Below are 144,179 nucleotides of genomic sequence, written 5' to 3'. Positions count from 1 at the left end.
ACAATCTCATTAAACATTTCTATTCTCCTAAATTGTCTGTACAGTGACTGTTTCTAAGACACAACATTAAGCAAAACACATGAAGAAAAATGCTGCTTATTTACAAGAAGCAAGCCTAACTGAAATCAATATTTAGATCTCCTGGGTCCTAGATCACATACTGTCAGATGCTGTCCTGACAGCAATAACATAGCAGATCTACAAGCTCGTAGATTGGCTATTTTCAGCGAGTATATTTGGTGTAGAGGGAAAATAATTAGGCTACAGAGGACCAAAGTAGGGCAGGCTACCGATTCGACCATGATTACCAAGTATATATGGGGTTGGCTTAAAAGACACCACTGCATGTGACCCCGGTCACATCAGGCCAATGTGGTCAAGAGGGACTTGAGAACTCAAGTGTGGGGGTGGAACTTCGTGGAAGTCTGTATTACCGAGGCGATGGGAATTTGAGAGATGTGTTTTTGTAAATATGGGAACTTCCTCTCTGTGTGTGTGCCCCTATTCCCTGATAGACAATTAAGTGAATCATGTAAAAGACCAGGCTTGCTGGACACGGACAGTTCAGACAGGTCACTCCTCATCCTAATTAATGCCCTATTTTTACAGCCGCTTTTCTTTTTCTCTTGCTTAGTGTAACGGTAGCCTTGAAAGCCACTCTCAGCGGAAGCAGGGGATGTGCTGTTTATAGCAGTTCGGCTTTTGGTACACAACCTCATTAAATGATTTTTTGTATCCAAATGACCTCATTTCCTGTTACACAGGGGTTCACGAGTATACCTGTGAAAACAATACTTTGCCCTATCCTCTACACACGAGTAAGAGTTTCCACGTACTGTTCTCAACGGGCTAGGCCTTTCCCCCCCCCCCACCTCTTGTAGTGTCATGGAAACATGCATCCAGAGGCAGTCTTTTTTGGCATGGGAGACGGCGGGCTCTTTCCATTCATGGAATAATCTGCACGGGTGGAGTTTTGATTAGGAAAAGGCACAAAGGAAGGGCACATGTGAGGTTTTGCTGGAACCTGACTATTTGCCATCTTTGAGACTTACAGACTATAGACTATACCTGCGTTGTTTCCACAGAGAGAGAGAGAGAGAGCGAGAGAGCATAAAGTTAGAGTTAGGGACTACAAGCCACTACATGCTTTTCTACATTTAGTTTGTTCGTTTTAGTACTAGTGTGGTGCCACAGCAAGGGTACTGCAGGCAGGTTCCTGTTTTGGAGAGTACACTATAGTCAGTGTATACTGCTGTGGCTGCTTCTGCTGGGTGGGTTAATAGAGACCAATATGCATGCATGCATGGTCTGATACAATCACCAACCACTTTCATCAATCACTTCAACACTGAAATACTGTACCTATAAAAACTAATATAACAAAACACTGAAATACTGTATCTATTTTAGGCATATAGCCTATAGGCATATATCCCCCCCGATATATATAAAAAGAATGTATCCCACGATTTTTGTAACCCATTTTTTCACCCCTGTGTCAATTATCGAATGTGATCCTGGGATCTACACACCCTCCGTCAACCTAGTCCCCATATATGGGGGACATGGAGAGCAACGGACTTGAACTCATGCTTCCTTCATGCCTGAGTGTTTGTAGACAGGCTATTTTCGGCTAATAGATGTTGGTGTAGACTAGAGGGGACAAATTAGGGTGTCATGGATAGAGCCCAGAACCCCGGTCAACAAAGTATGTAGGGTTGAAGGAGCAGTGCATGGTTAATGTGAGGGAGTTTTGGATTCACATGCACTGTGGGGCCTCCTTTGTCTGGTATCTCAGTGGTGCCCATGCGTGCCAGGACTCTGGCCCAGGCTCAGATTACTGCTGGGAAAACAGCCATAGCATGAGTCCAACAGGTGATGGAGGGGGTTGTCATAACACTCCAGCCACTTCTCCACCCAGGGAACTACTGATCAAAATTAATTACACATTGGAGATGACCTCAGACGATTATTTATAGGCTCTCTTTGGGGTTTAGGGAAAGGGGATCCCCTGGGAGAAAATGGAGGTATAAGGCTTTGGTCCAAGAATAAACCTCTCGTCATGACACGGGACAACTCGCCTTCCGCTCACTGGTTTCAGGGGCTAGTGTGTAAGGCTAGAGTCTTTTATTTTTATTTTTACAATCAATAAATCAAAAATGACATGGCCAGTTTAATTAGATGAAAATGAAATACATTTCTATAATGATCCAGTTTAGTTATGAAACAAAAGTTTAGTTTTTATGTATTAAGTTAATTGATAAGTCCTTTCAGAACCCTACCTTTTTTCTAAGTTGGGATGACGTTCATCCCAAATACAAAAAACTACCGGTGTATATAATATATATACATTTAGGGTTCCGAAAGGAACTACCTGCTACCACCTTCTTTCCTCCCAAGTCCGAACCACCATTCCATACTTTCATTAGCGTTCCCAATAATTCACTCAAAATCCAACAGGATACCCCACCACAGAATGCCTCTGAAAGGCAACATTTTAGAGCTGAAAGGTGTTTTCCTGCCTTACTTCAAGCACTAACACATGACCTTTTTTTCTTTTGTACAGTGATTTATTTTAAAATTTCAGAGAAGATCAGCACCTGTCTCATTGCAATATCTTGAAGTTCCTCATGGTGGCCAGTACACTCCCAAAATCAACATATTCTCACTCTCAAATCATAATAAATTTTCAATGCTACCGGTCATCCAATCCACACTCTGCCGAAACTGGAATCAAGGTAATTGATAGAAGAATTAAGGTAGTCAGTCCCTCTTTTTAATTACCTTAACTGGAATGCAGAAGTGCCATTCTCACTTGCAAGTTGTAGCCTAATAGGTTGACACATCTGCTAAGAACATTTCAAACAAGACAGACGCACTGTCAGAAGTCAACATGAGCTCATATTGACTTCTGACACCTTCTGAACCTGTGAGCAAACCTTTAGGCATGCAAGTGGCCGTGCCGAGCAGTCGGAAGTCTGCTTCTGCTGTCTTAGCACAGTTTGAGTTACATACCGATAGGCAGAGAATCGTAAATCATCCATACAGGGAAGATACTGTACGGTTGAGTCAAAGTCTAATGCAAAGTGTCAATTGCAGGGTGCAGCATGGTCAATTCATGTTCTAACACAAGGGATGTGAGAATGTCTTCCATGAAGAACAATCTGGTTTGACACTTCCCACATGTGTCAGATAGAGCAGGGGCTCTCAACCCGTGGGTCGCGACCCCTCGGGGGGTCGCCAAATTATTTTGGGGGGGGGTCCCCAAATTATTATTTTTTGCAACTGAATGGCTGGAAAGTGGAAATGAAGAGTTTACATAATAGTAGGCCTACATGCCTTCCCTAACCCTAATGATTATATCTGGTTTCAGTATTTATTTATGGTGTAGTGTCTCTATTATTAAGGTTATTGTTGCAGTACATTTACATTGGGGGTCCCGAGACATTGCCAAAGCATTTGCGGGGGTCCCCGGCCAAAAACGTTGAGAACCCCTGATATAGAGCATCCCATAGCACCATATCATGGTGTTGGTACCAAGTCCAGTGGTTGTCATTCATCTGGGGGTGTGAAGAACTATGTACTCTATCCATTTATTTGTATTTTCTGTGTGCAACACCATTGTATAACAAAGTATAAATCAGGCTTAACTCGGCTGGCCTCGAACCTCCACACAAAATGTACACACCTCCCTGTCAGACTACATCCTGAGAGCTGATCAAATGATTTCAATCCTCACCCTGACCTCCCTCCCTGGGATTAGGCTCCAGGGGAGGGAGAGCTGAGGAATTCAAACAGCCATAAATTATTGGGGAGGTAAAGTGATCTGGAGGCCTGTTGTTTGGTAAATGATTCGATTTTGACCTGTACGTGCCACATTTCATCCTGAAAATCGCTTTCATGATCTAAGCAAGCCGCCACTTCTGAGAAGAGGTCAGTTCCTAGAGGTTTTGAGACCTTTATTGTTGAAAGCTCATTGTTGAAAGCTTAACGTGGATCTGACCAGCAGTGTCTTCCAGGCCCCCAACACACCATTGTCATCATGGCTGTATGATCCATCTATAGCAATGCAGGACTTTAGGAATTTGAAGCTTTAGGAGGTTGGTATGGACTTCCCGGGGATGTTTTGGCTATGTGAGCGGAAGCACTTTCTTTTCGCTCCCACCCTCTTCTCTCAACAGACAGAGGGGCCCAGTGGGTTCTCCAGTAATATCCCTCTATTCGTATAGGAACACAATAACAAACAAAAACAAAACAACTGTGTAGTGTTGAGAATGGCTGCTGTTGCAACTGTCTGCAAATTAATATAATATATAAATGATTAGATCGTCTCCTTTTTGAGCGCCGCTAGCCACTCCAACGCATGGCTTTGCGTGATGTCATGTGGCAGCCAAGTCTATGGACCTTTTATGGAACATCATCATCATACATGATTATCATGATAAAAGGCGCCGCTCACGTCTGCCAAGTGTGATTTTTATTTCCATTCAGAGGTTGCATTTACTATGGTTGAGTCTTTTTGGAGAGCTGACGCATCGCTTATGACAACAAGCAGAGAGGACAACTGAAGTCTCTATATTATGACTAATCCCCGTGTTCCCCATTCATATCTTTAACAGCAACGTGGTGTTCCATGAGCGTTGTTTCCTGCCCTTTTGAACATAATACTAATTTATATGAACATATAGCCGCACACACGGCCGCACACACACATATACGTGCACATCGTCACACGCACGCACACACACACGTCGACTGCACTCCACTGTGTTGGGTGTGACCAGATTAGAGGCCTCTCTATAACATCAGCCTATATGACCCTGGGGCCGCTCCCTGAGTGCTGGCCCCTTCATTAGGGCCCCCGCGGAGCGTGTCCAGTCACCCGGGGAGGAGAGGTCATCCCCGCATGCCATTTTCTAATCGCAGCCCTTTCCAGCTGACTCCCTCTGCAGCGGCAGGAGCAAGGTGAGTCAACGCAGTCTTTGTTGAGGCACCTGAAGGCCCCTCCCCCCCTCTGGAAAAAAAAAACCTTTTACTGATTAGGGGGTTTTGAAGTGGAAAAACAGTGAGTCAGAGACGTGCTCTTTGTTGAGGTCGGCCTTACGGCCGCCGCTCATTCATTACGTCAATGTTCTTGCTTCCTTTCTTTCTTTGTTGTCAGTGCGAGGCTAACTCTTTGTGAAAGGTTGTTTGGGTTATTATTATAGTCATCTTTAACAGGTGGATGTGTAATTAGAGGCTTCATCATGGTCACCTGCCGGCTGTCTCCGTATATGTCTTCACCTGTGTAATCCTGGACCGCTACCTCATCATCATGTTGGGGAGAGTTACTTGGGACGGTCAGGCCAGGGAATGATATACTGAAGGGCCTAGAGGTGAGGATGACAAGTAAAGGATGAACCATTTTCGTGGAGTGGAGCAGCGGAAGGATGGGATTGTTTTTTTGGGACGTGGGGGTGACAGAGGTTATAGCATGCAGCAGCCTTAAGGCACTGTTTCCCAAACAGTGGGTCGGTCACATGACTATTTTTAAGGGTAGAGTAAATATCCCCTTTATTATTTTTTATTTTTTTGAATTCCCAAGGGAAGACGTCTTGTCGTCCGTGGCATCCGGTACATAATTGGCAATTAGACGTCTTGGCGTTTATGGCTCCAAAATTTCAAAATCAATTCATGATAAATAACCATATATTCCAAAACAAATAGTAGTGAAAATAGGTGATCTAAAAGCTCACAACGTGTCACATTGCAATGCCTTGTGAGCTTGTATAGATCTGCTGTTTTCACTAGTTTGGGTCCCGACCTCCCGGGGCCAACGGCGAATTTCTCTTTTGGACCTCGAGCTAAAAGGTTTGGGAACCAGGTTTGGGAATCTGTGCCTTGACTTGTTGTCTTTTATTCATTGCAGGTCCTGCAGGGTGTGCCCCTGCCTAATAGAGAATGATGCAAGTTAGAATTGGGGCCCACGCTGTGTTAATGAGGAGCCCCGCTGGCCTTCTCCCAGCATGGCATGGGTCTGGGAGGAGCCGACTTTACCAGAAACACTGACATCAAAAGTATCCACGTATCCTACATTAAGCTATATGCAGAAGGTTTATCCCGACTTCAGGTGGAGTTAAGCTGTAAATAAATCTGCCTTTCTTTTATCTGGTTGGTAGTATAATCAAACAAAGCTCATATAGGCATTAATTCATCTTTGTGTTCGTTGTCTGTGGAGTGCCCTGCCTTGTCATTTCTACAGCCATGCACTTTACGCTACTTACAGAGAGATGTGGAACATTGGTCTCTGTGTTTACTATAGCGCTCTGCAGCTAAGCTCTGTCATTTGTTACATCACAGTTTACATTGCAGGGGTTTCATACATTAGTGTATAGTCCATTACGCCCTACAATCTGTCTGTCTGATACCCTTTCATCCCCTTTTCAATTCCTCAAAAGGAAAATAAATTCATGGATTTACAATGACTAGACCACTCATGCCAGATGCATGTAAACATCGAGACAGGTCTTTTGAATAACCACAACAAAATAAACCCTCTGTTATCTGTGAATATTATAACACACTCCAGAAGCACCTAGACTGTAATTTTTTTTATTTAAATTGGCATGTGACAAATTAAAATAGGCCATGCAGCATTTGATGGATAGAGTCCTGAAACATTACATGACTATATTACGGTACTGCAAATTGAATTAATACTCATTATTTTGCCATGCAGCATTGTGAATATCCCTGTCACAGACATGGACCCCCACGTTACTTTGATTAGTCAGTCAAAATGCCAGCATAACATATGGCCATTTGAGATGTACTGTAGTTTCAGAATTGTAAAAAAGTATAAAACCTTTAACACACATTAACATGTGAGCCTGTAGATCTGATAGATAGATTTTCATACATTTTTATATTTGCCCACATAGGGATGCCAGGTTGAAAGTTGTGCTATGCTGTGGACTGTGATTTTGAACTCTCGTTATTTGTAATAAATGTCCTCTTTCAAGTTGTTTTGTGATTTTCTTTATTCTCCCCCTCTATCAGATGTGCTGTGCTCTCTCCTAGTTTGTGTTTGGTCTGAGCCTGCCTGCATGTTAAGGACTCATTGTGGTGACATAAGGCCAACTGATAACACACAAAGACAGATTCTCTCATTAAGTAACATATAAAGAGAGATTATCACATTATCACTAATAATCTCAACTACTTGTACATCCCATGGGAGGAAATTTCACACACCTTCTTCTATTCTCCTAGCCTCTGTATACCCAGGCTTTTATTTTCGTTCGCATTTGGCTCAAAAATGAAAGCCTGGGGAAACGCATTGAAAAATCTGGAATAGACTATTCTCCTATCTTAGTACGTCCCTTTTTGGCAGAAAGGGGGCGAGCTGCCATCTGCAGACCACGAGGTTGAAGCAAAAGTTGACACATAACTCTTTTCTCAGAAATCTGTTGTACACTACGTGCAGGTTTCCAAGAAAGACAGGAACCATGATTGAGGGGAAGCTGTGATCCTACCACACATACACATATATATGCGTAAGAACACACACACACACACACACACACACACACACACACACACACACACACACACACACACACACACACACACTGTGACGGTTCCCTGGGCCTATATTGTATGTTATATGTTACTCTTAGGTTGTCTGGTTATGTGTCTTGCTCTCCTAATCATTTGTATGTTCTCTGTCCAATAGGATTGGGGAGCAGAGCTACTAATGATGATCAGCTCGCACCTGGGCCCGTGTGCACCACTCAGTTCACACGGGTGTGATTTTTGTTGTATACTTAATTGGCACCCCTATAGGCCAGGTCTATAACACACACACACACACACACACACACACACAAGAAATGGAAAAGAACAGAATGAGATAAGGAGAATGAGATAACAATAGATACGTCTCGTATCATCGTGCACTGGCGACAGTCTGATAACTCAGTTGATGGTCATCATGGGCCATGATTCATGGCCTCAAGTATCAGAAAGTGAATCAACACATTTACTGTTCAACTTCAAGCAGTGAAATATGTCAGTCCTAATCATATAATCATATTAACAATCCCAAATGCACCCATCACTTATAACCAGTCAACTAACCACATTAAGGGGGGTTACTGCCTGGGTTAAGGGAGCGTATATCTCCGCCAGGCTGGGTGGCCTACCCCAGGGCTGTGTAATAGGCATAATCTGACATTGGCAAGGATATATGTACGGCATTGTCAATCCAAAACGCATGTATGTTATTGGATGCACGCACTTGCATAGTAAACATTGTGTGGGTAAAATGATGAAGTATCTCATGGCAGGAAGTAGTATGAAGCAGGATGTTTTGCGTAGGCTTTGTACAGTATGTGTTGATAATGTGTTTTTAGATTAGGTATAATACTGGGGTATAAAGCTCTCTAACTATGATATCATTGTCTGAGTAACGGAGAGCGGTGGGTTAAATTAACTGTTTGTTGTATAGCAGCATTAGGATCATGGCAGAAATTATATTATTGCATGTGACAATGTTACATAATTCTCTTCTTCACAGCATGAAGTACCAGGAGGGACGACCCAATAATAATACTCACACTATCTGATGCAGTAACGTCAAACTGATTGATTGATTGATTGAAATATTTATTAACAGTTTGCAGAATTACAGTACATTTCAAGGACAAACTCAATAAAAAGACTGTTAACTGTGAGTGGACGACCCAATTAAGCATTACACTTGTTTACCAGCAGACCAACCAACCAGATAGAAGTAGATATCTTATATTAAAATGGACTGGCCCGTGGGCGGACCACTAGGACTGACAGATACAGAGATCTCCATACTGTATGTGAGCATATCAGTTAGATTGGCGATGCGACGTACAGTAGGTGTGAGGGCAGCATATAGTGTGTTAAACGATGTGTCTTTCCATCCGGCTGTTATTCTGTTCTGGCATTAACACAACTAGACCGGTGCCCGGCTGTAGAGCACCGTGTCCGTAACGATGGAAGTTGGATATCCATGCCCACCCGACTATGTAATACTCGCTGTACCTGTGTGCGAGTACCCACTCCACCCGTCGCTTTTATGCCCATATATGGAGATTTCTGTATCTGTCTCTCTGTGTCCCGTTATTCCTATATACTGTATGGAGTTCTGTGTCAAGCATGCCCAAATATGGAGTGTTGTAATGTCAGAACAGGCCATCTCCATATATGGAGCCTGGGCAGGGGCCCTGTCTAGAACCCGGGAAGAGCCCTTTTGTGGCGGTTCTGGACAACTGTGGGCGGTGGGTCTGACCGACTCGACACCGTCGGTGGGGCAAATGGTTCTCGGGTTACGTGGATTATACAGACGAACACACGTACAGAGACTTGGAGCGTTTATAGATAGATGTTGCACAGCGAAAGAGAAGAAAAGGGAAAGAAATTATACGTATAAAAAAAAATCCGTATATCAATAGACAGATCATTTCATAGAACTTTGTGTTACTCAACATTTCCGGGTTCACAATGGCTATAGGCTTCCAACTAGACTATAGGTCCTTTCTTAAAGATTATTTCACACATAAAACACTAACACTTTGTAAATTGTACCTGACTCATTAGTATATTATTCACATAGACTACTCATATGTACCTACCAGTCAGCACTGTACTGAACGGTTATTGTGTCACCCTGGTGGGTGCGACTCACCAGGACCCCACTGATTAATAGACATCTGTTTCCTTGCTCAGCCACTAAACTGTGCTCTCAGACAGTGGAAGTGAGTAGTAGAGGAGTCACCACAGACTGAGGTCCTGCTCCTTTGGACTGTAACAATACCTCATTCTGTAGACTCGGGGAGCAGAGTAACCCATCTACTAACTAGATTGCTTTTTTTATTGCATACCATGTATAATGTATATTCCCTGTTATGTGGGGGGAAAAGCAGAGAAAACCCATGTTATCCTCAGATTAATGGAGTATGCTAATAAGGGCCAATGGATATCTCATGAATCCCCAGGGGAACAATTGGTCGCTGTTCCCCCATGAAAGATTTCAGTTTGAACCTCAAACCGAGCTGCACAATCATCACTCTTGTCAAAGTGGAGCTCCTCTATGACGTGGGACGTGGGTGTATTAATATCTGTTCGTCATGCAAATTGAAATTGGTCCCTGCGTTTTCTTTATCTTCTCCACGCAAAAGAAAATCACACCTGTGTGAACTGAGTGGTGCAACTCCCCTCTCCCCCTGCCTCTCTCTCTCTCTCTCTCTCTCTCTCTCTCTCTCTCTCTCTCTCTCTCTCTCTCTCTCTCTCTCAATTCAATTTAATTCAATTCAACAGGCTTTATTGGCATGACGTTTTACAAGTGTTGCCAAAGCACAATCACAGATATTACAAACAACAACATAACAACATAATATCAATGACATGAAAAAAATAATAAAAATAATATAAAATAAAGCAGGTGGTGCAGAAAATAAAACATGGCATACTGTATGTGTGTCCTACTGGTTGTCCCTTTTCTTGTGACAGGAATTGACATATTTTGCAGCCAAAACTGCACATTCTTTCTGTTCCCCCAGAAGGACTGGTAATCTTTCCCTTTCTGTCATACTTCGGAATTCTGGGAAATTTGTTTCAAATTTTGGGAAGAACTCCTCTCTAATATTTGTGTAGTGTTAAAAAGTGTAACTCTGTCTCTATAGCTCTGTCATCACAGTGACAGCTCTCTCTCTCTCTCTCTCTCTCTCTCTCTCTCTCTCTCTCTCTCTCTCTCTCTCTCTCTCTCTCTCTCTCTCTCTCTCTCTCTGTGTAATTATAGCACTAGGCAACAGTGCAACACTATCTCTCTCTCTCTGTTTCTGGCACAACAGCGCCACTTTTGCCCCTACTGGTACTCATAGCCACACACAGCCACACACAGGTTAACACATAGGTTAACACTTAACACGGACATTGCTGTTCCTTGGAGTGGTTGCACCACTCAAAAACGTTAAGCACATGTGGATTTTTGCCTGTTGTTGGATGTCCTGGCATCACCTCCTATTTGGTGTATCAAAGGGATCTTCAGAAGACATGAGCTGTAGGAACACCTGGCAGACGGCGGGCTAAAAGATCCACTTCGCACCTGTGGAATTCTGTGGAATTCAGTCCTACTGTTAGGATGTGCAGCGTCGAGAACACCTGGATGCAGTCTGGACATGGATTCTTTCTCCCTTTGTCGCTCTCGCTCTGTCTCTATAGAATATCTAGCTTTCTGTCAATATGGCCGGCCTTGCCTGTCTCTGTGTCTGACTGCATGCACATGCACACGCACACACACACACACACACACACACACACACACACACACACACACACACACACACACACACACACACACACACACACACACACACACACACACACACACACACACACACACACACACACACACACTAAGGCTGTCCCCAAACATTCAAGGTTTGAATGTTCGCTCGTTAGGGTTGGCACTCAAATCTTAATTTATGCATTTGAACCATTATTTTTTTTTTTGTTTTTTTTATTATTAACTCGAAAATATATCTCGGCGAGAATGTGATATATGTTAAAAAGTAAGTTTCTCTGTGTGTGTGTGTGTGTGTGTGTGTGTGTGTGTGTGTGTGTGTGTGTGTGTGTGTGTGTGTGTGTGTGTGTGCACACGCGCATGTGCGTGTGTGTGTGTGTGTGTGTGTGTGTGTGTGTGTGACACTGATTTATTGAATATTCTGGCTTTCAATTCAAATGTACATACATTTAGTTTTGATTGTATTGTTGCTTTTTGCCTTGGCAATGTAAATGTAACCCAGCCAACATGGCAACCCGCAAATGGCAACCCATGTCAACTGTCAATCAAGGCAGTATAAAGGTGACATCAGTTCCTACACTCCCCACTCCCACTCCCACCTATGCAAGATGGCCGAAATGTTTGACAGCAGCATGGTCCTGTCCACTGTGACAACCTTTGGTTACTCTTCGGTGAGTCATATAGGCTTGGTGTCTTAACTTGGATCAACTGGTTAACTGTTTGTTTATTTTGAAAGCATTTGATTTATGATTTATGTTTGAACTTTTGGTTTAATAATTAATATTGATGTATTCTAGTATAATATGTAATTATATATATATTATAAAATATGGGTTGTGGGGGCTGACAAGGCTATACAGCCACATGTGTTTCTAATGTGATGTAGGCCTACATAACACTAATGACACTTATCTTTTCTCTTCATGTAATTCCAGAATATGAAGAGTCACTGCACCAGTGGTGTAGGAGGCAGCACCATGCCCTGGACCCTGAGACGATGTCCGTGGGCCCCACAGCCCCACCAATTTAGGCTTCCGAGGACCCCCACCCTACCCTGGAGCCCATGTGAAGTGTCCCAGACCGATGCCCCCCCTCCCTGCACAAGACATTGAGGTAGGAACTGTATGCTATAGCTGCTGCTGGGAAGAACTGCTTGCTGCGCAGTGAGTACAAACTTGTTTATTGTCCTTTGCTGTCGCTGGTGTGGTTCTGCAGGGTAGCCTACTGATGGTGTTGCTCTCGTTTGCGTTCCGGCTTCCTGCGGTTGCGTCGTGTCGGGCTGCCTGCTGTTGCACTCGTTTGCGTTGCGTCGACTGCCACAATTTCGGCCGGTTCTGTCATTTCACCTCATTTCACCTAACTTGTGGACACTGCCTGTCATCTGCAGAAGAACGTGATGGTTCACGGTAACTGGGTAAGTATCTGTTTTTGTATTATTTGCTGCTGGTAGGGTAGGGCTGGTAGGGTAGGGCTCCTACAAGGGTAGGTTTTTGCGTTGCGTCGCAAACAAAGCACTTTGGCACAGGCATGGAGCTCCTGGTTTACTGGGATGGGGTTCGATTCCCTGCTGCGCCCTATGCTGATTACATTTAATCTGTTAAACAGGCATCCTTTTGCACAATAGAGCGTCGCAGTCCCTCCCCCTTTCAGAGTGGCCCAGGACATTTTTCTCCATTTCATTTTCTCCATAGGCATTTCAAAACTTATTTATTTAAAGACCTTTAAACGTCGTATACGAAGCCAACTCCTGTCGTGACAAATCATGACAACGCACACAATATTTTGGACCAAATAATTACAAAGAACACAACGTGTTGTAACCTGCCGTTTTATCTACTTTCTAATTCTTTGTTTGGCCCGAAAAATTGTGTTTGTCATGATTGGTCCGAATGTTCACTCGAAAATTCCTGCCCAAGTTCGAGTCCTAAAATAAGGGCTAGGGTACAGCCTTAACACACACACACACACACACACACACACACACACACAAAATGCTTTGGACAAAACCTCTTAACTCCATTGGACCCCCAAACTTATAAAGCAACTAACTCCACCCCACTCTCATGCAAGTAATTGACAATAAATAAAGTCACAACACTGCCTTTGATGAGGTAGTATTGCTTTGTTTTTAAAAATATCCGGTTTTATAAATTTCCTGAAAAATGAACATTTTGGAGTTAAGTGGTTTCTTCCCGACAGCAGAGATATCATAAATACATAATCTATCTCATTGTATCTGTCCTCATCCACCCCTGGGTGTTTTCTTGTAGGCTATTGTATTAAATCTGTAATATGAAGGCTTGGCTAGGCCACATGTGTTAATGAGAGAGATGACATCTTCAGAGGCCTCCAGTTGCAAGCATAGAAGAAGTGAGAACTTGTGCTTTCTGAACGCGCCTCAATGTGTTTTAAATCAGCATATCTCCATTTCACATCAGAGGGCCCCTGGAGCAAACAGGAGAACCTGTAAGAAACTTTGCTTATGTGTTGAATATACCACATTCCTTTTCATGCTAACCTTGTGGTGAATTTAATTTGCTGTAGGAGGTTGTGGTTCAGGACGTGGGGTATTTAAGGGATCTACGTCACCGACATAGAAATAGAAAAGTACATCGGGAGCGAGGGAAAGCCTTACTCATAACATGAATAAGTGTTTAGCTCACAGCGAGACGTCTCCATAGCAGTGTCACACCGCTAGCGCGCACTGCACTGACTCTCTCAGCAGTGACTGAGAGAGTGAGCTTCATGCAGCCACTGTTAGTACATGACCCCACCCACCCTGTTGGCCTTATTGAGAAGCTCTCTCCTCCACCTCTCTCTTACCAACGTCGTCGGCACAGCCTGCCGCACCACAACTGAGAGACATGGAAGCAATTACAGCATGGGAGAGAGAGGGAGGCACGGGAACGTTTAAGCAGGCTGATCTCAAATCAACAGCAAACCAAGGAAATCAAAGCTCAGGGTTTTTGTGTCAGAGTGCCAGGGCATTGATCAGGGCTTTGGGAGGTTTACAAGACAGTCAGAAAGGAGAAGACTAGTTGACTGTATAGGCCTGAAAGCCGCACAGGCAGCTCATGCTTCTAAAATGGTGTATGGTGTGTACATACACCAATAAGACACGTGCATCAATAAATTATAACAATATTTGACTGCTGGTATGCGACTTGCGCAAAACAAATTATGTTTTTTCGAGAACTGGAGCACCACCAACGACTTGGATTCTCACAAGGTTGGTGTAATCATTTCTCCGAATCCAAATGTTAATTTTTCTCACCACACCTCACACTCTCATCCAACATTCTGTCTGATCCTCCCATCACACCAGTACTATTTCAGTTCATGTGGAACCTCTGCTGGGGACGAGGGTTACCAGCATTCACATGAGAGCCGGGGTTATTAAAAGGCAAAAGGCTGTTTATTCCCATACTTACTCAACTCCCCAGCAGCCTCTGTTAGGCCAGAACAGAACAGAACACAGCAAGTTGAACTGGGTCCATATGGTGCGGCTGGAGTCTGGACGCACCCATGACGAAGTCTCCTCGGAGTGGGAGACCCCACCCCTGCTTGTTTCCAATGGCAACCCACACATCCACACAAGCAAGAGTTGACTGGCGGACTCAAATGTTCCGGGTTGCAACTTGCTCATGGTCCCCTGGCGGAGGGGTGGGTTAGGTGTATGTGTGTGTGTGTGTGTGTGTGTGTGTGTGTGTGTGTGTGATAGGGGCTACGTTGTAAAAAGGAAATCTCTACACTGACAGCTCCCGTAGCTAGGCAGAACGCACACTATTCTGTGCCAAGTCACTAATAAAAACCAGGCACATGAGGACTGGTGTTTTCAGAGCACAGTTCCAAACAACGAACCTATATGTTGCTGCGGTGGAGAAAGGTAAGGGAGAAGCGGAGAGGTGGACGAAGAACGAGAGAGGAGAAATGAAAAATTAAACAAAGAAAAGAAAAGAAAATAAATATTTCAATTGGCAGCTTTTATCAGGTGTCCGTCTGTCTGTCAGTCTCCCTCCCTCTATCCACATGTGGATAGACATACAGTGGTTCCCTGGCCAGATTGGAATTTACATATTTATAGGAGTTCGTCCAATGTAGTAGTTTACAGAATTAAATTAGTAACATGCATACTCAAAAGGGAAGACAAACACAACACGGAGCGCACTATCCATTTAAAGATGACTGGCTGACAACATTAAATTGAAGGTTTCATTCATTCTTGTATGACTTTAAGACCCTCGTTGTGAGACAAAAGTGTAAATGAGCCTTTAGAATGAAAGTCGCAGAGACATGAAACGAGGAACTGGGGACGAGTGAAGCATGATGGTAGACGGTGGTAGATTACTGGCCATCATCAGGGAGGGGAGGATTACTGCATGTGTATAATATGGGACCTTGGGATATTGGATCAGATGATTCATAATCATAATTTTGTGACTCAGACGCTACTTAGAGAACTTCAGGGCCTCTCCTCTCTGCCCCTGTTGAGTATAGTCTCCACTATCTTCTCTCTCTCTCTCTCTCTCTCTCTCTCTCTCTCTCTGCTGGGAGTGCCCTGTGCCGGTCATGTGTGAGGCATCTAGGGATAAAGAACAGAGCTCCACTTCAGTCTCTCATTGCTTGTGTGGGTGCCAGGTCATGCAAGAACAGTGAGTGCTTCTGGTGACTTGGAAAGGCATCGATAAACCATACAGACATACACTGCCTTATTTAGAGTCACACAGTTAGAGAAATGGTGTGTCACAAGACATCCTGTGCACGGACTTTCCAGAGGACTCTCCATTAGTGAGAGTGAATCAGCATTCTAACACAAACATTATAGGCTACTAACGTTGATCCCCAGGGTCATTAAACAGTGAGATAGATATAGCCTTGAATGGTCAATTCCTCCTTGGGTGAGATTTTTTGCTCCCAAGTGCAAGCTAGACTGGGGGGTGAATCAGTATTCAGAAGGGCTGTGTCACTTCCTGACAAGAGGTTCAAAGTAAAGTGTAATTATTATCTTTCACTTAAAAAATTATACCCGTGTGAAGTGAGGGGTGCTCTTATGATCGTACATCATCCATTTATTGTCAATGGAATTTTTTGTATTACAAAAATAGCCGATTTGCTCATCCACATATGACGTAAATACGCCGTTCATTGTCAATGGGAATTTAATGTTTGTGTAAGACCCAAATCTACACTATAGCTGAATATAGGAGCGCCCCTCAAAAATATGTTATATATTATTATGCCGTTGTTGTTTTATTGAATAGTGCAACAGAGTTGTGGAAGTGCAGTAATACTGATGATGGGGCATCATTGAGTAACATTTCAAACCGAATTCATTCAGCTGGAACTTTTCACTGGTTTTCTTATCATCCTGTCAGAGATGTTCTGCCTCTATCAAACACAGAAGGGAGGATATATCAAAACACATCTCCCAGATTCTAGTGGTCAGTGATTCTAAAGTTATTTGGCATTTTAACCTGTTTCCCGACCCAATCTGAGGTATTCTCAGGCACCATCTAACCCCTGTGGTTTTATGGGCAGACAGCCACTGGAAAGGAAAATATTTGTTGCTGTTGTTCTCTGCCTGGGTGTTCCACTATCAAAATTATTTCAGTGAGAGAGGGGAGGCCAGGCCCTATTGGTTGTCATTTTCTTTTCCCACAGCCAGGAGCACCTTCTTGTCGGCCGCTCTGGTGTGTGTAGGTGGTCCTTCACATGCTCCTCTTCAGCTGCATTACATTATTAGTACCAGTTGCTCTGCTTGTCGTAATCATGTAGCCTGCAGGAAGGGGCATTTTGTCTTTATTATTATAATGACGAGTTAATGGAATTTTATTGCGGGACATGGTAGCCAACTAGCGGATGATGGTGCGTTGACATGCTTTTCTGTGCCTGATTATGATGCATTCTCCGACATGCATTCGACGGACAGAGTGTTGTCACAACAAGTCACAAGTTTGTTTTGCATGCGACATGGCAACACATGTCCTTAAGACGTCAGCTGTGGATTTGATTTGAAGCACTGGCAGCGCATTAGCAGTAACAAAACATAACATTCCAGAACACAAAAGCAGGAAGACTGGGATTGTTAGACTGCGTTGAGTGGTAATAGGCCTACCAACTATAATAAATGACTGAGCTATGGAGACGTGGCACTCTCCCAATGTGGTGTGTGTGTGTGTGTGTGTGTGTGTGTGTGTGTGTGTGTGTGTGTGTGTGTGTGTGTGTGTGTGTGTGTGTGTGTGTGTGTGTGTGTGTGTGTGTGCGTGTGCGTGTGTGTTCTTTGATAAAACATGCCAAGGTCATCCAGCCAATGTGGTATCCAAAAACATGGGGGTGTGAGAGGGGGAATGGTTTTGGTATTCCACTCAGTATGGATAAACCTGCCTTTCCTGTAATAGGAACTGTTAGACAGACGAGGATATTGTAGCCTGGAACACGCTATTTAAATTTGGCATTTCTTATAGCCAGCAGAGTATGCTGGAGCAGATTACTATTAACTATTGTCCAAAAGCTGAAAGGGCTGCTGAAACATTTTCCATAGAGATGTCCCAGAGCGCATCACTGCTCTTAACAGCAATTCTGTTTCATTTCTGTTATTATTATTGTCTCCACCAGGCCGAAGGCATGGGGAGAGAGTATGTTTTGCACTCCGTCCGTCCGTACGTTCGTCTGTGAACAGCTAATCTCTGGCACCGTTGGCTTGATCGCAGCCATACTCTGCAGTGTCTGCACACACACTCCCTGAATGCCAGAGCTGAACCTCTGCCCCAAAGTTTTCACATTGGCCTGTTATAGCGCCACCAGGAGGCCGCTTTGTGCAAAACAAATGTTTTGACAGTACACCTACAGATTTTGTCCAAACATTACGCAAATTGGTACACAGTCTCTCTAGACTAGAGCCATTCAATGAAACGGGTCTTTCAGATTTTTCAGACTCACAACAAAATGCTGCAAATCATGAACACATCGTGTGATTTCTGTGAAATTCTGCACGCACATTCCCACTAGGCAGAGGAAGAAATGCCACTTGAATATTTCCAACTCAGCCTCATGGTGGCGCTATAACTGGCCGTTTTTACCTATAACTGCACCGATCTGTGTAAAACCATGTATACACACTCCCTAGAGGCCAAGGAAAAACCTTTGCCTGGGATTTTTCACATCTGCTCTTTATAGCGCCACCAGGAGGCCGACATATGTAAAACACATTTTCTAATATTACTCCTTCAGATTTTATCCAAATTTCACGCAAATCCGTACACATGCTCTCCATAGTCATTGCGAATGCTGTGAGCACTTACTATGAGACCTAGCAGATCATGTCTGTCCGTGTGTCTGTCTGTCCCGCTTTTGTGCCCATATATGGAGCTGAGTGAGTGTCCCGCTGTTACGTCACCATGACTCAGCCATAACCATATAAGGAGTCCCCAAAGCAGCTATACGTCCAAAACCCAAATATGTACGAGCTGTGTTCGCTTCCCGCGTTTGCGCGTCTTACTCGTGTGATTTAGCCCGTTTTGTAGCCTGTGTTGTACCCGTTTTGTACAAATCGCCACAACTCCTCAACGCAGCGTCCGATTCCGGTGAAACTGTGCATGCCTATTCCCACTAGGCTGAGGAAGAAATGCCACTTGACCGTTTTCAATTCAGCCTCATGGTGGCGCTACAACAGGCCAAGTCGCGTCATGCACACACACACACACACACACACACACACACACACACACACACACACACACACACACACACACACACACACACACACACACATATTACTCCTAAACATTTTGCCAACAAGGGCACTCTTTCTAGTTTTACTCTTTTTACGTTACCTGTTGCCCAAATTCCTAACAGAAACGTTTCCATTTAGGTCTATTTGTACACTCTCAGAATGAAATGATTGTGCATGTATAAACCATACCCTTAAGACTGCTTTAAACAACACTTTGTCACTGTAATTGAACCAAACAGTAGGCATAGCATGGCCTAGGCTCAGTCTAACTCTGAGAACAGGTGGAGAGTGTATGTTAGCTCTGCCATCAAAGACTGGATCAATATTATTCAAGTTCAGGACGTATCAGATTTCAAGCAGTGGGATAACCTTAGCGTTGGAACCACAATAATGTTCCTGACCCTGGACCCTTTTCATTTGAGTGGACACTTCATTCCCTCGTGCAGTTTACTTGTGACCATGCTTTGGTTTGTTTGGGATGTAACCCCATCCCGAAGGAGGACATGATGTGTGTCACGGCCTCCGCTGACTCCTCCCCCCCCCCCCCCCCAAACAAACAGATATTAATACGCCAATCATTCCCATAAGACCCCTTCCTCCAGTGTTTCCGCTGAGGTTGACTCATAGGAGGATATCAGCTACTCCCAGGCAGCGTCTCCTCTCCAGGCCACCACGAGACATGACCTGCCTGTGACTTTTACATGATTAGAGCGATGACAGAATCCCTTTTGTATGTTGGTTCACACATGACCGTGCCCCCCCCCCCCCCTCCTGCAGATACTCTAATGCGCTGGGCTAAACTTCTGTTAGCTTCTATATAAGGCCGTGTGGGTCTGTGTGACACCTCGGTGATCTGGACTGCGTTAGCATCAACATTGACTTATAAGGAGGAGCGTGGCGTACAGGGGGGGTATGTGACTGTAATCTTAATGGGAGACATTGTGACTCACCCTCATAAACATTTTTTTTTTCATATTTACAGAAGGTGACAGTGACGCACACTCCTGCTGAAGTACCGGTATACGGTAGGCCTACATTCTTATGAAAGCTCTACATAACCATGCTGTACAGTACGCTGCATGGCCTCTGCTGCAGTCTGGACAGGACATAGAACACAATACGTCAGGAAATACTTTCTACTAGGGTAGAAATAATTAAACCTTTATCAGCATGGAACAACTGCAATGTTTAAATGTTGTGGACTATATCGAATGGAAAAAAATAAGAATAAGGAATATTTATGTAATACATGTGCTTCCTGTCCATGTCGCAGGCAGGAAGAGACAGCCTGGTAAACAAATGCCTTTGGAAAACAAAGGAAATTGGCAGAGCATAACTATGGTAGATAGCAAGACAACATTATTAATTTTTAAACATTCCTGTGCTAGCGCAAAGTTTGCTAATGCAGTCTACAAAATAAAAGTGATAAGTTATTATCACAATTATCACAATGAAGCTTTCTTTTGGAAAAGAGGAGGTGGGCACATTCAATTCGTCTTGTTCCATCAATCTCTGCTAGGATCTTCTTTGTCAATGGAGGAAATATATGTCACTGACACTGTTCTCCTGATGGAGTGATGAGAGTGTGCACAATAGTGTTGTGTCTGCTAGTGCCGTCCGCCTTTAATAACAAAGAGATTTAGATCTCTAGTCACAGCAGAAGCAGTAAGTCTAGTGACTTACACGCCAACTTACACCAGCGTCAAAGATTGTATGAGGGGATTCTGAGATATGATGCAATGAGTATTTTTCTTCATGTCACATTTTTGTTAGAATAAAACAATGAAAATTAAAAAAAAGAAAAAACAACTGTAAGAGCTAAGGACAGTAAGGTTGTAAATGTGTGAAGATATTTGCACATTTACAAAGCTCTATTAATCTGATCTTTTGTCTTAAACTACACATTCTACAAACGTACAGTATATTTGGCTTTTTTCTTGGAGTGAAATTGTCATTCGTGAGCTCTGCGTGTGTCAGTGTGGGAAACCTATACAGCAGTGCAGTGAACATACTACACATGTGTGCACATGTGTAGTATGTTTGTGAGAATGAAACAATACCCTCAGGCCATGCAGTGGTCACACTGATTCACTGCCCTCTCCTATGCTGTACCCCCAGATACACGCTTTTACAACTGCATTCCTTCACTGCGAGGCCTCGCACACACCAGCAGCCCCACAGCACAGCCCCACAGCACAGCCGCCCCAATAAGAAAACACACAAGGGGGTCAGGGGGGCGCACATTATTCTGAGAGACAAATAGGCCATGCAAATAAAACATGACACCCGTACCGTGGAGGATGAGAATGCAAAAGGCGGAGGGGACGTGTCTTTTTCAATGGTATCTTTGAATTGAACCATTAACCAATCAGCTTGTTCAAAATGTTTTCAACTTGTTTTCAACTCTTAGCTTTTGTGAGATATTTAGTTAATTCATAGTTGGTTTAACATCTTATATCCCATAGCTTCATCTGATTGTGATTCATCATCTGATATCTATATTACTTTTATATTGAAGTGGATGTACTTATTTACCCATTTTGAATGTTGAATCTTATATAGTCCAATGTTCATCTTTATATTTATATTTAGAGAACGTACTGTGTAGATATGTCCTCATGCTGTTAATCAAAATGTGTGTCATTACACAATGTGAAACATCTCTTTAAAAGAGGGGTGAGAGTGTGTGTGATCCACATTGTGAAGGCTCACAGACACATTGTAAATGCAGACAGGTCAGGGTTGGTATTAGGGGATAGTTATGTGTTATGGGATGTGGAATGTCTCTGGCAGAGTTTGTACCCCCCCAACAGCTTTACTGCTCTGAGCTCCCTCAGACAGATTAGCGGATGTGCATAAAACTCCAACTGCTCATTTTCAGATGGTTTGTGGCCACTTTAACAAGGTAATTGAACAATGGACACTCTTAGGATCATTTTGCTGCTCGCCCACATCGCCTGGAGTTCAATAAAATCTCATTCTCAACAATAAGAGATGGCGACGAAATACAGAAGGGCCCATGCTTGTGTTAGTATATTAAGGGGAGGATTTTGCCTTGTAAGGAGTCCTCCAGAGACGAGTCCCCTGTCTAAAACAATGGTGTGATTCACTCAACCTCTACGTTGCTAAGAGAATGTGTTGAAAACAAGGGACAGCCAACTCAGGAGTTCCACTCCTTCATGACAAATCTGTCGTCCAGTATTAAACGTACCAGAGAGATCAACAACACAACACCCTTCCTCTTTCTACTGTACATGCACAATGTTACAGGGAGAAGTGGACTGGTATTTGTGCTGAGAGAGAGAGAGAGAGAGAGAGAGAGAGGGAGAGAGAGAGAGAGAGAGAGAGCGAGAGAGAGAGATTTGTTTACACCACATTATTGGTATACTGTTCACAGAGCAACTAACTTTAATTCAATTACATTTGAATAAATTGCTGCTACTTAGATTTTATAAGTTGCAATTTATCACAGCTCTGTTTACACTTGTATTTTATTCCTATATTTATCCAATATTTATTTGTACATAGGCCTACATTGTTTTGTTTTGATTGTTTTGTTACACTTTTGCTTTGGCAATAAAGGTATGCTTTCTCATGTCAATAAAGCTCCTTTGAATTGAATTGAGAGAGAGAGAGAGAGAGAGAGAGAGAGAGAGAGAGAGAGAGAAAGAAAGAAAGAAAGAAAGCGTGAGAGAGGTTGTGTGCATGTGTGCACAGTAGTCTGAAGTGCAGGAAGCCCAGGCAGGACTTTACATTGGAGGAATTTCCTGTCAGTTAGATGCAGAGTTGGGGTCCGTTACTCATAAAAGTAAGGCACTACATATTACATATTACTTTTGAAAAAAGTAATGCCTTACATTACTTTATTACTCCCTGGAGAAAGTAACTAGTTACATTACTCGTTACATTACTTTTGCGTTACTCCATAAAATCGCCTGAGATGCATTGTCAAATAATTTGCACTGAACTGCCACACAACAATATAATATTTAGTTTGGGGTCTGTGAGGCCAAATCTCATCAAATGGTGGTCCATGGCTAAAATGCAGAATACATACTGGACCTTGATATGAAAATGGTTGACCACTGGGGTGGTTCTAGGCAAATATTAACTTTCCCAACAATATATATTCAAATAAAATAATGAGACCGAGATAAATCAGTAGACTATAATTATGTTCACAGTGCTTTAGGATCCCTTTCTTTATGATGTGGAGTCCCCTGCTCCATTGCTCATTAAATGTAGTTTTTCATTTTGGCATATTTGGTTTATGTATCTCTGCATTAACTAACTAGTGATTGTGAGAGCACACGTTCTACAACAAACAAACAGACCCTCCCATTGGCAGTGTTGCCAGGTTTTAGAAGAGAAACAAGCAGCCATGTCTATGAAAACAAGCCCAAAAGAAGCCTGACTGGGCTATCATAAAACAAGCCCAAAGTCGCTTGTAATAAGCGGACATGGCAACACCGCAACGCCTGCTCTGTCTCTGTAACAGTGGGAGACTGGGAGGGAGCTTGCTGTGCAGTGGAAAAGTGCTGCGGAGATTTTAATACCGAGACGACGTAAATGACAGTTATGACACAAGCACTGTAGGCTATATCACAAAAAACGGACAATTATGTGTCCGGCCAGAAGTTGAGTTGGGAGGAGGACAGGTGGGTCTAAAACCGGACGTCTGGCCACCCTACGAGTCCACGACAGTAACGAAAAATGCTGTGCTGCTGATGATCTGACACCGGTTTGACATGTTCTAGTCCGTACTGCGTACTGCCTTGCCAGCGCACCATTAGTGTTCATGTTCAACTCATCTCCGTTGTGTGCATTATTCTCCAAAGCAACACTGCTGAAAGCAGCCACATGACGCAAGTAGCGAGTAACGGCAGCGCTAAAGCGACCAGTAACTGTAGTGTGATTATCAATTTTGGAGGAGTAGTGTCGTTATATTACTCGCTACCGACCAAAGTAGTGTCGTTACAGTAACGATATTTTCCGTTACTCGTTACACCCAACTCTGGTTAGATGTGTATCACGACATCACAACAGTGGAAGAGAGAGAGAGAGAGAGAGAGAGAGAGAGAGAGAGAGAGAGAGAGAGAGAGAGAGAGAGATGAAGGGTAGAAAAGCAGGGAGAAGTGGAAAACATGGAGAGAGTGACAGGGATACATAATATAAGGAGGAAGGAAGGAAGGAAGGCCAACTCTGTGCTTAAAATGTATTTTGATACAGGTTTTGAAGCTTAAGCTTTAGAGATCAAGACCAGGTCCAGACTTAAGGCCTATAGGCTACAGTATAGTGAATTCCTCTCAAATTATTTTATTTGCGCAACTAATCGGTTTTTCATGGTGTTACAGACCTTTATCAAAAGCAAAGCAACACTTGAAATGATGATAGAATAGCACAAACAAGGGACGAAATTAATTTCGCTCCTATGCCACCAAAATGTGGAACGACCTAGCGGCCCTACCAACATGCAAATCCCTCGACTCCTTCAAAACCGCTCCCAAAGGGCACTATGGACGGCTGCAATTCGAAACTGGCCACCGTAAAATCTGAATCCCCCACCCACCCCTTTTTCCCCTCACTGTTTTGATTGATTGAAGTATTTATTAACAGTTTGCAGAATTACAGTACATTTCATGCACAACCATAAAAGCATTACACTTGTTTACAATAGGGCCCACCGTTTTCAATTCATCAAAAATATTTACAGACGTACAAATATACACTTCTATATAGCCAAAAACAGGAGCCAAAAACATGTTTTAGGGAGTAACAATCACTGCATAAACTCTTTAAGAGTCAAAGGTTTGGGAAGTATTAACCATCCTACAGTATATGAAAATTTAAGTAGCTAAAATAGCTAATCAACAAGCATATACAATGTGACATGTTGTGAGATGGTATAGATCTCCCATGTTCGCTCATTTCAAATAATGATATGTAGGGACACCAGGTTGAAAGTGATTAAAATTAGTTGATAATACAAATGTTGGGGGGCAGAGTGACAATAATCTATAACTCCTCCATAGAGATTTGCCACGCTGCCAGCAATTTTTAAGTCAATGACTAGCAGTTTCCGCAGTTGTCTCAATGAAAAGGGTTCACATCATTTAACATATAACTGCATATAACTGTGCCAAGATAATAATAATAGTGACTAGCCTTATGGTTGTGCTATTAATAATTTGTCCCAGTATATGGAAAGACACGTGCTCAGTTGCCCAAAAGAGTGTGTATGTCTGAGTGTGTATTGTAGCAGTGTGTACATGTGTGTGTACATAACTTTGTTACTGTGTGTTTGTAAGCCCTCATATACTGTATGTATGTGCGTCCTTGTGTATACGGTAAGTGCAAGTGCAAGTGTGTCAGAGCTATATTTGTAGAAAGGTGGCCAGCTGTTTATAGTCTTGTGAAGTGTCCTAGAAGTGTTTTGTTGCACTCCATATCTGTTGCCATAGTGGCCCTGCAGTGATGTCAATGCACAGGCATTGGGGAATATCCACACCCCCTTTTCAACGGAAATCACAGTTGGGGGGAAATGGAAAATACCGTTCAGTTATCCACTCCCCATCATGCCTCACCAAAAAGGGAACAGCATCCAACTTCGTGTAACAAAAATGCTAACGGTACAAATGTGTACACATTATTCCGAAGCCAATTCTTTTGAGGAACATTCGTTTTGGTTCATGTCTGCATGTACTGTGTGTTTACAAGGTTTACAAACAAATACAGGCGCTTTTCAATCAAAGACAGGCACGCTGACAGTGAGGCCTTGGACCTAGCACATAGATGAGGCTTCCAAGTTGGCAAGTCCTGGCTTAATAGGTTATCATTTTTGCATTTGGTATAGCATACCATACCTGTACGTGTGTATGGGGGGGCATACATTAGTCCGACGAACCAATAGTCCGACATACGTGGCCGGTTAAGACTCACTCATGACTCCGACATACGTGGCGGGTTAAGACACATGCGGCTCATGGCTACCGGATGCTAGGAGAGATATTGTATGTGTGACCTGACCTCCACAGGAAGCAGAAAGGGCTCATAGAATAGAGTGATAATATAGTGTCATATTCATTTCATCGACAGTATACCTAAGTATTTCACTCGCCTCCTGTGGACTGACCTCAACTAATTTCCTCATAATTCTCCTCATACGTCATGAGTCTGTGCATATAGCTGAATATGATGACTAACTATGACCACCGCCAGGCTTTGGACTATCCAGACACACAAATCAAAATGACATCCAGTACCAAATTAAAATTAATCAATGTGCTTGTGGCAGGTGGAGGCACAATAATTGTAGAAGGATTAAAAATGTTTTGAAAGGTTGGTAAGCAAGCAAAACAAATTCCAGTGGGAAAGTTTGGACCCAAAATAATTTAGATGGTGACAAGGTCTTGGTCTCTTGGAATGGCAACCACCCTGTAAACTCTGGGTTTATTTATTCTGCAAGCTTATCATGTACTCCTAAAAACAGAGTGAGAGTGTAGTAGTTGATGAGGGCTTTGAACCATTACGTTGACCCCAACAGCTGTGGACTGGCCCCTGGGCAGTCTTCAGAAAATGACCCTCCTTCTTCTCTATTGGGGGCCCACAGAGCAGTTATAAATATGAGCAACACTTGACAGTAAAAGATACTAATGCCTGATTTAAACTTGGTTGCACACCATGACCCATTCACCAAAAATGGCAGATCGACAACTTAGCTCACAACGCAAGCTTGTAGATCAGCTATTTTTGGTGCGCTAGTGTGCAACCAAGCATAAATCACCCTTATGTTGCTATACTGCCACCCAGCCACATTTGGCCCTGGTGTTCAATCCTCTGGGCTTGAAGTGAATCAGCTAAATCAACAGCCACTAATTCCAGCAAGCCTGGATCACTTTATTAAAGGTCTCACTTCAGTGTGAGGGTGCTTCTTGCAGCCTAACCACTTTCCAAACTGCATGGGTCTCGTGTGACTCAGAAGCATAAATACTAAATCTTCCCACACCCCATTGGCATCAGAGAACATCATATTTCAGAATCAGATCAACATTGTAATTAGTAGGGCACACATGGATCACACATTGAGCCAGTCTCACGCTATGACATAAATGTGTATTTAGTGGGGATTTAATACTTAAGTAATTATTCTGTTTTCACACAGTAGTACATTGGCAGATTTGGGTTATTTGACCAGTATAATTGCCTTTGTTTCGATGTTCCCAAAGCGAGGAGGAATTCACATGAGTTGAAATGTTGTCTTTATGTTCAATGAGGGAATGACTTTTCAGCATTCTCAAATTTTCTCTAAAATGTGTCAAATGGTCATCAGTCCTCTATATTTGAAGATCTGAACACATTTACCCTTAATATGACAGAATAAACATAAAGCTCAGTGAGAGAGAAAAGTATGCATTACATGATAGTTATATTTTAAGCATACTACCTTTGATACGCAAATACATTCAGAAACTAATGACATCATGGATGGGGATTCCAAGCTTCTAAAACTAACAGCCTTCATGCTCTTCCTGGAAAGTTCCACAAAAAAAGGTTTGAATTAAGTCTTGTTTGAATTGACCAAACATGGCTGATGATGTCATTGGTAAAGCACTTGAACTGTCAATAGCAATCCTCTGAGACACTAGGGTGAGTAGACAGAAATGGTACACGTTTAATGAGCCATAGAGGAGTCGGACTAATAATTATATGGAGATAGGTTGAAAATGGGTAGCCTTTTGTAAGACTTTGCTGAATTGGTATTTTAATGGGAGACTTTCACTTTTACTATGAGTATTCAATTGTGACTGTGAGATAGGCATATATCTCTCCTGTGTGGCTTAGGTAGTTAATTTCCCCCCACCACAGTGGTGGCATCACCATTCAGCATTCACCATTGATGATCATGGAATTATTGTCAAACATATAGCCTACTTTTAAACAATCTACATTCCAGATTTAGTTATCTACAAAAAGGTTAGCCTATCCATTCCATTGATTGTCTGACAGCAAATTCATGTTGAAACTGTCAACATAGCAACGAGATTAGCATCCAACACTTGAGATTCATTGTTCATTCTGTTAATCATGTTCGCATCAGATAAGCATCTCTCTCTCCCTCTCCCCCTCTCTCTCGCTCTCTCTCTCTCTCTCTCTCTCTCTCTCTCTCTCTCTCTCTCTCTCAAATTTCCGTTGCCGAAAGGGATTACAGGGACCGTCCAGACCAGGACCACAGAGTACCACCAGACCAGATTGGCAGAGGTTTGTTCTCAGATAGTAGCGGCTGAGAAGTAGAGCTGAGAAGAGTTCTCTCCGAACTTTTTGTGAATTACAGGCTCCACCTCCCCAAAAGTTTGTCACGAGTCAAGGAACTCCCTAGTCGTCCCGTCAATTAGGTGAGGAGAGGGAGAGAGAGTATTGAAGGAGAGAGAAGTGAACTGAAGAAGAGAGAGGTCCGAGGAGGACGCCGAGAGAAGCTGACGGAGCATTTATGAGATACTACCCGGCTAGAGTTACAGGGATGCAGTTTAGATAGACTTAACCGCTATTTCAGGGGCTCTGTGGATTTCAAAGCGCTGAAGTTGGGACATTTTTGGCCTTTCAAACAAACTTTAGTGGATTTATTTATTCCTAAAATGGGGATGAAAGGATTTCGCACCAAAACGCCGGGGACGCCCGTCGTTCTTTTCCGCACGCTTCTTTGTAGTGTTGGGGTTCTTCTACTCCGATGTTCTCAGCCATTCTGCGAAGCTTTCAACTTGGACGTGGAGAACCCCACAGTTTATAGCGGACCAAACGGGAGTTACTTCGGATATGCAGTGGAATTTTACTTGGCCGATTCTGCTAGGTGAGTTGGTTTTTCGAGACGAAATCTTATTTTGCAAGATGTTGCAACCCTATAGGTGACATGTAAATAAGCAACGCCAGCAGTATGGAGGGTTGTTTTTATATATAATGTTTTGGGTACGTCCAAGAGAGCCTTATTGTGTTCCTGTATCGCGCACTGAAACTGTTTTTGTTACAGAACCCCCAAATGTTAGAAATCAGGGGTTACGTTCGCGAACATTACTTTCATGAGGCCTCGACACAGAGCCTACATTTTGTACATCATTTTGGAGACTTTTACGCACGCGCGCAGCTTCCATCCAATTATTATTTTAATTGAATATGTACTGAGGAATTCCATGACCTTAAGTGTGGTTACAGATACATCTGCTGCCATGAGCCATGTCATTAGAAAAGAGTAGCCATTTCATCATGGAAAACGCATTAACTCAGACGCAAAAGGAAAATAAACCCTTTTTGATACAATCATCCTCAAATTCTAAGCCAGTTTCTGGCAGTTTCATTAAATTCTGACCTTTGAATCTGTCTTCAGGTTGAAATGTCCCGCAAAACCAATTACACATATAGCCTGTAACAATCACATCTTATTGGTGTTAAACCCTCACCAGTGCAGGCTACATGAGATGCTTGACACATAGCAGGAATGTGATTTCTCTCAGTCTGAGTTGCAAACATGCTGTGACTATCAGCATTCTATCAGTAGGCTAGTAGTAGTACCCCTGTAGAGCTGCTGAGACACTGAGAGGTATTCTGTCTTGCATATTATGGGCGTCTCTCCCAGCCCTGCAGTAGGCAGTTTAATCTGCCACACAGCAGTATAAATGGCCTGCTGTGACGTGGTCTCTGTGGCGAATACATCAGCATGATGTAAGGCAGGCACCCAGAGTGGTCTGGCATTGGCACAATATCATGTCCAGGAGGAGCTGGTCTGGTCCTTGTATCAGAGAAGCTGCCACAGGAGTGAGTGAGTGGTGTGCTGGCCTGGCCAATATGGGTCGTTGGTGCTCTGTCAGTCAGTGTGTTTTTATGAACAACAAATTTGGCTCCGAGAGGGATCTTTGTAGCCGAGTGGGTAGCCAGCATCTCTAGTTTCCTGGTGTTCCTCCTCCAGGCGGCAGACACTCACTCAGACATTGGGGGGACCTCCCCTCTCCTTGCCTCTTTGCTTTCTCTTTTTAAAGGGTCTGTATTTTTGATTTAGGCTGTGATGTTAGCAGACACACACTACTGGAGTCAGAGGAGAGTGTGTGTTAAGACTAGCCCCTCACTTCCTACGCTGATGTCATTCTGCCTTTTTCTTTTAAACCCCTCCATCCACCATACTTCCCCCACTGTCTAGTCTAGACTCCCTCCCCTTCGTCTCCCCCTTTCTACAGCATGTATGTGCACAGGAGTACATCTCTCCGATGACTTCATCTGAACTTTTACCAGCTGAGACACAATGCTTATGGAGAGGATGAGACAATGGGTTGTGTGTGTGTGTGTGTGTGTGTGTGTGTGTGTGTGTGTGTGTGTGTGTGTGTGTATGTGTGTGTGTGTGTGTGTGTGTGTGTGTGTGACTGTGTGTGTGTAGATATTCCAACCCAGCCAGTCCTCTGCGATTTCCCTGTGGATGTTGTGTATGTTTTCAAAAGTTGAATGCCAAAGCCAAGCGACATGTGAGAGCGGGTGTAAGGCGGGCTTCTAAGCTGCCAGCCCACCGCTGGATCTATTCACTTGTTTGCGTCTGAAAGAACTTGGCATGTCAATATGTGTTGTGTGTGTGTGTGTGTGTGTGTGTGTGTGTGTGTGTGTGTGTGTGTGTGTGTGTGTGTGTGTGTGCGTGCACCAACACGTCATCACTATCATCCACGTCTTGGAGACACAGGGGAGTGCAAGAGAATCTGGAATCCAAGGAGGTGGGGAAGTCCAGGGAGGGAGTTCCTCCTTCAAAGAACAGCTACACGGTCAAATCCGGAGTGTTCATGTAACCCTGAAAGGTTGAGATAAAAAACAAAAAGAGTTGATGAACACTGAATGTTACTGTGTATGACTAGATGGGGGAAATCATTCTTCTCTATAGTTTATAGTCTGTTAAATTGCTGTCATGTTTCAGCTGCATATTAATGACAATGAATGATGGGAGACGAGTATATATATATTGACCTCCCCATATCATGCCCTCTAGCACAAAGGCTCACGTTGTTCTTCTTTGACTGATGGCACTGATCCATGACAATGAGTTTATATATAGTCTGTGTGTGTGTGTGTGTGTGTGTGTCTGTCATGCCCCCTTGGCTGAGAGTAATAGAATTAAATGTGGACACTCGGGGCAGACCACCGTAGAGAAACGCCTGAGGATAGGATCTATCTATGAACTGTGTGTGACAGCTCCAGACAGACACACACACACACGCACACACACACACACACACACACACACACACACACACACACACACACATGAACTTAGAGTTCAAATGCATGTTCTTGTGCATGGTGTGGATCCAAGCATGTTCACGTTGCATTTGTGCGATCATGTGGATAGTACTTGTGTATGGTAGATGGTGGGAGTGTGTCAGAAAGAGAGTCTCCCTCCCTGTGCAGGTTAAGGTTGGCAAGTAACGGTTTCCCAGTAAAGCCGATAGCGGCCTATTATCAGTCCACATCCCCTCATGCTTGGGCAGGTCTTTTCTCACACACATAATCAGTAACTCATTCCTATTTGACTTTACCCCGTGCCAGGCAGGGATCAGGGAGTGGATCACACTGAGATAGACAGGGTCTAAGAGGTCACGGTCTGTAAATAAAAACAGACTCTGGGTCTGGTGAGGGCCGGGGGTTGGTTGGAAAGACCCAAGAGGATTTTGGAGCTGGTCCATATACGGCTACGTAATGATGACGTTAACAACTGGATGGCTCATAGTTACGTAGTTGGACTTCTGTTCTTTGTCAGGGAGGCTGAGCACCTCCTCATGGAAAACTAACACTGAGGCTTTGACTGTACGCATCCTCCCTTCTGAGCTCCTCCAGTGGGATCTGCCATTATGTATCATTGAATATGAATACGAGGTCATCATCATTAAATACCTCTGGGTGTTTGTAATGGAGGGTGGCGATGGAGATGGTAATGTGTTCCATGGAGCATGTGTTCTTCTGAGTGGGGTGTGGGTGCCGTTCGTTCTGCATTAGCTCATGTGACGAGTGCATACTACATGAGGTCACCGCGTCCATGTCGGTCACTCTCCCGGAGTTTACGCCCTCGAACAGGGTTGCCGTTAAAATAAATATTGACCCGGGCCTGGACCGGGCCTGATCTTCTTTTTTTGGCAACCAAACCAACGCAGAAATGTTTTCCCTACGCCTATGCCGCGGTCCCTCTCCATATATGATCAGGCCGTTTTTCTGTTATTGTTTTCATTGCTGTCCTTTTCGTGTTGACCCGTTTATAAATCAAACTAGTGGGTGTTTGGTTTACAGAAGTGGAGCTTGTATATTTGGACTTCCAGGCTATTCTTCATCCAGGTTCTCACTCAGCTATCGTGGCCCGTTAACGTCCTTCCACTGGACAATGGAGCTCTTTGTCCGGCACCAGAAATCGCTCGCTGTTCCCCATTGCAAGAACTTTCCATGTGACCCATTTCTTATTTATTTATTGGCATTTTGCATAGTTATTCTTTAGTAGAGCTAGTAGCTATGTATGTATGCCCCTATACTTCCTATAGGCTAAGCTGGTAGGTTGGTAAGCTGAGTAGACTGCTACTTTGAAAGGTTAATAGGAATATGCTGTGGCCCGGTGACACAAACTTGCAGCAGTCTGTCTCTCACATTAAGTGCCCTTCTCACTTTTATTGGTCTGATGGTTATAAGGGGGTTTACATAATGAGCCTGTGTGTGTTTCAGTGGAAAAAGATGTCAGTATGACGGTGGGTTTAAAGGGCCCTCCTCAGACCCTGTGTCAGGTCTGCTGTGTGTGTGTGTGTGTGTGTGGGGCTGGGGAATGCCCCCTGGGTATCACGTCTACTTTGGATTGGTTCGTGTCATTGTGCTGACGCATGCTTTTGTAAGATGTAATCTCTGACCAGCATCAAGCCTCTGGTTTGTTTTAACCCCTGGGGCTGGGCCCATAATGACTCATTTCTTTGGTAGCGCTATAAAGGCCATGGGCCAAAAAGTGACTTACTGAGACAAAGAATGACACACTTGTCACGGCTATTCATGAAATTCCAACAATATTCAGAATGGGGTGATGGGATACAACATTCTGAAATGAATTATTGAGTGTGTGTGTGTGTGTGTGTGTGTGTGTGTGTGTGTTTGAGGGGTGTTGGTGTAGAGACAAAGAGCTCTAACAGCTGCAGTGATTGGGCGTGATTAGAGAGAGAGGTGGGTTTGTGACACCCTCCTGTTCACCCCCACATTCCCAAAACAGCCTCTCTATCCAGAGGTGTGAAGACCTGGACCCCCTGAGGTGGCATTGTGGAGAGGTGTTGAACCGTCAGCAGTCAAACTCCCCATCGTGAGGTTTTTGGGGTCAGTGAATTACAAGGCTATGTGTGTAGTTGAGGGGCGGGGGCAGGCGGCAATATGGTATCAGAAAATACACAGCCCGAAACCTCAGCTTGTGTTGATTTTTGAAGCTGCAAGGCATCTACAATTACCCACTTACCACTTGTGAAACCCTTCTCGGTGCAAAATGACATGGTTGGTGGTTTTGCATAAAGAGTAGCTGGCGTTCACAGTACAATTGGCAGTAAGGAGGCACCCGAATCAAGATAAAAAAATAAGTTGTCCATTGTTTCTATACATCATTGCACATGTCGCGTAATAAAAACCCTTACTAATTAACTTTACATAGTGAAAGAGTGACTGCAACATTTGTCAGCATGTTGACACAGCTACCAGTTTAGTTTAGTGGGCCCAACACAGGTGTACAACAAATTGCGTAGGCTAAACGAAAACATGTGAAATGCCTCTTATGTCACTGTTTTTCTACCTTGCAATTTGCAGGCCACATGTTACCAGAGAACTTTTATTATCCTTTGAAAATGTTGAGGAAATGCTTTTGCGCTGCTATCTGTATCTGGTGCTTAACGGGCCAGAATGTTTATCACCTTTTGATGATGAGCCAAATATGTGGAACTGTCTATAAATTAAGCGCATGGACCTGGGCTTTTGTCTGGACCTAGTTCAGACATGGATGGCTTTGGATGAGCGCTAGTCCAGCATACAAATCCTTTCTCCAGCTCTGTGACTTGTACCAGCTGATTGTAAAATATGTGGCCTCAGCACAGTATAGTTTCTGTAGCCAGTACACGCTACCCCAGCAGGCACTGCTACTCTCATCATTCTCCGAGGCCCTGGACTGTGTGTGTGTGTGTGTGTGTGTGTGTGTGTGTGTGTGCACTTGATCGTTGAGTAGTCAACCAGCCATAAGGCAGCGGTAAGGACTCAAACAGCTCCTGTCTGGCCTTGACTCTGAGAGGATGCTAGACTAGCCTCATGGCTCCGTGCTGTCTAGAATAAGTCATCACTTAACTGACTGCTAGTACGACTCATTTCTCATGGGTTCAGTTCCTCCAAAGTGACAATGTAAACTTACAGTAGACACTCTATTTTGAGTTGCATGACATCATATGGCATACAGTAGGTGAATTGGACTGAAGGATGTCCGTCACCAGGTGTTGATGTTATGATTCCCCTTGGTGGGTGGCAAAGAGTCTTTGCTGTTTACTCATAGCTGGGCCCACGCCAGCCCTTTGTCCCCGGGACTGGAGGAAGGGGACGGGAGGACAAGAGTCGCATCTGGTTCAGCCCAGGACACTCATCTGAAATAATTGGGCTTTCCTTCTCACTGATATGGAACCTGTCCAGTCTGTGAGTGTGTGGTGTTAGCTCAGTGTAAACTTTGTGGAACGTTGTATAAATGGTCCTTTCGTCCAAGCCCTCTCATGTGGCTAGGAGATGAGCCAAAGCCCTTGGACACATCCGGTTAGCCGTTGGCTGGTTATTATCTTGTAATTAGTATTGACTAATTAGGTTATATTTCATCAGCCAATTTAGCTTATTTTGTAGCTAACAAACAATGGAAAGGTTCAAACTTCAGGGAGAGAGATGCCCCCAGGATATTTTCTCAGTGTTGTTTTGTTTTCCAACCTAATGGCTATTGGACCACCAAATACGTATGTATATTTACCTCTGGTAGACTGGGCTGGGGATTATGTTTTCACCCCCTCTATGTGTCTGTATGTGCGTGTCTGTGAGCAGCTATTCTTGGACACAGCTGGATTGAATGACATGAAACTCACAGTAGGTAAAGGGAGATCATGGGGGGTCCTTGGCACAAAAGTTTGAGAACTACTTTTTAGAAGGCATTTAAGCGCCCTGCCTGTTTCCCCCTGGTGTGGTCCTGTCCCTGGTGCCTGTGCCATTGACTCCCCAATGCCGTCTTTATGACTGCAGAGTGCAGATGGTGACTGGCTGCATCTGCAGCCGGGACACAGGCTAACGTGATTGTGATTTTCTTGTTTTTTTTCCCTTTCTTTCTATACAGTTAAACCAGCATGTGTTCCCCCCCCTACCTAGCTTAAAGCAATTATAATAGTGTTCAAGTGACATAAGCGTTGCAGCTGGGAGGAAGACAATTAAATGTGAAATCGGTGGAAAATGGTGTTTCGGTCACTGGGGAGGGGGCGCAAGAGGAATTTGCCCTCTGACAACCTCTTTCGGGAACCTCCATCATAGGCCTGATTAGCTGTGGCTATGAAGGATAGTGTGACTTCAGCAAGTTCCAACATTCTGCATCACCCTTAATTTCTCAACCCCACATAAAATAGTGGTTACATTTGGGCAATTGTGGTGTGGCGAGATAGCTTTTTTAGAATGTCATTTGATTGCTTAAGCTTCAAATGAAGCAAGCCAGTCTTTGGTTAGAGTTAGGCTGGTGTTTACGCGTTCCTCTCTTGCAGCCCAAATCAATTACAGTAGTTTTAATTAACAGTAAATCATGAGAGATGCCTGTTGAGATTGTTAGTGGTTGGCAAATGACAGCTGATTGGGGTGGTGGAAATGACTATGGCAGACTAATGTTTCAGTTCCACCCATCTGTTCACCAGTAAATTGCTCAAGGCTCTTTCCTACTAAATTGTTTTGTAATTTGTTTGCAGCAACACAAAAATGAATATAGATTTAAAAAAAAAATTAAACCAGATGCCAAGACATTCCAGCGAGGAATGTGTGTTTGCTGTGATGGCGCTTTTATTGCCCAACAACTGCAATGCTGTGTCATTTGTCATGTCATTCTGTCCGGATTCCAGGGCTATATCTTGGACAGAAGAAGAAGCCCCCTGGGGCCTTTCTGTGTGAAGTTGGCATGTCCTTGTCCTCAACACCAGTTTGCACTCATGCGCCATAGAACTTCATTACATTGATAGAACTTACTGCCATTGACAAAGACATGCATGTTGCATGTTGGGGACATAGTACTACTCTCTGCTATTGACCAAGACATACAGTACATACATGCTGGGGACACTGTAGTCGGTGTCCTTGGCCTTGACCACTGGTCTTCCAGCTGGTGTCATCAGTGGCTAATGGCTATAGCCACCGTATTGTTACGGGCCGGGCAAATGAAAACACAAACGATTGTGCCAAACGAATTCCTGCCAAAAACTTACTGCATCCGACGTGATTTAACCAAATGCTTACACTGACGAAGGCTGGATAGCCGAAACGTTTGTCCATTTTTGTTAATTAATAAAGAGTTAAAACGTACTCTTGCCACTGTGTGGGACCCTGTATCTTTGTTTATATGATGTTGACCTAAATATAGCGCACCAGAAGTCGCGGTGGTTACAAGAAAAGTCATTAACCAAATGCTTATAAATTGCTCAACAGAACAGAGTAAACTCGAAAAATAAATCATGAGCCTTGCAAAAAACGGTTTGTGAAATTACAGTATATGGTATTCTAGTTAATCTAGTAGCCCAGGTCAAGCAGACCTTTCAAGATGCCAGTGCTCGTAAAAAAATACACTAGAGAAACATCACACACTGCAAAATCCTGTAACTGAGAGTGTACTGTAACCAAATGGACCCTTACGAATAAGTTTGTTTACAAATGAACACATGTATCTCGGTGACCTTCCTCACACTGCCTCAGGAGCCAGTGGGTGCAGTTGACTTTTGGCAGGCGTTCGTTCTTTCTTCGGCACAATGCCGGCATCCTGGCATGGCCTCCCCCGTTGACTGTGATCCCTATCAGGGCCACAATGGTGTTGACTCTTTGCCTCTCACTCCCACTCTCAGCAGAGTGTCTTCTACCTCTCAGAGACACATTAGTGCTGCTTGCAGATAAGTCCATAAGTACGCTGTTGAATGAAGCAGCTGACAATAGAGCTGGCCTGGTCCCCTATCTCAGTCCCTGTTTGCACACCCATTCCATGGGGCAGTCGGCCTCCTCTTTACGTGGAACCATTCTCAGTCCTGCAATCTGTCGAATACAGTTAAGTCCTTAATAGCTACATCTTTAAGTGCATAGTTGGCACTTGGCAGAGGAGGTGGAGGGGAGATTTGCCATTTAGAACCAGACTGATCATCACAGATAAAGGCCCATTAACTACTAATTCTTCCTTGTTTACAGTGCTTTGAGATTACTATCTATCTGTGTGTCTGTGTGTGTGTGTGTGTGTGTGTGTGTGTGTGTGTGTGTGTGTGTGTGTGTGTGTGTGTGTGTGTGTGTGTGTGTGTGTGTGTGTGTGTGTGTGTGTGTGTGTGTGTGTGTGTGTGTGTGTGTGTGTGTGTGTGTGTGTGTGTGTGTGTGTGTGTGTGTGTGTGTGTGTGTGTGTGTGTGTGTGTGTGTGTAGTGAAATCATGCTTCATACCAATTTGCTGATTAAAGAAAGTCCCCCTCCCCACCCTGACATTTATGCCCTTTCAATTTCTGCCATAGCGATTTACGATTGATCCCATAGCCAGAACTGATATGCACATTGTGATTGGCTTCCATTACCAATGTATTTTACTTTTTTTTACTACCTGCATTGCAAGTGCATACTGTCCTAGTGGTATTTGCGTGAGCGAAGGTTTATAACCACAATTTGTTTCTTTCCCGTATAAACATCAGATTCACTATCCTCTTGAGTTGAGTTGGCGTGGAAACTTTCGCAATGTTATTGCTAAAAGAAAAGAGCATTTAAAAAATTTAAAAACACACCGGTCAAGATGGGATTGTTTATCTTTTGCCGTTTATCCTTGGAATTTATCTTGGAACAGGCCATCTTTGTTTCCTCAGAAAAACCCCTGAATGTTAGCAGCCACAGTCGTGCTGCCATGTTGACCACTGGAGCTTGTCCAGAGCAGAAGAGCACAACATTGTGGTCTATTATCAGTGTGTCCATTCACTGCACTGGAGTTCAGATGTTAAATTTTGTATCAGTCTGTTATGGTTTTGTATGTGAAAGAAAGATGGCAGAAAGGCATCCCCAGCTGTTCTCATCGTGAGAATCCGTGACAAGCTGGCTTTCACTGGGATTTACATTATTGTACAGAGCAGAGCTCTGGTCGTCCTCTGGGATATCCCCTCCGTCTGCACACATGGCAGTAAAGTGCTCTCTTCTTTATTTCTCTTTTCTTTGCCAGAGGGATATCGTTGTTGACTTTTGTCCTTTCCAAAATAGAGTTTAGTGTTTCTTTCACACTTCGGCTATAGCCTCTGTTTCATGCCTTTTTCTTATTACAGAAGTGTGTTTTCAGGACCATATGCATTTGTACAGGATTATATAGGTGTAAGGTTGTCATTGCAGATAAAAAAAAATGTAATGCATCTTTTAGTTTAGGGATTTATTTTCTTACCAAACACATTTGGTTGAATTATATTTCTTGCTCTCTCTTGCTCCTTGTGGGCCTCAGGACTGTGTTCAAGTATTTGTTTTTGGCCTTTTTTATGATTTATTCTTATTATTATTTGAATTGCATTTGAGTTCAGAGAGACAGGAAACCAGGATGAGATGAGATGAGAGAGGAAAGATATGGCTGCACAGGAGTCTGATTGTAACTTGGGTCCACACGGCTCCAAGGAGCATTATGGGGTGTGCACTGATGGGCCGAGCCTCCAGGCACCCTGGGGTCCACACGGCTCCAAGGAGCATTATGGGGTGTGCACTGATGGGCCGAGCCTCCAGGCACCCTGGTTAAAAGTAGGGATGTCCCGATACACTTTTTTTGCTTCCGATCCGATCCGATACCTCAATTTCTGTGTTAGCCGATACCGATACCAGTGTCGTGATCTCATGTTGTGTTTATAGCTATCTAGCTATATATCTCGTGTTGTGTTTATAGCAGACTCCTCACTCAAATGTGCACTTGCAGTTTGGGCAACTGGAAAGCAAACTCCACATGTCCAACATTTTATTTAGTGTCAACCCCGTACCCCTGTGTCGGATCTGTGGTTAGACTGGCATATTCGCCGATACCGATGTGACCCGATCCAATACTTTTCCTGATACAGTATCGGGACATCTCTAGTTAAAAGCTTTTTTTTGCTCGTAGCATCTCTTTATAGACCCTGCTGAGCAGTTATCCTTGGGGGCGAGATGCTAATTTTAGCTGACGTATATAAACGTCCACGCACTACTGGAAGATCTGGGGCAGGAAAGGGTGTGCACTTCCTGTTTGGGATGCCCCCAGCGTCCCGTCTACAGTCTGTGCCCCCATTCCTCTTCCCTTCCACAGCATGGCCGTACCCATCCCTGTGATGTTAGGAGGATGTTAAAATGCCTCACTTGTACACCATTGACATAGCATAAATCAGACTTAAAGATGGAGTGCCATGATTTTTTTCCACCCTAAAACATGATCCTCAGGTATTATTACAATATAAGGGGGAAGAACTTTTTCCAAAAAGTGTACAGTATTGTTAAAATCATGCTTTTATGTGGACACGCCCACCAGTTCATTAAGTATGCCTGGTGGGTGGTGATGGGTGGTGATCCACCTGAACTGAAGCCGCACCCACAGCTGTAGTTGTATCATAAAGGGGGAGGGGTTAGGGGAGGGGCTGATAGTGTGGTGTCACTATATTACTGTTTACTTCATTGGCCCGTTTGACTGTCAGCCTCCAGGAAGAAACCCTAAATACAAAGTTAATACACCATTGCACATAAAAACAACTCCAGGGTGTCAAGTACTGTCACCTCATAGACACATGAAAAACTGGAAAAATACAAAAAATTTAGACTTTAAGTGAGTCTGCAATGAGGTAATGGCTGAACTGTCTACTTCAGACAGATTGACTATTGGAAAGAAAAGCGTTCCAACTTTACCATGCCCAGGTCTCCGTTGTCCCCCCATCCCAACCACTCCTTCTCTCCATTCATCATCTCCCTCAATTCATCGTCTGACCCTATATGTGCTGTCAGTCTCCTCTGTCTCCTCTGTCTATCTTCCTACCTGTTCTTGGACCCTCTGTGCTGTCAGTCTCCTCTGTCTCCTCTGTCTATCTTCCTACCTGTTCTTGGACCCTCTGTGCTGTCAGTCTCCTCTGTCTCCTCTGTCTATCTTCCTACCTGTTCTTGGACCCTATGTGCTGTCAGTCTCCTCTGTCTCCTCTGTCTATCTTCCTACCTGTTCTTGGACCAGGCCAGTCGACCCGTAAACCCACGTGTTCCGTTCCCGTCACGGCTGCCAAATCGGTTGGAGCTTCAGCAGGATGAATGTTTAGTATTGCGTGTCCTTCGGGAGACACACACACACACACACACACACACACACACAGCTGTAGAAACAACAGTGTGACTCCACTTAGACCGCCTGCTTTTTTGTTTTCCCATCAAATTTGCCCCATGGGGTGGGTGTGTGTGCACGCGCGCGCGTGTGTGTGTCGGTGTGTGCACGTGAGTGTGCCTGTGTGCTGTGCTTACACACAGGTCTGCATCAGCCTCTCTGTGCTGAAGGTTCCTTTCTCAACGTTTTATGCGTGTGCGTCAGTGGTAGCAGCAGTTTCTCTCGGGTCCAGTGGATTATGCAACGCCGCAAAGGAAACCTTTTCAACAGGTTTCAACACTTAGTCTGCATACAGCGGCGCGTTAAGCCGTAAAACTTGGTGTTCTGCACAATGTTCAAAACTGTCGAGTGGGAGGTCTGGAATGCATTCTTTAATTGATGCCAGACCACCAAGATCTAATTTTGACCAACCTTATCGTTGGGACAGATAAAGTAATTCGGATTCATAAAGGATGTTGCGGTTTGGATGATTGGATCATGTGACATTCTGGTTCTCTCTCTTCCTCCTTAGTGTGAGCGTGGTCATCGGGGCGCCCAAGGCCAACACCAGCCAGCTGAAAATCACAGAGGGAGGGTCTGTCTTCTACTGCCCGTGGGGGCCTGAGCGATCGGACTGCCACAATATTGAGTTTGACCCTGAAGGTAAATCTCATCACTGACACAACCATATCTGTATGCGTTTCCTTTTTATTTATCATTTGTGTTTTTCACTGCAGGTGAGGTAGAAGTCTCACGTAATATTATGCGTTTTATGTTATGCACAGGCCTGCTGAAATGCACTAAGATTAGAATTGCGATATATCCAACAAATATTTTGATCCTCTTAGCTAAGTCACACATTTAGCATGTGGACATTAATAGTGTGCTATCCACCCCCCTTTTTAGGTTACATGACATTCATCACTAACCTCTTGTTGCCTTGGCTGGTGACTCGAGAGCTTCAGGGAAGTAGGGATGGAGTGTTAAGAATTGTTGAGCTGGTCGAGCTTTGCTGCTTCTCCAAACACTTGTTAAGCCAGTAGTCCATTTCCTTTGTGCTGGTGTAGTCAGCAGTAAGTTTGGATCGGACGTCACCGTTCCACTCCACTGAACTGTTGCTGGCTATGCTAGTTCCTGGAAAAGTGATTCCTGTTCCTTTTTGCGTCCTCTGGGTTGAAAAGGATAATGGAGTGTCTTTGACGGTATTCCTTCCTGCCTCGAGGTCATGTTTGTGCTGTCCTGTCCCCAAAGGGCAAGAGAGAGAGAGATAAGCGTCCAGTAAACAAATAGGTCAAACAAAGACTCATGTCTCAGTTGTAGGACCACGGAAACAGACACCACCAGTCTTAACAACAGGGCTTCTATGCAGTATGCAGTCAGACTTGGGTAATTGGTTCGGGGAAAGAAAAGATGCAATCTTTTACTATGATCAGTTTTTTGGTCAAAGGTCAAAGACCCCACTGATGGAACTGATGGTATTGAGGGATAAGGTATGAATGTAAATGTATTTTTAGAGTTTTATGAGGTTTTATGTCATGCACAGAACACACACAAACACCCAGACTATTCCTAACACATGTAGTAGGACAGCAAGCGTGTGTGCTCTGCTCTCTACTTAGCAGGGGACTCTTGGCGTCTTTCCTGGGAAATCAAAGCCTCACTCCTTGGGCCAACTCAAGATTTACAGTCTATAATGCACAATAGGGGAGAAATATTCCACTGAGTCTTTCACAAGCCTCGTTTAACAGCCCCTTTGTGCAGTATTCCACCACCGGTTGCCTTTGCGCTCATTTATTTTTCTACCCGATTTTCCCCCTTGCAACAGAAAATGTGCTGCACATCCTTGGGTGCTGGCGTAAGGCCATGGTGAGTGATGTCATCCCGCGCCAGTGGGGTCTCAGGGTGAAGGATATAGTCCCATGAGTTGTCAGCGTGTCCTTCATTTTTTTCCCTTCATTGGGGCTTTGAAGGCACAAAGAAGTGTTACACGAGAGCCAGATTCCTCCATCTGGACCATAGCAGAACCGCTATACAATAGGAAGACATTCTGTTGTTATCCACGTGCCTATCTTATCTAATATGGCCCATACTTCATCGTATGACAGTGTCACATGTCGGAAATAGTAGATTGTGACATGTTGTGAGCTTGTAGTTTGGCTATTGTCAGCAAGTGACAACGCTGTATGACGAGAGTATAAATGAATGAAGCATATTATCTGTGCCATTGAGACATTAAATGGGATGTCTGTGGACATTCATTCCTATAGAATTCCTTTTTCAAAAGAATCTTTAAAAAAGGAATAAATCTCATGAATCTGCAGTTGTTTTTTCTGGTCAAATAAAGAACGGATGATAAGATGTGGTCTAATAACATTATGGTAAATGGTGCATTTATATAGCGCCTTTTATCCAAGGCGCTTTACATAGATTGTGCGTTACATTCACCCATTCACACACACATTCATACACCGATTGCGGCGGAAGTCATGCAAGGTACCAACCAGCACATCGGGAGCAATTTGGGGTTCAGTGTCTTGCCCAAGGACACTTCAACATGTAGACAGGAGGAGCCGGGATTCGAACCGCCGACCCATGGATCATTGGACGACCTGCTCTACCTCTTGAGTGCTTAGTGATGCATGGGGCTGTATTTTGCGTGTTATAAGTACCATGTCTTATTCCCTAACTTGAGTAAACTAAAGACCTGGAGGCGTGATCAATGCCATTTGGCTATTCTGAGTGGCCAAAGAGCATTGATCACGCCTCCAGGTCTTTAGTTTACTCAAGTTAGGGAATAAGAACTGGTACTTAAGACACGCAAAATACAGCCCTTTATCTCTTCCTTGCACTGCAAACTTGTCTTTACTCTTCCTTCAACTCTGGGAGTGTAAAAATGTACTCTTATATGCACTGAACCCCACCAAGAAAGTGCTTTATTGGGCACGCAGATTTGAGCGTGGATATTCTCGTGGACTGTGGTCAACTGGTCACCCAATGTATTTCTAATTCCCCGCCCAGAGCAGGAAAATAAAATCTTCATGTGCGAGATCGGAGCGTCCGTGTGCGTATGCTTGTGTGCCTGCTGGGTTTTGTGCGTTACAGGGTCAGGCACTTAGAAAGTACAGTGACTTTTCTCTTGTCACTTCAGTATTGGTAGTACCCAGCTCTCCAGCACCAGTGTGTCCCCTGCTATCTCTAGAGTGTGGGTGAGGTCTAACCCAGAGGCCATGGGCCCTCTTAATTAGCCTAACTAATTGGGTCAAAGTGGTTGGAGAACCCTCCTCCTCCTACCAACCAACTTCCTCTTCCACCGAGATAAGCGCTCGTCTGGATCCGAGCAAAGAAGAATGGAGGGGGGGGGGGGGGGGAGGGAGGGTCATACAGGGCGAGGGAGGGAAGGAAGGAAGGGATCGAGAATGGAGGGAGAAACCAGAGCTCTGGTTCTCTATTCTGTTGCCCTCTCATAACCCCCCCCCCCCCCCTCAACCCCAGCACTCCCACAGGGGCAGCTGATGTGATGAGTGAATTTGGCCATTTGTCTTCTAAGCTATTGACGCACGCACACACACACACACACACACACACACACACACACACACACACACACACACACACACACACACACACACACACACACACACACAAACACAGGCTCTAAATGCACTAATGGCTATCCTCTCACACACAGTTCAAAGGGTAGAGGGGGGGGGGGGGGTATACGGACACACCGCAGGCCCCCCACACCACTCTGGTGTCCCGGGAGAGACGTGACCAGGCACCATGTCACATCAGCACGCTGCTCTAGCCAGCTTCCCAGGAGGACCTGAGATGACACGTTATTGTGACAACGTCTCTGGGTTTCCTTCTCTATCTGAATCGGACCCCTGTCGGATCTACTTCAGTCACTTGCTCTCGTTGGCCCTAATGCATGAACACAGATGAACTGATTGATGGGGTGGGAGCTGTGTGTGTGTGTGTGTGTGTGTGTGTGTGTGTGTGTACGTCACTGATGTAACATTTCATACCGGGCACCTGCCCTCGGTACAAGCAGCTTCAGTTAGACACATTGGAAGTTATAAGTCTACCTCTCTTTCACTGAACCCCTTTTCAGGTTCTCTATTTTGGGCATGTCCCAAAATAGAGATGCCAGTTGTTAAAAAAAATAGCAGATCTAAATATTGTCTGTTGTATGACAAATTAAGTAAGGGGTGACATGGCACATGGGAGGAAATACCTTCTTGAGACTTGAGTGTTTCCCTGGTTTGACTCCCGGCTGGCTCGACTGTTTGCTCTGTGTCATTCCCCTGATGTCTGTAAGCCTTTCCTGACAATCGAAATAAAAAGAACATTCTTAAAAATGTTATCAGCATTTCTCATTCACATTCCCACCAGATTTTCCCACTGAATGTGGGATTTGACCCCTACCCTCAAGCCACAGCTAGGCATGCTTATCTAGCGTCTTAGCTGCTGCCGTTGAATGTCAATCAATTACGGGTATATAGAATACGAAGCATAACAGGAAACTGACATAGATATGCTTCCCTTCTTGCGGCGTGACAGCTTCTCCCCAAGATGTCAATAGATAGTTTTACAATTTGAGACCGATACCTTTGTAATCTGTTCCAACCCTGGTTGCTGTTGTGACATCACCTCAAACCTGCGCATGGCCCTCTCAACGTGTCCAAAAATCCCCCAGAGTAGCACTGTGTTCCCTTATCCAAACAATGGCTCCCCCGAGTTATGAAAATATGAAGGCAGGTATGGTGTAGGAACAAGGTTCCGTACAGTTATTGTAGATTAGTTAAAGCAACAAGCTCCTAAAGACGCTTGTTTGATGTGCAGGTCATGTTAATGCTGGTACAGCTAAAGCATATCTCTTCACACATGGCCTGTTGCAGACATGTAATGGGGCGGGGGGGGGGGGGGGCTGGGCTGGGGGGAGGTCAGCAGCCGGCCTTGCCCCACGGTGAGTGATGTTGCATGGAAAAACCTGGTGATGGACATGGAGCAGAACTACTGTTAGGTTATTAAGGAGACATAATCCCACCGCTTACCTACTGTTAGGGGAGAGAAAGAGAGAGAGATGCCAGAAAAGGGACGCATAGAAAGTTGAAGAAACTGAGAGGCGAGTGTAGAGCTAGACAGAGATAGAGATTGAGAGAGGGGAAGAAGCATGTGCCTGAACAAAGATGACTGTGGGGTCGCTATATGAGGAAGCCAGGCCAGAGAGAGTGTGTGTTTTCATTGGACGCCAGCCCCCTTTTTCTGTTTCTTTCTTTCTTTCCACCAAGACATGGAGCAGGCCCTCGGCCCCAGCTCCAGGCTGCCTAGTTGGCTGAGAAAGTGGAGAGGAAAAGGGTAGGAGAGAGGCAGCGTCGGGATGTAGCAGGAGCTAGTGACACACAGCCTGCTTTCCTCACATCCACATAGGTCAAGATCTCTCACACGGAGACGGCTTGTTGCTGCTCTGTTGCAACTCGCCTGTGGGCTTTTAAAAAAGAAGATCACTGACGGAAATATATAGCAGGAAATAAGTATGGGAGTATTTTTAAATGATAAGGGTGAGCAGTTGTCAGCACGTGTCCCCCCCCCCCCCCCTGAATACGGTAATTATGTTCTGAGCAACAAACCCTCGAGGTATCGGACGTCACCTTGCCGAAGGATGGGTTTTGTTACCTTGAACCTCGTACCTCCTCTCCATGGCAACGCAGATGTTGCATCTGTCTCCCAATATAGTTTGTAGATCGGACTCACTTGACCATCTGTCGTGTCACCTGCTGCTGTCGCAAAGCTCAAGTGGGAGATCGGGGTTACTGGCCAGGTGGCCAAACAGAGCCTTGGGTCAACAAGGCTAAGCCAGGCTAGTACAAGTAGTACAGTCCAGACATCAGGCCACACTGAGGCAACGACCTCATGTTGACATCTGAACAGTGGCTGAGAGAAACCAATTCCGTTCTCTTCAGATTCTCGCCCGATCGTTTATTACATGAAAAATAATGTAACTGGAGTCTGGAGGCCTGTTTTCTGCCAAACGGGGCAGATGTTTTCAAGAGCCTGGGAGACTGACGGGGGAGGGAGGGGGGATGATTAGTCGCCGGGGTCCCAAGTCGACGACATGCATGTTTTGTCAAAGTACTGTCACTCAGTGTTGTTTTTCCTCTTGCCTTCCTTCTCCCAGGGGACCGCAATGTCTCGCTCAATGACACGGACTATCAAGCGGAATTCAAGTCTCACCAATGGTTTGGCGCCACTGTGCGTTCCCACGGCGACACCATTCTGGTAAGGTGACCCTCTGAGAGACCGGGGGTCCTGTGGTGGGTGGTGGGGCCGGTTGGGTGGGGGCATAAAGAGGTTTGCTCCATTGCAACGGGGTTGTGTGTTATGATTTGTTTTCACTCTCTGAAAGCCACCCACATCACGTGGCCCATGAGAAACTTGCGCTTGCCTCTTTTATACAGCAGAACATGTTGTGATGTCATGGAGGTGGACGTGAAATGAATGTGCTTCGGTCAAAGGTCACAGTCAATAGTGTTGTAGTGATTCACACAGTTTTCACTTCCACTCTCGCTTCACTAACCGAGAAGTGCAGTTCCGTGCCGCCCCCCCATGTTACATCAAAGTTGAACCGCCCGTAGCTGGGGTCTCATTGTGTGCTATATGTTGTGTGACCTGGGTTGAGTTAGGTGGTTGCCCTGCTCCAGATGTACCATCGACCTCAGCCTGGATCTCCTCCGGAGTTCAGCGGGGTGTTGTTACAACTGGAAAAACATCATCCACCTATTCTCTTTCTCCCCTAGTGTCCACCTCATACCTCCTATACTCCCATTCCCGCTGGTTCCTTCCCCACATAATCCCCCCCTGCCCTCCCTCCCTTCTCAGGCTTGTGCCCCTCTCTACTCCTGGCGAACCAAACAGGACACGGCCCATTCGGACGCCACGGGAACCTGCTACCTCTCTGTCCATAACTTCACAAAGTTTGTGGAGTACGCACCCTGCCGCACAGGTAACCACTGCAACTCTTCCGAAGTTGTCCGTCCGGTTGTTTTGTTTTTTATCACGCTCTCTTGCCGGAAGGGTCTAATGTGGCGTTTAACGTGACAGCTGTCCATTCCACTGGAAGTTTGGCGTGCGTTCAAATGCTGCACCCATGGGGCAAGACGAAAGGGGATAGTATCGAGTAACAGTTTCCAGAAACATCTTGTAGACAGCCTACAGAAACGCACTCCCAGCCCTCCCAGTTATCGGTAATCAATTATGTCACTTTATATAGACCGAGGCATTCCCCTGCTGTGACAGTAGACAGACGTTGACATTATCTGCAACACCGCTGAGCCGGCACCTGCATATTTATTGGACCATAGGTGACTTATAGATCTGCAACAATGATTGAAATGGATTTTAAGAGACCCATTCATGAGTCATGCATGAGAATTGAAATAAATTATTGTTCTATAAAGTCAGCCTGTCAGGGATTAAGGCAGTCTGTCATGTTGTGGGCATTGAACAACAGTTAACCCATTTTGTGCAGGAACCCCTTTTGGTGTTTTAAACATTGTTATAATTTAGCTATTGAAAAATAGCAGCTCTACAAGCTCATAGCGCGCCAACCGAGTTGCGCGCTACGAGCTTGTAGGTCTGCTATCTTTGAAAAATCGTGAAAATATTTATTTCAGAAAACTAAAGGATTTAGAAGAATTTTTATTATTATTTCGAGGTCAGGCCCAAATGGGTTAATACTTTCATGAATCACTAATGATTTATGAACTGTTTCCTCTCTGTGTTACAGAGTTATTCGGGAGGGCGGGACAAGGCTATTGTCAGGGAGGATTCAGCGCTGACTTCACTAAGGTAAACACAGTTTTTCTTCTGGAACCTTTAAGCGGTTTATTAAAATTATATTTTCTCTTCATTGCCACCAATACCTGAATTCAATCTTACAGGATGGCAAGGTGGTCTTGGGAGGACCTGGCAGCTACTATTGGCAAGGTATGCACAACATAAAAATCTGGACCACTGTCAGAAATCGTAGTGAAGATCATAATAATATTCCTGTCTAGGTACATTCTCAATGATATCTCTTGTTTTTTTTCCCCTGAAGGTCAAATCATCTCCGCAGCCAAGGAGGAGATTATAAAAGCGTACTACCCAGGCTACCTATTGCAGTCTGTGACGGGCCAGGCCGAGACCACACAGGCTCCAGTCAAATATGACGATAGCTACCGAGGTATGATGAACAATTTGCTGACTCAGACACTGCTAAAATATAACAACGCCTCAGCAAGCTAAAGCTATTACCTGTTCTTTGCTGCAGGCTACTCTGTTGCAGTCGGGGAGTTCAGCGGAGATCAGAACGAAGGTAAGGCAAACATGCAGGCCGTACATCTGCACTGCAGACTTTATTATGTGCACGGGTGAAAGCAAATACAAATACACTCATATATGAGTGTATTTGTGTGTGTGTGCGTGTGTGTGCGCGCACGCACACACACACACACACACACACACACACACACACACACACACACACACACACACACACACACACACACGTGTTCGGCAATAATAGCTATGTGTTGCATTGAAAGCGTAGCTATTTTTGGTAAACGTTCCTCCCAGAATAGGGATGCTGGGGGTGGACATTTTAAGTTTTATTGAGATAATATCATTGATCACAATTATTTTTACCACAATAATCGTGATATGCAATTATCAGATCGTCCTATCACACACACACACACACACACACACACACACACACACACACACACACACACACACACACACACACACACACACAGAGTAATCTAATTTATATTTATATTGCACCTGAAATGAACTTGAACTGAACTCACCTGCAATATCTTTTCCTTTACTGCTGAGCTGGAAACACGATTTCTGGAACTCCGAGTTCCAGACTGTTTCGACCTGTGCGATATTTCCCCTACTAAATCTCTGCTCCGTTTCTCTCTTGTGCACCTCTCAGATTTTGTGGCCGGGGTCCCGAAGGGAGTCATGCTTTACGGTTTGGTAAGAAAGCCACATCGTTGCTCATAACTCTGTGAGGAGATTGAGATTTTAGAAGTTAGACTTGGACTTGGTGAACAAATGCAGCATGAAATGGAAAGAATAAATACAGTCTGTATTTATGTATTTGTAATATTTGTTGAGAATAGTTTTTGTGTTGATCAAGGCCATTGACCATATTCGCATAGCATACCCCCCCGAGCATGATTAAAACCCATTTTGGAACCCCTTTTGGTGTTAGCATTATGTTGTAATTTAGCTATTGAAAAATAGCAGATCTACAAGCTCCTCGGTGGTGCGCTACGAGCTTGTAGGTCTGCTATTTATTTAAACTGTCAGGATTTAAGACATTTTTTAAAATCTGATCTCAGGTCAAAATACGTTAAAGAACCACCATTCTACTGTGTGTTAGAATCTGATCTCAGGTCAGAATGGGTTAAGAGCAGAACGGCCACCGTATGAATATGGTCAATGAGAGATTATGCTGAAGTAAAATTACAGTATATTACTGAGGTACTTTTCATTGTTCGTTGTATGCTGCAGTTGGTTGGTTCTCATTGACATCTCACAGGCTGCATCATTGGTATATTTTCCTTTATAAAGCCATTCTTGGTGGCTTACATTTCCTCCAAATTTAATTAGGTAAAAAATTTGTCTAAATCTCACATCAAATGCCTGGCTACGGTGTGTAGTGCCAGGCTTCGAATCTGAGGGGGGTAAAAAAGTGTCTTGCTTTCTTTGGCCCCTGGTCGTGGAATGACCTGCAGCTCACACTCAAATTGGCCTTGAAAGTTCCTTTGAGAAGTTTCTAAAGGATCATCTTAAATGCACAGTCCAACACCTGCACATGTTCGGGTGTGTGCTAGCCTTTGCATAGCCCCATATATTTATGTTTTTCTGTTTTAAAATGTACTTTGTGTATGTGTTCTGTGCACAATGTATTGTGCCCAGTCATTGTTAGTGTACCATTGTTGGAAATTTGTTGTATACTGTACTTTATATAGGTTTCTTGAGGTATGTCATGGATGCATTATTTGGCTGTTCATTTTACGATGTAGCATTGAAGTGTAAATTGCCAGTTCTCTCTCTTTTTACTGGTTAAATAAAATAAATAAAGAAAAGGTTTTCACCATATGTGTCTGTTGTCTCACAGGTGTCTATTCTGAACGGCAGTGATCTGAAGTCCATGATTAATTACACTGGTGAGCAGGTGAGTCAAACGGGTCCCATCTACTACTATCCAAAGTGTTTCCGAGGCCCAGTACACGCGTGTTACGATAAGTTGGTTTCTCATGAGAACTCATCATTTTGTTGAATTAACAGAAGCAGAAATACTGCAATTCCCTTTACCATAATATTACACCCATATTCAAGATGTTTTGTGATATACCGTAAAGCTCAATTATGGAAGAAAAGTACAGCGGCAATTTTGTATAAATGGTTCTGGGAGTGGAGCGAGCGAGCGTGCTGGTTTTAACAATGCAGATTGGTTCAGCTGAATAAATAAAATTATGCGTGTCTATGTGCTTTCCTCCTAAGTCTGGGAATTCAGGCTGCTTCTGCACCCTCTGTTCTGCAGGCTCAAGTTTTACGTCTGCTAATTGTAACAATGGAATGAACAGAGCTGTAACAGGCCAGCATCAAATTAAGACCCCATGCTCCACAACTGAATTATTCACCCAGCCCATTTTAAAAGCCTTAAACGGAGGGGCATGCAGTGCACAAGATTTTCCTTTTTTTTTTTATATATATACAAGCAATGGATCAGAATCATAGACGAGCTAGAGTTTTAGGGTCGCGTGACTGTTATGCATAAACAAAGAACAAAAATGAAGCTTTGATGTAAACGATGCTTTCAGTTGATATGAATTTCAATGAGGACGGTCATGTTAATGTGAGCGACAATGGTTGTTTTCACAGATGGGATCATATTTTGGCTACGCTGTGGCGACAACCGACATTAACAGCGATGGGTGAGTAGGAGGCTTTTTCTCTCTCTGTCTCTGTCTCTGTCTCTGTCTCTGTCTCTCTGTCTCTCTGTCTCTCTGTCTCTCTCTCTCTGTCTCTGTCTCTCTCTGTCTCTCTCTCTCTCTCTCTCTCTCTCTCTCTCTCTCTCTCTCTCTCTCGTTCTCTCCACTGGAACGCTGTCTCTCTCACTTTCACTGGTATCAGTCTCTCCTGGCTCCGCGTCGAATGTTATCAACCAGATGTTCTTATCAAGACCATGCAACCGAGGCCAGTATGGACATTTCCTACATATTGATAGTTGTTGTTGTTTTCAGCCATTGTCCGACATCGTGTTTGGCATGTTGTCCGACTACTAACCCTAACCTAAGTCTTAATTTCATTTCAGTAAACATAAAGCGAAGTTGTTTCATAGTGCAGTTTCACTATGTTTTCACGTCGGCGGCAGTCATGTCCTAGTCGCCTACTCGCGGTAGGCAGTATCTAGGCAGTATCTATAGGAATGTCCATACTGGCTGCATCTCGATAAGAACATACTGGTGATTATGGGTTGATTAACATTCGAAGCAGGTGTGCACCAGGAACATTTAAGCCATTGTGAAGTTTTGGGTCTCAACCATTTATTTGTGTCACCACCCCTACACCCCCATGTCTTCAGGCTGGCTGACCTTCTAGTGGGGGCTCCCATGTTCATGCTGAGGGGCTCCGGCGGGCGTCTGGAAGAGATGGGCCGGGTCTACGTCTACATGCAACGCGGCCCCTGAACCTGGAGCCCAGCCTGCCTCACCTGACGGGCACCGAGGCCTACGGGAGGTTTGGCAGCACCATAGCACCCCTGGGAGACCTGAACCAGGACGGCTTCAACGGTACGAAACAGTGCTGTGGAGGAATGGGACAAGAAACATTATCTTTTTACCCTGTTTTATTCATGGAGAACATTCTAAAGCATGATATACTCCGTTGTACATTTGTGTCCCATCACTCCCATGCCGCAAATAGTACATCAAAAAACTCATGAGGCTTTATTTTTTATATTTTTTATATAATATAAATATAATTTATTGACATTATTTTTAAATTTTTATGAAACATTACAGTTATAGCTTGTTAATTTAAATGTCCGGAAAAAACATAACAGATACACAAATACAATACAAATACAATGACAACTAATAAATTAAAAATACAATCATAACAAACACAACTCAACAATCAAAAACGGATACGGTCCCCATTTTCCTCCCCACATTACTGTGGATTATCTAACATGTCCTAATGGATGGCTGTTCATAAAATGCATGAACTGTCCCCATATTTCTTGAAAGTCATCAGATTTCCCTTTAATGGCTAAAGTGAGAGACAGTTTCTCATGAGGCATTTTAAGTCGGTCGATCCGCTATTTTTGGCTGCAAGACACTGTCCATGTGACCAAGTCTAAATCAGGCTCAACTGTACTCTCTACTTCTGTAGATGTAGCCATCAGCTGTCCGTTTGGAGGCGAGAACCAGCAGGGGTTGGTCTTCATCTATAACGGCTACTCTGGCGGACTCCGCGACACGCCGTCTCAGGTGATCGCAGGCCAGTGGGCTTCGGGGGTGATTCCTGCCAGCTTTGGATTTGCTCTCCGAGGAACCAAGGACCTGGACATGAACGGGTACCCAGGTGAGCAGGTCTTTTAGAAGATGGCTATTTAGTCTTTTATCCTTCTTCTACATCCCGACAGTTTTCTAAAAAAGCTATGTTTCTATGTCAGTCGTTCTTCGAAAATAGCAGACCTACAAGCTCGTAGCGCACCACTCGGTGGCGTGCTATGAGCTTGCTATTCTTCAATAGCTAATCTTGGCTCTTTTACTCATTTCCTTAGATCTCATTGTCGGTGCTTTTGGCGTCGACAAGGCGGTCCTCTATAGGTATGTTCTTCTGAAATGTTCACATTCACAATTATTAATTATTCATAAAATGAACACTCTTTTTGCTCTGCTGCCGTACAATTTTAAAGTGATGATGCGACCTCCTCGGTACATGTTCTGTTCTGTTACCCACAGATCCCGCCCAATAGTAAACACCAGCGCCTCCCTGCAGGTTTACCCCACTATGATCAATCCGGAGGAGAAGACGTGCGTGGTCAACAGCGACAATGACAGCATTCCAGTTTCCTGGTGAGTGTCCAGGGATTCCTTTCCTACACTCTAGTATAGTGGTTCCCAAACCTTTTTTAGGTCAAGTCTATATGTTTGCCTGGCACCCAAACTAGTGAAAATAGCAGATCTACAAGCTCAAAAAAGGTTGTGCGTAACCCACAAAAGGGTCAGTGCTCTAGTAGCTGAGGCTCTCGAGTCTGATTTATGCATCGTCGTACGATTGTGTCACGACTCGCGACACGTGCCGAAAGTAGCTTGTTTCAATTAGCAAGTAGCAATTTCTGATGCGGCACTCTGGCGTGCGTCAAAGTTATAAATTAAGCTTGTCATGCTATAGCGTGACAGCACATGTTCTGGTGCAAGTACCCGATTGTCTTTGGGTGCATTCAGAACAGTGTGTGGATATTCTCTCTTCTCTATTGCTTTTCTTTATCCAGCACCTGCGTGTGCATTCACTTGGACTTCATGTTCTGGGACCCACCTAACGGCAGAACAGCATGGGGTTCCCTGAATCTCGCACGCATAAACCCGCTCGATCCTAAGATCAACAGACACGTTACTTGTTCATTCTTTTTGCAGGCGGTCACGTCTTATCTGCCGACCTATTTTCACAGCGGGAAAGGAGCAATGAAATAACGCACTGAATAACGGCATTGTCAGCATTTTTTTTGTTTTTGCCCTGCTGGCAATGTGCACAGTGTTCATTTTGCAGCAACACTGAACAGGGAAAGGAAACAGACTCGGCCCGGTCTATATGGTTGACACCATGCTTGTGCGTCTGCTACACCCCCCCCCCCCCCCCCCCCCCCCCCCCCCCACACACACACACACACACACACACACACACACACGCATCTATCCAGGTCCCCAGTCCATAAAGGAAACTCTTGTATACACACATGTGTCTTGATTACGCTATGTTGCCTGGTGATGGGGTGGGGGGGCGGGGGGGTTGAAAGGAGGGAGGAAGGGAAGGAAGGAGGAGCCAGAAGGTTCTGCCGTTGCTTTGAATGAGATATTGTTTGGTTGGTGGAACACAGCTGGAAAACATCAGGCCACGCAGATGTGTGTGTGTGTGTGTGTGTGTGTGTGTGTACATGCACATCCATACTCATACCTAAACGGACACAGGAGCACATAGACACACACTGCAAACTGTGTTTATTCAACTTGAATTAACACTCCTGATTTCACTATGCAACACTAGATAATATGACCCCTCCATGCTGCACATGAACTTATTGCTACTCCTTCCAAAGAAGTCCTCCATTTGCCCTTTGTCTTTCTTTGTCTCGTTTTTCACTTCCTCTTTTCCCGATTTTCCTTCACAAGAATTTTAATTCCCCCCCCCCCCCCCCCCCCCCCCTTTCTTTCTGTCCACGATTTCCTCTCATTTTGGAGTGCGGGGTCCCCTAGTGAAGGGGTTTGTTTTTGGGGGGGGGGGGGTGTGGGGGTGGGGTTGCTGTCTCTTGGACAGCGTGTTGTATGGCTGATGTCATGGGAGAGAGAGAGAGAGAGCTACAGGCCGACCGGGCCTTCGCTGAAATGCGAGACGTCGCCCAATTTCACCCTTCTTAAACATTCCTTTGTTTAGAGTGGAGTGGGCTGGGTTTTTAGTGGGAGATACACCAATTTATCGGCCCGGGCCAGCCGGAGAGAGCTGGCAGAGGCCAGCATATCGCTGCCACATTCCGACGTTACAGTTTCAAAGTTGGTCACCATTTTCCCATTACGCCACATGTCTTGTTATGCCAGGCATGTAAACGAGCCTGCACTGACATCATTCATGGTGTTTAGGAGGGGCTGTGTTTGTGTATTGGGGGGAGAAATGGAGAATGAATTGGGTTTGAGAGAGAGGGGGAAAGTCGGGAGTCAAGCATAATTTATGACATTTCTTTAAAGATTTATTTTGGGGCTTTATGCCTCTTTATTATATAGATAGAACAGTAGGCTGACGAAATGGGGAGTGACACAGCAAAAGCTGTCGGGATTGGGACTCGAACCCGCGACACGGTGACTCTGTCAGGTCACATTGTAGCCTAGGTGCCTGGACCGCTACGCCTGCGGTTCAGGCCATTTATGGCCATCTTTAACTGCTTTTCGAGCTAAAATGTCGCATGGTCCGAAATCCCTTATTTCAACGTGTCTCGTCTCTTCTGTCCAACAACAGCGTCAACCTGAGTTTCTGCCTGTCTGCAGAGGGGAAGTTCCTACCAGACTACCTCGGTGAGACATTTTTCTTTTTGTTTTTTTTAATTTCCACATCTGCTCTGTATTACATACGGGAGAACTTGTCACATGGTCACAAAACGGCAATTTATAAACCTGTAGCAACGTGTAAGCAGAGGCCCTCCTGGAATAAGGTGACGTAGCTTTTGGACTGCGTTGTGAGGGATGTGAGTGCCGTGCTCCTAAGTCCTGATATCTGCTCCGATTCACCAGGCCCCCCCTATCAATCCTATAGTCATTTCATTTAATTACTCCTCTTATGTGCCTGCCATTATGCTTCAGCTACATTGATTGCATTGTCAGTTTGATTCAGAGTAGCTGCGGAAGGTCTTTACAAAACCCTGTCATTATGTGACTGGAGCACATTTATCATGCCATGAATGCTCATTTGTGTGCGCGTGTGTGTGTGTGTGTGTGTGTGTGTGTGTGTGTGTGTGTGTGTGTGCGTGTGCATACTGTGTTCCAGACTTCCAGGTGGAGGTGCAGCTGGATAGTCATAAACCTAAACAGAAGGGCGCCGTGAAGAGAGCTCTGTTCTTGGACACGCAGCAGTCGTCGTTCCAGGAGAGCGTGAGGCTGTACCACGGCGAGAAGTCATGTCGGGAACTCAAGATCTACCTACGGGTGCGTCTTTAAGTCTTTCATAATAAGCTTCCCTCGTCCCTTGACGTGTTGTACAATGACAGTACGATCTTTTAGGCAAGCAAAGACAATTCCTAGAAGTAATGGACCACAATGGTGATTTTTCTACTGATGATCTACTGGGCTGGTTAAACAAAAAAAAAAAAGTCCAATCTAGATGGTAGAGTATGTTAATACAATGTAACTTATACAATCAGGGTGGTTGTATTTGGTCTCTCTGCTCTTCCATTGAGACATTTAGATCCTGTGTCTAGGTTGGACACGACCTTTGACACAATCCCGTTTTTGGTTTGACACAAATTGAATGACACAAATTGAAATTCTCCCCTGGGTACAAAATTCAGCACGCGCGCGCAGGAGACCCGTGTTCAAATCCCGGGTTAGAAACGTGAAAGTTACATGGAACAGCTTAACGGGTTGTGAGCCCAAGACGTCCACAGACGTCCTGGGAAATCCCACTATGTAGTGCCCAAGACGAAATGTAAAAAAAAAAGAATGTAAAAAGTGGGCACCCTGGGTTACTATTTTGAAAGGGTTGTGTGTTCACACAATGTATTAATAAACTCTGTGTTTGTGTGTCTGTGGTTAACTACAGGATGACAAGGAGTTCAGGGACAAGCTCTCTGCCATCTATGTTGCATTGAACTTCAGCCTGGATCCCAATGCTGCTGTTGACTCCCATGGCCTGCGGCCCATCCTCAACTACCAGACCACCAGCCTCCTTGAGCAGAAGGTACTTTATGAGTATGATATGAGAGAAGAATGGCCGCCGTATGAATGTGGTTCATGTGCGAGAGGTGCTGAAACTGTGAGTTACACTCTATTCACCCTGTGCTGAGGGGTAATGATAATCACAGTTGGCCAACCACCGCCCCAATCACCGACTGCTCCGCTGGGATGGGGTCCAGAGTGTCTGGAAAGCCGTTTTCGACACGAAAATGTGAGGCATGTGTAGTGTAGAGCGGAGAGCATTCTTTGACTGCCCTGCTAGGAATTGCTCTCGAGCGAGGGTTCGGCTGCGTAACAGTTCGCAGGAGGCTCGTTCCAGACGAGGAGGGTTAGTAGATATTTCTGGGTGGGGCACACAAGGCAGGCCATTTTACCCATCTGGTTGAGATTTGTTGGCATTTGGCCAGTTTTCCTCTGGTAGTGAGCGGGGGCTCAACGTGTGGGCCTCCTTTTCAGCTGTGGCGCAGCGTGCACCATATGTGAGTTCAACAATAACCACTGGATCGGAGTACTTTGGGGAAAGGCAACGAGGTTATGCTGCACTTTTCAGTTTCTCTCCTATATGTCTGTCGTTTTCCTCTAGGATCTGGCCTGAACCCTGTCATTGGTGTCCCCTCAGAAATAGCAAAAGCTGGTGTATTGCTGATCCAAGGCCTTGAGACCCTGAGCTAAAAATGTAGTCCCTAGTTGAAACCTGGAAAAACCATTGCAGTTTTTTGAAGGGGGAACCCCCACAGTTGTATATTTGAGTATACAGAAGGTTGGGTGCAGTGCAAAGCTGCCAACATATTTGATGAAACTCTCTTTGGGCGAGTACAAATGTAACTGTGTGTAAAACAGAGAAGGGTAGCCTTGATCAGACCCGGGAAGCCTTTTTGATTCCTTCATATCACTGAAAATGTGTGGTTGGGCCTCGCAGCAAAAGTTCTCACACCCTCCGGTGTTGAGTGGCACTGAGAGATCATCGAAGCAATTCAGCACAGTTGTTGCCCTCTCTTAATATAATTCACTCCACATGTCTCTGCAAGAGAGCAGAAATATTCTGACAGCTCCATAAAATTCCACGCTGAGAAAGTCCGGAGTAAAATTCCTTGCACGGCCAATGAGCCAGCCAAGGCATACATTTAATACGAAAAAACCAGGAACGCTCACACTTTTGTTCACCATCGATAACTGGTAAAAAGGGCTGACATTATTGCACAATGACCCCATTGTTCTTCAAATGAATGCAACGTGCGTATGACTTTGATTAATTGATTCCTGGTGCGACGTCATTAGTTTTTCATAACGCTAGCATGTGCAAGCAGCACATGCTAGCGTTCAGCCTTCTCCTTGTCCATATTTATCTAGTTGTTTGTTGACGTTTAACCAGAGCGACGGCCCAGCGACTCTCGTTTCCCATTCGCCCAGCAGCGGTCCTGCCTGTGTGTGGACCAGTACGGTTTATGGAGTGGAGTTAGCATCGCGGTTACCATGGTGTCCATAATTAGAGCCCACGGAGGTTGTAATAACAGAGGAGGTGCTTGGCTCTCTCTAATCTCCTCCTCCATTTCTATTTATTATCGTCGTCGTCGTCGTCGCAGCCGTGTCACAATCGCACCAGGAAGCAATTTAACCGCTCGGCAGGGCTTTCCCTGCCACGGCCGGCGGCCCTGCCACACGTTCAGCGGTCATCTCCGCCCCCTCGTCACTCCCACCCACCGTTCCGTTACAGATATTCCATGTCTCGGTAGGTAGGTGCCCCCTCGTGACTTCAGGCTTCTCCCTCTCCGTAAGATCACTATGCACGCTGTGCTGTGGTCGGCTGGGGTGGTGTAGCATGTGGTGGACGTGTGGCTTGCCGCACGGCACAACTGATGTGGACGTCGGCGAGCTGGGGCTGGTGGCTTTGTGGCCAGCTCCGTGACAGCCTTCAGGCTGTATCTCTGGGCCTTATGACTGGAGATAAACACTCCCCTCATTTTCCCCTCTGTCCTCTTTTACGACACACTTAGAAAGCACGAGTGTGTGTCTGTGTGTGTGAGTGTGTAGGTAAATCTGGGTCAAGGCAGTACGTCTGTCTGTCATCGGCTCGCTGAGTCGATCATCGTCCCCCTGAGCAATACGAGCGTTGTTAACCGCGGAGGTGTACATGTCTGATGTGCAGTGATGACACCTTGTTAAAACGGAACAGGGGTAGAGGAGATGGAATGTATTAGTCATTGTACCACATGTCCCATCCTGCGGCAGTACGCTTATTTGTCTGCTTTAAAAAAAAATGCCTTGTTTACCTTGGGCCCAATTCAATTAATGTGTGCAAAAAGGTTGAATATTTGTATAAATTGGATCTATGTTCATTGTTTAGACAGCCCTGTAGTCCCTGTTGTTTAAGAAAATGTTTTATTTGTGCCAATGTGCATCTTTCAGACCCAGATACTGCTGGACTGCGGCGAAGACAACATCTGTGTTCCTGACTTGAAGCTGGAAGTTCACGGGTGAGTCCATTCATTTCCTCATATTTCTATGATCCCAGAGTGTTCTGATCTCAGGAAATAATACTGGATCGCTTTGGATAATATGCAGTAACAGACACTGAACTTTTGACCTCTCGTGGCACGGTTATATACATATACGTGTGTATACACACACACACACACACACACACACACACACACACACACACACACACACTTTCTTTTTTTTTAATCAAGAAATCTCCCCAAAATTGAGATTCCTGGGTTAAACAGCTACAGTGCTGTACAGGAGTTGGAGGTGTAAACAGGAAGCAGCTCTGTTCTACGGGTGCTTTGATTGTCCGGCAAACTGTTAACCCATTCTGACCTGAGATCAGATTCTAAAAGTGTCTTCGATTTTTCAAAAATAGCAGACCTACAAGCTCGTAGCGCGCCACTCGGTGGCGTGCTATGAGCTTGTAGATCTGCTATTTTTCAATAGCTAAAGCATAACATATTGCTAACACCAAAATGGGTTCCTGTTCAGAATGGGTTAAGGGGAAAAGACGGGAAAGATGAAAGCATGGGAGTAGCGTGCCAGAGAACCAGCCTCTTCTGCCTCTGAAGTTGTGTTATGAGCACCCTGCCACACTTTGCTTTAAGCAATCTGTTAGCATTTTTCTCAAAAAATAACAACCTCCCTGATACTCCCCGCTCTGCCCTGTCATTTTGATTTCACATTTCTATATTTATCTGCCCTACGCCAGCATCTTTTCAATGTATCGCTAATCCATCTCATAGGCAGAAAGCTCTTGCGACTATTAAGGCCTAGTTCTTCTTTAACACAAACTACAGGAGGTGTCACTACAACCATAGCCTGCTTTCTAGTTGCCAGTTGCTTAATGTATCCAGCCTTGGGGGTTGGGTGTATTTTTTTATTTTATTTCAGTGGAATATATATCCATCATTCTCTGCTATGTTATTTTTTAAGAACAAGGTTGAGGTTGAGGTTGTTTTCGTATGTTTAGTATTGTCTTATTTTTTTAAATGGCTGATGCCTGTTTGAATGGATGTCGTTTGAATTCGTAGAATTGCTAGTAGAATATTAGCTTTAAGAATTTGCTCTTTTGCTGCTTTTCCTGTGTTGCTTCATGAGATGGAGCTGTAATTAGAAGCGTCTGTGTGGCCCTCATATGGAATTTCTCATTGTTCCAAGCTGTGGAGGGGTACGGTACGGGGAGGGAGAGATTGGGGAGGGGGGGCGGTAAGTCAGTGAGAGAAAGTGGGAGGGGGAGGTGTTTTACAGTGCTTGTCTGTGCTCTGTTTGCATGTATGACTTTATTGCTACATTGGAAACGTTTTCATTTGAGGGGGAGAGGAGTGGGCTTCCTGAGATTAATCTAGCCGCTGTCTTTTGGGTCATGTCCCATTTCTAAAGCTAAAGCTTGTGTTATGCGCGTGAGACGGAACAGAAAATCACGAAGATTAATTAGTTTTTTAATAATGCGACGATATTATTACACAATCTGTTGTCGGGTCTTGCAAATAACCACATGGTTACTCTATTTTTTATTTTACTTGTGTGTTATATCCTGTTACACCTTTTTTCCAAGTGTATTTGTGAAGAGGCATAACACCGTGTAACCTGACGGTTGACCCTATTCGTAATCAATTTTTGTTTGGTTGGATCCTCAGGGACAGGAAGGAAGTCTACCTAGGAGATGACAACTCGCTGACCTTGACTTTCCACGCCAGGAATGAGGGCGAGGGAGGGGCTTATGAGGCAGAGCTGTATGTGGTGCTGCCCCCTGAAGCAGACTACAGTGGAATAGCACGCAACAATGAGGTGAGTGGAACTGCAAAGTCAAACTCAATTCCTCATATATACTGTACATGCCCTACTACAAACAGAATTGTATACAGTCAGTAGCCACGTTTTAAAGGTCAGGCTGGAGCCTGTTTAAGTCTCTTGTGATATGATTACAGTTTCTAAGTCTTTTGTTGTGATATGATTACATTTTCTAATTCAGTATGAATGACTATATAAAACCTTGAGGCTGTACTGCACCTGAGCCTCCTGTAACAAATCATCTTGTCTTCCAGAGCCTGGCCCAGCTGACATGCAGCTATGAGACAGAGAATCAGACCCGCTACCTCAGCTGTGATCTGGGCAACCCTATGAAGTCTGGCACCAGTGTAAGAATACTACAACACCTTGTACCATTTAATGCTTGGACGGTCAGGCACAGATGTTTTCCTTTGACCCCAATGAGTGAATAGCCATTTCTCTCACCTGCTACTAAACCCAGGGTATTTCCTGGTTGCTTGAACACCCTGGTGAGTGAGTCCAAGGCCTAGTAAACAGGGTTTATAAGAACACTACTTCTGAAAGGTGCGTTATGGTCAAGCGGTCAGCGTGCCTGACTACACACCATTAGCACTTCCTCTGCACAGGAAAGGATTGTGTGTCATTCAGGGGGTTGGATACAGCCAGCACGGAAAGGTCATCCATTTCATAATGTGAGGCAGAGTAGTGACAGGAAAGGGCCTGAACGGCTTGCAGGAAGTTGTCTCTCCGTCACTACCCTGGCTCCCTGCTGGCGAGAGTTCCCCTCTTTAATGGGCCAGTCACGGGCTGGCACCATTTAATGGGTCTGCAGAGTGAAGACTGTCGATTGGATGTTTAATATGAAGCATTAGACATGTATTGTATGTCTCTGACTGTGAGCGAGGGCGTCAATTCTAATTCATATTCCCAGACGGCCTGCGGTTGTAGCTTTGGCTAGACGGTAGGTAGGTGTGATGTGAATCATCTGTAACTCATAAGTGTGTAGGTAGCTGCACATAGACTTGATGATTATACCAATGACTCAAGTGAGCCATGGACCAGCCAACAGTTTTATGGGCGGCATTTACTGTATTTAAATTAGGACTGGGCAATATTGGCAAACTCGAATATCACAATATTGTTGACAAGTTACTTTTAGCAAAATTAAGTGCTTTCACAATCAACAGTAATGCCTAAGTCATAGAAAAGGCAAATAGAAAAGTTAGATCAGTCGAGCAAGTAATCACTTTAATGTAATGCAGCTTTTAAAGACAGGAAAAGACAACACATGCCATATCACCATCAACTTCTACTCGAGTCAAAACGTCTTTCTGTGTCTCTCTCTTTCCCTCTCTTTCATGCACAGGCACATCAAATTAAGCCGTAAAACTCGCTCCACTCAAGCCTCCTGATTACAATTACAGTGCTGAACAAGCTTGTGGTCCGGGTTGTGAAAACAAAAGGGTTATGAAATTAAACTTTGACGAAAGGGCAGCAGAGTGTGCAGATAATACGCTCAGCCTTTCACGTGGACCTGCACAGGTGTACCGCAGCTGCCTGCCAGCCAGCCAGCCAGGCAGCCACCGGGTTCACAGACTGGCTGACCCCAGAGCATCAGAGAATATACAGGGGAGGGGATGAGCAGGGTGGAGAGGAGACGGAAGAGACAGAGCGAGAGAGAGAGAGAGAGAGCAAAGGCACGCATGGCTGTCTGAGAAATCTGGGCCTCCAGGGTATATGCTGTGAAGTAGTTACAGAGACACTATGTTGGCCATCACTGTCACACGCTGAATGGGACTTTTCAGCACTTGTTCTATACTGCTCCCATGCTCACTTTCTGCAGTTGCAATTACTGCTCCCAAGCTCACTTTCTGCAGTTGTAATTTGGGCACAGTCTGCTAACTTCTACTCCTTTATTCAGCATTTTGGCAGGTTATAAATGGGATTATTCCGTCTGGTTTAGAGGTCTGTGTGATGATGGAAGAATCTAGTCTTGGCATCATGAGCGTGATTGCGCTGATGATTGACGATAACATTAATATCTTCATTGCAGCTCTGGGCCGGCCTGCGCTTCACAGTGCCACGACTGAAGGACACGCGCAAGACGGTGCAGTTTGAACTCCAGATCCGCAGGTAGGAGGACTTGGCTGGGAACGTATGCTGTAGTGATGCTTCCTGTGGGTGTGGTGTTCCTAGAAATGAAAAAGAGTGCACACTGTTGTTAGCTCCGACTGTTTATTGCAGATCTACGTTTCAATCCCTGATATGGTATATAATCCCTGATTATATACTATATATATAATAATAACATATCCGACAAAGATGGTTTGAAATGTTGATCTGTAATAAAAAAGAATCACGCCCGTATGAAGTGAGGCGCGCTCTTTGTTATCATCATAAATCATCTCATTCTGGCACAATCACAATTTGCGTCTCACTTTTCCGTCTTCAATATTGTCTTCAGTGTTTGTGTTTACACAAACCCGGAAAGCTGGGCATAGGAGGGGCTAGCGCCCCTCAACAATGGTATCTAACAACAGTGTTATGCTTATTTTCTGTTTGTCCTGTACCTGATCACCATCGTAGTGTATGTGCATGGCATGCTCTACATTCCTTATTTTGTGTCCCAGGACCAACGGCAATAATTTGCCTTGTAAACCCATCTATTTTCTTTTTATCGTGTAATTTTAACAACGATTGAATTTGCTCCTTTTCACAGCAAAAATGAAAATAATTCCCATAGTGAGGTAGTTCCCTACAAGCTGGAGGTGGTGGTTGAGGCTGACGTTATCCTGCAAGGGTGAGTGTTCCCGTTAGATGTCCCTTATTTGGGTTTGGAAGTTGGGGGAATTGACTAAGCCTTAAAGTGTGCGAGTGTGCACCTGCCTAGTAGGGGGATACATTTATTTAAACCCATTTAGGCACGCCACTCGGTGGCGTGCTATGCGCTTGTAGATCTGCTATTTTTCAATAGCTAAAGTATAACATAATGCTTAGTTAAAACACCAAAAGGGGTTCCCGTCTATAATGGGTTATGTCATATTTTGAGAACGGCCATGTTTTAAACGGGTGTCGTGACCTCAAAAACGCATTTTCTGTTTTTGTTCTGGGGATACATAATACTTAACAATATCACAATACACTCCCTTTAAGTTCCTTATTTTAATGCCAACCCCACACTGCAGTCCTTCCTTACATCCCCATTTCTCTTTTTAAAGTGTGTCCCGGCCAGATAAGGTATTCTTCCCGCCAGCAAACTGGAAGGTGACCAAAAGCCATCAGGTGGAGCAGGACATCGGCCCTTCCGTGGAGCACATCTATGAGGTAATCAGCCAGGAAGCTCCTCCATGTCTCCGTCTGTTAGGCTGTACAGAACCATCAGGGCTGAGCAGATAGGGTTATAATAAAGCAGATCCCATCCATCATGCTGCAATGCCGAGTTCACCACAGTTACAAAGGAGATCTTTGTGTATAAGCAGTAAGCACAGCTGACTTCACAGAATGACAAAAAAAAAACCCCAAGGAAGATGTTTTCCAGATACAGTGATTTATTAGTGTTCCGTACTTATCAACTATTTCTCGGGAGAACTCGCAGAGCAGCACTTAATGTGTTTGTCTATTTCATAATTTCCCTTTCCTCCCTGTGACCTTGCTCTCTCTATCTCTCTCTCTCTCTCTTTTCTCTCTCAGCTGGTGAACAACGGTCCCAGTCAAATCAGCCACACCCTGCTTCAGCTGCATTGCCCCCTCAATCTGCAGGGTCATCGCCTCCTCTACCCCCTGGAGTACTCCACAACAGGACCCCTCAACTGTACCACCAACCACACTATGAACTACCTAAACCTCAAAGTAAATACACACGCGCACACACACTCGCACGCCACGTCTGAGGGTCAAATGAGGCTAGGTCCAGCTGTGTCTTGTGTGACGGCTCGCGTCATAGACGAGAGCAGTGAAGATGGTTCTAATCCACCGTGTGATTCACAGATGGGCTCTCCCACTAGTGAGCTCCACACCCACCTTCTCCTCCCTGCCTCACAGCCCCACCCAAGACACTCTCCCCACCGCCTGCTTTGAAGTCCTATAGCTCTTCGCTACACGCGGCACAGCTTGACGAACCACCCACTTCACCAACGATACACTCCCTGCTAGTCTTTTGACATCAGACGATGTGCCATGTTGTAGGGTCGGGTTTATGTGGGCAAAAGGGCTCCTGGTGTAGTTGTTTGTTTTTTTTTGTTTTGTATTTGAAGCCAGCCAGATGCCGAGTTTAAGGCTTGAGTTGGTTGTGTGTTCTGTCTTATATTTATGCCCAAGTGAAGTGTTAAGTACAGTGCGCTTCCAACGGGAACCCCATGTGGAGAAGAACGCACATGCTTCAGATTAATGCTAACATTAGGTCTTCTATTGACAGAGAGGGTGGCGTGCTCTTCTGCCTGTGAGGTCAGTGTCTATGTTGGCCTAATGGTGTGTGTGTGTGTGTGTGTGTGTGTGTGTGTGTGTGTGTGTGTGTGTGTGTGTGTGTGTGTGTGTGTGTGTGTGTGTGTGTTTTCTCCTCAGCTTCAACAGACCTCCACAGAGCTGCCTCCTGTCCTCGCGCTGCAGGCCCATGAGCACCACGTTGAGAAGAGGGACGTCCAGCTGGCTCAGTTGACTAATCTGGTGAGAGACCTGTGATTCATGGGATATACATAAATACACATACGTAATGGTGTTCTCAACGCCCTCCGCGCCATTGGCGTAGATCAATCGTCAATTGAAGCCAAATATTTAATACTACGCTTACCGCTTATTGGTGTAGAGTTGTAGACCAATGGCAATTGTGCTTTTATAGCGCTTCCGATCGATCAAGCCATAATGCTACTTGCGTTAGCATCGGCACCTGTTGTCATGACAATGGGTCGCCCATCTTAGATTGTCCTCGCCATAATATTCCATTCTATCTGTTTCTTTCAACCGCCTGTATCTCCTATTCCTTGTCCCAGATGGCATTTTTGGTCAAAACAACGTTTCTTTGACAGCACAGAGCCGACGATGTGGAGCCCTCCAGTAGATCCATCTTATAAACGAGTCCTGTCCATGACCCGTTTAGCTCCCTAGTTTATTCTCACTTCCGGAAGTCTGGAAATGTGGCTTTTCCAAATAAGAGCTCAACTGGGAAAAAATGCTGGCGTGAATTATTAGATCATAATTTAATCAACAAATGCTAGAGCTGTAAGTGTTAATTTCTGTCCAGCTTCTGCTCGCTCCTTTTAAAATACCTCGCATTGGTATAGGAATGAAACTTTCAGGCCAGGTTTGAACTCTAATGCAATACAGTAGGTGACAGAAAGGTCGCAGATTAGTGTAATAAATGTCATTATACAGTTCAAACGGTGATTCTATCACATTGGATAGCAATCGATTAGGGTAGAGGGTGAGACTCGAATCAACGGGGTCGAAACCATACATTTCTCTGGGCAGCCCCGAAGTCAAGTGTGTTTTAGGTCTGGAACTATTTTGGTGGTACTAGCCCCTTTTCTTTTTTTTTACACAAGGCTCCCGGGATAGGATAATTAGGTTATGATGTCGTTAAAGGGGTGGGGTCAAGAGGGCGCGCGGTGGGTCCTGATGTGGTGATTAACATTAAAGGGCTTGCAGCCTTGCACTGGCCGAGGTGGGGGGGTGGGGGGGGGGGGAATGGAGCAGAGTGGACCTTGGAAGACCCCTGGAGAGGTGGAGGAAGGTGGCTGTTATGTCAGCGATGCATGCAGGTTGCCTCATAGACTGCCCTCTAATTTTGCACTCTGGGTGTCGTCGGGCTCAGCGCCCCCACACACTGGCCCCATTGATCCGCCTCAGCTGCAGGTATAGCCACTCCATCTCGCCCCTCTTGTCTTCAGGGCTACCTGTTTCGGTCAAAGACCTCTTTGTCTGTCGGGCCTGTCGCTACCAAATGTCCTCGTTCATCAAGCCCCGCCTGATGACATGCTGGCATAAAGGAGCCTTATTCTCCCGTTTCGCCAGACCGTGCACTTTTGTTTTTATGTCCAGACATCTCTCTCTCTCTCTTTTTCGACGAAACAGGATAAAGTTTGCTAGTGTTTGGTGTTGTCGTCAGTCCCGGTTGTCTCTGAGCCAATGCATGAGAGCGGTTCATTTTTTTTTAAACTAAATGACTTGTCAAGGATTATAATTGTTATATATATTCATAAACATTTACCGCTCGTGTGTTTGCTCGGAATATGCTGTAGCCCTGTAGTTATTGTTTATTTAATTGGTAGTTCATTATGGTTATTATATATTTTGACATGATTATTAATCATACAGTAGCCCCTCGCATTATATGCCTTATTTTATGACTAATGTGGGAACAGCCCATGGCCACATAATCCCATTTGGGGTTTATATATGGAGGGCTTTGGACTGTGGCAGCTTTGCCACTGGACCATATATTGATTCTGGGTCCACAGAACCCGCCGGCCTTTACAGGGCCTTCAAGGCCCCCGTGGCCTGGGGCATTGGGGAGGTCTACCAGGAGGAAGTGGAGTGGGCTGACATGCTTCGCGCATGCCTGTGTGCCCGACTCTTTCCGCTTTTGCCCTCCTCGGTGTAATAAGTAAACTAATGCCCTCCCGCAGGAAACCCACCAAAACCTCTCCGTCTGGGGGTGGTCTGGCTATAACAGCAGCTCTAAAGACAACGCAGCCTGTAGACCAAAATATATATATACGTGTTTAAAAGCGCCAAGCTGCATTATGGGGTTCTAATTAAGATGGTGTATTCTACAGCCTTGTGAAAAATGGGCTGGTTTTAGTGGTCGGGCCATAATGTGGAGAGTGGTGACTGCATGCTGCATTTTTATAGTCTCGTGACATTCCCTCAATCTCTCTCTAATTTGAAGCAGGCCTGGAATAGAGATCATAACATTGGACTCTTTGTTATATTTATTTGGCCTGCAACATTAACATCGCTGTTATTTTGCCTCTCCCATATCACCACTTTAACTCCTGTCAAGTTTTTAGTGCAAGCATTTAATGACTGAGTTATGTTTTGCGCAACGGGAAATAAAGTTGCTGTGATAGGAAATGAAGTAGAAAAATCATTCAGTTTTCAATTACATTATGTGTCATTGCTATGTGTCATTGCATTAACATTGTTTCTCTTCCCCTGTTTTTTGCTTCTTTTTTTTCTCCAGTCGTGCTCTAATGTGGAGTGCTGGACACTCCAGTGCAATGTTGGTCTTCTGGAGAAGGGAACCACTGCCATCCTGAAAGTTCGGTCCCGCATCTGGGCAGAGACCTTCACTGAGGTTTGTTGGCGTAGAACCCTCACAAACGCACTAAACATGCACTATACTGTACAGACACATGTTTCCACCAGATGACAGAAGGGCACGGTACAGGAAAGGCTGTGCTGTGCACTCTATCTCTGCGTTGGTGTCTGTGTATTTTCTCATGTCAGGGGCTTGGCAGAAAGTCAGTAGCCACCATGCTTTAAAGTGGCAAGAAGGAAAATATCAAGACCTTAAAACCTAAATTCTGAAACTGGCGAAGACGGATATCCAGTCAGTCTTGCACACATGATTGTATTGACTGGCTGTCAGCATTGGCTTCAGGTCCTTCAAGGCATCCAAATGTCTCAAATATTTTTGCTCAATGTCAGAGAAAGCAGCAGCTAACTACAGTAAGCGTGGAATGGCTCTATGCTGGATTAATTGCTTGTGTAGTCAGGTATTTTTTAATGTAGCAGTAAAGTGTGTGTGTGTGTGTGTGTGTGTGTGTGTGTGTGTGTGTCTACTGTACCTCTACAAAGGAGCGAGGACCTTACATGCTCCTCTACTGTAATACAAGGCTTATGAGTGACTGTATTGAAAATTCATTAGCTGGTGGTCATGGCCTCTCATGATTGGAATGTCACAGTGGCTTTTCTGTGCAAGTTTCATCAGATTCTGTGAGACTTTAGCACCACCTACTGTGTACTGTATGTAATGCAACTCATTCACCCATGTAAGCTTAGTTCCTGGTAATTAAACAGTACAATGCTGTTATATATATAATATATAATTGTAATATTAATAAAGTATTTTCAGGCAGGTCTAAAATGTACCATATTTCTCCCTCTTTAGAATCCGTATAAGAGTTTTGTGCTAGAGTGTCTGGCCAGGTACAGCGTGATGAAGATGCCATATGCCATCCTGCCCAAGTACTATCCCATGGGACAGAAAAAGGTACTTGTGCTCAGTTCGCAACTACATTGCAGTATTTACTGTATGTTCGTGATCGTTTGAGTTTAACCCATTCTGGATGGGAACCCCTTTTGGTGTTTTAACTAAGCATTATGTTATACTTTAGCTATTGAAAAATAGCAGATCTACAAGCTCATACGAGCTTGTAGGTCTGCTATTTTTGAAAAATCGTAAAAACGCAACTTTTATTTTTATTTTTTACGTCAGGCCTAAATGAGTTTAAAAACGGAGGACTAATGCTGTGTTGCTTGTCAGGTGGTGACTCCAGTGGTGTGGAACAAACCAGACAGCCAGTACAATGTTCCTTTGTGGATCATCATTCTGGCTATCCTAGCCGGATTGCTACTCCTGGCTCTCCTGATCTACGTCCTCTACAAGGTCGGTGTTGCTCACACTCAAAGCTTTATTCATACCATCATTGTGTGATGGCATCACTTGCCGAAAAGGACATTTTCGAAAGTTTAAAGTCAGTTATTTTCAGCAAGCAAATGTATACATTTACATTTCTTAACAAGACATGTTACACCAGGGGTGATCACCAGTAGATCACAAGGGCTGCAGGTAGATCACATGACATGCCCCTAAAAAAAGGATAAAAAACATATTTTTGGCATCTGCCACTTTAATTAATGTGACTTGATTCATTGATTGACATCAAAAAGGGCATGTCAGCTCAAACCCACAATGCAATATTTTGTTTTCAAGAGTGTTGCTGTGCACAAACATCAGTAGCATTACAAATACAAAAAACTACCTACCTATTCCATTTCTCCATTCCAAGTGCATTTGTCTTATATCTTTTTTTTATATATATATATTTTTTATCCCACGATTTTGTAACCCATTTTTCACCCCTGTGTCAATCATCTAATGTGATCCTGGGCTCTACACACCCTCCACCAACCTAGTCCCCATATATGGGGGACAAGGGGAGAGCAACGGACTTGAACTCATGCTTCCTTCATGCCTGAGTGTCCAAGTTGCTCCTTTACACCTGACAGGGGGGAGTTTCCCTGGTTGGATGTAGCGCGTGGAAGGAACACGTTATTCCAACCAGTTCCTTTCCCCTCCATCAGGCGCCCCGGCTGGCCAGGGGGAGGCAGTTTAGTGACCAGGATTACTGCATGTTTTTTGTGAGGGTACCTACCCTTGGGGACACGGGGAGAACATATATATCTACTAACAGCACCGCTATTCCATATTTAAACTATTTTCAGCAATGGTATAATATTATTTTTTCGTTAGGTAGATCTTGTTGAGCCAGTCATTTTGAAAGTAGTTCTCAAGTCAAAAAAGGGTGGGCACCCTTGTGTTACACACACTACACACACTGTTTATATAGTACATTACATAAACCATGATCCATAAAAAACCTAATTGAGAATTGAGTGTTCACTTCTTCTTTCTCACTCTTTGTCCTTGTAGCTTGGCTTCTTCAAGCGATCTCTGCCATATGGCACTGCCATGGAGAAGGCCCAACTCAAACCACAGGCTGCCTCTGAGGCCTAAATCAGCACCAGAGCTTTCGGAACCACATAAACTACCCATATGATTGCAATGGAGAAACATGATGAAAGAGAGGGATCAGGTTGCAGTTGAAGACTTAGGAGGAGAAAGACCACTGGAACTCCACTATGCTGCACTAGAGAAAGATAAAAAAAACAAACAAATATGAGGTCTCCAAACCAAATGAATGTGCTTTATTTAATATATGTTTTTTTGTTTGTTCGGCCGGTTGGGATTGTTACCAAGTAGACCTTTTTTTTTCTTTTTCAAAGTCAGACTGCTTTGCGATGAACATTGGACTGACCATAACCTGCCTGCTGCACAGGAATTGCAGTAACAGGCAACATTGGTCCCATAGCATGGATTAAGGAAGACGTCTGGTGTCTAAAAGACTTCTCGGTTTTGAGATACCCTGTGAGAGAGAAGACCTCTTGGACACTTTTGAACCGACGCATTTTGGTGCTAACGATGGCGCGTTCTCTCCTAGCAGGATTTGGCCACACATGGCGGGAAGGCGGTGTGAATGTGCAAACCTTTTTGTAGCATAAGATGGACCTCCTGAGAGGTTCTGTAACGCGTCACAGAGGCCACAAAGTTTCGCTTGAGAACATTGACCTGACTGACAGTCACAGAGAGGGCATATTACCAGCCCAGCTTTCAATACCAAAGTTGTTGTTTAATAGCTCAGATTTTATTTTACATAATTCTGTGTATCTTACATAATTTATACCCAAAGTGCTACCAAAGTGTTCATCAAAAAAGATCTCTCTCTGCCTCAGGTTGGTGGACGGTGCTGGGTTCAGCTGTTTTTGCACTCAGAGGAGAAATCTACTGATGTTACCAAAAAAAAAGAGACGCCAAAGACTGATCTTCCTTTGAGTTGTTGACTTTGACTCCTACTGATGTCTCGTTTGCTTCAATCCCAATTGTACGCAACTCAGAATAACCAATGCTCGCGTCATTGTTGTCTTGTAGTCAACTGGGATACGACTGGAACCACCACAAACCTATGGAACCTCACAATTGGCTTGAAACATTGTGGTGCTTCTGTCGGAAAGCTTGCCTTGTGGTTTCGCCTATTTGCGAAAGATTTAGCATTAACTTAACAATATGCCTCGGCTAGGTCTAGGCTTGTCAGTGGCAGCATAGAGACTCTGACACGAGTAAAGAGAAACCACAATATGGCCATGATTTTAAGTAAAGACTTGACAATCTATTGTAGCCTCCGTGGAGAAGAAGCGGGTGGCTTCAGTCTCACTACAAGTAGGATCGTGCCAGTGTGGTGAGCCTGAGGCCATTCTCTGACTATAGTGCATGTGACACTGTGAGACAATGTGAGTTTGATTGTGCTTTCAGGTGAAAGTAGCCTATGTTTAGAAGGGCAGCATACAGACTATAAGCAGGAGGAGTTATTCCAACGTCACCACAAGGCTACAGCCATAGCCAGGGACTGAAGGTCAAAATGCCTTGTATTTGGTTCATTTATATGCCATGTAAATAGGTTTCATGCGCCTTTAAAATGTAAATAGTCAATGTCTGCGAGAGAGAGTGTCTGCAAGCGTGTGTATGCAAGTCTGTGTGCACTTGCATGCGCCCATGTATGTGCGAGTGGTGTGCTTTGTGAATGTCTGTTGTGTGTGTGAATTTGGCATATCTTTCTCATTGCTTAGTCCTGTCCGTCGCCATCAACTTTGTCGCTGACGTCAAGCGATTCTTTTAAATTCTTGTTAATATTAGCACAAGTACCATCAGTGCATTGGCTGTTCAACTACAATGACAGAAAGTAGGATAACTGATGACCATGGTAGCTATTCATCTATGTCGGTGAATAGAGAAAGACTAGAGCCTGTTTTATACTTCATTGTACAATGGTTTGTAAATCAGGCGGAACGCAGCCGTCCACACATGTTGCATAGCATACCAGTTAGTACCTCAAACAAAGGGACAGCAACTAGGCACTGGGAACTAAAGGTTGTTTGGAAGTGCAATATTTGTATTCACTTTTGTTAGTATTACAGTTTTGAAGGTTTTTATTTGTTTATTTTGTGAGCGAGTTGATAAACCGTGTGTGTGTGTGTGTGTGTGTGTGTGCGCGCGCGCGAAGGGAAGTGTGTGTGTGTGTGTGATGGGAAGTCTGTGATGATAACCATTAAGACCTCCTGTAAGGATTTCTGGCTTTTAAACTATTATTACAAAGCACAAGCAATAGTGCAAAACCTCTCTTTTGAGAACGTTTCCCACTGCAGATGTACTCACCACTTCGCTTCTGCACCACTTTTCTGTTTTGAGTTGTTTTAATGCCACTGATTGAGAGTGAAACATGGCTTCTAATGACCTGCACAGCACATCTTAAGTTGAGCTTAAAGAATGTTGATGTAGTGTGATAATTTATGTGCAGTGCAGTTGTTTCGCCTGTGCAAACACCACCATAGTATTAACCACATAATGTGTTGGCTATGTTTTGCCTCATTACACTTTTTACAATCCCCATTGTGGTGTTCAAAGTTCTAAATGGCCACTTCATTCATAATTGTCATTTTTCAACAGCGTCTGTATGGTTATACTAATAGTTACATATGGACTGATGCCAACCTATTTATAATGAAAGGGGATTATTATTCAATTTCTTTCATCATCAGGAGAAGGCACTGGGTTTGTATTTTTTTTTTAATGTTTGGTCCCATTATTGCTCTCCTGAACTTTTTAAAAGAAGTTGTACATATTTCTGAAAGGAGAGTATTATTTTTTTTACTTCAAATGACAAACGTATTTGTTGTGAATAATTTTCTCCCCATATTGGGGAGATTGTCTTTTGAGGACATGTTGTACCTGCTATGGTTTGTATTTTAAATAAAATAGTTCCGTTTTTACAGATGTCTTGAGTTTATCTGAAAACAACTCAAAATAATTTATTTTGAAAATAACATACTTACACACTTGGCATGTTTAGTTAGTTGCCTGCCTACCAAACATTGTTGTGATAATGTGCTCTGTACAATCGGTTTTGAAGGAAAGAATGATATACAAATATATACAAATGATGTAAATGATACCAGGCATCTAGAAGTGCACACTAATCTAAACTCAGCCAATGAAACATTTCTTATTAGCAGATTTGTTTCCCCAATATATATAACACTTGCCTCAAGGCATTCACCAAATGGGACAGTGACATCATAAACAAACAGCCGAACAGCAAACAGCCTGTAACTTGGAGTATTATTAGATGTTTATCCCTAAATTTCCACGACACACTGCTAAGATTAGGTGTTCAACTCTTATTGGGCCCACTTGAGTTATGTGCACATGAGTCATCCTGCTACCCTAATAGACAGGGGTGCATGAGCACCTGGCCGTTCATTCGTGCTCTATCTCCGACCAAGCCACACTTCCACCACACATCTCTCTATGCAAAATAAAACCTGCACACTCCCACAAAAGACATAGACTACATTGCATTCGCCAAAAATGTCTTCTTTACTGTTTAAATATTACTTTTCTGAAACACGCTATTCTTGCTCAACCTCAACAGCCTACGTCAGAATCGTCATGTTGGCGTCTACTACGCCAACTACGTTCACTTAATGGGGCCAGTCCTTCACAGTGACACACGCGTTAGATCAACCACGCGACCGGGATGGTTTCTACCCCTCAATGTCGTGCCTACTCTACACTGCCATCCGAAGGCCCCTCCCCCTTTCACTGCTCCTGTGTGTGACCTGTGAACTACTCTCTGACTGCACTGTGGCTTGATTTATATGTGCGAGGTTGAAATGTAATGCACATAAATTAATTATAGGTCCAGCAAGCAAATCATGATTGTCTGTTTGTGCTCAATAGGTCACCATCACATTCCGATTTTAGGTGTTGTGTTTTCTATGACATTTATTTGGGCCAGTAGTTTCATATCTATCCTTTTTCCGACCAACACAGAACATGCTAACGGTGTTAGCGCGTTAGCATCCATCTTGCTTTTGATTTATATGTGCGAGGTGGAAATGTAATGCACATAAATTAATTATAGGTCCAGCAAGCAAATCATGATTGTCTGTTTGTGCTCAATAGGTCACCATCACATTCCGATTTTAGGTGTTGTGTTTTGTATGACACTTTGGCCAGTAGTTTCATATCTATCCTTTTTCCTTTGACCAACACAGACCATGCTAACGGTGTTAGCGCGTTAGCATCACACAGCTTACAGCGTCAGTGTTGCATGAATACTTTCAACCATGACAATGCCGACTACTTTTGCTACACACACTTCCCAAGGATTATGGAGATGTCTTTATTTTTTTTTTAAGGTTGAGAAATGAAATAATTATGGTCGTTTCTAATCTCAGCATTTCACAAGAGAAAGACGTGGATGTCTTTCGCTGCGCTGTTGGCGTTGCCATGTCTCATAGAAACAAGTAAATAGGTATTTAAAAGTAATCCCAAAACAAGCGCATATAACAGGGGTCTGTAACCTATTTTAAATGAAGTGCCATGTTTTTATTTTCTAGATAGTGAGTCAGCCACAAGCTCACATCACAACAATAATCCATGTAATAATCACAATAACAATACTAATAATAATAATCATAATAATCCTGCTACCCTAATAGACAGGGGTACATAAGCACATGGCCGTTTATCCAACAGCTTTCTCCGACCCAACCACACTTTCACCACACATCTCTATATGCAAAATAAATTCGGCACACTCCCAGAATACATATAGGCTACATTTCATTGAAAGAAATGTCTTAATTACTGAATAAATATTACTTTTGTCAACCACGCCATTGTTGCTCAACATCACCAGCCTACGTCAGAATCGTCATGTTGGCGTCTACTACGCCAACTACGTTCACTTATTGGGGCCAGTCCTTCACAGTGACACACGCGTTAGATGAACCACGCGACCGGGATGGTTTCTACCCCTCAATGTCGTGCATTTGCTGCGCCCTTCTAATGCTGCGCCACGCCTACTCTATACTGCTCCATGCGACTCGAACAGCGTCAGCAGCAGCAGCTCCGAGCCTCCGTCAGAAAGGCTGCCCACAGCACTGCACAGCCCCACACCCAAATGAATCGAATGAATGAATAAGGCGCTTATATCGCTATTGCTCAGTGGATGGGACATTTACATTAAAAGCAATCGGATGGACGCGTGGATAACGGCATGGTTGTGTGCAATCGGAGGGAAAGCTTCCATAATCCATATAGCTTCCATACTAGCTGCTTCAGACACAGGGGAGGGGAGGGAGAAATAGTGCGAAATAGCGCTTATGCAACAATTACCCTAAAACACAAACACCTCAACTCGATGTCATTGTGAATAAGAATTTCGAGCGAAATAATAATTTTTGGAAGGACACTTTCACCCAGTATGAAGCTAAATGTGGAAGCCGTGTGTGTCACACCAAAATGGCTGACCTATAGAATCCTGTAACCAGCCTCTCGCACTGCCTGCGAGTTGGCTCCGTCTAAGGCTCCGTCTTATGAGCAAATTTAGAACTTCCGGTCTGACAGCTAGCAGATTTAAGACATCCGGTTGCTTTCAGAATAAAATAAGATTATTTAATTCGTTAATTAAATAATTTTTACATTACATTATTAGTATTATTATTACATTACAGTTATTGTAAAGACACACATTATGTTTCTGTGTAAAAATAAGTAATTAAATAACATAAAAAAGTTATCTAAATGGATAAATGCTATTCACTGGAGTGCATGGACTTTATAAAGTGGACACTGGACAAAAGACGGCTCCGCCAGCCAACTATCTGGACATACCCACGCGTTTGGGAAGATGTCCTCTACCACCCCACAGTCTCCGCTAAGCGGGAGAGGTGTAAAATTCACAGCAGCAGAGCTTCTACTGGGGTCAATGCAAAAAAATGTACCGTTTCCGGACCCAGAATGGACACTGGACAAAGAGGCCTCCGCGAGGCAACTATCTGGACATACCCACGCGTCCGGGGAGATGTCCTCTACCACCCCACAGTCTCCACTAAGCGGGAGAGGTGTAAAATTCAGAGCAGCAGACCTTCTATTGGGGTCAACACTCAAAAAAGTGCCGTTTCCAGACCCAGAATGGACACTGGACAAAGAGGCCTCCGCGAGGCAACTATCTGGACATACCCACGCGTCCGGGGAGATGTCCTCTACCACCCCACAGTCTCCGCTAAGCGAGAGAGGTGTAAAATTCAGAGCAGCAGAGCTTCTACTGGGGTCAATGCAAAATAAATTACCGTTTCCGGACCCAGACTGGACACTGGACAAAAGACGGCTCCGCGAGGCAACTATCTGGACATACCCACGCGTCCGGGGAGATGTCCTCTACCACCCCACAGTCTCCGCTAAGCGGGAGAGGTGTAAAATTCAGACCAGCAGACCTTCTATTGGGGTCAACACTCAAAAAAGTGCCGTTTCCAGACCCAGAATGGACACTGGACAAAGAGGCCTCCGCGAGGCAACTATCTGGACATACCCACGCGTCCGGGGAGATGTCCTCTACCACCCCACAGTCTCCGCTAAGCGAGTAAATGGGTGCTTATATTTCTATGTGAAATGTGGTGATGCTGGCATCACAATAGATGCCAGCATCACGCTGCCTCCGTCTAATAAGCACATTTACAACTTCCTGTTTGGAAACCGAAACAGATGCTTCTGACATTTGCCTGTGCGTGCTTAATCGTTGTACTTCTGAACACATTTCCCAAATCTCAGTGATTTATCCACACATCGCTCTGTGTGTGTGTGTGTGTGTGTGTGTGTGTGTGTGTGTGTGTGTCGCGTCGCCCTCCAGCTGCAATTGCGAGTGTGCGCTGTGTGCAGGGCACACTACTGAGTTTAAAACCACAGCTGAAACATGAAGTGGAGTCTGTCAATTCCCGCAATTTCCTTCTTCCCATATTGCGCTGCAACGACACTAGGATTGAGCCCCCCGAAGGGGGGCGAAATTCTAGTGATAGTGAATGCTTTTCAGGTAAAGGCGTCTGCAGACAGCAGACTGCATGTCTGCAAACCTTTTCAACAGCCCTAGGATATCCAGTACAAGACAGTACTGTGGTAAGGCACTAGAGGTCGCTGCAACCCACACTGCAAACTTTGTTCATTCTGCATTGCAACCTATTTTTTTACAGTCTATGATTGCAACCCAGGTCCAGGTTATTGTAGCTGCCAACAACAGTAGTGACTGACGACACTGAATTGCTTGTCGATCCAATGTCCATTCTCTGATTCAGAGATTAAAGGCAGTGACTTAGGTACTAGCGTTCCATTGTTCTTGACAGTTGCGTTAGCGAGCGCTGATTATCAATCACCTGGAGGTTCTGAATGTACTGCCGGATGCTGGTTGGACTCCGCAGTGGCAAAGAGTGGTCCGAGTCTATGCAAGAAGAGGAACATAAATGGACTTAATTGACCCGACAGACACATGAAAGCCCTTTTGGAATGCTCTGCACTATTGTGTAATGATAACGTTCTCATAGTAGTCTAGCGCCTATAGGCATGATGACGAGTTTATTGGCCAATGGGGCCGGGGCCCTGTTGGAATTATATGGAGAGTTTGTTTAATTCTTGTTATTGTAAATGACATCTTACATGTAGATATGCGAATAGCAGGTGCCTCTGGAAACATTCGATCTGCCAAACTCTTCTGTGGTGAAGAAGGTGCTAATGAGAGAGAGAGGGAGAGAAGCCAAACTGAGTTCCACAATGGTTCAACCAACAGAGAATCTTTAATTGATGTTCATTGAAAGTGACTGACTGAACTCTCTGGTCTGACCAACGACTTTGCTGCACAGAGGATCTAGATAAAGGGCCCCTGGGCCACCAACATGCAAAGGGCCCCCCCCTTGTTTTTGGAGACCTCCCTCTGGAAGCCTTATGGATAAGGCTTGTATCCTATGATACAATCCTATGATGGTTTAGGACAGGGGTTTTCAACAGGTCGTCCGTGGAGGTATTGCATTGTGGTCCCTGACCATGCATTTAGTAATGTAGGATTTGTTTTGTTTTTTTTACATTTTCTTTCTACAAGTTGAGAAACGGTGAACTGGAATGACCTGGTGACATTGATGACCGTCCATGCAGTCATTTACTGACAAGTAGGTGGTCGAAGTTAAAATCTTAAAATCTCAAGAGGGGGAAGTTCACCGGAATGTCTGGATGAGTCATTATTATTAGGAAATTATTAGTCAATGGACCATTGGTTGAGAGTTGAGACTCAGTGGGATGCATAGCAAGTGATACAAAAGCACTAATTTTTTATCCCATATCCCCACCCAACACAACAATGGTCCCCAGGTTGATTCTAAGTCAGGGTGGCGGTCCCTCATTCACAATCAGTTGAAAACCACTGGTTATTTTATTGACATGATAAGCCCATTTACTGGCAAAAGGTTCAAAGGTAATAACTGTTATTAACTTTTAACTTTTTGGGGGCCCCTAAGCTTGAGCCTCCGTGTGACGGCAACGCGGTCACAGGGGTAGGCTGAAGCTCAGGGGCCCCCCTAGCTCAGAGGCCCCTGAGCCCAACATAATCCTCCCTGATTGGGGCCTGAGAGGGCTGGCAATTAATCACGTTTGCTGTTTTTAGGGAATTGAATGTTGGTGATCTATGTCTGATGTTTGTAGGATTTGTTTCTTTAATGTCTGATGTGGAACTGAACTGGCATGTGGCACTGGCATCATCATGTCATGTATGTGGCACTAGGGGTTTTATTGTGACAGGCAGTGTTCCACTCTTGGTCAATATTCCTATTTGTGAAGTGAGATCATCATCATTATTAAATTCAAGAACCGCTGTCTGTCTGTCTGTCCTATTCCGGGTCACCAGTGAAATGCATGTTGGGACGGCTTCCGGGCCACCAGTGAAATGCATGTTGGGACGGCTTCCGGGCCACCAGTGAAATGCATGTTGGGACGGACACAGATTAATACTGGGACACACTTTTCCGCGTAACAGACCCACACAACATCATTTGCTGTTCATATTCAGAACGGGTAAGGACTAGTTTCTCCAATTTGGTGAAGTCTTTTTTTTGGAACCCATAATTCGTCATAAGTCATATTCAATACTGTTTGGACTAGTAATGTGTGTTCTTGTGTAAATTACATAATGCCTATTCAGATGTTGCCACCTAGGAGAGCTTGTTTAACATTAAGTTCCCAGCTGGCTCCCCCATGGTGTTGGCCTTTGATTATCTAGTCAAGCGTGTCACTTTTCTTCCGATGGCGTTGAGGCCGTTGGAGGGTCTCAGTGGCTCCTGCTTTGTACTCTAAACCAACCGAGGAAACATCACATCATCCGTTGTGTCTCTCAACTTCGTTGTTAGTCTAGGATATCTCAAAGTATCTGTACAAAGTAAGGACTAGGCCGGTGTCGAATATTTCCAACAGCTTCTCACATGGTTTGAAAAGAATGTGAACTGATCCACTGAGGTATTTGTTTGGTGAAAGGCCAACGTTCAAGAGAAATGTATATGTGTGTTGATCATATTTTTAATAACGACAACATCAGCACCCCCATTACATGATTAATGTCAACACGCATCCCAGGGGGAAATCCCTGCTTTGTCTCTTCCCTGTTATTCACTTTCATATTCATTCAAGTCTCATTGGTGATGTGCATCTGATACAGTATTTATCTCAGCATAGCAGTGAGTTTTGAATTTGATAGTTTTAGCCCAGCCGGGCTGATTAACTCACTGTAAGGCTGGCTTCTGCATCCTCGTACTATCTTCACTGTCTTGGCAATCATGCGCTGCAACATGAGAGAATGAAGCATTCAAAGATCAATCTCCATTATGCTAGTGGAGCAATGCCACAGCTTCAGCAATTAAAATACATTTTCATGTGTCAACTATTCTATTTATCCTACCATCTTCTCAAAGTTGATGAGTTTTTCTGTGTAGTTCTTGTTTCCCTCATGGATGAATGTCATATCTATGTACAGAAAATAACACACGTTAGCAGTGAGTATAGCTTGATTTATACTTCATCATACGCTTTGTGAACTTGTTGGGTACGTCTGCTGTTTTTGGCATGCGATGGAGAATAAGCATATCTCAGAGTAGTAGTCATTGATTATTGCTGTTGGTGATATTGGTGTTGTGTGTTAATATCACTAGGAGCTAGCTATATCTATATACACGAGGTAACTTACCTTTTAGCAGCAGAGGCATGAAGGGGATGTAAGGTGGACTCAGTTTACCCACAGCCAGCCTGTAGGCTCTGTGGTTACGTGAGGGATCCTAATTGGAACAGCAGGTAAATAAAGGAACCTTAGACTGGAGACTTTCTTTTAACAGTGTATGAAAAGTGTTTTGCTGCTTTGGGGTACAGACAATGAAACATTAATTTATATAATGTACTGATTAGAGTCCAAATGATATATCGGTTTGGTCGATATATCAGCCATTACTTCACGTTTTTGACGGCATCAGTATCAACCCTGTTAGCCGATCAATATCAACCTGGCACAAACATTTGTCAGGGTTAAATAAAATAAAGTACAATTTTATTGAAAAATAAACTTATTTCTTTTTCTTTCTATTGTTAGGTTAAAATAATGCTCTCAAATATAAACTTTTTATATATTTATAATTTTTTTAAATTGATTTGAAAATATTGCACTTTTTGAAGAAATATCAATGGACAGTTCTCAAGCATTTTCCAAGTCATAGATGAGAGCATTGAGTGTAGTGGGCAAATGTCTCTTACCATCAACCTCTCGTAAGTGCAGTAGACTCGTTTTGTTTTACTGGGAATTCTCTGTGACAGACGATAACAAAAAAGATAAATCATTTAAATTTTAAAAGGTGTTATCCTCTTATGCTGTGAGACCAAATAAATTCTGATGAAGTCGATTAGTAGTTCTGACCATCACGTTGAGTAGCTATCTATGCTTCTTTTTTTTTAATACATTTTTATCCCACGATTTTGTAGCCCATTTCTCACCCCTGTTGTGTCAATTAACTAATGTGATCCTGGGCTCTACACACCCTCCGCCAACCTGGGGAGAGCAACGAACTCATGCTTCCTTCATGCATGCAGCATGAGTGTCCAAGTTGCTCCTTACACCTGACAGGGGGGAGTTTCCCTGGTTGGACGTAGCGTGTGGAAGGAACACGTTATTCCAACCAGTTCCTTTCCCCTCCATCAGGCTGGCCAGGTTTAGAGACCAGGATTACTGCATGTTTTTTTGTGAGCGTACCTACCCTAGGCCAGGGGACACGGGGAGAACATGCAAACTCCACACAGCTATTTGCTTCTTAACCTTTTCTGAATCAGGATCAATGGATTGATCATTCATCAATGAAACTAATTCAAACTCATTTTTCAAGGTTTATTTTTTACATTATTGTTTTTTATTTATATATATATTCTATACATTAAATTAAAATCAATCTTCATGGCCCATATAGGCCCTATAGCAGCTCTTACCTCCCAGGTCTTGTACAGCCTTTGCACTGCACTGTTGCTCAGACCAAACATCACCGCAAAAAAAGAGTTCAGGTTCCTCTGCTCCTTCAGTCTGGAACAGAGAAGAAACAAGGCCATATAAGGCTCCTTGAAGCTATAGTGTTGATATTACAGGTAATTTGCATGACTGACTGAGTGCACAGAAACATAACGGGGGCTGACTATTAACCAGAATGACCCTTACACGGCAGCCATCTTGATGAACTTCTTGAGAAGCATTGCTCTCTTCATCAGGTCTTCACACAGGCACAGCTCCGTCACCACCCAGTACTGGACCTCATTGAAGCGGTGGACAAACCGCTCCAGGTTAGCCGTGGTGGCGCCCAGAAAGTTATGGCGGCCAAATATGTAGTAGACCAGCTCTACCTGGAGAGGACACCACGCTTATTCAGCAAACATATACAGTATACTGAGAATTTAGTTTATCATTATTAAATTCAAGAACCGCTGTCTGTCAGTCTGTCCTATTCCGGGTCACCAGTGAAATGCATGTTGGGGCGGCTACGGGTCACCAGTGAAATGCATGTTGGGATACAGATTAATACTGGGACAAACTTTTCCGCGTAACAGACCCACCCGGGGAAATTCCGCGTAAGAGACCCACACGGGGAAAACAACTCGGACGGGGCATGTTAACGTGAACACACGCGTTGTTTCGACACCACACTGAACATCATTTGCTGTTCATATATTCAGAACGGGTAAGGACTAGTATTATAAATATACTGTAAACAAAGGTGTACATTTAACATACCATATACATATATTTTTTTAATATGAGTGAAAAGGGTAACTACACAGCAAAACCCTTAGTGTTAATTGAATCATTTATAACTCTGAGAAGGTACAAATGAAACCAAGTGGATCATATACAGGTCAATTTGCAGAAAAATGTGGTGCATGCAATAGAGTAGTTGTTGGCCAGATGATCTGAATCTGATCTCTGATCTGCCCTTGCACAGGACATTTCAGATCTGCAAGCTTATACACTGCAGCTCACTGCAAAGCATTTTGAGCTTGTAGATCTGCTATTTTCTGTGTGTGAGATGGACCAGACGGTGTGCAACCAAGTATGAATCAAAGCAGCCGTAACACCACCACAATCAGATAAAAGGCACCAGAGACAGTGACTCAGGTGCATGACTGACCGACCAGACATCTCAGCATTCTCCTTATGCTGATAGGCGCTGGTCTCTGACTGCCAGTATCGGCTTTGATAAGCAAACAAAGAACAAGCTATTAAACCACTTAAGTCCATAATACTTCATTGACCGGAGTCCCCCGGGGGCCTATTATACTTGGAAGTGGAACCCCCTATCTTTCCTCTGAGTCTATACAGACGACTATACTACTACTATAAATGTCTTTGCCGAAAATGGCGATCTATAAGCTCACAAAACGTTGCTGCCTGCAATGCAACAAATTGTGAGTTTGTCATTTTAATCAAATGACATGCCCGGATAAGGGACGCTATAGGGTTCAAGTGGTTAACCATAAATACCCCAATATAAAATAAACACATGAACAACATGCATGGCTGTATCCAATTCCAACGTGATTGCACGTGTCGCATGCAGCCTAAATGTCTGAGCTGTCATCAGGGCTGCGCTCACTGTGTTGTGGCACTGCAGTGTACCTCATGCATGGCAGCGAACAGCTCCCAGTCATAGTTGGTGAGTTGGCTGGCGATGTCTTTGGAGCACATCTGTTCCAGGGTGTCCATGGTTCCCTGCTTTGGTCCTTGCTGTTCCTTTAGAGGCCTCTGTTAGATATGGGTGTGTGTGTGTGTGTGTGTGTGTGTGTGTGTGTGTGTGTGTGTGTGTGTGTGTGTGTGTGTGTGTGTGTGTGTGTGTGTGTGTGTGTGTGTGTGTGTGTGTGAGAGAGAGAGAGAACGGGGGGGGATTGGGGGAAAGGAAGAGAGATACATGGGGGCAGAGGGGGGAGGAACAAGATGAGAGAGGAGACGAGAGAGAGAGAGGGAAAGATTGAGGGAGAGAGAAGAAACACAGGGAGGCAGAAGGGGATTACATCATTCTGCACTGACTGCACCCTGGAGAGAATCACTCATACATCATTTCAGATTCATGGAAACTGCAGTATGGTGGCGGTTTTTGACTCATGAAGTGTAATAAGTGTAAAGTGCAGTTAAGGCACAAATAAATTGGGTGTAATAATCATTAACTTGCTGATGTGCTCATGCCTCGATCCATCCCTGGCTTGCAGTAAAAAAATTAATAAGAAAGAAGCAAAGCACATGGTTTGTATTAGATATAGAAGCAGTTCTTCTCACCAGTTGTTCCACCTGACTGGCTGTGCAGAGGAACAGTCTCTCGTTCAGCCCTAGAGCAGTGTAAACAGCACTGGCGTCCATCTTCAGCTGAGCCCTGTCTGGATGTATAGATGGATTTAGAAAATGTATAAAGTAGGCCTACAAATCATAAAAAAATAATATAACTCAACCACATTAAGCCTGGCCTCCCGGACATTCCCCCCTCTGAAAATACAAGCTCACAAAGCCTTGCATCACAACGCATTGTGAGCTTGTAGATGAGCTATTTTTGCTATACTTTTCTTGAAATGTTGGACTGTTTAATAAACGGACACAATAGTCTCACAGTATGAATTTAATTTAAATTGAAATAAAAATGTTGATGAATATAGATCTTTATAGACTTTTCTTTGTCCACCCTAGCAACCAATTTGTTCCTCCCCCGGTGACCCCAATGTACGATCCACACCTCCCATGGAGTTCATTTTGACCAGGATGTGGTCACCGCCCGGTTTGACCATGGCTGCCATCAATTCCTGTACAGTTGCGTTGACAGCCAGCATCAGTGAGAGAGATTTGTTGTCTGGTCTGAAGATCTCATACAATACTGCAGTGAGGATGGAACAAACGACAATAAGTCACGATTATTTTTAGCTTTAGTTTTTTATGTGTGTGTTTTAATACTCACAGTTCTGAAAATCTCTAACATCTTAGTGTTTAAACAACACAGTTTTGAGCAAGGGCACATTATGCTGTTTCATGCGTGTATGCAATTTGCCTGTTAATTCACCCGTTTCATTGCCTGAGCCATACTGACCTTTATCCTGTGCTCTGATTGGCTGTATCATCCCCACTGGCTCCTCACAGTTTGAGAACCAGTCAAATTGTTGGTTTGGCTGATAAAATCAAACATCTTAGACTTAGTGAGTGACACACTGTACCGGTACTTAAAATGACAAATGACAGTAAGCTACACGACGCATGTTGCTCATTCAAATGAATATCTTTCTGACAGGAGGCCTATATCTAGTCTACTGGAGTTGACATTCCGGTTTCTACTATTGTCTTTAAACATTCCCTGTTTGAGATTACCTTGGCCAGTGTTTGGTATCCATTCTCCGACCTGCACATGCATTATGAAAAGCAAAAACAGTGACAGTGTATTTTAGAAAAAAAAGAGAATACCAGCACTCACTCACTGCTTCAAAGTGTATCCAAGATAATTTATGGTATGCGTAATATTGCAGACATAGACAACTTACACTGACACTCTACAGGTATTTCTCCTCCTGTCTCTAAATTGTTCTTTCAGCATGTTTGATAAACGAGAATCAGCTGCCACCTCCTTCTTCAGTCTCTGCCATAGCGAGAGAGTGAAAGTTAACGCCCGAGGCACAGCTAATATATTACCAGCACAAAATATGTGCAGCTCAAAAACGCAACTGAATACTTTAGTCATATGCTTTTCTTTGAACGTCAGCCACACTCACCTCTAGGAAGTCTCGAACAATATGGTCTTCTTTCAGCACCAGGCCGTACAGCGCCACCCACTGGCCAATCAGTTTCACCACCTTCAGCTTGGTGTTGAGAGCGTAGGCAGCCTTCTCCAGCTCGGAGCCTTCTGATGGCTCCGCATGATAAGTGCACCCAGAGTTAAGGAGAGCCAGTTGTATGCATGCATGATTTCACTAGTATGTGTCTAGCGAAGATGTCTGACTCCGAGAGAGATAATTATAAATCCAAACTTGTATGAATCTTACTTTGGGCTATAGTGTGCTGTTTTGTGTGTCTGAGATTCACATTTCATTAAAAATTATATCTGTACTTTTCCTTAGTTCATGTAATTGTACCCTGCAGTCTCCAATTTGACACTGTCTACGCTTCTCTACAAAAGCCTATTGAAAATATAGGTCAATATCCTCATCATGTGCGATATCATTGTTTGTATGATCATCAGCCCACATTTTCATTTTTTTATGTTCATCAGTGGATATTGGTGTTGTAGAGCAGAACACAACTGGCTGGAGGGCATGAACACTCTGTGGGTGAGTAGGAAGTCACTCACGAAGGAATCTGTGGGCAGACAAACAACAACTACTGTACAACAACGTCGCTGAGTAACGAGTAAGCTGCTAATTACTACTAACAACACAGTGTCTCCAAAAGCACCAGAATAATATCCGAGTCATCTGACTGCATGAAAAGAACATGCCTCATTTATATTTATACTGCTAATCGTACCGCGCATTGGAAATAACAGATCTACAAGCTCACAGCGCGTCGCATTAGCAATGCGTTGTGAGCTTGTCGATCGGCAATTTTTTGGTGCATGTCAAAGGCGAGCCAGCAAGCATAAATCAGCCAATACAGGAGGAAGCACGAGGAAATGTGCTGACCCCGAAGAACTTTACACGCACACAGCCTTCACTGTTTTTCTTTTTTGACTGGTTCCAAGTGAAGCACCCAGACAAACATTTCCCATGAAACCAGAGAATAAATTAAACCAGAGGGTAAATCGTTATGTAATCCCTCTTTTCCGCGACACATTTTGGATTGAGTTCATAGGCATGAAGCCACAAGTGAGTACTAGTCTGTACAGCAGGTTCCTACCTATTACATCGTTCCCATTGGTGTCCAGCTTCAGCATTTCCAGCAGGTGTTCCAGAATCTTCTCCGGTGTTCCTGACATGACTGTGTACCTGCACGTTTTGAGACGGAAGATTAATAGAAAAGGAAGAAGAACAGACAGAAGGAAAACATAATGATGCCTGGTTGGTTGTTTGTGAAACGAGGAAATGGGTTTCAGGGTGGAGAGAAACACTACAAACTATTTTATCTCACAAATCAGGTCAGCTGTGAAGGGAGAGAAAGGGCTGATGAGTGACTGTAGTAACAAGAATATAATATTGGAGGAACAAAGGAAATCACAGGCCAACCAACAGTCTAAAGGGGAAGTCAGTATCTTATTAATTCAACTTTTTGTTTGCTGACACACTTAAAACGGCAGATAAAACGGTGCTCGTTCAACAAAGCAGGGTTGAAGTCCATTTAATGTTTTGAACGAGTCACTGACCATTAGGCAGTTCGGCATAAATAAACGTAGCGTTAGTTTCCAACATTGTTCTGCGATTACGACAATGTTTGTTTTAACGCCATTGTTTCTGCCAAATGCCAAAAATACTGTGTGTGTTGTCTTGGATCTTAATGACTGCCATCCTATAGCTCGTTAATGGACTGCTATATAGTCTGAGACTGAGAGGTGGGTGTGTCCAGGTTGCTCACTTGCTCCCGTTTCCGGTGCCTCCCTGGTCGTGCGACTCGGCGGTCTTCTCCAAGACCAACACAGCTTTCCCATGTTCCTCCAGGCGAACTGTATTAGCCTCCACATCCTAAAGAACAATAAACACACAGGCAGAGACGCGGACACACAAATTGTCATTGGCCATAATTGGGGGGGGTAGAGTTTCTAGATAGATAGACACAAATAGACAAAGAGCAGTTGTAGAGGCAATGGTTTACAACAGCACGCAGTATAGCAGCTGCATGGGCTTTTGCTAATTCTGTGACCGTAGCTGGCTTGGGAAAACATTTGGCTCTGCACATCCTGTCAACCAGTGTTCTGCATGGGGACCACCAGTGGTCCTTGAGGGGGTTCCAGGTGGTCCTCAGCTAAATGATGGAGAGTTAGAGTTGGTAACCAAATTGACCCTCATAGATCTTTAACTCTTGAGAGTATAAAATGTTACTCTTACACGCTCAAGAGTTACATTATTGCATTACTTAATTTACAGAGAATTGTCATTTTGATCAATGACAACACAATATTCAAAGTTTTGTGTCTGAGAGGCTAAATGTCATCAAACGGTGCTCCGTGGCACACATGCCGAATAAATAATGAGCCTTTGATATGAAAAAGGTTGAAAACCACTGTTATAATCGACATCTTGATTTACCTTTAGGATGCGTATAAAGTCCTGTTTGTCAACTCGGAGGAAGTGGCAGTTGTCTTCTCTCAGGATGATAGTGGCAGCACGGGGGGCGTCATTAAGCAGAGCTAGTTGTCCAAAGTCCTCCCCCTCATGGAGAGTTGTAACTAGCCCCTATACACAATAAGACCAGATCAATTCATGTTTTATCTTTTGGAAGAATTCTGTCACGATATCTGTCTGTTGTATATACTTTTATTATGTAGTCATGTCCTAGTGTTTCCTGTTTTCCCTAGTTACTGTTTCCTGTGTTGTCTCACCTCCCTGTGATTACTAGTTTTCTCCACCTGTGTCCTGTTAGTCTCCTAGCCTATCCTAGCGTTGATTGTTAGTTCTGTTCACCTGTGTATTATCCCTGTGTCTACTTAAACCCTCAGTTCCTTGTGTTCCCTGCTAGTGTATAGTTTATGTTATGGTGTGTCCAGCCCATGTATGTCCTGTGTTGGTAAATACATCTTCATTTAAACTTCATCTGCCTGCCTTTCTGTGTGGTTCTGCACTTCGGTCCAACACCTGTCTCATACCGTGACGAATTCGGAGCAAGGTATGTTTTGGTAAACTTGTTGACTATATTACCTTGCCATGTGTGATCACGTTGACAGAGCCCTTCCAGATGATGTACCAGGACGTTCCTTTGTCCCCTTGACTGAACACTGAAATGAAATGACACATAACATAAGGGAGGGTATTCATATTGTCATTAGTTTAACCCATTTTTGACGGAGGTCGATTTAAAAAAAAAAGGCCTCTAAATCCAAATAGTTTTCTGAAAAACTCATGTTTCTATGGTCAGTGGTGCTCAACCTTTTTCATGTCAAGGACCCCCAGAATTATCTCTATTGGGCCACGGACCCCCATCTCAAAATATGTAGGTCCAGGGACCCCCCCAGAAGCAAATATTTTAGTTAAAAATGTTCGCTCTGAAATATATTCAAAGATTTGCACCACATTTTCACGACTTTTCAAAAATAGCAGACCTACAAGCTTGTAGCGCGCCAAGTGGTGCGCTATGAGCTTGCAGATGGTTCCCGGCCAAAATGGGATAAGGGAGGGTATTCATATTGTTATTAGTTTAATAACTAATAACAATATGAATACCCTCTCCAGCACAACCAGCATAACGGTCTGGTCACATGTCATCACATGTTCTCATGGAAACGTGACATTTCCAGGTGATCGTGACGACTTTGTCATTTCAATCTAATTCTTGCGTGCGCATGGCAACCTAGGAAGAATTTGATGATTGTAAAAGATGAATTACTTCTAGACTGTCAAGAACGCAAAAGGAATGCTCACACACATTAACATACTGCAACAGAAGGAATGTCCACAGAGATTTGGCAGATTAAAATAAATACTGTGTGTATATATATATATATATATATATATATATATATATATATATATATATATATATATAATTTTTTAATTGATTTGTTTGGCTTCTGCACCTGGCTGGAAAACTCCCTTTTTGGACGATTCAACGAGAGCACAAACCTTTCTATCATCTTTGTTATTACTTCTATCTAGAGACTGCCCATATATGGGCTGTCTTGTGTCTTTGATGTCTGTTCTATGCCATTTGTAAACTGGAAAACGAAATGTCTTGTCTGACGTACAAGTGGCATGCATAACACGTTAGTAGGACTCCTCAAGCTGTGTGTGTGTGTGTGTGTGTGTATGTGTGCGCGCGTTTATCTGTTTGTGCAGAATTTTCTTCTCTGACCCAAGTGAAAATGCCAACAAAGCTGTGACACTCACATACTGTTCCTGCTTTGGCATGTGACTCAAACACCAGCACCGCTGCCAGCTCCTTACGCACCTACAGACACACAAAACACAATTGGACTTCCATTGGAACATCCCTGTTTCCGTCATGGGTTAGGAGGCAGACTGCAGGGTACTCTATACTTAGTCCTCACCTTATTTTAATGCAATATAGTTTGATGCGCATGATAAAAAAACTGTCTGGTTCACATAAGCCTGAGTAGATGATGAAATTACCAAATGTTTTTTTGAAAAGTGAAATATCCCTTTAACCAATGAAAAGTCTTAATTCAGCCTTGGCTTGTAACAAAATAACAATGGAACACTTTCTTCATTTCCTGAAAAGTTATGTTTTTGGACAAGAGAGAAAAATATAATACAAAATAGCAAGAATAGCCGACCAACAAGCTCTCAATGTGCTGCGTCGCGACACGCTGGGTTGTAGATCGGCTATTTCCGCTGTTCATTTTAAGCTGAAGTATATATAGGGCATAAGACAATTTTACTCTTCAAAAGTAAAAAGGGTGACTGACTGAGGAAGAGAGGTGAGCAGCAGCCTTGACATGGAGCAGCTCTTCATATATCACCTCCAGGTCCTCAGCACTCCTCTGACTTGGACTGCAACATGGGGAACACACAAAAGCTGCATTCAGCTGTATGTGGAGGACAGTTCACCATAAGGGAATCCTCAACTGTTTAGCAGCCTTACTTGAAAAAGGGCAAACCCTCTATAAGGCCTATTCATACGCTATATATTATTATATTTGGACAGAAATCTGACCCGGGCTGGATAGTGTGAGAAACTCTTAAAGGGTATTAACAATGCTCCCCCAATCTTCATATATTAATTAAAATTCTTCATAATGTTCCTCTCTAGTACCGAGTAAGGTTGAGACGAGGTCCAGGACTTCTGGACGGGAACCCCTTTTGGTTGTTTTAACTAAGCATTATGTTATACTTTAGCTATTGAAAAATAGCAGATCTACAAGCTATGAGCTTGTAGATCTGCTATTTTTTTAAACTCTCAGGATTAAAATTTTTTGGAATCTGATCTCAGGTCAAAATGCGTTCAAGAACCACCATTCTTCTGTGCGTTAGAATCTGATCTCCGGTCAGAATGGGTTAAAGAACTCAGTCGTCAGTCACACAGGAACAGTGCAGAACGCTGACCATTTGCGTAGAATCATAGTGAGAAGAGCATCGGGGCCGATCTGAGACAGCAGCGACAGGCCTTCCTGGAGCTCGTCCTCGGAGTCCTTGTCGTTGGCGGGGTGGCTCAGGCCATACTCTGAGTCCAGGAAGCGGTAGAACTGGGTGTCCTTGTCGTGGAAGTTCAACTCTTGTTTCACTTGATCGCAGGAAAGGAAAAGACATTGGGAGATTAAAATTAGAGATGTCCCGATACTGTATCGGTATATCGGAAAAGTTTCGGTATCGGCCCTTATTTGTCATATCGGTATCGACACAGGGGTAAGGGTTTGACGCTATGGCAGGTAAATAATAATGTTGGGGCATGTGGACTTTGCTTTCAAGTTTCCCAAACTGCAAGTGCACATTAGAGTGAGGAGTCTGTGTTTTCACTTTTGCCAACAAAATAATTAACGAATTTATTGTTAAACCGGTCTCTCTTGTGCCGAATCATGTCAAAGGTTTTGGAGGGAGGAATTTGGTCGTGAGTGTTTATTTTGTTTTACCTCAATGTCCTGTGCATGTGCAATTTCAAAAGCGGTGAATCTATTCAGTCCACCACGACTTGCCAATTTGCACAGCATGTCCTCTGTCAGGTGGAAACCTCATATGTCCAAACCTGTTACTTTTCAGGACTCGGATAAAAAAACCCACAAAAAGTTAAAATATGGAGGTTTCCGCCCGACAGCAACGATGACATGCCCCCGAGCGAGCTGTTATTGTGGGGACCGTGTGCCTGCCCTGCATGCGCAGCCGTCGTGCACATTCACTCTTTGCCCGCCTGCCTTGTTTTGAAGTGATGTCAAAAGCCATGCATGTATAAAACATTCTTTGTTCTGTTGAGAGCAAAACAAAACAAGTCCTCCCTTCACTCCCGGTCCATCCAGTCTCACCCTAACCGCCTCAGAGCGTTCTGAGTTCTGACTGACCCCTCTCTCTGGAGGATGTCACCGACGGTATCTGTACAGCATGTTCCCGCACATTTCTGTTTTCCAGTGGTGGCAAAACGAATGCCATCAAAAGGTCATTACAGCGTACCCATCAAAAGGTCATTACAGTGTACCCAATACCAGTGGTACCAGTGGTCGCTAAAAGCTATTTGGCAGTCACTGAATGTTCCCTGCGGCAAAGTGTAAGTACAGTATGGCATTGGCGTCAGTTAATAAATGTCAACCTAATTCAACAATAATTCTTGAAGCAATGTTTGTGTGTTTAGTATAAACACCAAATGTGGAACTTTGTTTGAGTGAATCTAAGTTTGATGATAGTTGCAGAAAGAGAAGAAAATGGTTTAATTTAGTTTCTTACCACACCGTACCGTCTTTTTGACCATCCAACTGCACTTCACATTCACTTATTCACGCACACCGCAATGGCAGAACACTGTTACATAATATGTAATATTATTACATGTTACACACACACACATGGTAGACATTCACACAGCGACAGTGGAGGCAACGTGAATCGGGAGCAGTTAGTTAGGGGTTCTCTGTGTATTTACTACATTGACCGTCACCACATTAGGACCAACACACAAGCAGCTAGTACAACATGACTGAAGACCGCATATTGTGATTTGCATGGCTTTGTTCATAAAGTACACACATGTCATAGTGACTTACTAACCACACTTACTATCCACACACACTTACTATCCACACCTTAAATATGGCTTTTCTTACCATGAACAATGATTCCTTCGTCCACCAAGACTTGCCACATTCCAACAGCCTGGCTCCTTGTCTGGAAGCCTTCGTTTAGCTTCATTAGCCAATCGACGAGTTCCTTCCCTGAGCAACACTGTCTTTAAAGGGGAGAGCGAGAGTACAATTTACAAAAGTAAATTTACATTCAACATTACGTTCATGATGTTGATTTCGTCGACTAATACTACGACGGAGAATTGTGCTGCGACGCGTTGTGAGCTTGTACATCGGCTATTTTCAGCAAGTGTAAAATGAGCCATTACGACGGCATCAAGGCCCCCACAAAATGCATTTTAGTCGACTAAATCAACTGTAGATTTAGTCGCCTAAAATCTTAGGATATTTAGTTGACTAAAACTAGACTAACACTACAACATTCCAGGTGACTAAAATGTGACTAAAACTAAATGAAAACTATTCAAAAGACTAAAACTAAAATAAAAATTAGCTGTCAAAATCAACGCTGCGTTCATGGTTGGATATGGACATAGATGCAGCACTAGTGTATAGGTACAGCACCTGTAGGTTTTGAGGTGGTACTTTCTGTCTCGGATCAGACTGCGGTTTCGTTCCATCAAGGCACTGTACACCGCCCTCGCAGCCTTCAGAATACGTTCTGACAGAAACTGTTATAGGAGACAGAGAAGCAAACATTGCAACAAAGACTATATCATAAATACATAGACTGCCATATAGCCCTTATTTGCAGACCTTGTTTTTACTACTGTGTGCTGTGAAAATGAAGGGAGCTTAACATGAGTGCATATATCTATGTACTGTAACAGATGGTCTTGTTTACTGAGAGAAACGGTCCAACTTCTGTGTTGGTGGCAGACAGAAGTTAGTATAAGAAAGAAACGGGTTCTGTGTGGGTGTGTGTGTGTGTGTTTGCACGTTTATTTCCCCACAATCGTGTGATGCCATGCACATACATCAACTGTGTGAGTAGAGAGTTGTGTGGGGGTTGGAGTGTACTGTGTGGGAGGCAGGATGGTGAGAAAGTGGTATTAAGAACTACTGTGCTAAACTCCCACACTTTAGCTGCACTCTCCCGTCCTCCACAATGCAGTAACTGGCATGGTACAAGTTGGCGACGACGATTTTCTTTTTTGAATATTTTTACTACATTGCTCTTGAACTCATCTGAGTATTCCTTTGCGGCCTGGCCTGCCCTCTCGCACGTCTTACCCGGACACCCCACACCCTGTTTGGAAAATAGGGTGTGGAGAACAACACAAGTGGAATGCTCAAATCTGTATCAGGCCAGTGGCCACTGATCCAGAAACAATATTTATACAATACAACGGAGAACATGCCGAATGTGTTGCTAAGCAGCCACTATCTGACTTCCTGCCCTTTAGCATGGAATCCCCTTTGTCAGCGATAAAACGGTTGACAAAACTACAACGGATCAATATTTAATTAATTGACCACATGGAACCCCAGCAATGCTTCGTGGTGTGAGCTTGTCGGCTGGCTATTTTCATCTAAGGGATGTTGCGCAGAAGGACAAAAGGAAGACCCTGGGGCTTTCTACTCTTAAACTCAATATATGCCATTGACTGGAGTGGTCAATGACGTATTCTGGGTTTAAGTGGTTAATTAATGATTGACTGTGGTAGACCTCATGTTTGTATCTCTTCCTCTTTCTTTGCCTTTACTTATTTCTCTTCATCACAATCTTATGATTTACAAGTAGTGTCCTGTTTGTTCTTTGCTGTCCCCCTCTCAGCGGTGTCATTAGTCAAAGCGATGCACAGCTGTGGGGAAAAGCCCAGTGGCTTTCCCTCCATACGTAGAATGTCTTATGAGTCAGTCTGTCATGATGAAGATATTGCTGGTGAAGCTAACCTACGACTCGCCTGTTGAACCTCGGCAACCTCATGGTCTCACGCAGTCTGACCCAAGCAATAAAATACCACTGCCATGTTCAAACTATGTGTGTGTGGGTCCTGTGGGAGCAAATTAAACAGGACACAGCATGCACGGTCAAAGTTCACACTTCACAGTGCTGCTCACTGATTATAATCAATAAAGTGTTGCGACCTATCTACAGGTCAGCACGCCCTTCAGCCTATCACATGCATGCAGACAGTTACAGTTATAGTTATAGTTATTCTTATTGTTATGCCACTGCCCTGTTCCCAAGACGTGTACAGATAACATCTGAACATGTCCCCAGACACCAGCTGTGCATCGTGCATCATTATGTTGTGCCCTAGCTGCCTCCCTTCCCATTCCCAGGGGACGGGGCAGACTCCCAGTAGGGGTCACCACTATTCCCAGGGGCTTGTTTTCCCCCCTGGTGGTCCCCTCAACCTCCATTCTCAGGCATGTCATGTCACTAAACCTGAAATATGGAGCTCAACATGCATCAATCTTCAACAGCTAGTGCTACTGCTGGGGGAAGGGGAAGTTCTGCATCCTGACACGCTCGCACGCACTCACGCACGCACGCACGCAATTAATATTGGGACACAAACATTACAATTGAAAGCTATATGTCTGCAACACAACACAGGTGTAACCCAAAAGCTGTATTCTGTGATTCCACTGTACGTCCACCATCTGTGGTGTACTACATGTACTGTAGATTGTTCATTGTCTGACTGTATGTGGGCCACCTAGTCATACTTATCTATGTGTTGAGAAGCTAGGCTAATTGTTCTGAGTCAGGTTACAAAGCAAACAGTGCGGTTCTCACAGGTGTGCCAGTCAATGACACAGGGTATAATACACAGTACTGACATACTGTAGATTGTTCTTCAGTGGGAGAGGTCATCTAAAATGTTGGCAGAGCCTAAGCCTATCGTGACCCATATTCTGATTGAGTGTATTTCCGCAGTTGTGTTCGATCTGCTCGTCAGATTTGTGGCTCTCACTCTATGTTCGAGTTTGTGTGGTTTGCTTACAGTAGGCCTACATACATGTAAATGTGGGTGAAGCTGTCACTCTCTCCCTCTCTGTCTCTCACTTGCTTGTCATTCAGCGAACTTTGTGGTGTGAGAAAAGAGGTCGGTTGACTCCCCCTCTCTCTGTTTCCGTCCTTTGGTTGACTCCCCTCTCTGTTTCCATCCTTACACTACCCTGTGAAATACACAGTTCATTTAACTGTGTAAAAACTAAAAATAGACCCCAGCTAAATTAACAGTGTATCATTCATTATGGAAGGAGAGTCAATTTGACCTTAGAGAAAGTTGTTTTTGCAATACCAACTCTTGTGCAGTCAGGTCAGGTCGATGCTGAATGGTTAATCACGCCATTCTGTGGCCAGTTATTTCTTGGTAGAACCGAGACCGCTGTTCTCAACTACAAGCCGTTCACTATCAGCTCAATCGCAAAACACCTGTTGCAAATGTAGAATCTATATCAGTGGAAGCAATTACATCCTTTTTCCTACTACTCTACAGATTTAGCCCAAAAGTCACACAAATTGGTATATAAGATATATACGATATATCAATGAGATGTTTCGTAATTCCATTCCGATTGGCTATGATTGATTTTCATTAAGTTTGCGGGTCCTGGGTAGCACCCCGCCTCGCACTTTTCCAGTTTTCTTTGCACTAGACGAGGTGTAAAACACACTAACTGCAGTCCTTAACCTCCAGAGTAAACTGCAAATAAAACACACTCAGCTTTGACAGCTCTGTGAAAACGGGTCACTTTTCCAGGACAAGCACGCCTGTGACGCAAAATAACAATCTCATATCTCAGCTTATCAGCTCTGCCTGTGGTCAAATAATTATGATCAAGACCTCTCACGTTTCATGTTTGCTTTTCTAACGTTAACGCCAAACTAACTAACTGTGTTTAATTTGTTTGAGTGCAACGAGAGCTCCATGGGCTGAAGTTATTAAAATTCATCCATCTTATGGAACGCTGTCAGGATGCACGATTAGAAGCTGCTACTATGTGGGTGTCTCTGGCCAACACTTGCTAAGCAACCAAACAAAGCACAGCGATGTTTGAATAAAGCAAGACCCTATGAAGACCTGCCTCCTGCAGCCTCTCTTTCTCCCATTAAAGTCTTTATCTCCATTATCCTTTCCTAAACACAAAAAAAACACACAAAAACCCTCTTGAAGAACCTTTAGAAATTAAGAGCATCCCTCTCTGCTGACTAGAACATTTACATAATGTGTTCTATTTGGGGAAATAGGGGATATAACTGAATCTTTCTTTAAAGAGATTAAATATATCTTTAAAATACATTATTAATGCTGCTTGCTCTCTGTGCCAACTTCTCTCTCTCTCTCTCTCTCTCTCTCGCTCTCTCTCTCTCTCTCTCTCTCTCTTCCTGTCTGCCTATTTTGATGGTCTGGGGGAGTCTGCAAAACCCTGTCAGAGATCTCGCTTTCCATATCAAACCCTGTTATCAGAGTCTTGAAAGTTCTTTCCTCTGCGGGTCATTCAAGGAGCTGAGATAAAGGAGTATGAGAGGGCTGGGCTGGGCTGGGCTGGGTTGAGCGAGGAAGGGTCAGGGTCAATTAGGTGTAGACCCTGGAGTGCCCTTTAGACTGCTTGACTGCCTGCGCTGCCAGGAATGTGTTTTTTTCACTTGGCTTGAGTAGTACTGGTGGCTATTATGACAACAGAAGAACAAGATCAGCAGTTTGAGAGGATGCAAGCGCTGCACTGTGAATGGTCAGCAGACACCACACTGCCATGGGACATGAGAACCAGGCTCCAACTGCATTAAACTGAAATCCTATAGAGCAGGGGTTTTCAACTGATTGTGAACCATGCAGGGACCACCACCCTGACTTAGAATCAACCTGGGGACCACTGTTGTGTTGGGTGGGGATATGGTATATAAGTATAATTTCCTAATAATAATGACTCAACCAGACAATCCGCTGCACTTCCCGCTCTTGAGATGATAATTCCCTTTTTCTGTTGAATTTCTTGACCTCCAATTTGTCAGTAAATGACTACATGGACGGTCATCATAGGTCACCAGGTCATTCTTGTTTTACTAAATGAATGGTCAGGGAACACATGCAATACTTCCAGGGACCACCAGTGGTCCACGGACCACCTGTTAAAACCCCCTGCTATAGAGCGTCGCAGTCCCTCCCCCTTTCAGAACAACGAGTGGCCCAGGAAATGGTTCTCCGTTCATTTTCTCCATAGGCTTTTCCTAAAGTATTTATTTAAAGACGGTTACGCCACGGACAAAGCCAACTCGGATCGTGACAAATCATGACAATGAACACAATGTTTTGGGCCGATCAAATAATTTATAAGAAGAAAAACAACAAAAAAAGTGTTGTAACCTGCCGTTTTTTTCTACTTTCTAATTATTTGTTTGGCCCAAAACATTGTGTTTATTGTCATGATTTGTCACGACAAGAGTTCTTTAAACATCTTTAAATAAATACTTTCTGAAAAGTCTATGAGGAAAATGAACGGCGATTTCTTTTACGGGTCTCTCGAGGGGGCGGGACTGCGACGCTCTATAGCGTCCCTATTCTAATCTGCGCATGGCATAACAGGCAAAATAGGCAGAAATAGGCAAACGTTCAGGGCTTTTTAATTAGCTATTTCCGCTAATTGATGTGTAGACAAACTATATAGGGGTTTTAAAGTCATACTGTGTAACATTAATTTTAAATACCGTAGTCTTTTTGGAGACGACTCTCGTAGCTCCGTTGTCATTACATTGTTTGTTCATGTGGAATAGAGTTCTAATTTCTGCCCACAACCCGACCCTATCCGACCTGATGGACCCAAGTTTTCTCTCTCTCATTAGCAGGCAACAGTGCAGCACTAATACTATCTCTCTCTGGCACAACAGCGCCCCTACAGGTACCCTATAGTCATATACTGGTGCTCATGACCACCTAGGTACATAGGCGGACACAGACATTGCTGTTCCTTGGAGTGGTTGCACCACTCAAAAATAACAATTGGACATATCTGCGTCACTTCAGAGGTGGAGCTGCTACTTCAGAGATGTTTACTGACCCCTGGAATCCAAAACACAAAACAGTGTGTGCAAAAGTAGTAGATCACAATGTTTCGCATTGAGACACGTGAGCTTGTAGATCAGCTATTTGTGGCAAAGAGATTTGGTGTACAGTACAGTACGTATAGCCAACTCGGGTCCAGTTGACTACTGTAAGTCTAGAGGGTTGAAGTGGTTATGGAGATAACGGGACATGTTTGTGTGTCATGTTTTTTATGTGCATTTCAGTTCATTGCCGATGGTTAGATCATCATAGTCTAATTGACAGAGAACATTTTCCTTACTATCAGTGTTGCTACAATTCCCTTGATGTATTTCAATCACAGGAAAGCATTGGACTGGCATGCCTCCATACAGTCTATGGTTGCCAATGCCATATATATGAACCTGATTCCTATTTTGTGAAATCAGGGCGGTTGTTTTTGTTTGGTGAAAACACAGAGAACAAGGACAATGTCACAGCCACTGGAAGAAAGGGTTGTTTTCACATTCACTGATTTTACTCCAATCAGTGACGTCAACATTTTCTCAGTTTGATAGCGACAGCTTCCCTTTAAGTTACCAATCCAGCCCTATTTTACACTTCGTCACACGCCGGGCCGAGCGAAAGTGGTGAAAATAGCCTAATCTTTTGCTATTTTTGAATGTATTTGAATGACAAAGCCAAAATATCTTGCTAGAATATCTTGATACAAACGTCATCACGATGCTGATGCAACTTCAGATGTGTGTAAAATGGCATGGAGTTCATGGCCCATGTCCCATGACTGAAGCTCATTACACCCCAGAAGCGCTCAGGTTACATTTGTACACTGAAGAAGAAGGCAAAAGCAAGCACTCGGTTGAGTATTTCCACGTCATAATGTCACGGAAAAGAAAATAATACCAGCACTCGCGTAGTATCCTGGAACAACTGTTGTTGTTTGCTGTTGGGGGGGAAACCAAATAAAGCTTTAATCCTTCCAGGATACTACGTGGGTGCTGGTATTATTTTCTTTTAAGACTACATTTGTACACTCTCAGGATTTGCCTGTGTACGTATACAGTAGGTTCAAGGTTCCTGCTATCAAGAAGCGAGTCCATAAAAACAACAACACTGCTATTTTTAAATGTATGTTGCGGTGCCCGTTGGACACTGGCCAACTGTCTGTGTCCGGGACACAGACATAATACATTTCATGTTGTCACTTGTTGTAATCCTACTGACTCACCTGCCAGTGAGGAGCCCCCACTCACTGTCAACGGTTGACATCATATCCCCCCATTTGATATTGTGTCGGACTGACCACCAGAAACATAAACAACACTGTGACATAAGAACATTAGCAAGCTGTGGGAAGGTCATGTACCACTGTATGGGTCAGTAGTTTATGCAGCTCACAATGTCCACGGCACACATACACACCTGCTTCATGGTGTTCTTTGAATCCAGGGCCTCTGGCAGGGGGGTCTAAAGAGAGAGAGAGAGAACAAAGTCTGATAAATCATCAAGGCTTTTATAATGAAATAAGCCATGATATAACCTTCTTTGCTCGACAGAACTGGCCGGACTGGTTGTTCAGTACAATCTCACGGGAAGAGAGATAGTCTGTGTAGTAGCAGATATGTCCAAGCTGGAATATCCAGATAGAGATATAAATGGTTTGTTTTTCATTTCAAGACTGTTTCTCTTTGGTCTTATCCTGTGTGTCTGTCTGTGTAATGCAGTGGAGGAGTGCATACTACTGTCACTGCCATGCACTTTAATGTGGGAAGGGGTTGCTTTAAATTCCAGGCTCTCCTTTCTAACAAATGTGTGCTGCAACAGTTGTTCTCAACCTTTTTTGACCTAGTCTGGACCACTACCTTCCCATAACAAAAGGCATATCACATAATTTTTATTTCATTGTTTTATTAATATTTAACATTATTAATGAACTGAAAGTCCGTTGGGAAATAACGTTGGGGCAGGCCTGTCTAGAGTTTAAATGGACAGGTATCAGTCACAAGGGCGACATCGAAGAGGAAGGATAGATGGGGAAGGATCAACATATGGAATGTGAGATCAGGTCAGCTCCATATATGGAGATCTAATGGTTTGAGGTCAGATGTAGAGTTGCTGGCCAATATTGATGACATCAGGGATCTCCATATACAGTATGGGCTTAATATTGATGATGGATCTCCATCCCTGATGATGTCATGTGATGTCACATGCTCCATCCCTGATGATGTCACGTGATGTCATGTGACCGACCAACCACAAACTGACGGGAAATGCACGATTCCATAGTTAACTGCGACCTTTGGTCGCAATTATACGTTTAGAAATGAATTATAAGCTTGAAATCACTTGCGATCAATTATATGTTTGATACGTTTAACAAAGGTACAATATATATTTAAACATTTTCAAACATTTTCCCATGGACCACCTGTAACTTAAGTAGTGGCTGATATATGTGCTACAGCACTGATTATCACAGTTCTGACTCTGATATAGTTTGGCCTCATTTGGACTTCCTCTTTTTGCTCTGTATTGATCTCCAACTCTTTTAAAAAGACTACTGTCCCCGTTTTCCCAAGTTGACTGCTTCCTATGGACTCCGCCAGTAGAGGTGTCAGAAAAGGTGCAGCAGTCTTCTGCTAGAAGATTGCTATTTTTTCTGCACCAGAGCAAATCTGGTTAACGTGAGGGCCTTTTGTGTTTTGCTTGGAGCCCTCAGAGACTAAATGTCACTGTGCCAGTGTGCTAGCTGTTCCAAGCTCAGGTGACCAGGACAAAAGATTTATGGCACGTGATGATAGTATCTGTTGTGTGGTAAAAAAAAAAAGTGTGTCTCTGTGATATGCTTGTTTATGATGTACACTCCAGGTATTGTTTGAAGAGAATAAAAGGAAGGTTTAAACATATGCAAAAGAATCACATGATTCAAAAAGTCTGACACTCATCATTGGAGAGTTGTTATCGTCCACTCCATACTTATTACGTATTCAATCAAATATGTACGTTGTTTCTTGTTTCTATCCCAGCATGCTTTGTTCACACAGTATGGAGCTCCACCCAACCCTTTCTGTTGACAGAGTAAATTCAGTATGTTTGGTCTATTGTGCAGCTAGTCATGTCATCATGTCACATGATCTTGAGTGGTACACTGCCCTCGTTTTTAACTAGCTCCAATAATAAATAGAAAATACTCCTTCAGTACCCATTACGAGTCTGCCTCATATGTCTTGTAGAATCACTTTACAGAACTGAAAGCCCTGAAATTGAATCAGTTTTTGTTGGTTTATAATTACAGTCCAGAGACTAGCGAGGTGCAGTCTAATGTGACATTACATAATTAGGATGATTGTGTGCACCATTGAGTGGAGAAACAAAACAATGTAGACAAGCACTCATTATGAGGACCCTAGGTGAATGTGAGGCATTCAGTTCTGCTTTATCTCCATGTCTCGGCACCTCACCACCGGCATGAGGACGGAGAGAAAGTTCCCTGGCATCCTCTAATGACTGTAAAATGACCCGTAGCTTTCTCCTGAATGCATGTGTTCAGACTATAGAGCAGCCAGATCCGCAGTGTGGAGCCACTTTAACTGTCAATCTTTCATGCCAATGACAATGAGTAACAGAATCTGAGACATTTTTTTGGAAGAATGGATGTCTTTTCTCAAAACTAAACCGTGTAGGCCTAACTGTAAATTACAAAGCATAATTGCAACAGGTTTTTTAAATCAGCACTATGCAACTGTCCTCTTCTACCCCGGATTTCTACCCCAGTTTCCTGCGCAAGTGCTGGTTTTTTTTACAATTGAGCTAATAGAGTCTGCCTGCTTGCTGAGGGAATACATTGAATCTTGACCACAGAAGAAATATCCAAAATTCCGTTAGTCTAGGTGAGACATGATCTTGGCTTTGACATGATCTAAATGTCTCAATAGAAGAGCATGGAGACAAACTACAACCACCCCAAGTGTACAAGTTGTATTAACACACTCTTTAAGCAGATCTCTTTGTCTCATTGCCTTGTCACATTATAAAGAGCAATCTTCCCCGTGCAGACATGGCAAAGATGATCCTGCGTGCTAAGTAGATTAAGATGTCATGTGTGTCTTCCAGGATTATTATTCCGACCACAGACCGCATCTGGTAACTGGTAGTGTTGCTGGCCTTGTGCAAAACATGACATTGACTTTGTTTTGATATACAGTGATAGTAAACATTTTATAGTGTACTTTCTATATTCAGGTAGATATATGGGAGTCAAACGGACACACAGGCCTGTCACAGTTGCAAAGACATGCTGTTTATTACTGTTAAAGAACGGTTTTGTTTTTTAATGATACCTAAGATATCATAAAAGTTGACAGACATATTTTTTATTATTTTCAATAGTTCTATTTTATAAAGACTTTGGATATGCTTTACACTACTGTACTGTATGTCCTGTGTGTTTAATGTGAATTTCTTTGGTTAGTGGCTTGACCCATTGAATAATACATGCTATAACTCAAAGTAAATTTAGACAATAAGTGTCTTCCGGTGACCTGGACACAAAAGACTCCCCTTTGTGCATTCTGAACTACTGTAAACTGAGTTGGGGGGAATGCAGGTGAACAATAAACAATGCACTATTTATAACTTTGGTTTGATACAAACTTTGGTTGCACTTTGCTACCTTCCTGTGCACCCGTCCCACGCCCAAATGGTTAGACAATAGTGAAACTTTTCTTGACATTCTTGAGATGTTTTGGGAATGTTACTTACGTGTCATATTGGAAATCATTTTGTTAATAATAGCCCCTCCCCACGTCCTTTTGACACTCTGACAAGGTTCTTGCACTGCTCCTACAACTGACATTCGTTTAACAGTTTTGGTTAAGGCTGCTGCACAATTGGATGCTATCTCCCCAGATATTGTGCTGAAGGGTGGCTGATATATGTTTAGAACAGTCATGGCAGATGTTTAAAGCTTTCTGTTCTCACTTTTCTCCCCCTTTTTCTTTAAAAACAAAAAACAAAATAAAAAACATTATATATATATATTCTGACTCTTACCCATCGTTTTGCCATTTAGGATGTAATGTTTCTGCTGTTAATTGAACGAGGTCAATGCAGAAAAGGGGGAACAAAATAAACTATTGAATTCCACAAGAGGGAAATGAATGATGTTAACTATACTATAGCGGATGACAGACAGTCACCATCATCAAAATAGTCATCACCATGAATCAGGATTATAGGCTACCGTAGCCTATGCGGTCTAATTATCTTTTCTATAAATAGCCGCCCTATACATTCTACAGGTTTATAACTGGAGTAATTGTGCGTACCCAACTGATGCCTCGTATAGATGCAGTCCCCACGGAACAGCGGTCCGGGAAAACTTGGTAGTTATAACTCCGAAAAAGATGCATATCTTCTAGAAGATCAAAACGAATAAGTTTCCCAGCCAGGTAGGTAGATGCTCCAAGTCAGCGTCTCCAAACACTGTTACTTGAACGTCGCATACCGATAGTGAGAATCCAGTGTAACTTCACATTCCCTTGTATTTGATAGCCTACATGACGTCCGCACAGTTTAATCGGTATCTCCTCCTGGAGGAATAATATTTTGCGTCTCTTCTTCTTCATACAAAATCATAACCTGTTGTTACCTCGCACAACGTTACCGCTTGTTGTGTGAGGTCGATCTGCCGGCGTGAACTTCAGCCATGCCTCTCGGTCTCAGCTCTGTCTCAGCACAGGCGCACATTGTTGATGAAGTGCGTGTGTGTGCGTGAGCGCACCTCTTCACCTCTTTGGCAAGAAACTCCAGTCATTAAAAACTGCGGCTTCCTCAGATCATTTCTGGTCAGTTAAATGGGTCTAATTCTGGCTGACTCGCATTGTCACGCGCGTAGCCTGCATTTTATTTTTTTAATATCGTTTTTTTTTAAATTGTGACAAATCTGACAACTGAAATAAATGCAAATAACGACATTTCCCATAGGCTGTATAGCTACACGTCATTCAAGTTATATTAGATTTTCTGTAGAATACATAGTGGCGTGTTATTAAATCATGACGATTAACCACTTTCAAGTTTCAACATGGTAGGCTGTATTCCTATATGGGGCATATCAACGTATAATTGCCACAGGCATCAAGTGTGCTTGCAGATTAGCTATTGTTGTGCAGCACCATCATGATTTGAAGAAGTATATGTTGCCCTAGCCCTGAAACATGACTGCCATGATGATTATCATGACAGTCATGACGTAACTTCACCCTATTTTTGGCACTCGCTGCATTTACAAGTTTTCCGTATATATAAACATTCAGATTTCAAATATAAAGTACTCACATTTTGTCCCACGGGTGTTAGCTAGTAGCAGCCCAAACGCTAGCACTGCTGCATCCCGCGTTCTTTAATAAAAAGCATTTTTGTCCGAGCGCCCCGGCTACTTTTTTCAAACGGGGTTCGTTTGGGAAATCCACAGTTGCACACCGGGAGCGCACTCGCCTATTAGTCTGTATTGGCAGGGCGGCCAAAGTACCTATATCGAACACACCGAGTGCCACCCTCCTCCCGACCGATAGGGGCGCGTAGTTGAAAGCCAATGGGAAAATAACAGCTCGGATAAAAATGCTTTTTATTAAACAACGCGGGATGCAGAAATTCTAATCGCTGGATCTGCTACTAACTAACACCCGTGAGACAAAATGTGAGTACTTTATATTTGGAATCTGAATGTTTATATATACGGAAAACTTGTAAATGCAGCAAGTGCCAAAATAGGGTGAAGTTTCGTCATGACTCTCGTATGAATACGAGAGTCATGAATCATGGCTAATGTTGCCCTAACGCTAACCCCAGGTGATTAATAATAAGAGATGTAATATTCCTGGCAAAATATGATATTTTCTTTTAAGTACTTTAGTGCAGTCCAGTATGTGTACACTGTGTGTACACTAGTGTGTGTGTGTGTGTGTGTGTGTGTGTGTGTGTGTGTGTGTGTGTGTGTGTGTGTGTGTACACGTGTACACATTTGACCAAGGGTGCACATGCATGCATGCATGCATGCACAGTTGCACACTTATCAGGTAGCACAGCTGTCTGGCTACCCTGCAACATAGACACATGCGGGCACACAGATAAACTGTTCCAGGGACAGTCGACAGCATGCAGCCAAGGCATGATGGCCACGGTTGTTGACTGTCACTGATCACTTTAATTTTCACAGATGGTGTAAAACCTGAGTTTACCTTCTGCACACATAGCATATTGATTGATTGATTGATTGATTGATTAACAGTTTGCAGAATTACAGTACATTTCAAGCACAAACTCAATAGAAAGACTGTGAGTGGACGACCCAATTAAGCATTACAATTGTTTACAAGAGGGCCCACCTTGTTCAATTCATCAAAACATTTAGAGACGTACAAATAGACACTTCTATATAGTCAAAGAACAGAACGGGAATTCATCATAAAGGAGGTAAAAAGGGAAAAGAAACATATACAGTGAGGGGAAAAAGGGGTGGGCAATACTAGTATATGGTTTTGTGACATCCAGGTATGAGTGTGATGGTTCATCTTATTGTTGTGTGGACTTGATTGAATGTATGATTTATAAACAGATTGACTTACTTCCTCAAGCCCTGATGTCACCCGCCTGGGTCTGGGTGGATATAGGAATTCTCTTAATAATGTTTCCATAACGTCGGCGGTGTCTGTATAGAACATGGAGAATGTTAAAAACATATTTTGGTTTATTTTTATATAATATATAAAGTATATTTATTGGTTTTAACAAATTTAAGGACAACAAACACAGACATTACACAACAAGAACATAATAACAAACAAGAAAAGAAATACCATACCCAAAGGGCGAACAAGCCCCCACCCCAAAGCAGAGCACCTACTAGGGAAGAATGCTGGCATATAAGAAATCTAAGGTTGGCACGGAAAATATTTTGGTTTCTTTAATGGTCAATTAATTGGCATACAGGTAGTCTTGCGAGCCAGACTGTTGCTTCCCACATCTTTCAAATGCTGTCGTGTCGTCATACAGTACATAGCATTCGTATAGATTGTGGAATATTGGTCTGGCTACGCGAGACTATAGCATGCAGGTGATTTTAACATTGATTATACATCACACGGTAAAGATTTCCAGACGTGAGGGAAGAACCGCTCATTTCACTTGGTCTTCCACCAACAGCATTGTGGTCGTCTGTGTCCTGCAGGCTGGACATGTTATGTAAGACCTGCTTAGATCCCAGCTATTGTTCCAGCAATGGGCTGCCCTTCCTGTACAGACCTCAACAAAGTGCCATGTCTTTCCACATGAAGTACATTGGCAAGTGTAATTGTGCTGTCCTGCTTTCTACAAGCAAGTGTGCATGCATATTCCTGCTTTTCAGGTAGACCTATATGTTGAAAAGACGTTGGTGTACTGTATGGTATTATTTAATTTCCTCGCACATCTATTTCATCAACAAAACTCGATCATCCCTCACCTTTTCCAGTTATTTCCATCTTAGATGTGACCATTGTACCCCTGGAACTGTAGTGGGAGTCATGTGTACACATGATAGAACTGGCCTGCAGGGGTTATCAAACTCGTTCACATCAGTACTACCCACGCTCCCTCCCTGATTTGAATTAAAATACCCCCATAACAAACTAACATTATTCTTATAAAACTGCAAGAGAAAACCATTCGAGCATAAATATGCTATGAATGAATGGCCTCCTGAACAGACTGTGCCCATACTCCCATAGCATTTCAGAAAGTCACATGTTTGGTCAATATGTTCTATATAAAACAGCATAACATCAACTGAGTATTGCTTTGTATTCAATAACAGCTGTGCTAGTTACATTTTGTAAAAAATGGTCAATGTTTCATCATTAAACTTAACAGTAAATAATGTTTTCCCACTTTATACTTTCTTTGCTTTCTCTGTAGTAACAGCCACCTCCCCTTGGGGTACATGTACCCCCATCTGAAAAACACTTGTGATAGAAGTCACCTCCCAAATAGCAGCCATAGGAGATTCTCACAAATCAAGAAATATCCACCATTACTTGAAATAACAAACTGCTTACCCATGCAGTTGGACTTCCTTTGGGTTACAGATGGTGTATTGTTTGCCTTGTTGCGTCTGCAGAGGCTTAAAATGCCCCCAAACAAACAAATAAAGAAAACAAAAATACAATCTCAAGAAACAGTATTCATGAAACACCAACCATCTCACTGGTTCTGGTTAGTCTTGTATAGCTCTCTTGTCTTTTCTGAATGCCTCCCGGGGCGCTGTACTGTCTGCCGTTCTAAGAATGTTCACGGTGAAGAAATGCAGTTTCCCTTCTTATGACCAAAGATAATGTAAACATGTACCCGTAGGTTGACAAAGAAGAGCACATAGCTGAGATTTACGTGATATAGTATTGACTGTCATTGTGTTCTGTGCAAAGAAGAGTGATTTGTTTAGATTATTAGTTTTAATCACATCAGGAACTATAAACCGAGGGAAGCCTTAATGACTGAAGGATCTGTATTTCTTCTTAGAGGACTTTAGAGTTTAAAGTCCACCTTTAGATACCTCCTTTGTTATGCTTCTTATAATACTGATACTAGTACTGCACTAATGCTAATCCCTTCTATTATCTGCATCTCATATAAAGGTGATATGACGTCGTGCTGTGGCGTCACGCTATCATCCGTTTCTGTGGCAACAGGAACTATGTGCAAAATACATGAATCTCAAGCAGAGGAGAAAATATGTTTCGTTGCAGATTTATATACTAACTAGCCCTGAGCATTTCCACTACAAATGGACTAAAAGACGAACAACCACGCACGCACGCACACACACACACACACACACACACACACACACACACACACACACGCTCACACACACACACACACACACACACACACACACACACACGCACACACACACACACACACACACACACACACACACACACACACACACACACACACACACACACACACACGCTCACACACACACACACACACACACACACACACACACACACACACACACACACACACACACACACACACACACGCTCACACACACACACACACACACACACACACACACACACACACACACACACACGCTCTCACACACACACACACACACACACACACACACACACACACACACACACCAAAGTACTGTATAATGAGCCTGTCAAGTTACAAAACAAATGCTGCCCTCTAGTGAGCATACATACAAGAATACTCAATACTAAAGGAGTTTTCAATAAATCCTAAACAAACCAACATACAATATAATACAATGAATATAAGTGCATACATGGTATCTGCACATTTCTAAAGTTACAAATTAAATGTAATGACCTTTAAGACATTTTAATACCAAATTGGTCAAATTATCAAATATAACCCAGCCATTGTGAAAAAAAGTGATCTTCAAGCTCACAATGCCTCACACTTGACCTTGTGAGCTTGTAGTTTGGCCATTTTCACAATATTCATCTGTGGAAATGAGTCAAACTAAATGTAATGCCTAAGTGCTGCTCGTCAGGGAGGGGGTCCCCAGTTCAAATATGATTTTCTATTGGGTGTTGCAGCCTGAAAAGTTTGGCAACATCCTAATCCTATAGTGCGTGCGTGCGTGCTGTGTGCATGTGTGCAAGCTTCACTAAGGCCAGATAGCACATGTTTGGGTGGGTACAACAAACTAAGGTAGCTACATTGATTGTTGTCATTACAGTGGATTACTACTACAACACGCCACAGTCTATTTTTGAGTCTGTGACCCAGATTTAAAATGCAAGCTGTGTGTTTGTGTGGTGTGTGTGTGTGTGTGTGTGTGTGTGTGTGTGTGTGTGTGTGTGTGTGTGTGTGTGTGTGTGTGTGTGTGTGTGTGTGTGTGTGTGTGTGTGTGTGTGTGTGTGTGCGTGTGTGTTCAATTCTTCAGGGAATGGGAGTGAGATTTCCTGCATCACGCCCATGGAATGGGTTGTTTGCCAGATATATCTTTGTTTTGTCTGTCCACTGACTGGTCCATTACTGCGCGCGCGCACACACACACACACACACACACACACACACACACACACACACACACACACACACACACACACACACACACACACATCTTCCTTCCGATAAGTGTCTGGAGTGGAGAGGAAATGGAAATTTAATAAAATGCTTAATAATAAAGCCAGAAAGGATGACAGATATTGTATTCATCTGACCCCATCGGTCACACTCACTGGGGAAAGGTAGTTGAGGAATAAAGAGGCAGACAGTGTAAAAAACCCTACACCTGGCCTACAACATACTACAGTATACACTACAACCCTACACTACTATTTAGCCACAACATAAAACATTATTACAGCAACAATATTCTAAAGGATTGCAGGCTACAATATTAAAATATTGTTGTATCCATCAGGTATTGGCTTTGGCTTTCTATTTTCCACTAGAAAATAGATTTTTACAGTTATCAATTGTGGACAGTAGCCTTTTCATATTCAGTAGATGACACATTGAACTATATAGGCTCAGTACTAGAATACAATACAAAACCAAAAAAAATCACTAAAACAAAAAAACTCTTCTTACTTGAGACCTCCTCTGCCATCCTTGAAATATATATTCCACTGAGACTTCTCTTTTAGCCTCTCCTCTTATCCTGTATTATTATGTGGTAAATGATGACTGACTCACTGTGTTTGAGTTCCAGTAGTTTTAGAAACTAGCTTCCTGAATCACTGGTGAGATGAGTTAATGAGAGTGCCCTGGGGCTAGGGGTGGGGGAGACAGTTGTGATCTGTGTGGATACGTGCACGTGTGTGTGTGTGTGTGTGTGTGTGTGTGTGTGTGTGTGTGTGTGTGTGCTCTCCATTTACTACCTAAATGGAGAGTAAGAATATCTCGCAGCCGCAGCTATACACTATAACTTCTCTAAAATGATGTGGTTTCTCATCAGGATATGACTTTCCTGTATACATCTGTGTTAACATCAAGACAACCACATGAGACACTTTGACAACGATTATTTGTATCCCAGCTACCATAAATGGAAACAGTTGCCTGATTTATTATTCTAAATAATTGGACAATGGATAGCCAGTGGCCACGACTATTTCTTTCACAGTCACAGAGCAATATGATATGCACATTTTCATTTTATCATTTCCTTACCTACAGTATGCTGCTGTGGTTCTAACAGAGGTCTAGAATAGCAAAATCTCTTGAGTCCACTAGAGGCACTGTATGTGAGACTTGAGGTTTCCTCTGCGCAAAGATGTTTCCAAGCATTAGTGATAGTCAACTTAATGTGTGAAATTGCTAGTATTACATAGTTCAATTCCTCGATATCAATGAGCGCAATGGTTTGTGTCCACAATATTAACGTATTTACAGAACAGCAACGGTATAGGCTTATAAGAAGTGATTACGGTACCACTGAATACGTACATGTAAAACAACAAAGCTATATCCGCACAGCAACACAAACTCTTGCTGATTCCCCCGACGACTGGGATGTGGGATCTGATAAACACTTTATTTTACTGCTGTTTTTTAAGCGATCGAAATAACGTCATCGCTGTTTGTTCGTGCCCCTGGAAGCAATTCGTTTATATTTTTCATAAAATACTCGTATTTGTAAAAGCTGTCAGACAAGGGGATTTTTTTATGCATTTCCCCATCACCTCGGTCTAGGGATCGTAAGCCAAGGAATATTACATAATGTGTTAAGCCGCTATAGCATCCAGCACAACTTCCACAACATACTTTTATTAAACGTTGATCTTTTTGGTCAGCTACAAACAATAGGTTCTAATAGAATTTTGAAATGGGGACCAATAAAACATACATCAGCATTGCTTATGCTACCTTTGGTACGCTGGTTGGATTTTCGGCATTTTTGGTCTGGAATATTGCATATAAACAACCATGGACGGCGGCTATGGGAGGCTTGTCAGGTATAAAAACAGACTGTTTTATAAATATTTTGTTATTAGAATTAATATTCGAGTCTAGAAATGTTTAAATTAATTATTCAGTTAACATCTTAGCATTAGCATAAGACATAGGCCACATTAATAATAAAAATGTTATTTGTATTTTTTCACTCATTTTCATTGTTATTATTATTAAGCGTGGTGTAAAAAAATATATATATATCATTATTTATACCAGTCCTTATGGAATATAATTATTAGTAATAATAACTGCATTATTTGTCATTTTACTTTGGGGTTTAGCTCTTTAGGCAGTCACACACACTCAAAATGTGATCACATGATCACATTTTGAGCCTTTTAGTCTACCATACACAGTACAATGATCCTCAGGGTCCATTTGGTTACATTTGTACTTTGTAGGCTACAGTGATTTAAATTAACACTGAGGATTATACTGTGTACACAGAGTAGTGTTACAGCAAGTCTGTTGTTAGCCAAGGATCAATGATAACAAGGACTGGACTACAGTACAGATGGACATGATGAGCTAGTAAATAAATCTAGCAATTGCATATTTTCTCTTTGTTGGTGATCAATGCAAATAAAAGTCTAAACTGTTTGTGTCCCCTGACAGGAGTGCTGGCACTCTGGGCTCTCATCACACACATTATGTACTTACAGGTAAGGCTATTCCTTATCTTCTTAGCGATTACCGATTTACATAATAATAATAATTTTCTTATTTAATGAATGAATTGCCATGATTTTTTAAAATAATGTATTTATTTTCGAGTTGACTAAATCGATTAAAACCCATTTGTTGTACAAGTTCACAGCACATTGCTTCACGATGCAATGATGCCATTCACACTATTTTTGAAAATACATCATCGATTGTTTTTTTATAATCAATTCAATTGATTTGTTCAATTAATTGTTGCCCCTACTTTACAGGACTACTGGCGTACCTGGCTGAAGGGCCTCAAGTTCTTCATCGTTGTCGGAGCACTCTTCTCTGGGTTGGCTGTTGCCGCACTTATCACCTTCCTCACCCTTGCCATCACAGAGAAGCAATGTAATCTTCCTCTCCTGCTCATACAGTAGTTTCTAAATTGAATGTATAGTAGTCATGAAAAATGTAATGTGATTCGTGTTACCCTGATAATAATGAAAATCTGCTCTGAACTCTTGAAATGGCACAGATTGTATATAATGCCTTATAACGACAGGGGCTTTCATTAGAAGAGCCCATACTATATGCTCTGCTGTGTGAGCCAAAGATGACTGGATTCTTAGATAATTCTTTCGCTGATGTAGAAAAATGTTTGATTCACACAGGAATATTTCACCTTTCTGTCCCACAGCTCCGACCGACCCCAGAAGCCTCTACCTGTCTGGTGTGTGGAGCTTTCTAACCCTCAAGTGGGCCTTCCTCCTGGCCTTGTACTCTTACAGATACCGCCAGGAGTTTGCAGACATCAGCATCCTGAGTGATTTCTAAACGCCCACTGGTTTTCTACACAAGGTTATACAAAGGTTTTTGGGTGTCCAGCGGGAGCTGGTCAAAGAGCTTTTTTTGAAAAAGAAAGAACTGGAGGAAAAGCGGATATTGCTGGATAAAATGTCATATGACATTTTCTGCGTGCAGCTGCACTTGTTGGACTTGTAGAACAAGCCCTCTATTTGTCTTGTAACCTGTTCTAATCACTCATCTTTGTATATACCCGTCACAAGTCATTGAACTCTGTAAAGCGCTGATTGGAAACGGCTTAGATTAGGAGGATTGACCGCTATAGGATGTGCTTTAAATAGCAATATCTTGTCGAGCCTGTTTGAGAAATTGCATACAAAAGGTGGCTCAAATCTGAGCAACATGTGATTTATATACTTTAAGAATTGTTTTAATTCTCTCCATAATCTCATTGTCATACTATTCAAAGGGAAATTCTAATAACTGCATGACTTCTCTGGAGCTCTGACGTCATGTTGATGTCATCATATTGAATTTGACACTGTGACGTTATATTGCTGTTAACAATATATTGACCTCCAAATATGGGCTTATTTGCCTCCACTGATTTCCAGTATTACAAGTTTTAAAAAGTAAATATTTCAAAACGTATACAACATGAAAAATATCAGGGATTTGCTTCCTTTGCCGCCTGGCAGCGTGCACAATAATTTTGACTGAGCTTCAGTGGATTGCGAGATTAGCCACAGACAGACGGGCTCGGTCCTCTCAGTGCTAGTGCTGCTACGCCATAAAACAGAACGTTTTTATGTGTTCATCATACTTATAGTATGAATGTTATCATAGAGCATGTTCTCAAAGCTTGCATTTAGAAAAGCCAAAACTGACAACGTATCAATAACTTTATTGTTCTGCCGAGACTGAATATGCCCGGAGGACTGAAGAAGAGGGCCATTGTGTTCGAAGCTAATTCATACCCGACTTATCACGTCACATTGTTCTGTTGAATGTCGGGCATGTTCGTGGAGTCATTATTCATTTCTAACAAAGATACTAGAAAGTATCTCTTGCCATTCTTGATCAGAATATTGGTCTTGGCTCATTTAAAGGAATTTCACTACATTACGACAATTGTTGTGATTCATACCGTAACAGTCCACCCCCCACCCCCCTTTAATTCTGTCTGAAATGTATGGTGATATCAGACAGATGTGTTTAAGATCTGTCTAACATGTACATTTTATGCTATTCATCTTTTATTCCACTAGAGGGATACTTGCGCTATTATAGTATCTTTGCAAATTTGACATCCCTCCCAGAAAAAACAAGGATGGATTTGATAAATGATTGCACTTTAGATTTTGATATTGTTGCCATTGTTTTGCACACACATTGCTGCCATTTTGTTCCACAAACATATGTCCTGAAATATTTAATGTTCTTCATATGTCTATTTCACGTTAATGAACATTGATAAGCACGATATAGTATGCCATTTTTGTTTTGTTTATAAATCTGATAGGGTTTTGTGTCTGTTACAGGATTAATCTTTTGAATGTCATTGTTTAGTTCCGATCTACCTTTTATCATGAAATGTTGCATAAAGGTGTGTTTTTGTTTTAATAACATAAGTGAGAAGGCTGTAAAGAGATCGAAAAATATTAAAACACATTAAATAAAATGATCGTGGCCGTTTTTCATAGTTTGTACAGATTAGTACCCTTGCCAATCAGCTGTGCCATGGACCCATTTGGTACATTTTCTGCTTCCTATATTTAAAAAAAAATTCACAATAGTTTTTTTCCGATCTAAATCTTTTTTTTTCTCCAGAATTCCAGCTGAAAAGGTTCAGCACCACTGAAAGAGTAGCACCCTCACCAATCGGCTGCACAATGCAAGGGGTACGCAGTGCTTATGTATACATTTTTAACAAACTACAAATCAACCAAATGGCTCCTTATGGGTCCTTTTACACTCAGAGTTATATTAACCCTGGAATTTACTGGCTAGTTGTGAACAAGTTTATCTTAAGCTCCACCCAGAGAGGTGTGAGGTATAACTTCAACTTCATTCAAGAAGTGGACAGTGCCAGTAATCAGCACTGAACCCAAATCTTTGCTCCAATTGTAAGGTATTGTACTTTTTATTTTCCACTGTCATTAATTATAATAATTATATTACTATATATATATATATATATATATATATATTACAATTATAATCACTTGTTAATACAGGAAACAAATTTGACATATTTATGACATTACTGAGCTTAGATATTACATAGTTTTCAGCTGAAATGTCCAAATCAATATTTGTGAGAAAAATGCTAGCGCATTATTTATTGTAAATTATTAAGCTGATAATGTATTACAAAGACCAATGTACAGTATGTATTTAACCTTGCCTAGACTCTTCTAACAGTCTAACCATACATGAATAAGTCCTATTGTAGCGCAATACCATTGACCCATTGTCGTATTGCGTTGGAGTACACCAGCAGTAATACTATTTAGATGTATCTAAATTATCAATATTATTCAGAGAAAGTATGAACTTATGAATGGACCATTGTTTACCTGGTACTTACAAGTAGTCTACTCCACTGACCTGTTACCAACACTTTCAAGGTTAGATTAGGAACTTGCAGGCATTATACCAGAGCTATGACTGTCACCTTACCTTATGTATCTTGTAATGTAATGGCACTTTCACCACAATACTGCATGTAAAATCTATTTGTCATAACAGAGATTTTGTATGTATTTAGTTAGCCTTATCCATGAGAACCGGACGTCTAAATAAGCTGTTCTTTATTTTTGCTCATACTATACTTTTTGGGTTATGTACACATACAGTATTAATAGTAACTGTGTTAACCTTAAGCTGTCTTCATTTTGCATTCATCATTTCAGTTGGCTGAATGTTTCCTGATTCCTGAAAGGCGCAACCATGCATCAGGACTGTCCACGCTATGTCATTGATAGACCTGCTTATAATGTCCACGATTTTGATAAAGACTTTGAAAAGAAGAACAGACAGTTTCCTATTGGTGAGAAAGTGAAGAAGCTCTTCAGGTACAGAATTTTGAATTAATTCTATCTGTTCTATTGCCAACTCAGTGCGGCTTTGTGGTTAGAGTGTCTGCCCTGAGAGTAGGAGGTCCGGGTTCAGTCCTTGGCCGAATTATATACCAAAGACTAAAAATGTTTCCGAATCCCTCCCTGCTTGGCACTCAGCATCAAGGGTTGGATTGGGGATATAAGTTCCTGTAAGTTCCTGTCTATATGCGCTGCATGCAGCCTCACGCTACGGAAACAGGAGATGAGCTCCTGGCCAGCTGGCCTATGGGCTATATGGCTTGGGTTCCCACGGCTACTTCCTATCCGTGGTGTGAATTTAAAAAGCATGTTATATTATTTCAGTGTTATCTATTTTTTCAATTGTATTAATTCACCAACTGCTGAAAGCTCCAATGACAAACTGTGTAAAACTGAGGATTCAAATCAAAGTTTGGAAATGGTGGTTTGGAGTCTTTCAAATACCTGCAATCAAACCCACATTCTTCTAAATTGCTTAATTTAAACACTGTCAATTTAAGCACTGAGCTGTCATATAAAGTATAAATCAGGCTTAATGATTCCTTCTTTGTTTGGTCACTAAAGTGCTAACTGTTTCTTCCTGTCAGATGCTCTGGGCCTAGACTTAAGGCCTTGTTATCCAGGCACCTGCCTGTGCTGAGCTGGCTGCCCAAGTACAAAGTGAAGGAAAACCTATTGTGTGATACCATCAGTGGGGTCAGTGCAGGCACCATTCAGGTGCCCCAAGGTCTGTCAATCAGTTTTTTATCTCTGATGGTTCCGTGGTCCTCTTCCTACAGCATACTCACTGCTGATGCAGCACAGCTTGACTTTGTTTTGTCTTTTATCATGGCATAACTTGACTGAATTTGTTTTTGGGTTCCTCCCCAGGTATGGCATTTGCCCTGCTGGCGAACCTGCCTCCCGTCAATGGGCTTTACTCCTCATTTTTCCCCCTCATCCCTTATTTCTTCATGGGCACTGCTCACCAGATGGTCCCAGGTAAAAGCAAGAAGATTTTTATCCACACTCTCATTTCATATGATGACAAAGATAGCCTGACCCACACAATGCTGATGCCATGCTGCATACACCCTTGTTGGCCGTTCTGTGTCCAGGTACGTTTGCTGTTCTCAGCATCATGGTGGGAATGGTGTGTCTCAGGCTGGCCCCCGAGTCTGACTTCAGTCACTTCAACACCACTCTCAACGCTACAGTAGTTGACACAGACAGGATGAATGAGGTTCGACTAGGCATATCAGGAACCTTGGCCTGCCTCACTGCAATCATACAGGTACTTATTGCCATAGGCGGCGGGTGCATAAGGCTAGGGAAGGCTTAGCCTTCCCAAAAATTATGCTGGGTATTTTTTTTAAATATATATAATATATGTGCGCAGCATTATAGAAGGCTATTGTGTTTGTGTGTGTGTTGTCGCTGCCCCCTGGTGATCGCTGATCGGATATAGGCTATACACTATACAGCAACTGGCCTAATCAGCATATGATTGACTATTGGTATGTCTGTCAACCTCGTCCTTCCAGTCGCTTTGTAGGCAGCAAAGAGTAGCGCGCGCTGGTTTGTTTTGGGAAACAGCAAAACGCAAAATGTCTTTTTCAAGGCAAAGATAAAGTAGCCTAATTCAGAAGAAGAAGCTGTGAGTCGGCTGTCAGAACTCAGTGCCCGCACGGTTCACAGTTCACACCACTGCAGCAACACTGACACGTTCAGCGGAGTGACTGCTGTCTCTGTGCCGTCTGTGGAGAGCCATGAGCCGCGACTCCCGGAGGGGCAGCAACACCGCCGGGTAATCTACACTGACTGACTCGAGACTTGAGAAAAAGACGTCCAAAAGTCGTTGTCTGTGTATAGGCTAATTCATTGGTAAAAGTATGCTAAATAACTCATTTTTAGACCATCTGGGAAATAAATAAATAAATAAATCCGCGGCGGCGGCCTCGCTCCGCTCGGCCGCGAGAGTCCCCCCCCCCCCAACGCAATTCTATAGCCTACCCAAAGGTAAAACGCACCCGCCGCCTATGCTTATTGCACCCTTTTAGATTTGTCCTATTTAAGCAATTGAGCCATAGCATTCCTATTCCTCACTCACACTTGTAGGCTATTTTCAGCAAAGAGGTTTATGTGGAGAGAAATACTTGTGGACGTCGTAGAGCCCTATAGGGGAACCCGGTCAACTAGGGTTTTCACCGTATTCACACTGCGGCCATTTTGATCATATGTCACACTCAGACGGTGGGAAACTCCATCCTGTTGGGGGGGTGAATTTGGTAAATTGAGAAATAATAATTCACATAAAAATTGCAGAGAAGGAAAATTGTTGAAGTCACTGACATGATATGTTCATAGATGGGGCTGGGCATGTTGCAGTTTGGCTTTGTGGCCATCTATCTATCAGAATCCTTTATACGAGGCTTCATGACAGCTGCTGGACTGCAGATCCTCATCTCGGTACTGAAGTATATCTTTGGTATCAAGGTGCCACCCTACAGTGGGCCCCTGGCCGTTATATATGTAAGTAACATCTCAGGTAAAAAAAAAAACAACAACATATATGTAATGATGGCAGAGCATGGTAACAGTTACATAGATCTATAAGACCACTATTATCCCTTGTTATAAAAAAAACATCCTTTTAGCTGTTAAGATCATCTGTTTCTCTCTTAGACTCTCGTAGATATCTGTTCTGGCCTGCCGGATACCAACATAGCCTCTTTAGTGTTTGCTCTGGTGAGCAGTGTTGTTCTCATCATAGTGAAGGAACTGAGTGCACGCTACCGCCACAAGCTACCGTTCCCCATCCCAATGGAGATCGTCATTGTAAGTAGCCAAACCTATTTTCCTGTTTGAAAGCATATATGCACAGTAAAATCCTCAGTGTTCATTTAACTTATACAACTCAAACGTATACCACTCAATCAATACGGAACCTCTGCTTGACCAGGAGAGATGCACTGAGTTTCGGACAGTACTACATGTCAAACAATGTGTCTCTTACCCAACTCCACCTCCAACCTCTGCAGATGTGCTAGTTATTTTGTATTAACCCTCCCTATCCCGGGCATTACACAGACCGACTTGACCTTAAACTTGGCATGTGTGTACCCCGTGACATGGAGGTGTGCACTGTCTGCACCAACGGTGTCCGAGAACCGAAGAACCACAAATATCTGTACTGTATCTGTCCATGGGTGTGTGGAGGACCCACCAAAACTCTGTGTGTTGTAGGCATTGTTTTCTCTGATTGGCCAACCCGACTCATCGGCTTTGCACAGAATGGTTCAGCTTTGCATACGTGCCACTGGTCAGAGTAGGCCAATGCTCTAGTTTTATCAATTAAAATATGTTCCAAATTGCAGCTATCTGAAAGCATACAAATGGAATCAACATGGACTTAGAGTTTAATCAATACTCAGGATTTTACAGTGGATTTATGTTTGTCTCATGTGATCATGTAACCTTTGTGCAACCATTGTTGTAGACTGGTCATGTCATTCCATGTATGAAATACTGTATAACCAGTCTGGCTCTGACTATGATGAAGATGTGTGTCTGAGAAATGGGTTACAAAAATCATGGGATGAAAATAAATAATGTACACTCTATTTGTGCTCCAGTATCTTGCTGGGTCCATTTTCATACAATGCCCTGCTTTCTGAACTGTACATCTTCAAGGCTGTTTATTTAAAAAAAAAGCTGGTTCATCTCTTGACCCCTTCTGGCACAGGTGGTTGTGGCTACAGCACTCTCAGGACCCCTGGACCTTCCAGAGATCTATCACATGGACGTAGTGGGAGAAATTCCATTGGGGTAAAGCTCACTCAACAATCTCAAAGTCAGTGATTCCTCGATTGTTTCAGAGGTTAAATGACTGATCGCACAACCGTGCACCGTCACATTTTGCTGCATTTGTTTCCCTGTCTTCATCCTACAGATTCCCAGCACCGATACTTCCAACAGTGAGTCAGTGGGAGGACATGTTGAGCACAGCGTTCTCCCTGGCTATAGTCGGGTATGTCATTAACCTGGCTATGGGCAGGACACTGGCAGCAAAGCATGGATATGATGTGGATCCCAACCAGGTAGAAAAACATAGCGGGTAACTGCTGTTCATTTAACTCTCTGAGTGTACAAATGCAACTTCAATGGTTTTGTACTATGCATTTTCCCATAACAGGAGATGTTAGCTCTTGGCTGCAGCAACTTCCTTGGGTCCTTTTTTAAGATCCATGTCATTTGTTGTGCCCTGTCAGTGACACTGGCTGTGGACAGCGCTGGGGGAAAGTCACAGGTGGGTGATGTTCTGCCATTCAAAATGACTGGAAGTGTCATTGATAGTGAGCATAGGCCTTTTTGACAGGTTCTTTGTAATTTTCTGATGATAGGATTTAATTCCTGCACATTCAATGCATAAAGGGTCTTGAGAGCATTGTGTTCTGATGCGGCAGCGACACTGTATGAAAGTGTAATTCTGTTATTGCGGTGTCATTGCGGCCTATTCATGATTGTAATGAGCATCAATGCAATGGCAACTCACCAGCAATGTAACTGGCCACGCTTAGTTGTTCCGTAGCTTTGTGAATGTAGCATCAGAGTGACAAAGGACCAACATGTCAAAACAGCCTGGCATTCTCCTTTTAAACAGATCGCTTCTGTATACATGTCATCATCAAAGAAACACCACAAATATTGCAAAGCTTGGTTTACGTTACTAGTGCTCTTCTGCTCTACCCTCTTTTCTAGTTTGCCAGTCTGTGTGTGATGCTGGTGGTAATGGTCACCATGCTAGCCTTAGGAGCCTTCCTGAAACCACTGCCAAAGGTATGTAGAAAGTTATGTGAATAAATTATATATTTATTTTATTCATAGTGTACATGCAGACTATGCACATGCCAGTAAACAAGTTGCTTGGCACAATGCAGACAAAGGAGAAAAATAAAATACTCGTGCATGATAAAGACATGGTAATATCAACCAGCAGTAATTATTGTCATTTCTTTTCAGTCAGTGCTTGGAGCCCTGATTGCAGTCAACCTGAAGAACACCCTCATGCAGCTCTCTGACCCATATTATCTGTGGAAGAAAAGCAAACTGGACTGTGTGAGTTAAGCCTTGAATGAAATAGTAGTACCATCGTAATTCTCATATAGCCGGATTTATATGGTGTTGTTTGCCGTGAATAGACAATATACAAGATCATAATGCGTCGCAATAATGCACTGTGAGCTTGTAGACCTTGACAAGCAACATCGTACCTTATATCTTCTCATTTCATTCATTGTTCTTTCTCAGTGTGTGTGGGTAGTGTCATTCCTGGCCACGTTCTTCCTCAGTTTGCCTTTCGGGGTTGCCATTGGAGTGGGATTCTCTATCCTGGTGGTCATATTCAAAACACAATTGTAAGTGAAATGTATGCGACTTTCATTATTAAAATATGGGGTGCTAATAAATCAATGTCCTGAAAATGAGATTTGACTCATTAGAACAATATTGTGTTCCCTTTAGTCGCAATGGTTCTGAAGTTGTGCAAGTCATTGATACAGATATCTACAAAAACCCCAAGGTTTACAGTAAGGTATTGCAACTTCAAATTTATGTGTGTTCTTGTACACAGCAAAATCCTGAGTATTGATTTGGGTGGAAAAATCGATAATGATTGGGAAATTAAAATTGGGCAAACTCATCATATTATTCTACCTTACAGGTAACACCTGTCAAGGGCGTGAAAATAGTCAACTACTGTTCCCCCCTCTATTTTGCAAATGCTGAGATATTCCGACGGAGGGTCATTGAAAAGGTACAATGGGTTTATGACCTCGTCAGTTATCCGCTCAAGGTCAGCTATGTTTGAATGATTGTGTGTGTGAGTGTTTAACTGTTTACCCACGCATGTTTGTGTCTATAGACCGGACTTGACCCTGGCAAACTGATCCTAGCCAGGCGTAAGTTCTTAAAGAAACAACAGCAGGGAACAGAGGATGTGGAGAAGAAGGACAAAGCCGTAAGAAGAAGGACCCTCGGCTCCCTGGTGAAGTCTGAGGAGGTGGGCAGCCAAATTAACCTTTTTGAATATAATAGCGTACAAAGGGAAGGGATTAACTTTATCATTAACTACAGTATAAGCTGCAACTGGCAGCTAACATACATAGCCTACATATTCTACATATTCATGAACCGCATGGTTATAACCTCGGACTGTTTCTGTTTCTGTCCCCTCTCCCCCCCAAAAAAAACAATCCAGACCACATCACAGCTTGAGCTGCAGAACTACTTTGAGTCGCATGACGGTAGTGCCAACAAACCAGAGTCGCCTACCAGTTATGTCAACTTCAGCTGTAGTGACATTGAGATAAGTGAGAAAGCAACGAACCAAGGGCTGCCCAGTCCTTCTGCAGTCGCACCAGAGACGCAGCCCATGCCCTTCCACACACTGATCCTGGATCTGTCGGGCGTGTGCTTCATCGACCTCATGGGCATCAAAACGCTCACCAAGGTCAGCCTATATGTGCAGTGTCACTTTACTGGCAGAATCACAATACCTTGTAAGAAGAAGCTGTAGTTATTGTTTATTAATAAATATTATTCATTATTATGAATTAATTATTTAATAAATGTTTTAGTTTTTTTAATCGTTCATATATTTATAGTTTTTTTATTGGGGATAGATAAACAGCACATAGCATCTGGCAAAGAAATCATTGCACATCGTGTCACCCATTTCTTTTAAATAAATTGTTAAATATTTTTCAAAACCACACTTAACAACTTTCCCTTTCACATTGGAAATCTTTCAAAAATAGCAGATCTACAAGCTGCTTATCTAGATCATCTATTTTTGCTATACCTTTGCGTAACACACTTGTATGACGAAGTAGTTCAAATTGAAGAAAACGTTCAAATATGGATAGTTTTTTCGGCCCAACAGCCAATGTATACGTTGCCTTTCTGTCTCCCACACAGATGAACTCAAGCTATCAGATGCTGGGGATTCAACTCTACCTAGCTAATGTACACGGTAAAGATGACGCAAGTGCTTTTCAGACTCATTGGCTTTAGTATAGAATACAATATTGTCATGGTGACTTACGCGTCGTTGCCGATACAGTGGATGAAACCTGTGGATGCAATGGGCCACACAGTTCCCACTTCTAAAACAGAAATTGTCTACATGCTCACACTACACAACACAGTGTTACCACATCAGACCAAACTGTAGGATATGTCATCTGGGCCGGTTCTAGGCATAGGCGAACTAGGCGGTCGCCTAGGGCCTCAACCACTGAGGGGGCCTCGTCACAGGGAGAAGATTTTTTTTTCATGTATCCCTTACATGGGCTACTGGCCACATGTGGCCCCCACCTAGCTTCTTAATTTTGATCTCAAAGTGCACCAGATTGAAGCATTTTCATGGCAAATTTACAATTTTTATCCGGCGTGGCAAAGCAGGAGGGGGGGGGGCCTCTGTATAATATGTTGCCTAGGGCCTCAAAAGGCCTAGAACCGGCACTGATGGTCGGGGGGGTAGGACCAAGGGATTTGGGATTTGTTTATAAACATTTTGGTATTTGTTTATAAACATTTGTGATTTGTTTATAAACATTTGTGATTTATTTATAAACATTTTGGGATTTGTTTATAAACATTTGGGATTTGTTTACAAACATTTGGGATTTGTTTATAAACATTTGGGATTTGTAAGTCTCATGGGGGGGTAGGACCACTACCAGTTGACCTGTAGTAAGTCTCATGGTCGGGGGGGTAGGACCAAGGGATTTGGGATTTGTTTATAAACATTTTTGTATTTGTTTATAAACATTTGTGATTTGTTTATAAACATTTGTGATTTGTTTATAAACATTTTTGGGATTTGTTTATAAACATTTGGGATTTGTTTATAAACATTTGGGATTTGTTTACAAACATTTGGGATTTGTTTATAAACATTTGGGATTTGTAAGTCTCATGGGGGGGGTAGGACCACTACCAGTTTACCTGTAGTAAGTCTCATGGTCGGGGGGGTAGGACCAAGGGATTTGGTATTTGTTTATAAACATTTTGGTATTTGTTTATAAACATTTGTGATTTGTTTATAAACATTTGTTATTTGTTTATAAACATTTGTGATTTGTTTATAAACATTTTGGGCTCTGTATAATATGTTGCCAAGGGCCTCAAAAGGCCTAGAACCGGCACTGGTCATCTATTTGTTTATTTTTCTTCATTACCCAGTCAGATAAAGTAGTGTGATTCATTATTAGACCAGTTCAGATCGGTGTATATTTATTCAGGAAATAACAACCTGTGTGCAGTGCAGGTCATCAGGCTGAATTCAATGTTGAGGTTATTTGAGTTTTAGCATTGTGTGCAGCTGTTTCCTTTAGAGTTTCATGGCTTTGCCTCTTATCTACGTTCTTTTTCTTTGTTTAAACCTCCTGGTAAATAGTCTTGTGCTTTGATGTTTCTCAAATCTCAATGAATCCAGTGTAAGACTTAAGGTTGCTTAGGGTTACGTTTTGTCCCAGCGCTCCTTGTATGATTTGTCTCCTATTTATATTCCATTGTATGATTGACAGTGGCGCTCGCCGAAAATAACAGGTCTACAAGCTCAAAATGTGACACATTGTGACGCCTTGTGAGATTGTCCTATGCTGCTTGCAGCCCAGGTGTATGAGGAACTGGAGACAGGAGGGGTGTTTGACGAAGGCAGCATTGCACGGAGTCACCTCTTCCTATCTGTCCATGATGCCATGCTCTTTGCCCAGCAGAGCTCTGCAGACAGAAGAGCCTCCCAAAAGGCAAGTGCCCAGTTCTTTATCGTAAAAAATAATCTCATGCGAAGTTATCTATGGTCAAATGTTTGGGAAGAAAAAGGAGGCACTAAGAAATGCAGGAAACTGATATCTATTCCCTGAAGAAATTCCTTCTTTCTTCCTTTCAACCTTTTGTCAACCTATCTAGGCCAACGTGGGTCAACAGAAAACATCACAACTAACCAAAATTCTGAATTTCACCTTTCTGACACCGTTCAATGTTGTTTCTTTTCACCTATAACTCTAACTGCCTGATGTTTTACTTGTGTACTCTCAAAAGCAGTGGGAATGAGCAATGGAACATTGACATGTGAACACAGACACAAACATGAAACAAATCCATTTGTTCGGTCAGGGGATCTTAGTATAATCTGCATGATCGACAGTAGGAATTGGCTTTTAAAAAACCCCACTTTATTTCTGTTTTGTTTGTTTCAGAACAAACTATTGGCTAATTTCCCCAATTTTCTAGCCCACAAAAGAAATCTGGATACTACTCCAATTTTCTGACCCCCTGCAGGGGATCTATAAACTGATCGACAGTAAGAATTGGCTTACAAAAGAAAACATGTTTTTCTGTTTGTTTCAGAACAAACTGGATAATACTCCAATTTTCCAAACTGTTCTAACAAAATACTAATCTGTATCTAATCAAACAAATGTTATTTATAAATACAGCACATTCTGTACATTATAATGCACAAGATGTACCAAAAGAAAATCACGTTTTCTTTTTAGCTTCACTTCTTCACCTAGGCTTTATGCCCTGACATGATTTGAATGTTTTAATTGTACTGTATATAATGTGTAAAAATTATCTCTGTGTTGGTTACAGGCAGCGCGAGAGAAACAAGAACTTGCCTTTAACATGGAGGAAGAGAAAGATCTGGAACAGGTATACGTAGTCTATGGTCACGCTGTATACTGACGTGAAATGTTAATTAAATTATAATTAATCATCAATGCATAATTTTTATATAAGACTTCTTTTGCTTCCACAGAACATGTTTTGAGCACATAATATAGTGTCTTGAAAATAAACAGCAGCACGATGTTGAAGAGAGTTTGCTGCAGAAGATAAATGCACTGTCATCCTAATTTACATAAATTCATTACAGTTTCTGAACATAAACAAGTGTCGTTTTAACGCTGACATCCAATTAACGATCCTAATAAAACATAATACACTAACTGGTGCGCTATCAGTGCTTGGCTCTGATGACAGGGGGCAGTGTGTTATAGCACATGAGCCCTTTTGTAACACAAGTGAAAGCATGAGCAGATAATGAGGGGACCTCTAAAGACAATTTGCCCACGTCTCACAACAACTGTTGAGTGAACCTGCTGACTGAGCAGACATGCAGACAGCGGTGCTGTAATTAACTGAGAGCCTGCACGGCCACAGCTGTGAGGTGTAGCCAGTTGAGCAGACCGGCTGCAGGGTGAGGGTCCCCGCGGAGACAACGAGACTCAGGGAAAGGCCAGGCAGGGGAGAGAGGGGGGGGAGAACATATACAGTAGCATCAGCACTTTCACGCAACTTTGTTTGTCTTGCAACTTCAATTTTACAGAACACCATTATCTCTTTCCATTGTGAGGACAGGACAATCCTCCATCCCCCCCCCTATCCTCACACCCCAGAGGAATAGCTTACCTACAGAATACAGTTACAACAAAATCACACCTCTAATTGCAGCCAGTCATACCTGTGTGTGTGTGTGTGTGTGTGTGTGTGTGTGTGTGTGTGTGTGTGTGTGTGTGTGTGTGTGTGTGTGTGTGTGTGTGTGTGTGTGTGCGTGCGTGCGTGTGCGTGTGCGTGTGTGTGTGTGTGTGTGTGTAGTGTAGTAATTCTGGAATGATGTTGAACTAAAGAAATGTATGCGCTAACATGCAGTCACGCATCAGATGCTCAGAAAGGCCTGTGGTGTCTCGCCTGGCACCGGGCTGATGATGGCGTTGGGATGCCTGTGATGATGCATGAATAGATTTATGAAGCTATTAAGAAATCATCCCTAAGATATACTGGCGCACACCTGGTCCTCCGCGCTCCTGCTTCCGTGGAGCCAAATTGGCACCACAAGTAATTACAAGGCTTCCATGGGCATCAGATTTAATTTAGAGCTCTGGGAGATAGCCTCTCCCAGTTGAAATTGCCAAGTGAAATTGCCAGACGGGGAGAGGTTTAAAGTGATGTTGAACTTTGGTAGAACCTTGGGTTGTACAGTTTCCTGGGTGCTGATATGAATCCAAATATTGTTGAGAATAAAAAGAGAAGAGGGGTTTGATTGTCATCCAGGTACAAGCAGCGAATTGTTGATGGGACTTGTTCCACATCGACTGTGCTAACACAACGCAATAATATAAATTATAAATATATTACGTTGAGTAAGTTGATTGTTGTTATCTGTTGCTCCTGTGGTCCATCAGCTAGAAACCATAATTAATCCATGTTTCTTCCTGTCCAATTAATATTAACAAATTGCGGCGTGGCATGGAGGTGATCAGCCTGTGGCACTGTTGAGGTGTTATGGGCCATAATTCACATGGGGGATTTTGCAGGGTGGCAACTTGCCACCCTGCCATTAACTTAATGGCAAGATTGCCGCCGTGTCAATATAGTCTGTGATAGCAGCCTTAAGATAATCTATATTGTTGGCTCTGGTGTCCCCCAGCTTCCTCTTCTCAATACATACAACAACAGGCCAGTTTGCTGGTCAGTCAAGGCAAGCATATACTGTAGTAATAGCATGGTCTGTACCCCAGTTACTAGTAGCTTACTAGTGTTAGCTTTTGTCTTGTTGGCAATGTACTATTATAAGCAACATAATAAAGACATGCATTTTTATATCCACAATCCCGCACAACTCTGCTCATCTGTTTCCAATGCTATTTGTTAATTGCATGGTGTTCTTTCTCTCAGGTTCAGTCTATTGCTTTTCTATAAGGCTTTTTGCGCATATTGCATAATACATATTGCTTATTTTATTTTATAGTGCATTGTGCATTGCTTAGCCATCATACTGCTTGCAGCTATAACAATAATGATAATATAATAGGCCAATTGTTATTATTATTAGAAGTAGTAGTAATGGTAGAAGAAGTAGTATAATAGTATTATGACTTTTAATTAATTCCTATAAGATGATTCTGTAGGCAGGCAAACCCAATCATTTCTGAGGATTGCCTTAAATCATAATGATTCTACCCAAAACCATTTTTCAAGTAAGCTAGGCTATAATGGAGTGTATAGGTACTCAATCCCTGTAATTGCAAGTTCACCAAGAAATTAATTTTACACTCATTGCACTTTCATTGACCATGATGGTTTAATTAGCAAGGTCTCTTTTGTAAATTTGAGGCAGAAAGATTTATGTATTAATTTTGTTTACACGCCCAGTGGTTTCACACCATGGAGACTAATTGCATAGTGTCAAGGGCTATCTCGTTGATGAGTCATGGAACCTTGTCGTTTAGCACTTGCCTGCCCTGGGAAAAAGTTATGTTCTGACCTTTTGGAACAAAGATTTAAATGTATGGCATTTGAATAACAAGACAGGGCGACATTTTATCAGATGACTGCTGCCCAAGGGGGTGAGGCCTATCTTTAGAAAGAGGAAGAGTCATTTCAGAGGAATGGACAGAGGAAGACAGAGCATCCCAAGCTCACTCTGGAAATATAAAAAATAGCTTTTTGACATTGATCAAGTGAAAGCAGTTGGTGCGTTGCATATGCATTTCATAGGCTTGTGTAGGCGATCTATTATGCTTCATTAGCTAAACAGTTTGCAACCAGGGGGATCATAAATCTTGATTGTGCAATTTCAGCAAAATGCATGGGCTTTGGACAGGGTTTGTTTACCCAGTTGTTGGGCAAGTCTGACCACTGATAGCTGATATTAATTAATGTTGCCTATTGTCTAGTTCCAGCAGTCCAGTGGCAATTAAATACACCAAGAATGGAACATTCTCTGGTGATTAATTAAGGCAAAAAAGATGCGGCTCCTTTAGATTTGTAATAATTTATTGTTAAATAGGCATATGTATCTAATGCACATTACTATTATATCTATCTCCTAATTGTTTTGGGGGTTAGGGTTAGCTGTTTTTGTTTTACTACTTTATGAATTACGTTTATTGGTTTCAAGAAGAATACTATTATTAGCTTAAATCATACATCATCTCATTCTGGCCAATCACAAATTTGCGTCCTCACTTTTTGTCGTTTACACACTTTTGTCTTCAATGTTTGTGTTTACACTGACCCTCAAAGCTCGACATAGGAGGGCTAGGGCCCCTCAACAAAGGGTGGCCTTTGTGGAGAGGTCATTCAATATCAAAGTTATTTAGATGGATTCCAAAGAGCAGGGTTATGCTCTTATCTACTGCAGAATACCTTTTGTGAAATAAATCATTATTTACAGATTTCTATATTAGGCTGTACTGGAGCTGAAGCAAAGCTAATGATGCATACCAAACAAATACACAAGACATATGCATTTAATTTGACCTTTACATTCATTCTGTAGAAGTAAGGGAACCCGGCAACACCTATGTGTGCTTATCACAATATGATCACATAGGGCAGATGTGAGAGGGATTTATTGCTAATTTATAGTCGACAAAATATAAACTACAAACTTTATATTTGGGTCATTAGTACGGTGTCAGCATCATTATCATCAACTCATTAAACTGAGTGGGCGATAGTCTACTCTACTGGATGCTAGTAGTATCCTGTCTTCTAGTAGATAAAAGATCCCAGTCTGATGAATACAGATACTAGCTTCTTATTGGGCTGTTGAGCATCAGCAGGGAAATTAGAGTCGACAATCCAAAGTGATGGCATGTGGTGCAACGCTAAGCGGACTCATTAGGAACACCACAACTTGGGAGGAAGCCACCTAATGCTTTGCAGCGACATGTCATCGTGGGTGTTGTGTGTTATCATATCCCAGTAATTTAATAACATTTGCGCAATTACTTCATTAATGTTATAAATCATGCATGCTATTCCACTGGGCCAAGACGCATAGGCCTACAGTAAATAAGGAGCGGTGGTGATGCAATACACTGAGGCGGAAATCCTGCTGTGGTCGTGAGTGCTTAAAAGCCATCCAGTCATCTGGGTTGTTTCCGTGTGGCCAGTTGCCACAAAATCCTTGCCTGAAGAATGATTTTAAAATTGTAAGATGAAGCTCATAAATGAACATGCAGGGATAAGCCATTAGTTTCAAAAAGTGAAGCCTAGCTAGAGTGGTCTCGGACAGTATTCAACCAACGGTTAGTTTGAGACACTCATATCTCATTTCAACACCCTATTTCTAGATCTAGAAATGTTCTTTATTAGAAATATTCAATTGATTAACTTTGTTTTATTTCATTTAGCTAAACCCAACTAGCTATGTTCTAATCTAGCAGCTAGAACATAGAATCTAGCCTACTGCCTTCCTCTTAATCACAATAATCACTTCCAAAGTCATTTATCCTAAATTTGACCCAAATATAATCAACCAAATTCATGGTCCCACTCATTCCTCCAACACACACACACACACACACACACACACACACACACACACACACACACACACACACACACACACACACACACACACACACAATACTCGATGGAATGTGGATGGATGATGGAAAACAATCTCATTCTTGAGACATCATTGCTTTATTAAACTGTGGCCGTATGTTTGAGATAATACTGTCTGTCTGGGATTAAGTAACACTTCATTATATCACATTTGATTGAAATATGAATCTTTTGTCTATCAATCTTATGTTAATCAAGGCCTTTTTGTGGCTAATAACTTACTAATCTCTTGATACTCCTGTCCTGATGATGGTTGAGTTGAGAGACTCTTGAAAATGACCTACTAGACACAGTCTATTCAAGCAGACTCAAGAAATGATTAAAATCAGATCAGCTTGGGTCTGGTTTGTCCTTGGCTTGTGTCCAATCAGAAGGAGTCAAGGACTGAGGATATTTTTTTCAGATACCAAACCCCATTGGTGGAAAAAGTACTCACATGCCAGCCCTCTATGATGCAAGCCAGCCAGCCAGCCAGTCACACACACACACACATACTCACTTAAGGAAGTGGTTTGCAGTTTGCACCACTTAAAAACAACAAAAATATTGTCTGAAGATAGAGATCACAATAACAGTATTGAAACACGCAGTTTTACCCAGCATATTATCTCAATTGCTCGTTGTAGTTGCAGCAGTTCCAATTTAGCCTACAATCACCTGTCCTGCCGCACAGGCCGTAGCGGCAGCGCTGTTATGCAGTCGTACCCATGGACATTCTAGTTACACCTCGTCCTGCAGGCTGACTCGGTGACTCCTCTTGTGTTTTGTTGTGTTAAGTAAAAGCGCGCAAAACAATTGATTCAAAGACCGAAGATCTGCCCCTCTCTCCTCTAGCTGTGGAAGGAAGAGACCTCCACTCCACCTCGCCCCGGTAAGAATTCCATCCCTAATCAACCGCCGGTTGAAAGCCATAGGAGCTATTTATTGATTTAAATATTTATTAACAGTTTGCAGAATTACAATACATTTCAAGCACAAACTCAATACAAAGACTGTTAACTGTGAGTGGACGACCCAATTAAGCATTACACTTGTTTACAACGGGAGTGGGCAGTGGCTGGAATATTCAGTTGATAGTCCTTTTATTGGCGGAGACCAATATTGGAAAATGGTCACAGGAAAAATGGAGAGACTGAATGAACTAAGGACTAGTTGCACTGGAAAGTGTATTTGGATGGCTGGTGCAAGGAGAAGTCACCACGCTAAATATCATAACTGAAGTTGTGGACATTGAAGTGATGCACATCAGCATTAGGAACATGAAGGTTACTTTAGTAACCATGGTTCTTTAAGTAAGTGAGCGAAATACTTCGCTTATGGGAGGTTTCGATCTGAGAAAGCGAGGTGCAGATATTCATTTATGAACTCACACAGGCATTTTATATGCACTGTGGGTTTAAGGCTCGTGACGCAGGCACCCAGCGCCTTAGGCGTATATAAGGCCTAGCTGCTGCGTCACAGGCCACTCGAACAATTTCCTTCTGCCACAGAGCATGACAGAAGGGTGTTCAGCGAAGTATTTCGCTCACTTACTTAAAGAACCATGGTTACTAAAGTAACCTTCATGTTCTTTTAAGTTGTGTTCGCGAAATACTTCGCTTATGGGACCTTATGAACTCCCGTATCCAGAACTAGCCAGTGAGTCCTAGGACTTTGGGATAATTTAAGGGCTGGGGACAAACCTCAGGTTTGTGGCCCGGTCCCACTTAGTGGCTAATTGGGGTAGGGCGGAGACTACCCCAGGTAGCCTGGGTTTATAGAGGGAGGAGGGGACTTTGTCCCCTTCCCTTCGGGGCTCTGTAAGGTGGACTTTATTATAGTCCACCTATGGTGCGGCTGCTCCCAAGACCGCGTGCGCTATAGAAGGCACCGCCACATCTAGGTTATAGTATGTGGCGAAGGTCGAGGAGGAGGACCAGCTCGCTGCTGTGCAGACGTCCTGGATCGAGATGCCCCTGTGGAGCGCCCAGGATGCTGCCATGCCTCTCGTGGAATGAGCCCTTAGCGTAAGCGGAGGCTCTATTCCTTGAGTGGTATAGGCCAGATGAATGGCCTGCACTATCCAGTTGGAGATAGTGACCTTGGTGACAGGTTTTCCCCTGGTTCTTTCACCCCAGGATACGAACAATTGATGGCCTATCCTGTAGGGGCCTGTCCTGTCCATGTAGGCGCGGAGCGCTCTTACTGGACAAAGGCGGTTCAGCCTCCTGTCCTCTTCCGTGGCGAAGGGGGGGAGGGTGGAAAGCCTGTAGGTCCACCGGTACGCAGACCGAGAAAGCATTCTTTGGTAAGAAGGCTGGGTTTGCTTTGATGGTGACCTTGGTTGACCTGTCGTCAAATCTCATGCACTCTGGAGTGGTCGAAAGTGCATGTAGATCGCTGACCCTCTTAGCGGTCGTCAGAGCGACTAGGAGGGCTGTCTTAAGAGTAAGAAACTTTAAGTCAGCCGTCTGCAGTGGCTCGAAGGGCTCATTGGTTAGAGCCCTGAGTACTAGTGACAGATCCCAGGAGGGGGCCAGGGGCCTGTTGACCTTACAGTCCCTGCGTACGCCCTTCACAAACTGTTTTACCAGCAGATGTTTCCATACCGTCTGGTTGTCAATGCCCACGTGGCAAGCCGAGATGGCTGCCAGGTGGGTTTTCACTGAAGAGAGGCCTAGACCTCTATCCAGGAACTCCTGCAAGAATGTCAGGATGTCGACTATTGAAGCTTGGAAGGGGATAACCTGGTTAGGTCGTTCGAAGCACCACCGCCCGAACACGCTCCAGGCTGTTTCGCAGCGTATTGCTGTTGACTGGGCTCTGGCTCTCTGAATTGTTGCAATAACATTCGGAGGGAGGCCGGTTTCTGTCAGCATCACCCTCTCACGGGCCAGACCCATAGGTCTAGGTCCCTGGGGCAAGGGTGGAAGATCTCTCCTTTCGCCTGCGTGAGGAGATCCGCTCGTAGAGGGAGCTTCCATGGTCGGCTGTAGAGGAGGGGAGCTATCTCCGTCCTCCACACGCCCCAGGCTGGTGCTACTAGAAGTAGCGTCAGACCCTGAGTCCTCACTCTGTTCAGAGTATGGAGAATGAGACTCAGTGAAGGGAAGGCGTAGAGAAGGGACCTGGGCCATTGGTGAGCTAGAGCGTCTAGTCCCAATGTCGATGGTCCTCTTATGGCGAAGAAGAGAGGACATTCCGTGTCCTGCTCTGAGGCGAACAAGTCTACCTCGGGCGCTCCGAACCTGCCCCAGATCTGGTTTGCTACCTCGGGGTGTAGTGACCAGTCTGCGTATCGGAGGTCTCCCCTGGACAGCAGGTCCGCTCCTGTGTTTAGAACACCCGGGACGTGGCACGCTGTAATGGACAAGAGACGAGCGTTGCACCGCAACGTGAGTTTCTGAGCCAGTTGGTGCAAGCGGGGGGACCTGAGTCCCCCTTGCTTGTTGATGTAGCACATCGTTGTCGTGTTGTCTGTCCTGACCAGGACGTGGCAACCTTGGATGCGCGGTTCGAAGCACCTCAGTGCGAGGAACACCGCCATCAACTCCAGATAATTGATGTGGCAGGACTCAACTCAACTTTATTTATAAAGCACAGTAGTTGTCCTGTCCACAGTCCTCTGGCTGTAGTGCCCTCCAATGTGGCTCCCCAGCCAGACATGCTGGCGTCTGTGGTGACGACTTTCCTGGTCAGAGGTCTGCCCATAGGGACGCCTTCTGAGAGGGCTCGTCTGTCCGCCCACCATTTCAGTGCTAGCACGCATTGTGACGTCACTGTTACCCTCTGGCGGCGACGGTGCATGGGTATGCGTAACGCATTCATCCACTGTTGAAAAGGTCTCATATTTTAGCCTGGCTAGGCGTATTATGTAAACCACCGAGGCCATAAGCCCCGCCATCCGCAGGCATGCATGCAAAGGAATCGAGCGATCCCTTTTGAATGATGCCGTGGACTGTATTATCGCCTCTATTCTTTCTTGGCTCGGACGAGCCGTGAAAGAAATCGAGTCCAGCGTTATACCGATGAAGTCTATAGACTGTGTCGGCGTTAACACGCTCTTCTCCTGGTTCACTCGGAACCCTAGAGAGTGGAGGTGGTTGAGCACTCGTTGAGTGTGCAACAGCGCCTCCTGTGGCGAGTCTGTTGACAGGAGCCAGTCGTCTATGCACGCTGCTAGACGAATGTCCTGTTGTCATAGTGGAGCTTATAGCCGTGGCTGTAACCTTCATAGAGACTCTCGGACTCAGGGACAGTCCGAACGGGAGGACGTTGTATTCGTACTCTCCCTTTGAACCCGAAGCGCAGAATTTTTTCCTGTGCGGGGGGGTAGTTTGGACCTTGAAAGTATGTGTTCTGTAGGTCCATTTAACGTGCGCCAGTCCCCTTCGCGGAGTAAGCTTAGTAGGACTGGCGGTGTCAGCATTTTGAAGCCAAAGTCATCAAAATCGAGTCGGGGCTCTGAGGTTTGAATGGGCGAAGCCCGCCCCCTGTCTTTTCACCAGAAAATAGCGGGGAACCCGTTAAGAGACTGGTTGACAGGGACCTCTGAGATGGCGTCTTTCTGCAGGACGGAATCGATTTCCTCCTTTAGAATGTGCCCCTATCCTCTCCGTCTGCTCTCGAGAAGATGATTCCTTCGAGAGTGTGCGGTTTTATTTAACCTTTAGCCCTCTGCTATAGTGCGCATGATCATGGGGAGTTCCCAGTATCCAGCACTGAGCTTGATGACCTAACAGGGAGCCCCTTCTGTTTCAGGGGATTCTGTCCGTGAGGCTTTGGTGCCCTCTAGCGATTTGAGCGCATGGGGACAAATGTTTCTCTTCTTTTAGATGAGAGAATGAGAGCTGCTTTAAACAGTACTGTCTGTGGCGATTATCTCATTAACACATGCTGAATGTGAAGCACATGATCGTGCTCTTTTGAGGGGCCTGTGCTGAGGCATTTCTGCGTGCACGTCCCCTCTGTATTGTCCCGCACCCGCGGTGTGTGTGGCAAATGGGGTCTTGCACACCTGTTTTAACGGGTGATAGGGAGCCTTCCGTCCTCCTGGGAAGGTTCTGTCTGTGAGGTTCTGGTGCACTCTAGTGGCCTAGGCGCGTAGAGGCATTACCATTAAACGCCGTTATTCTTTCATTGAGGTGAGAAAATAATTGGGCGTAGTTTACCCGGCCTGTGACAGTATAATACTGTCACAGAGCGTGGTTATTCCCCACGTATGGGCCTATGGCCTACAGGTCGTATTCGTGTTTTTGTTTCATGTATATTTTTATTTTATAAAAAAAAAATACAGAGAATACACATTAACAACAAATGCAGAAAATGGTACAGAGGCTAGTAGCATGCACAGTTTTCGGCTTTGAAATGTCTTTAGAGTCTGCGGTTTTGAGGGTGAGGTCCGTGACCACTACCCTCTAACTCGGACCCCTGAAGGGAGGAGAGATTCAGGGGTACGTCCTGACCCCTGCTCTCGTATATTTCCCACGTATGGGCCTGTGCCCGTGAGAGGAGAAGCCCCCGTTCTAGGGGAAGGTTCTGTCTGTGAGGCTCTGGTGCACTCTAGTGGCCTAGGCGTGTAGAGGCATGGCATCAGTAGACAGGCCGTTAATTTCTCAATTAATTGAAAAAATAATTGGGCGTGACCTCCCGGGCCTGGGACAGTTTTAAAACTGTCCCAGAGGCGGGTTATAATCCCCACGTATGGGCTTATGCCCTTGTGTCAGGTTTCAAGTTGTTCTTGTGTTTTTCGTTTTTGTGTTACTCTTTGAAGTAAAAAACATACACATTGTGACATAATTATGCACATTCTAACAACATTTGAGGGGTTCTGTACAGTGGCAGCAGCTGCATGTACATTCCCTCTGAAACGTTTGTAGGGCGGAGGAGAGCAGCGGCCAGCGGTCCCGGGGCGTCCTCTGTGTCCGTCGTCCACCCTGAAAGCAGCCTGACTAGTAATGCTAAGCATGCTAGGATGGCAGCGACCATCCAACGAGGTTGTTAAACCCGACCTCTTTTAAATGTTAGCTAAACAGCTAAACAAACCTAGCTTCACAATGTACATACCTTGTAATGTTGAGGGAAGCAGTGGGTCTGGGGAACGGCGTTGAGTGAGATGTTTGTGTTACTTTTTTATTGAATTAAAAAACATACACATTTGTGACATAATCATGCACATTCACCATGTTTGAGGGGTTTGCACAGGGGCAGAACTGCGTGTACATTCCCACTGAAACGTTTGGTTTGTGGTTCGAGACCACTATACTCTCTGCTGGATGTAGTAGTGGGAAGAGGGAAGGCCGCAAAGCCTGGGGCTCGCGTAGCGCGGCCGTCGGGCTGGTGCTGTGATGACACAGTGATGCGGGGCACGGTCTCCATGTTGTCGCACGGGATATAGCAGGGCTTCCCTGGTCGAACAATGCGAGCATGCGCGAGCCCGGGACAATAGAAAAATATTTTCTGCGGTCAGCCATCCTCCTAGGCACGACAGTGTGTGCTGCGCGCTTCGGGGGAGGCTCCACGGCAGCCTTGACTAGCAGCTGGCGCGGTCTAGTCAATGGAGCGGGGGGAAACTCTTCTACGGTAATATGCCGTATAGCGTGTAACTTCCCCCGCTCAGTTGGCTGCTTTGGCTGGGTCGTCATTTTCTGCTTCGCTCCCCAGGCCCCGTAGTCATGGGTTTCGGCCCTGGCTATCGGGACCCGGGAGGATGCAGTGTTGTCTTTGTTAGCCGCGCTAGCACGCGGCACTGGTGTGCTACGTGCTAACGGTGGCCAGTCGACCCGCTGTCTAGGCATGGAGCGCGGAGGCCCTTCGCAGACCTGCTTCTCCCTTTGAGGAGGCAGGTCTGGGTCGGGTCTGTCGCCCTCGAACTTCTCGTAGAAGCAAACTTAGACATTTGTTTTCTTTTTCGCTATCGTCACAGTTTAGTGAACGGCTAGCTTAAAAGAGCGGGTTCCTCTGTTCGCTATCGTCACAGTTAGTGAACGGCTATCTTAAAAAGAGCGGGTTCACCCGTTCCTTTGTTCTCAAGTTAGCTATAAGCTAGCGGAGCCGCGGGTAATAGGCCCGTGATTCCGCGCAGCTAAGGCTAACTAGCTTCCCAACGGGAAGATAGCTTGTTGGAATTAGCTAGTTTTCCTGAATAAAAAACCAGTTTAACGTCGAGAAAAAAGCTGTGTGTTTAAGCTAGCTGGGACGGGTGTTAGGCCCGTGAGAGTAGCTATGCTAGGTAGCTTCGCTCGCGCGAATTAGCTTGTAGTAAAATTAGCAGTTTCCTGAGTTTTAAACTAATTTAAACGTCGAGGAAAAGCTTTAGAGTTCTCTCTGCTTTTAAAAAATAGATATGAATCTAACCAGTACACTACTAGGGAACCTCACGGAGCTTGAGTCCTGTCTCTCGCCCGGTTTATGAAGTGTTGAATCGCCCAAAGTATAACTGGCTAGCGTTATCATGCAACCTCTGTGGCAGAAGGAAAACGAGTGGCCTGTGACGCAGCAGCTAGGCCTTATATACGCCTAAGGCGCTGGGTGCCTGCGTCACGAGCCTTAAACCCACAGTGCATATAAAATGCCTGTGTGAGTTCATAAATGAATATCTGCACCTCGCTTTCTCAGATCGAAACCTCCCATAAGCGAAGTATTTCGCGAACACAACTTAAAAGAACTATAGTCTCTCAAGACAGACTGTTGCCTCGCGTCAAATTTCGAGGAACAACAGGGGAGGCGCTGTTTTCCCGAATATTTGACGATGGGATTCTCAGATTGGAGAGGAACAGGCACTGTCAGATCAGTTATGCAACTTTTGGGAAATTTGAATCCCTTGGAATCCCTTGAAAGAAATGCATTCTGAGAAGGAAGACATGGCAGTGTATCCCAAGCCGTGCATATCCAAGGATATTATCCCAAGCACAGATAGCTCTGGTCCATAGCCTTCTACTGCTTCTACGATTCTGCTCTGCGCTGTATAATTAAGGCTATGGGACTTTCAGGGATTCAATTTCCCATGTTCCTCTCCGACGCTGATGTGCATCACTTCAATGTCCACAACTTCAGTTATGATATTTAGCATGGTGACTTCTCCTTGCACCAGCCATCCAAATACACTTTCCAGTGCAACTAGTCCTTCATTCAGCCTCTCCATTTTTCCTGTGACCATTTTCCAATATTGGTCTCCGCCAATTAGGACTCCTAATTCCACTGCATCTATCCCTATGATGGGTACATCTGCTATGGTCATTCCTTTTGCTTCCAAGTCCCTCCTTATCTTTCCGTTTGGCGCTTTAATCCTAGGAGAGCTCAACTTGGGCATTTCCAATAAATGGACATCAATGCTTTGATTGTTCTTAATATTTCTCAAACGAGCCTTCACTTTCCTGCATGTAATTCTCTGGGGTGTTTTGGAACCAAACAGGTCACCCCAAAAATTGCTGGTGCTGCCTTTTGCTTTCCATTTGATACAGTGCCGATAGAGGTAAATCAAAGCTAGCCAACAGCTTCAGACAACTTCAAACTAAGTATCACTACCGTAAACAACATAGATTTTATTTCAAGGTTCAATGCAAGATATTAAGACACCGGTTTGTGAGCATTCTAGTTAAACCTGCACTCAGTAACCTTCCTGTTCTTCCTATTTGAACATGGGTCTCCTCCGCAAGTGCTGAAATTCCTACCACTGAGTTAATAGAGCCTGCATTGCTTGCTCAGGGGAGAAATTGTGTCAAACCAGAAACACACAACGTATGACACGATCCTGTTCCTATCCTGATCCTGATCCTATAGTATTTTACATGTTGGGATGTGCATGCTTCCCTTTGGTTTCTGAAAAAATATACACGTGAAAATGAAATAGTAGCATTTCTTTCCCAGCAGTAGTGCACTGCGCAATTACACTTTTGTTTTATGGTCCTTACATAATTTGGTGGTCTATTGTCAGGCCAGGCTTTGGAACTGTTCATTTGATTATACCAACAATGCTTATTTGTAACACAGATGTCATCAGACAATTCCCATGAATAGAAATATAACTTGGAAAAGTATCAAGTAATGATATTGAATTTCTCAATGAATATGCTCAACAGCAGTCATATTACTTTCTAGCTCTGGCTGCTGTAATGAGTCTCCAGAACCACAGGATGGCACTGTGGCTCCATTCTGTACCCGGTGATTCCTGCCAATCAGATCATTGATGAAAACTTTGAAAAAGTGTCAGGGGGCCCCCCCAAGGAGAAGGAAACCAAGAGAGAGAAAAGTTGTGAGAGGCGATTAAAAAGAAAGTACCTTGACTTAAAAGAGCTTGCGTTGTGATCTTGTTTTCTGTGATCCATATATATTGAGTAAAGGGAGAGTGATGGCTGAGCAGGGACTCTGTGGCCCCATGGATGAATGACGATGCAAATGGTGGGATGGGAGGAAGTTAAAGCCTTTAGTGACACTAAGCACACTTTAGAGGCCTGGCACACTGCTGTGCATCAAGGACACGGCTTCTCTGTGTGAGTGTCCCCTTGGCACGCATCACATCCCGTCCATCTACATTTTCATCCAGACCCCATGAAGCACTCGATTCCTCATGTGGAAGCCGAGGCAAGAGGCAGATGTGCTCGCCTCCCAACATCCCATCCCAGTTTGATCAAATCCACGCTCTGCAAAACTGTTAAATAACCAAAAATAAACCATGAGAATGAAAAGAAAAGAGGCCCTGTTTTACATGAGAATGGATGTGCCTGGAAAGCGTCACCTCATAAATCGACTGCGCCCGAGCTGTAAATGTCAATTTCATGTAAGAATCTCTCTGTTCACCCATGACGTCTGTGATTGCTTCAACCCTTTGCATAAGAATGGTTCGAAATGAAAGTTGGCTTATTCGGGGGCGGGGGCAGGGTCTATATATAAAATCCAAGGACCCTGATGCCAAACAAACAAATACATGAACATAGTGCCACAGTGGCCTATACTGTAGAGATGTTACTAAAAGTGTTATAGTATTCGCAGACAGGCACCATGCTTGTGTCACACAGTTGTTTTCCTATACACTAAGGGCAGAGACCATGGCTATATACTGCGGAGTGGCTGATGATGACGCAGGCCCCATGTGCCGTGTTGTTTCTGTGAGTCACTCAGGCATACACAGTACTCTGGCTTTCCTCTCCGCTGGTTACAGAAACACAGGTGAGCCCGCAGCAGGTGAACCTTACATAGACAGCACCTGCAGGATGCTAAGTGCCAGCACGGGAGAGCTGAAGGGGAAAGGAAGTTTGAGTTCTGTTACGCTACCTGGGGAAGCTTTATGGGATGAAGGTGAGAGAGACACTCTGACATTGGCATTCCTGGACTTGGGTTTGGTTTCTGTAAAATCTACCTCTCCTGTCTTCAAGAAGAAAATAAGAAATGCAGTGATGCACTGTGGATGGTTACTTGGTTAGACATGCATAATATTGTAATGTCTCTGGTCATCCGTGTTATAGCTTGAATCCATGCACTCTTGGCCTTTAAGCACTGTGTGCACACAGCTTGGTCCTAACTTGGAAATATAATTTGCCTATGTTGATTTATGAACTAATTGCCTGTAATTGCTACTTAGTAGCACCGTTAATCCAAGCTGTCTCTCTCCTGAAGCATATTAGGGCAGGCTTGTATAATGTAATTAGTATAAAGTAATTAGTTCAATTAAGTTTTTAGAAAGTAGGGATGGGGGTAAAATAAAGGAATCACAAAGATAGAAGTGCCATGAGGATACCGGTATGTTCTGTTTCTGTATCCCTATTATGAAAGTGTGTGTCTCAGCAGCGCAGTATATTAAAAGGGCCTTGTTATGAGCAAAGTGGAACATTGCAATTTTATTCTTAATTAAAGCCAGCTCACACAGTCTCTCTCTCTCACACACACACACACACACACACACACTTACTCTTACGCTTTTCTTTTTTGGCAACTTTTGGGCCTGGGGCAACATACCTCTCTATAAAAATATAGTCTGTATCACAAGTCATTTCAGCTTGCTACCAAATATTTGCAACTTCATACCTGCAACAAATATTGTTCTGTATTTCTTATTTGGAATATGTCACCCTCTGGAAACTGCCATCACAACCATTGTCTGCTCGCATTGTCATTGTTATTAGTCTTTTTGGATTGCCTGTGGAGGTATCGGCAGGCTTTGCGGGAAGCTGGGCGCCAGGCTGGATAATTAGCTGTTCTTCGATGCCAGACGGGCACACTGCCGTCACTTGGAGGGGAGATGGAAAGTGGCATCACTATCACAGTTACACCGGAACAGCCCGTGGAATAAGGGCTGATAGCTTCCAGAACAATTCTGTCACACCCGTCACCAGCCATCTTACCCACTGGTAAGACAACGGCAATATGACAATCTTGTCATATTGTATCATAATTAGCTGTGGTTTCAGTCACTGTAACCAATGCTGACCACAATCAACAGAACAACAAAGCACAAACTTTTATTTGTACATGCATGAACACACACGACTCCAGGTTATCATATTTCATATTTCATAACATATTTGGAAACCCCTGAACACACATCATACAGACATACACATCACCAACAATCGGATGCCTTGACTCGACCTCTGCTATTCCCTTCTCTATGGTCCTCTGCAATACCCTATTGGTCCTCTGCTCCTCTATGGAACTCTGCCTTCTCTAAGGGAAATGTGGATGATAAAGAGGAGGATAGAAATGCTGATCGGTGAGGGTCTCCAGAAGCCGCAGTGGGATGAAATAAACCAGAGGTCACACAATGAGCGAGACTGGGTTCAATTTACTTTGATTGAGAGGATCCAGTCTAGAGCCCACCTAGCTATTCCAAAACGTTGGTGTATAGATGGAATCTTTTGAATCCGGCAAGTATATTTTGGAATACTCTGTCCATTGTTTGGCATTTACAGTGTGGTTGAACAATAACATCGCGGCACAAACCAGACACAGATTTCTAGGGTAGGCTAGGGTTTAGACCAAATCTCACTGCTTCATTTGGAATAGAAACGAGGCTTTCCACGTTATAGACACAATGTCCACGTTACAATGTCCAGCAGTCTCCTCTGGGGGGCGGGAATGTGTTTCATCATGATCTAATCCAAATGATGCCATGTCGTATTCCTCAATAACAAACACCTGTCCATTCAGTCACTGCTGTGTACACACACATTAACAGTTCTGTCACACTGCTATCTCACAGGACCATGGGACTGTTATCACTATCATACGATGCCACCTGTTTCTTTGGGGGGTTTTTTTGGGGGGGGGGGGTGTAGTGCCCAGGAGAATATGAGGAGAGAAATTGACAGGTGATAATTACATTTTCTTTGGTTTGTGTGTCCTGGGAACAAAATAAGACTTCATATAGTGAGGGTCTGATGTTGATTAGTAATGAGTCGGAAGAAAGCCCACGGCCACCAAATCTAATCTTGCATCTAATCTTAATATTTAATAGATGTACATTGTACAGTAAGCGGAACGTTACAATATTTGACATTCATACAGTCTCCTGCAGGAGAGTGTCATGTATGTCATATCTCTAATGGCC

General features: G+C 43.5%; 4 protein-coding genes across 8 annotated transcripts; 3 read left to right on the top strand and 1 right to left on the bottom strand.

The window, feature by feature from the left end:
* Positions 1–28,355: 28,355 nt before the first annotated feature.
* On the top strand, positions 28,356–74,227 carry itga5 (integrin, alpha 5 (fibronectin receptor, alpha polypeptide)). Its single transcript, XM_080764551.1, is given in 31 exon segments — positions 28,356–28,893; positions 41,163–41,293; positions 46,809–46,909; positions 47,510–47,633; positions 48,417–48,478; positions 48,571–48,616; positions 48,729–48,854; positions 48,942–48,986; positions 49,614–49,657; positions 50,808–50,864; positions 51,575–51,627; positions 52,278–52,366; positions 52,369–52,485; positions 53,090–53,281; positions 53,484–53,529; positions 53,665–53,778; positions 55,931–55,986; positions 56,456–56,613; positions 57,227–57,364; positions 59,767–59,834; positions 61,488–61,638; positions 61,896–61,988; positions 63,674–63,753; positions 64,340–64,420; positions 64,839–64,944; positions 65,311–65,469; positions 66,181–66,282; positions 68,798–68,911; positions 69,728–69,829; positions 70,103–70,225; positions 71,273–74,227. Coding segments are annotated over 31 exon segments (3,174 nt in total). The 5' UTR covers positions 28,356–28,681; the 3' UTR covers positions 71,357–74,227.
* A 4,005-nt stretch (positions 74,228–78,232) lies between these two features.
* On the bottom strand, positions 78,233–111,437 carry rapgef3 (Rap guanine nucleotide exchange factor (GEF) 3). Of its 5 annotated transcripts, XM_080764505.1 has the most exons (29): positions 111,327–111,395; positions 108,808–108,858; positions 107,336–107,419; positions 101,127–101,171; positions 94,270–94,376; positions 93,727–93,848; positions 92,024–92,201; positions 91,387–91,471; positions 90,848–90,908; positions 89,663–89,739; positions 89,054–89,200; positions 88,383–88,489; positions 87,711–87,799; positions 87,095–87,173; positions 86,591–86,741; positions 86,363–86,457; positions 86,193–86,223; positions 85,918–85,996; positions 85,570–85,707; positions 85,122–85,219; positions 84,468–84,593; positions 83,016–83,197; positions 82,793–82,883; positions 82,070–82,120; positions 81,513–81,600; positions 81,228–81,292; positions 81,056–81,110; positions 78,947–79,018; positions 78,233–78,731 (listed from the first exon to the last, which is right to left on the bottom strand). In XM_080764505.1, the coding sequence occupies exons 3-29, from the start codon at positions 107,402–107,404 to the stop codon at positions 78,613–78,615; spliced, it is 2,607 nt and encodes an 868-aa protein (XP_080620631.1). In that variant the 5' UTR covers positions 107,405–107,419; positions 108,808–108,858; positions 111,327–111,395; the 3' UTR covers positions 78,233–78,612. The 5 variants fall into 5 exon arrangements, with proteins under 5 accessions (XP_080620631.1, XP_080620628.1, XP_080620627.1 ...); XM_080764502.1 differs by lacking the exon at positions 108,808–108,858 and having other exon boundaries at positions 107,336–107,418; positions 111,327–111,437; XM_080764501.1 differs by lacking the exons at positions 108,808–108,858; positions 111,327–111,395 and having other exon boundaries at positions 107,336–107,996.
* A 729-nt stretch (positions 111,438–112,166) lies between these two features.
* Positions 112,167–115,303, top strand: slc48a1a (solute carrier family 48 member 1a). Its single transcript, XM_080763542.1, has 4 exons — positions 112,167–112,693; positions 113,310–113,356; positions 113,630–113,750; positions 114,040–115,303. Exons 1-4 carry the CDS (start codon positions 112,564–112,566, stop codon positions 114,174–114,176), a joined length of 435 nt encoding a protein of 144 aa, XP_080619668.1. The 5' UTR covers positions 112,167–112,563; the 3' UTR covers positions 114,177–115,303.
* A 1,795-nt stretch (positions 115,304–117,098) lies between these two features.
* On the top strand, positions 117,099–128,202 carry LOC308315015 (solute carrier family 26 member 9-like; the record flags this gene model as incomplete). Its single annotated transcript, XM_080762839.1, has 20 exons — positions 117,099–117,223; positions 117,835–117,974; positions 118,118–118,228; positions 118,345–118,520; positions 119,594–119,758; positions 119,912–120,064; positions 120,972–121,054; positions 121,179–121,326; positions 121,422–121,535; positions 121,988–122,065; positions 122,249–122,344; positions 122,537–122,643; positions 122,750–122,819; positions 122,949–123,041; positions 123,150–123,287; positions 123,486–123,737; positions 124,205–124,259; positions 125,903–126,043; positions 126,894–126,949; positions 128,119–128,202. The coding sequence occupies 20 exons, from the start codon at positions 117,099–117,101 to the stop codon at positions 128,200–128,202; spliced, it is 2,385 nt and encodes a 794-aa protein (XP_080618965.1).
* Positions 128,203–144,179: the final 15,977 nt, after the last annotated feature.

The sequence above is a fragment of the Protomyctophum bolini genome, assembly GCF_963924005.1.
Source record: "Protomyctophum bolini genome assembly, chromosome: 5".
NCBI lineage: Eukaryota > Metazoa > Chordata > Actinopteri > Myctophiformes > Myctophidae > Protomyctophum > Protomyctophum bolini.
Note: the sequence above shows the minus strand (reverse complement) of the source record. Positions and strands in the feature narration are given on the sequence as shown.

What these genes read in the sequence shown, in the direction of transcription:
- rapgef3 (XM_080764501.1), bottom strand. Translation starts at nt 107,449, where the DNA reads ATGTTTTTAACATTCTCCATGTTCTATACAGACACCGCCGACGTTATG. An exon ending in GCACTTACGAGAGGTTGATG is followed by an intron (nt 81,601 to 82,069) that starts GTAAGAGACATT and finishes TGTTCCAATTAG; the next exon opens with GATCCCTCACGTAACCACAG. An exon ending in TCATCAACTTTGAGAAGATG is followed by an intron (nt 81,111 to 81,227) that starts GTAGGATAAATA and finishes CTCATGTTGCAG; the next exon opens with CGCATGATTGCCAAGACAGT.
- slc48a1a (XM_080763542.1), top strand. Translation starts at nt 112,564, where the DNA reads ATGGGGACCAATAAAACATACATCAGCATTGCTTATGCTACCTTTGGT. An exon ending in GGCTATGGGAGGCTTGTCAG is followed by an intron (nt 112,694 to 113,309) that starts GTATAAAAACAG and finishes GTCCCCTGACAG; the next exon opens with GAGTGCTGGCACTCTGGGCT. An exon ending in TGCCATCACAGAGAAGCAAT is followed by an intron (nt 113,751 to 114,039) that starts GTAATCTTCCTC and finishes TCTGTCCCACAG; the next exon opens with CTCCGACCGACCCCAGAAGC.